Consider the following 144179-nt stretch of genomic DNA (forward strand, 5'->3'; position numbering starts at 1 on the left):
GAACACTATGACCCACTCCTTTGCCCCCTGAAAGCAAGAAATAAATTCCCCATGTGAAGAGGACCCTTCCTGTGCCTGTATGGTAGAAGGCATCTTTATCACCAGAGATAGGAAATTCAGGGCCAAGAAGATGGTATAAACAAACATTGTTACTTCTTCAAACTTATTTTGCCAATTTTTCACAAACTGTCTGAAAGCTATTAAAAGCTACCTGCTTCAATCATTTCTTTGAGTCTCATATTTCTATGAACTCTTGAACATACAAAATTAAATTTTTAATTTTCTCTTGTTAATCTCTTATGTCAATTTAATTATGTGTTCTTCAAAAAAAAAACCTGAAAGAAAAGAAAGGATAAGTTTTCCTTCCCTATAGTATGTTAACAACCAGCACAGGTTGACATCTTGTCCAATTAAATCATCACAACTTGTTATGGTACATTTGATTTTCATGTTGGCAAAGACTGTCCCATCAATTTGCAATATTACTCATAGACTTTCCAAAAACTGAAGCAAACCAACTTTATGTTAAAATTCCAGGTTATTCAGTGCAGAAAAACCTTTCTTCATAGGACTAGTCCCAGGATAAACTGAGCTAGATATTTACTGTGGGGTTTATCATAAATTCAAATAGTGAAGCATAGTCCAAACTCTCTGACTGAAACATGCATTTTTAAATTTAGCTCATATTCCCTTATCCTACCACTTCAAGGGCTCCAGTCTTTTTAGCATATCCATCTCCATGGTATTTTTCTCCTTATGAGCGGTTATTACTATTACCATATCTGTTTATCTTGGACTTACTCCTAGTCTTAGAAATCATTCCAATGACAGTTTGGTGATATGATGTAGGGTATCTAGCTTGTTTCTACAGTGTATGTTGATTTAGGCATGCCAATCATACTAATGTCAAAATCCTGAAAGGTAACCCTCAAATACATTATGTGGTGTAAATTCTGAAAGGATATACAGGTACAGTTCCTACCCAGGAGGGGAAAAAAATAAGCAATCTTAACATGAGTGCATCACAACTACACATAGAGTCAGAAGAGGGTCCAACCTTTTCTGTATACAGTGGCTTGTCATTCATACATAAATGGAAGCCTCATGTTGATACACAGAAATATCTTCTCCCTTTGGTCTGTATTCTTCTTCTTGTGCAGAGTTCAAGTCCAGACAGACTTGAAACAGGGTTCATTCTGGGAAGGCCGTAGTAGAAAATTACAATGGATTAAGGAACACATATTTAGATATTCAGAAGGGAGGGCAAAGGACAAATACTTCTCTATACTATATTAAAAGTCCTTGTTCATTCAAAAAAGCAGAAAGTCTAAGGAGATTAAGAATAGAAAATCGAGCCCTGCCACATAGTGATGGGGCAGGAATAATCTGGCAAAGTAATTATATGATGGCTAGCTATTGTCCCACTGATGTTAATTGTTATTCTAAAACTGAATGTTTAGGATGTTGTTTATAGATCAAATAACTACTTTTATTTAAACTTAACAAATGAGGGGCGCCTGGGTGGCTCAGTCGGTTAAGCGTCTGACTTTGGCTCAGGTCATGATCTCACGGTTTGTGAGTTCGAGCCCCACGTCAGGCTCTGTGCTGACAGCTCGGAGCGTGGACCCTGTTTCAGATTCTGTGTCTCCCTCTCTCTGACCCTCCCCCGTTCATGCTCTGTCTCTCTCTGTCTCAAAAATAAACGTTAAAAAAAAATTAAAAAAATAAACTTAACAAATGAAAATTCAGTTACTCCTTCAAATGAACCATCAGTTGGGGCGCCTGGGTGGCGCAGTCGGTTAAGTGTCCGACTTCAGCCAGGTCACAATCTCGTGGTCCGTGAGTTCGAGCCCCGCGTCAGGCTCTGGGCTGATGGCTCGGAGCCGGGAGCCTGTTTCCGATTCTGTGTCTCCCTCTCTCTCTGCCCCTCCCCCGTTCATGCTCTGTCTCTCTCTGTCCCAAAAATAAATAAAAAACGTTGAAAAAAAAAAAGAACCATCAGTTATTATTAATTTTTAATTAATTTTTAATATTGCACCATATTTACATTTTTAACATCAGTTTTGAAATTGATTAAGGGAATCTACATGAATTTATAGTCACATTACCTATGAATATATCATTATGTATAGCACTGAGAAAGGAAAATGTGAAGAATCAAAAAAGTTTACTAATACTGTTCTGTACTTAACATATATCTGTACTTTCATTTTGACTTTTGGAAAAGATGAACTAGCTATTCTTGGATGAACAGTTATTCTAAATAAAACCAGTAAAGCCAGAACAGTAGAGTTGTTTTAAAGGCATAGCACATGTATTTAGGCAGTAACATTTTTCAAGAGAAAGATCCAGAAAAGAGAGGATGCACAAAGGGCTAAGTCCCACAACTGAAGCCACTTTCTCACTTGAAAAATTTGTTCTTTCTGAAAAAGAGTCTAATAATGTAAAAATAGCTTCTAGCAGACTCACAGAGCTGGAAAGATAAACATTAGAAAATCTGCCAAGGAAAGGCCCTGAAAAATACTTTAAGTTTTAGTTGAGATGCCAGAAAGCTCTATCAAAAGTAGCAGACAACTCTGATATCCCTTGTCACATCCTCTCAGACCACGTGATTTAGGGTCAGCTGTGGTGGTTGCTTCTGCACATGCAGACGACATCTCACATCAAGCTCTCCTTACTGATTCATGAGGTGGAAGTCAGTACAGCACATTGGCTTATACACAAGCACAGTCCACATATGGGGCAAATCAGTGTTTCAAGAGGGCTACCTCAGCTAAAGGGATATTGAAGCCACTAGATAAATGCTCATGTTTTCTGCAATTTAGCGAGTTTCTGGGAGATATTTGGACACTTTTCAGGAAGTCGCAGTGAAATTGAGGTCCCTTGCCACCAGAACAGAATTGATAATAAACTCTTACATTATCTTTTCTTCCTTCCTTTTCTTAATCTCCTGTTTCTCTCACTTCTGCTTTCTGGGATACCCTTCCAGATATACTACTTGCATCCAAATTATTTTTTGGGCTCTGCTTTGAGTACTGAAGTAGACATAGAAAATAGTTTCTTATAATGGAATGCTAGAAATACATTATTCAATGGGTAAAGAGGAACAAAGAACCCCCTGCTGGTAATAAATGGGATGGTGATAACTCCTGTCTGGTTGAAGCATTACAATTATTAGGACTAATTTTACCTTGTGGTAGATTGAGATGAAATACAGCCTAAAGTAAAAGCACTGGTTTATATAATAATTTTAGTATTTGAAAGGATGGGTACACATTTATTATAAGGATTTTGTAGAGTTGGCTGGCTTTGCTAACTGCCAGAGGCATTGAAGAAGGATAATGACCAGCTGAAGTTAGCCAACTACCAACTCAGAAAATGGATGGTTGACAATGCTGAAAATCTGGCCAAGGACTCAAGGGGAAAAAACTACGAAGGGAACTGAATGCACAACCTTGAATAATCTTCTATGCTAAAATCAGGGCCCTGAGACCCATAAAAAAGGCACATGTATGTGTGGACACGTGAAAACTCTGAGCCCTTATATTTACTCTTATTAATCCACCACAGGCAATCCCTCCTCCCTTGCTGGAGGACAATAGCCTGATCTTGTCTAGAGACCATTCAATGACTTCATCTAAGCCAAACACATCACGAGGTGACTTTCTCCTTAAGATTCATACCTCATTGCCTCCAGACTAATTATGGGTAACATTGTCAGCATAGACAAAAGGGGAAATGCAGTCTCTATTCTGGGAGTACATAGTTTTCTCACTGATAATAATTATAGGAACTCAATAATATATATACCTGTAGAGCTAAAAAAAAAATGACTAGAAATGAGTTTGTGGATATTTCACTAAAGAAGATGAAATATAAGGTGGATAGAAAAGAGTTTTGCCCAGGGTGCCTGGCTGACTAGTCAGTAGAGCATGTGACTCTTGATCTCGGGTTGTGAGTTTGAGCCCCATGTTGGGTGGAGAGATTACTTAAAAATAAAATCTTAAAAAAAAAAAAAAGAGTTTATCCCATGATTCAATCCTCATATGCTGCTGGGACAGTCCTAGAATCTTGGACATGATAAAAGCCTTCAGAAAGTCAAATGACATAATTTGCCTTGGCAGAGGATTGAGCTCAAGTAAACAGGAATGTTAAAATAAATCTATTATATAAAATTGAAATACTTTGAAGACTATGCTCCTCCTCACTTTGCTATAGCTATAATGAATTCATTTTAATAAAGGCACTTTGGTCTTTGGTCACAATGGTTGCTGTCATTTCTAGATTAGGGTTGACACTAGGGAATATTTTCATAGAATTGGACTCATGGTGTTAATGGGATTATAGGATTCAGGAACAGTAGAAATCAGGCCATGGTATGTAACTGCCAGAAGAAAGGTAAAGTATTGGGAAGCAAAAGTGAAGTTACAACCAGAGTGCCTAGAGACACAGGAATCTGTGACATTGGAAACTAGATAGTGAGAGCAAGATAGGCAGTTGACAAAAAAAAAAAAAAGAAAAAGATGTTCAAGATCTGATGAGTTAAAGCTGAGATGAGCTGCAATGATGGAAAAACGAAATAGCTCATCCAGTCTCTAGATCTGGGACCCTTCTGAGACCCTAACCCCTTCAAATGAAAAAGATCCCAGTTCTTTTTGAGAAAGAAGACTAAAATGCCATAATCCTTTTCCAAATGGAAGTAAAGCTGTTTGACTCAGGCAAAGGAGAATAGAAAGTTGATATAAAGTCCAAACTGAGTATCCAAAATACCTACATAGTACACTAGCTACAGCGGAGGCTTTTGGAGGCCAGCCTTGATTCAAGTCTATTTCATGAGTCCAGTTAGGCCATGGACTCGTCCCAGAACTATTTCTATAGTCCACAAGTACATAACTGTGTTATATATACTTACCAATGAGAAGGCCCTAGATTGTTCCCCTGACCTATGGATTAAGAGACGCTGTGGTAAGAAGAGCAAAATGGAAGACCTGGAAACTGCCCCCGCATTCACACAAGACAGTACATAGGAAGCAACAGCTCATGCTGTAATGGACTTACAGAATTTAGCAACATCTGAATCGATTCATGAAAAGTGGTTCCTATCATTTGCAGAAAGATTCTGAATTGACAATTGATATAAAACTAAAAATCCCTAGAAAACTGACATAAGAAGAAAAATAAATGTGAATGATCTAACATCTGTTTATTATGAAAGTATATGTCATCTCACAGGGCATGTAACAGGTCCATGTAACTTCACAGTAAATTATTACACCCAAGAAAGGAACACTAGTCTTACATGACTCTTGCAGACTTATTTTTATGTGAAAGTTATCAAGATTTATTCATATTTTATTTTTGTGATTCAACTATAAGTGGTATTGATTTTAAATTTTAAACTGTTGCTTACATATAAAAATTCAGTATTTCTGCACATTGGATTTATATCATTCGCTTATTAATTCACTTATTAATTCTAATATATTATATGTAGATATCTATAGATTTTATAAATATACAATATTATTATATGTCAATATGTTTTATTTCTTCACATTCTTAAACCTTTATTTTTCTTATCTTATTTTACCAACTAGAAACTACGTAAGATGTCAAACAAATGCAGTAAAAATTGATGTCTTACATCTCTACTCTATCAAGGGAAATATTTAAAATATTTTACCAGTAAGAAAGAAATTTTATGGATTTTATTAATATTCTTCAACAGATTAATAAAGTTCTATTCCATGTCCACTTTAAGCTATGACTTTTTTTGTAAATAAGCTATGTATGGTGTTGAATTTGTCCAATGCTTCTCTGCATCAATTGAAATAGTTATATTACATTCTATATATTCTGTTAATTTGGTGATTGGTATTGATTTCATATGTTAAACTAACGTATTCTGTAATTCACTTGTTACATATTAACATTTTAATATATTGCTAGATTTGCATTTACAAATTATTTAGAACTTTTAGATTTAACTTTATGAGAGTAATTTATTTTCAAACTAATTTCTATGTACGATCCTTGTCAAATTTTTGTACCAAGGTTACGCTGGCCACCTAAAATAAATTGACATCTATTCCCTCTGATTCTAGTCTTTTCAGTAGCTGAATAATTGGTGGTTGCCCCCTTTATTTCTGATACAATAGTAACATCTTTTACATAGGATTAGCACAATTTATTTTATAATTCCCTATGGATCTTTTTTAATTGTTTTATTGGGAGTTTGAGTTTTATTTTTCTTTTTTAATCTCCTGGCATACATAGTAATTATTTGTTTGCTAGCATTGTATCCAAAAAATAAAAATAAAAAACTACATAGATAATTTAAAGTTCAGTGTAATGGAATTTTCCTCTAAAAATGATTCATTTTGTACCTGGATGTCAGTTAAACTCAGGAAATATCACTTTCATCCAAGTAGAAATTGAGCTCATTCCAATGTTGGCTTCAGATTTTGTGAATTATTTTCTATTTCCATTTCACTCCTACTCTTAGGGTATGGCCTCTCAAGGAGGAAAAAAATATCAACATACGTCTTTTTCTTCCATGATACCCAAACTTCAGTTTTTGTTCCTGAAGTCCAATAAGCTAACTAGAAGTTCTCCTTAGATTATCAGTCACTCACCTGCAACTTTCTGCTGATCATTTCAATCTCACCTATCAGCAAATGCTTGAAGTAGGATACCTTTGTCAAAGGTAGGGCTTACTTTTTATTCAGGATCATAGTACTTCAATCCTATTTTGGTAGCTTCTCAATAACTTCAAATAGGCCAATAGACAGATGAATGATAGATAATAAGACTTCAAACAGATCATGTGTGTGTGTGTGCACACACACATATTCAATGTTCTGAGTTTTAACCATGAACTCATTTTAAAAAATTTTTTTAAACGTTTATTTATTTTTGAGAGAGACAGAGTGTGAACAAGGACAGGGACAGAGAGAGAAAGAGAGGGAGACACAGTATATGAAACAGGCTTCAGGCTCTGAGCTGTCAGCACAGAGCGTGACACAGGGCTTGAACCCGAGAACAGAGAGATCAAGACCTAGACCAAGTCAGACACTAAACCGACTGAGCCACCCAGGTGCCGCAAACGTGAACTCATTTTAATATACCAATTTAATGGTATACATTTTTCTTTGTGTATTAACTATATCAGCTGTATTCTCACAAGTTTTGACCTTTTATATTTTTATAATCACTAAGTTCAAACAAATTAACTTTTCTAATATTTCTGAGAATATTGACCTATATAACAAATCTACCAGCTATTATACATCATAATCCTAAGTTTCCAGTGCTTTTCATTCTAATTTTCCCTGAATCTAGACCTTTGGGTCTAGATAAATAAACATGGCTGGTAAAGGTAATATACGCTTTAAAATATTTCAATTTATTACCCGTATACCATCATCCACAACACACTTTCTACCTTACCTTCAAACTTAGTACATATCAAACATCATAATTATGTACAATAAGGGAATTCATATATGGTTAATATTTTTCAACAAATTCTCAAAAATAGTTCTTTTCAAATCTTCAGCTAATAATGTAACCTACCTACCATATTCAATATTTTATTTGTAATAATTTAGTAAGGGTTAAATTTTTAATGCCGGAATATATACCGAGGCTTTGAATAGAAAGTAATTATTATTTGTAAACACAGAAGAGAGATGCTATTTTCTATAATATGTGTCTAAGACTAAATAAAAATAATATTCTTTATTATATTAATGTAATTTTAAAAACACATGATGAGAAAGTGGTCCCAGATATTTAGATATTTCTAGGTTAATTTCATATTTACATATAAACATTTTCAAGGCTATAAAAATATTTTTTGACTTTCAAATGGAATTTACACTTAATTTTTAACTTTATTTTTTAAAGTATACTATCATTCCTTTGATAACTTACATCTTCCTTTTTCTTAGATTAGTCCACCAACATCAAAGTATTTGTTTCTATTTATGTTGTAGTAGATTTAAAATTTTCAAATGGATAAGTACAAATTCTCATTTTGTCATCTTGTGACCAGTACGTCAAATTTGCTCTATGGCTATCTAGGTATAAAGATCAAGCACATTGTCCTACATGGAGATTTTTTCATTCTTACATAAAATCAACTAGTCCATTAAAAGTTTACTTTCCATTGCTTTGGTCTCATTGGTACAATTTTCTAACCTTTCTAGTTTCATAATTTTAAAACTACCACTGTATTACAAAATCATATAGATGTGTTTGGTACAACAGAACATATTTTGTGTATTAGTTGTATATGTTAATTGGAGTAGGTTAAATGATGCTGTGATAACAAAAAAATCTCAAAATGTCAATAACAAAAATGTAAAAAGTTTATTTTTTGCTCACATCACTGGATACCCATTGCTTTCTTTTTTATTATCCTAACTCAGGGACCCTAGAATGCAGACCAGCTTCTTCTGAAACAGCCAGTGCTTATGTTATAGGGGAAAAGAGTCATGATGAACTATGTGAACTATATGCTGACTCTTAAAGCTTCTACTCAGAATACACACATCTCTTCCATTCCCCATTTTTGACCACAGTGTCAATGGCTGAGACTTACTGCAATGTGGTGTGGAAAAGATTCCTCCTGCCGGAAGTATCATAGCATATACAATAAACTATAATACAACCTACAACAGGTAACCACCTTTAAGATATTTTTAATGAGTATCCCTTAAAAATATTATATTTGCTTATAATAGAAGTAATAAATTACCTATTTTTCTGTAAAATCAATGTATTAAGTTAGAAATTATTATTTTGTTAGCCTTAGAATGAGTGTATATTATATAAACTGTGGAGTTCTAAGTAGTTTTATCTCAGAGATAAGTAAGAGAGATCAAAAGTTCTTTTGCTGTGCAAAATAAACTCAAAGTGTTTGTAAGATGTGGTGTGCCTGAACTGCCATATTATTTAGATAGTGATTTAATAGACACACTTGAAAGCTGAAGTTGCTTGGAATTGTGATGGACATAAAGGGATAGTGGGATAAGAATTGGGGCTGCTCTAATCTCTGCAGAAGCTAAGAATGACTCAATTTTTTTTCTGCATATTATTTCTAGACTTCATTTGAATGGTAAATATAAATGAGTGAAAAAATATGTTTTCATTATAACCCCTAGGCTTTTTCCTCTCCCCATTAAAATTCAATTAGATGATTAGTAATGTACAAAAAACTCATGATGACATTTTCTTTCCTATTGTTTTTTACATTCTAAAACAAATTCCTGCTGAGTTAAAAAAAAATGTGTTTCTCATAACTGAAACAGATATTTCTTCAGTATCCAAAAATGATAAGCCAGACCCAAAAGGGGATGGGGGGTGGAGGGGAGGGGAGTTACACAATCTGTAACTAACAAATGAGTAAAGCACTCACCAAAAACAAGGTCCATTAGATTTCTGTGTCAAAACTTTTCAAAATGTGTGTGCGCACAAGTTGAATCTTAATTTCCAGTTCGAAAGAGGTAGTACAGAAAGACTCTAACCCAGGCATCTGTGACCCAGATAAGTCAAAGATGGTGTTAGGCCAACACTGGGCTTAATTTCAATGATTCCATGAGTCAAGATTTTATCATTTCCAATATTCTTTTGATTATCTTTTTCCAGAGAAATCTCAAAGACAGCTGACTATGTTTATGAGATGGGTATGGATTGGCTCTTGCTAATCAGTGTAGCATTGCAACATTATTCTATGTACACAGTACCCATCAGAGAGTGATATTAAAAAAACTTTTCATGAGAGCAAGAATTTTGCCTCAGAAACTGTACTTATAATTAATAAATCTCAACGGGGGTGATACACTTTTGTTTAAATAACATTTTTGTTTTTATACAAAGAATCAATGTCTTATGAGGTCGACAGATTTTAAGGACATAAATTGCCTTATATAGCTTAGAAAGATGTTATTATCACCACAGCAATCATGTTGAAACAAACCATTAATTTTTATTCACTCATTATTTCTCATTAGTTGTTTTCTCTTTCGGAATATTATTTCAGTGTTCTCCACATAATTCTACAGATTGTCTGAGAGCAAGGAGACCGTGAGGTAGTAAAGGACATCATGAAATTAAAACTCCATTCCCAAGTAGTCAGCCAACAATGCCATGGAGGGAGTCTTGGAATTATTTTAAGAAGTTGTATTTTAGAGCTCCTTTGGGAACCCTTTAAGCAACTTGACACTGAATTAGCTTTTATTTATTCATTCTTCAAGATCTTGTGGGTCTCGTTTTAACACAATACTTGCTGTAGTTAGAACAGGTAGCAGAACCAGAATTCTGGGTCTGTTCCAGGGCCTTTTGATCTCTGAATATGTGAAGAGATTATCTAACCAAGATTTTCCAGGGGTAAGCTTAGGTTTCATAATGTTAGCTAACATTCGTTGAGCACTCACTATGTGTCAGGCTCTGCTATAAATGCTTAATCCTCAAAACAACTTGAGATTACCACTATTACTATACATGTTGTATAGGTGAGAAAATTGAACATACAGAAAGAGTGCTAGCTAGTAAGTGTATAGCCAGGACTCATCATTAGGTAATTTGTTCAGGACTGGTAACCACTACCATGATTAATTACAGAAGATTATATACAAATAAAACCATTATAATACCTAAAATTTTCTGAGATATTCAAATAAAAATAATAAATATGAAGATAAGTTTTATCATTTATTTGTTATTTCTGACAAAGCATGAGTCATTTCATCTAGCCATCTCTTTGTGTTGCATAATCCCTGAAGGAAAAGTGTGTGTTACACTGTACCAACACATTCAGAAATACAGTAAGTACAATTATTTAACCATATTGTATTTAGAAAAGACTAAAGCACTTATGGGCCAAGAATTTCCCTTCATACAGCTTGGTCCATACTAGCTTTTGCAAACTGTCTAATCCATTGAAAACATATCTGTGAATAGCATATAATGAACAGAAAATATTTTTGCAGATGTTCAGTGGTATTCATAAGTTCCTGCAAACACTCGCAAACACCCACAAATTTTCCCCTGAGTCTTGGCTAATTTTCACTTCATAGATCTGTGAAATATTTTAAAATAAAAGAAACATGTCAGGAACTCTTTGATTGTCTGGTTCCTTCCTTCTTGGCTCCTGGTATTTTATCTCTTATTCTGTTTGGCCATATTTTTCTGTGCGAGAAGTATGTGTATATTCAATCAGTTTATTTAACATCTCCTTATGAAAAAATTTCCAACACACAAGAAAGTTAAAAGAATTTTAGAGGGAACATCCTTAAATTCATCATTTATGTTCTGTCATTAATATTTTACTACATTTTTTATCATATGTCTTTTCATCTGTCTATCCTTCCATCAATCTTATTTTTTGATGCAAATTAAATTGCAGATATCTGTAACTTGCCACTAAATGTTTAGCATGCATATTATTAATTATAATTCAATACTGTTTATAGTGTTTTCACTTCTGGTAAAATTTATGTAACAATAAATGCAGAAATCTGAGTTGTGCATTTGCTGAGTTTTGACAGTACACACATCTATGTATTCCAAACTCGAATCGAGAGATTGTTACCATCACCACATATTTTTAAAAAATAATTTTAATGTATATTCTTTTTTGTCTGCCTTCTATAGCTTATAGCTAATAACTCTTAAATAATCCATGGTCCTCTTTTGAATATTATACCTAACCAAATTGAGAATTACTTAAAGAATTCTATTGTTTCGCACGCAAAAAAACTATCCAAAGTAACAGTAAGCCTAAGTTTATTGCTTGGAGGAAGTTACTGGGTTACAAGACAGGAAAGGAGAATCCAAATGTGGCTCACTGGTTCCACTGATCAGAAGAAAGAGAGATCAGAGGTGTGAAGGAAAAGGTGACTAGGATTTGTGTGGCAGGAGAGAGAGCCACAGAGACAGTGAGAGTTCTCTGCAGAGGAATCCAATTAAGCCTTTGGCAGAGTACTAATCTGCACATACATAAGAGAAAACTACCCAAGGTTAGGAAAAGAACCCCTGGAAAATAAGCTAAATAATGCTAGGATTTCAACAGAGTGGAGAATGACTTATTTTGACACGAAGCAGTATAGGAAGATCTTGGGGTGCCTGGCTGGCTCAGTCAGTGGAATATGTGACTCTTAACCTCATGGTTGTAAATTCAATCCCCACATTGGAAGTGGAGATTGCTTAAAAATAAAATCTTAAAAAAAAAGAATAGAAAGACCTCCAATTCATGGGGTATTAAGAAGGGTTCTCTTAAGGTTATATCTTAATAGCTTGGGTAAATTAGCCTCCATCGTAATGAAGCTAAGAGACAAGTCATAATGGGGTCAAATTGATCTCAACTGCCTTTCAGGAAAAAATAATCTAAAATCATTTAAAGAAACAAATAAATCTAGTACCCAACATAACACATTTACAATGTTTTCCGTGCAATTAAAAATTACCATTCACGCATAGAAACGTAAGTCAGGAAAAAACTAATCAAAACAAAACCAGAAACGAGAAAGATAATAGAAATAGGAGAAAGTTATCTTAGAACAGCAATTATAAATACGTTCTATATGATGATGAACATTGAATAAATTATTAACATGACAAAAAACGAAATATATTTTTAAAAGCCCATATGAAACTTATGGAAATGAAAAATAACTCATGTGAAAAATATACTGAATGTAATTAACATCAGATTAGATAATGCAGAAGGAAAGATCAGTGAACTTAAAGACATAGCCATAACAACAATTCAAAATAATGTTCATGAGGATAAAAAGGTTAAATTGAATATGAACAGTATTATCAGATACCTGTGAGCCAGTAACAACAGTAATGTAATTAATACCTATAACTAAACTTCTAGAATAAGAGTAGAACAGAAAAATATCTGAAGAAATGAAGACCAAAACTTTACTAATTAGAAGAAAAATTTAAAACTGCTGTTTCAAAAGCCACAACAAAATCCAAGCAAAATACACTTAAAGAAAACAACTCTAAGGCATGTCATAATCAACTTGCTGAGAGTCAATGATACAGACAAAAACCTGTAAAGCCACCACAGAATAAAGACGTATTATATAGAGAGGAAACATAAAAATTACAGTCTTCTTGGGTACCTAGGTGGCTCAGTCAGTTAGGCATCTGACTCCTGATTTTGGCTCAGGTCATGATCCCCAGTGTCATGGGATCAAGCCCCAGGTTGGACTCTGTGCTGAGGATGGAAACTGCCTGGGATTGTCTCTCTCTTTCCCTCTGCTCCTCTCCCCAGCTGATTCTCTCTCTCTCTTTAAAATAAAAAATAAGTAATAAATTAAAAAAATTACAGTCTTCCTGCCAGAAAAAAATAGTCACATCTTTAAATAATTGAAAGGATACATATCTCTGTATTCCTAATTTAGGTTTGGTATCAGTATTCAAGAAAGCTTTTATTGAATGAAAGAATAAAAGGATGAATCAATGAAAGGACAACACTATCAAATTAGAAATCTATAGTCAGCAAAAAGCTAAATTTAAGATTAAATACTTCAGACAAACAAAAGTTGAGAGAGCTCACTACAGTAGACTGCATTGTTTTAATTTTTTTCTAATGTTTATTTAGTTTTAAGAGAGAGACAGAGAGTGAGGTAGGGGGTTGGGAGCAGAGAGAGAGGGAGACACAGAATCTGAAGCAGGCTCCAGGCTCCAAGCTGTCAGCACAAAGCCCAACATGGGGCTTGAACTCAGTGAGATCATAACCTGAGCTGAAGTTGGAAGCTTAATGGACCGAGCCACCCAGGCGCCCCTACAGTAAACTATATTGAAAAGAGACATTAAGAAATCTATTTAGATATGTAATATCAGATGGAATGTAATACCACACAGAAATTTGGATTCATACAAAGGACTCTGAAGATTACTAGAAATGGTAAATATATGGGTATTTATAAAAGACACTCATATGTTTAAATCTCTATAATGTATAGTTTAGGGTAAAATTAAAAATCAATTGTGAATTTTTAACATATGAAGTGTAAAACGTCTGGCAACAATAATACAAAGGACAGAAAAGGATAAATGGAGGTGCATGGCTGCTTCTTACACCATATGTGAGGCAGTATATTATTTGAAAGTAAACTGTGATGAACTACAATGAATATTGTCTCTGACTAAAGGACATGTTCATTCCAATTATCTCTGAAACTATTATGAAATTTGAAATATTCAGACAGTAACAAGAAATTCACATAATATGTTTTGTTTGTATCCCTGTCTTTATGTTTAATAGAGGTAACAGCACCTAATAAATTATGACTTTGAATATGCATAAATAAGTTCATTGATGTCAGAAATAAGGTTTACAAAGTGATAAAAATGGAAGACTCAATATAGTTTAATATTTATCTCACATATTAAGTACAATAACTTCCATGAAGCATTTTTTTTAATTAAAGAAATTCTATAATTTATATGAAAATGGGGCACCTGGGTGGGTCAGTCGGTTCCGCGTCCAATTTAGGCTCAGGTCACAATCTCGCATTTCTAACTTCAAGCCCCTCATCGACTGTCTGCTGTCAGCACAGAGCCCGATTTGGATACTCTGCCTGTCTGTCTCTCTCTCTCTCTCTCTCTGCCCCTCCCCCATGTGCATGCACACACTCTCCCTCAAAAATTAACATATAAAAATTAAAAAAAAAAGGAAATAGAAATAGCCAAGTCTAGCCAAAACAATTTTTTTTAAAGTAGAAAACTAGTGAACTTATACTACCTGGTTTTAATGCTTACTGTAGAGCTAGATAAAAAAGAAAAATATAGTACTGGCAAGAAGACAAAGACATACAGAACAGAATGTAGAGTCCAAAGCTATGAACACACTGATACAATTTTTAACAAAGCATCAAAGCAATTCAAAATGGGAAAGTCCCTTACCTCACACTTTACAAAAAATTAACTTGTAATGGATTAAAGAGCTGAATGTAAAAGCTGAAACCATAAAATTAGAAGAAAACACAGGGGAATATCTTTAAATCTGGACTAGACAAATATTTCTTAAATGAAGCAGCAGTCATGAAAAAGAAAAATCATAAATGAGACTCCATCAGTATTAAAACATCTGCTCTGCAAAAGTTTCCATTTAAGAAAATTAAGAGACACACTACACAGTGAGAAAAAATACTTGTAAAACATATCTGACAATAGAACTGAATATAAAATATAAAAACTGAGGCACTTAGGTGGCTCAGTCAGTTAAGTATCCGACTCGATCTGGGCCCAGGTTCTGATCTCCCGGTTTGTGAGTTTGAGCTCTGCATCTGATTCTGCACTGGTGTCACAGAACCTGATTGGAATTCTCTCTCTACCTCTCTCTGCCCCCTATCCAACTCATGCTCTTTCAAAATTAATTAATTAATTAATTAAAAAAAAAAGAACTGTATATAAAATATAAAGGAATCCCATAATTCAATAAAAAGACAACCTAATAAAATGAACAAAAGACTTCAAGTACACTTCACAAAGGAAGATCTATGACTGTGAATAAGTATATCAAAAATACTCAAAACTGGTGCAGGGCCAAGATGGCAGAACAGCAGGGAAGGTTTTGTGTTTTTTTTGTTTTTGTTTTTGTTTTTTTGCATCTCTCATCTCTGAAATGCAGCCAGATCAACACTAAACCATCTTGCACACCTAAAAAACTGATTTGAGTATTAACACAACAATTTGCACAACCTAAACCATAGAACTCGGCAGGTATGCAGCACAGAGAGGTGAAGTGGGGGAGACAGAAGCTGCCGAGGGAAGGGAGCTGTTTTTGCTTGCAGAGAGAGGATGGAGATAGGTGGAGAGTATGGGAAAAGCACCCCCACCCCCCAAAAAAAAGCAACTGGACAGAGTGGAAAAGTGGAAATAGCCACATGGACTGAACAAAAAAGGGAGAAAGGAGAAAGGAAAGGGTTTAAATTTCATTAAGACTCTATAACAGGGGGAGTTTAGAGGCTCAAACTCAACCGCTTGATACCTGGTGGTGCTCTGGTGGGAAGGGTGAATCCCCAGGAGCAGAGGGCAGGTCTGAGGGGTCCTCAGGCCACACAGGGAGAGGTGGCTCCACTGCTGGGATGACATTTGGTAGAGGCTGTGTGGTCATCCCACAGGCAAAGGTCCCAGTGGACCCGGGAGAACAACCACATTCACTGATGCAGGAAGAAGGATGTTGAGGGAAGCCTGGCGCCAGATGTGTGTTGTGATTCTCCATAAACCCTGAAACACTGCTGCTACAAGATCACATGAAGTTTTTCTGGGGCAGGCTGGAACCCAGCCACAGTCTCTGCATCAACAGCAGCGCAGTCTCCCAAACGTTCCTGGGGGTGGGCTGGCACCCATCCATTGCTCAGCAAGACCCTCCCCCAGAGGATCTGAGCTGGTAAAAGCTTCAGTCCCTTAGAAGTGAGGGGTTGGGAAACAGCTTCATTTTAGATAACACTCAAAAGGGAGGTGCCGCCTGGCAGCCTGACGATTTGGTCAGAGACAGTGTAGAAGCGGGGAGTGGATGGAAGCTGGAGACAAAAGAGGGGTGCTTGATTGCCAGTCATGGAGAGCACAGAGACCTGATACTAGAGACTGAGTGGCTGGGTGAGGCCATTTTCACCCTTTCCACGTTTGCGCATACATGCCTACATGTGCCACAGCAATCCACCCTAGTAAACTAAGCAGCGCCATCTAGTGGAGAATGGAGCCATTACACTAAACCCTGCCCAACTGGGCCAACAGCACTCTTGACAAACACAAGTCTCTTCACCTGCTTAATTTACTGACTATAAAGTGCTTCATAGCTTGACTTCCATGGGAAAAGAGATGGAATTTCACTCATACTTCATACTGTTTACTGGTCCTTTTATTCAATTTTTTTTTTCTTTTTCTTTTCTTATTCTTGAATATAGAAAGAGAAAAAAATCTATTTTTATTTTCCATTTTTATTGAAAAGATTTTTCTTTATAATTTTTTCTACTATATTTTTTACTTTTTTGTAAATTATTAAAATTCTATTGTACTTTCATCATTTCATTTTATTCAATTTTATTGTATTAATTTTTTCAACTTTTCAAATATTTTCCTTTTTGTTTCTTTTTTTCCTTTTTTCTTTTTCTTTTTTTCTTTTCTTATCTTTCCCTTTTTTTCTCTAATCTATCAAGCTTCTTTCAACAACCAGACCAAAACACACCTAGGATCTAGTATCCTTTATGTGATTTCTTTGCGTTGTTTTTAGTTTTTTAATTTTTTTTTACTTTATTAATTCTTTTTCTTCCTCTAAAATCACAAAATGAAGGAATTCGTCCCAAAAGAAACAAGAAGAAATGACAGCTGGGAACTTAACACAGATACAAGAATTTAGAATCACAATAATAAGAATACTAGTTGGGGTTGAAAATAGATTAAAATCCCTTTCTACGGAAATAAAAGAAGCAAAAGCTAGTAAGGATGAAATTAAAAAATGCTATAACTGAACTGCAATCTTGAATGGATGCAACGACAGCAATGAGAATTGAGGCAGAGCAGCAAATCAGCAATACAGAGGACAAAGTTATGGAGAATAATGAAGCAGAGAAAAAGGGGGAGACTAAGGCAAAATAGCACAAAATAAATATTAGAGAACTCAGTGACTCATTAGAAAGGAATAACATCAGATTCATAGGGGTCCCAGAAGATGGAGAGACAGAAAAAGGGGTAGAAAATTTATGTGAGCAAATCATAGCAGAAAACTTTCCTAACCTGGGGAAAGACACAAAAATCAAAATCCAGAAAGCACAGAGGACTCCCATTTTATTCAATAAAAACCAACCATCAACAAGGCATATCATAGTCAAATTCACAAAATACTCAGGCAAGGAAAGAATCATGAAAGCAGCAAAGGAAAAAAAGTGCTTAACATACAAGGGAAGGCAGCATAGGTTCTCAGCAGACCTATCCACAGAAACTTGGCAGGCCAGAAAGGAGTGGCAGGATACATTCAATGTGCTGAATCAGAAATATATGCAGCCAAGAATTCTTTATCTAGCAAGGCTGTCATTCAAAATAAGAGAGATAAAAAGTTACCCAAATAAAAACTAAAGAAGTTTGTGACCACTAAACCAGCCCTGCAAGAAATTTTAAGGGGGACTCTCTGAGGGGACAAAAGACAAAAAACAAAAACAAAAACAAAAATATCAAAAGCAACAAAGACTAGAAAGGACCAGAGAACATTACCAGAAACTCCAACTTTACAAGCGACATAATGGCAATAAATTCATATCTTTCAGTACTCACTCTAAACGTCAATGGACTCAATGCTCCAATCAAAAGACATAGGGTAACAGAATGGATAAGAAAATAAGATCCATCTATATGCTTTGTTCAAGAAACCCATTTTAGACATAAAGACACTTTCAGATTGAAAATAAGGGGATAGAGAACCATCTATCATGCTAATAGTGGCCAAAAGAAAGATGGAGTAGCCATACTTATATCAGACACCTAGATTTTAAAATAAAGACTGTAACAAGAGATACAGAAGGGCATTATATCATAATTAATGGGCCTATCCACCAAGAAGACCTAACAATTATAAACATTTATGCTCCAAATGTGGCAACACCAAAATATATATAAATCAATTAATCAAACATAAATAAACTCATTAATAATAGTACCATAATAGTAAGGGACTTCAAAACCCCACTTACAGAAATGGACAGATCATCTAATCAGAAAATCAACAGGAAACAATGGCTTTGAATGACACACTGGACTGGATGGACTTAACAGATATATTCAAAACATTTCATCTTAAAGCAACAGAATACACATTCTTCTCGAATGCACATGGAACACTGTCCAGAATAGGTCACATACTGGGACACAAATCAGCCCCAAGTAAGTACAAAACGATCGAGATCATACCATATTGTGAGACCACAACACTTTGAAACTCAAAATCAGCCATAAGAAAAATTTTGGAAAGGTAACAAATACTTGTAGACTAAAGAACATCCAACTAAAGAACAATGGGCTAACTAAGAAATTAAGGAGGAAATTAAAAAGTATATGGAAACCAATGAAAATGATAACACCACAGGTCAAAACCTCTGGGATGTTGAAAAGGCAGCCCTAAAAGGGAAGTATATAGCAACCCAGGCCTTCCTAAATAAGAGAGAAAGGTCTCAGATACACAACCTAACCTTACAACTTAAAGAGCTGGAAAAAGAACAGCAAATAAAACCCCAAACCAGCAGAAGACAGGAAATAATAAAGATTAGAACAGAAATCAATGCTACAGAAACCAAAAAACAAACAAAACAAACAAAAAAAAAAACCAAAAAAACAGTAGAACAGATCAATGAAACCAGGAACTGGTTCTTCGAAAGAATTAACAAAATTGATAAACTCCTAGCCAGTCTGATCAAAAATAAAAAAGGACCCAAATAAATAAATAAAATCAAGAATGAAAGAGGAGAGATCACAACCAACACTGCAGAAGTACAAACAATAATAAGAGAATATTGTGAGCAATTATACACCAATAAAATGGGCAACTTGGAAGAAATGGACAAATTCCTAGAAACATATAAACAACCAAAACTGAAACAGGAAGAAATAGAAAATTTGAACAGACCCATAAACAGAAGAGAAATTGTATTAGTAATCAAAAATCTCCCAAAAAACAAGACAGGACCAGATGGGATTCCAGGGCGAATTCTGCTAAACATTTAAAGAAGAGTTAACACCTATTCTCTTGAAGCTATTTCAAAAAATAGAAATGGAAGGGAAACGTCCAAACTCTTTCTATGAAGCCAGCATTACCTTGATTCCAAAACCAGACAGAGACCCCACTTTCACTCTTCACAGATGACATGATACTCAATATGAAAAACCCAAAAGATTCCGCCAAAAAGCTGCTAGAACTGATACATGAATTCAGCAAAGTCGTAGGATGTAAAATCAATGCACAGAAATCAGTTGCATTCCTGTACACCAACAATGAAGCAACAGAAAGAGAAATCAAGATCAATCCCATTTACAATTGTCCCCAAAACCATAAAATACCTAGAGATAAATATAACCAGAGGTGAAAAATCTATACATTGGAAACTATAGAAAGCTTATGAAAGAAATTGGAGAAGACACAAAAAATGGAAAATAATCCATCCTCCTGGATTAGAAGAACAAATATTGTTAAAATGTCGATACTACCCAAAGCAATGTACATATTCAATGCAATCCCTATCAAAATAACACCAGCATTCTTCACAGAGCCAGAACAAACAATCCTAAAATTTGTATGGAACCAGAAAAGACCCCGAATAGCCAAAGCAATCTTGAGAAAGAAAACCAAAGCAGGAGGCATCACAATCCCAGACTTCAAACTGTATTACAAAGCTGTAAGCATCAAGACAGTATGGTAGTGGCATAAGAACAGACACTCAGATGAATGGAACAGAATAGAGAACCCAGAAATGGACCCAAAATGTATGGCCAAATAATCTTTGACAAAGCAGCAAAGAATATCCAATGGAATAAAGACAGTCTCCTCAGCAAATGGTGCTGGAAAAAGTGGACACCGACATGCAGAAAAATGAACCTGGGCCACTTTCTTATACAATACACAAAAATAAACTCAAAGTGGATGAAAGACCTAAATGTACGACAGGAAGCCATCAAAATCCTTGAGGAGAAAGCAGGAAAAAACCTCTTTGACCTCAGCTGCAACAATTTCTTACTCAACATGTCTCCAGAAGCAAGGGAAACAAAAGCAAAAATGAACTATTGGGACCTCATCAAAATTAGAAGCTTCTGCACAGCGAAGGAAACAATGAGCAAAAGTAGAAGACAACTGACGGAATAGGAGAAGATATTCACAAATAACATATCAGATAAAGGGTTAGTAAGCAAAATCTATAAAGAACTTATCAAACTCAATACCCAAAAAAACAAATAATCCAGTGAAGATACGAGCAAAAGACATGAATAGACACTTCTCCAAAGAAGACATCCAGATTGCTAACATGCTCATGAAAAAATGTTCAACATCAGTCATCATCAGGGAAATACAAATCAAAACAACAGTGAGATACCACCTCACACCTGTCAAAATGGCTAACATTAACAACTCAGGCAACAACAGATGTTGGTGAGGATGCAGAGAAAGAGGATCTCTTTTGCACTGCTGGCGGGAACGCAAACTGGTGCAGCCACTCTGGAAAACAGCATGAAGATTGCTCAAAAAATTAACAATAGAACTACCCTATGACCCAGCAATTGCACTACTAGGTATTTATCCAAGGGATAAAGGTATGTTGTTTCGAGGGGCACATATACCCCAATGTTTATAGCAGCACTATCAACAATAGCCAAAGTATGCAAAGAGCCCAAATGTCCATCGACGGATGAATGGATAAAGAAGATGTGGTGTATATATACAATGGAGTATTACTCGGCAATCAAAAAGAATGAAATCTTGCCATTTACAACTATGTGGATGGAACTATAGGGTATTATGCTAAGTGAAATTAGTCAGTCAGAGAAAGACAAATATCATGACTTCACTCAAATGAGGACTTTAAGATACAAAACATATGAACATAAGGGAAGGGAAGCAAAAATAATATAAAAACAGTGAGGAGGACAAAACATAAAATACTTAAATATGGAGAACAGAGGGGTTGTGGGAGGGAGGATGGGCTACATGGATAAGGGGCATTAAGGAATCTACTCCTGAAATCATTCTTGCACCATATGCTAACTAACTTGGATGTAAATTAAACAATGAATAAATTTTTAAAAAGTACTTCACATCCCCAGTAACCTGATATGTGAAAAATAAACTATAATGAGATAGTACTACACAGCCACTCAAATGGCCAAAATAAAATACAAAGAAAAACTGACAATACCAGTTGTTGATGAGGATGTAAGTGAAACTCTCATACATTACTAATGGGAATATAAAATAATACCACTTTTCATAAGTTTTGGCAGTTTCTTATAAAATTAAATATATGCCTAAATTTCATCTAAGAATTCAATGCCTAGCTATTTCCCCAAGAGATGTGAAAATATAAATCAACAGCAATAGCTTATATAATGTTCATACCAGATTTATTTATAGAAGTCAAAAACTAGAAACAATCTTGCTCTCAACAAGAAAATATATAAATAGTAAACTGTACTGTATTCACCTCATGGAATATTACTTAGCAAGATGTTATAGATGTTAACAGACTTTACTTAACTATACTGTATATATACTTGAAAATTACTAAGAGAGTAGATATTAAAAATTCTCATCACACACAGAAAAAGGCAGCTATGTGAGGTGATGGATGTGTTAACTAACCTTATTGTAGTAATCATTTTGAAAATCATCACATTGTGCATCTTCAGCTTATGTAAAGTTATATGTCAATTATGTCTCAAGAAATCTGGATATAATGGCACTAGAGAAGAAAAAAAAGATACTGGTAAAATTTGTAGACAATATACCAGGAGAAAGAAATGAAAAACAAAAGAATACATTCTCTATGATCCCATTTATATGCAGTGTTACAGTGAGTACAGATATTCAAGGGAGAGAAATAATTACAAAAGCAGGGAAGAGAGAACACACTGGGAAAGGAGATGAAGAAAACTTCCAAGGTGAGGAAAATTTCTAGAGCTTGAAAAATTTGTGTGTCACAATGCAATGTATATACATATCACCTTAAAAACTATAAAAATAATAACCAAGTGGGTGGAGGATATAGATGAAACAAGAATGGTATAGTATCAATAGTTGTTGAAGTTGGGTAGATATATAGGGGTTCCTTACACCATTCTGATTTTTTTTTGTTTAAAATTTCTGTCAGCCAAAGTGGTTTTTTTCTATTGTTTTCTTTGTATATATGTGTATCTTTCAAAGAAAGGCTGAAAATTTCCTTGAAGTTACAAATCAAATTTGTCCAATTTTGAGTAAGAATTTGAGTTTTTATGCATCTGAACTCCACTTAGATTATAATATTTTGTACATAAATTTTCCACTGCAATTAAATAGATAATATCATAATTCAAATTTATAAAGCATGACTGATGTTTAAGAATTTTTGACCCATTCACAAAACCATGAAAGAGCTCAAGTTTTTGAGTTAAGACTTGAATTTTTAATCCTAACTAGTGACCTTGGATAAAGCCACTTCATGACTCTGAGTATCAGTTTCCCTGTTTGTAAAATTGAGGTGGGACTATCATTAGTGCTCTCATTTAATATTCCCAATGTCTCTGCATAGAAAGTAAGTGAAATAAATATTCAATGTGTTGGGAACATTATAAATACTTAACAAATTTTGTTTTTTCAAAATTATCAGTGTTTCCATCATTAACTTATTTTCATTTTAACAATATACATTATGCTCAATTATATATATTGTATTATATATTTACAAAATATTATATTTTGAGATGGGAAGTTCTTGACATGACCCTGATTTTTATCAGTTATATTATATATTCCATTTCTCCAATTGGTAAAAGAAAATTTTCATGATTTACTTTTTCTGTACCTGATTAAAAATATATATCCATGTATCATTTACAGGTATTTTCCTTTTAATAAACAAGATCCTTGAATTTTAAATTATAAATATCTATTTTTATACTTTACTGTATTTACATATGCAGTTTATGAAAGATGTTGACCTGAAAATATAAACTCATTTTTCCAATTTAATAAGATAATTGATAAAGATAATTTGAGGAGATATATAAATGATAAAAGTAAGTGTTATTTGGGATATGTTAAAGAACTGCTTCTCTTTTAAACAAAATCTTATACTGTAGAATAAGAAATTTATTGTCTATAAAAATGTGGTCTATTTGAATATTAATAAAGTTAAATATTTAATTTAATTTGTAATAATTTAAAAAAATCTTTTAAATGGCATGAAAAAATTTCCCTAAGGTGTGGCAAATTTTGGAAAATATAAATCAGATCATGTTGATAGCTTAGAATTATTTTAATAATATATGTAAGTGATGAATATATTTCCAGTGTTTAATCTTCTACAAAATCAACTATTTTCAAGTTTCTGTTACCATGAATATTTATCTTCATAAGTAAATGATGCACTGTCTATAATATCCGCTGAAATAATTTTATATGCACTTTTTCTTTTCCTTCTAATAATAACTTCATAAATCATTACCACCATATTATTTAGCATTTCACTGTTTAATTTTTCTAACTTTATATTATTTTTATTTTTTATTTTTTAGTTCATCGCTATTACTGATCATTTTCTTCTTAAGGATATCTTTTTCAGAGGAAATGTACAGTTTATGATTTTGACAGCTGTGGCAAAATCAGTAAATAGTGGTAGAAAACTTCTGAAATGATGGCCAATGATCTCTGCCTTCTGGTAAGTAATGCCTTATGTAATATTTGTTATTTAAGTGTGGGCTAGACCTAGTGACTCTCTTCTAAGGAACACAATACAGCAAAAGTGATGTAATGCCACATTTTAGATAGGGCTAAAAACAACCAGGACATCCATTTTGCTTGGTCATTTTGTATCAGTATATTTATGTCTTAGAATACAATCCATGGGGAAAGTTGCTATACTATAGATGGTCCTATAAAGATCATATAGATGTCTTTGGCCAATAACCAGTAAGGACCTGAGGACTGTCAATAGCCACATGAATGACTACAGCATCTGCAGACACCTGGATTACAGCCTCATGAAAGACTCTGAGACCGAGGCAGCCAGCTAAGTCACCACAGATATTTCGAGATAACAAAGTGTGATGTTTTCCTCAGCTGTGTCTTACAGTAATTTATTATGAGACTAAATAGATAACTGAGACAAAGGATAAGAAAGTTGTATTGACATGCAATGGTGATAAATCAAATACTCTCAATCACTAGCTGGTGACTAACTTCTAACACTAGCCTCTAGTATCTCCCACTCAAAAGTAAGTGTGGAAAAACAAATTAAAGTTTGAGTAAATTTACAAACTACCTCAGTTATTAACTTTTAGAAAACATAAGAAAAACATTTAGTTAGGAGTACCTGGGTGGCTCAGGCGGTTAAATGTCCGACTTCTGCTCAGGTCATGATCTCATGGTTTGTGCTGACAACTCAAAGTCTGGAGCCTGCTTCAGATTCTGTGTCTCCCATTCTCTCTGCCCCTCCCCCACTTGCGATCTGTCCCTCTCTGTCTCAAAAAATGAATAAAAATTTTTTTTTTAATTTAAACCATTAAAATATTTAACTATCACATGTCTAGCTTATTCAAAAAAAGTATAAATCTTTTCTCATATTTGTTTTTAGAATACTAAATATAAATGATAAAAATGGAACTCAAATAACTTTCTCATATCCATAAATAGTTCCTCAACTTCAGCTATGATACATTTTAACTACAATGCCACATATTGGGATTAAAGTCTTTTTATCAAGATTTATTGGCTACTAAAAGTGAATTAGGATGTTCTGTTCAATCTCACTTGTCTGTGCTTCCTTCAGTCATGGATACTGGTTATCATTTACTGCAAGCATAATGCTCTGTGCTTCATGTGTTTCTGGTATGCTTGCCTTTAAAACAGAATAACCGCACTACAAGTAGTTGTATCATGATGAACGAGGAAATTTCCTTCAGTGTTTGCTTTGCTCATGCATTCTCTATCCCTGGGAGTGTTACCACATGCAATAATTTCATGCAAATGACCTTAACCCAAAAGATATACTTTTTTTCCAGAAGGATTACAATATTATAATTGTCAAAACTAATTTAAAAATCAAAACAAAAACAAATTACAACAAATATTTGAAAGTAGAATGGTTTTGACATTAAAATACTTGAAGTTTTTTGTTATTGTAGAAAAACAACAGAACAGGTTTAGGCATTAATGCAATTTTTCCACCAAGCAAATTCCAAATTCTTCTCTGTGTGGTACTGCCATCTAGTGGGCATTTCGGTGGGGCTAGCTAATAAATCCTTAGTTTGGATTGGTATTGGTGAGCAGAACCAGTTCCTTCCACATTTATTGAGCATCTGCTATGGGCAAGACACTGTCTTATTAACTGTGGGAGTTTTCTTTAATGATTAAAATTAAAAACTTAGACCTTGAGTTCAAATATTCATTTACTATTTTATCTAGAATTTTATTTTTTTAATTTTTTTAATGTTTATTTTTGAGAGACAGAGCACTAGCAGAGGAGGGACAGAGAGAGGAGATACAGAATTCAAAGCAGGCTCCAGGCTCTGAGCTGTCAGCACAGAGCCCAATGTGGGGCTCAAACTCACAAACCATGAGATCATGACCTGAGCTGAAGTCAAACGCTTAACCTACTGAGTCACCCAGATGTCCCATATGACTTTAAAACCACAAGTCAACACAGTTATGTTTTGTCTCAGGGAACTGATATTATTTTAAAGGGATTGTTATATTAAAAAAGCCTCTGTTGCCTTTCAAACCCTATTCCCTCCTTCTATCACCTAGTCTGTCATGAATTTAAAAGAAATGAGAGAAAACAAAGAGTTACTTTGAATCAAACCAGAGTTTTGGAGAATTAGTGTGTAATGTAAATGCTACTAACATTGTAATTTCTACTGATATCTTTCATCAATGATTAACAAATTTCCTCAAGCTAGTTTTTCCCTAAGCAAAAAATCAGACATGATATTTATTGTGTATGCTCAAGATTCATTTTTACCTACAGAGTTTAAATATATTAAAGAAAATTCAGACACCTGGGAAGATGGCACCATAGGAGGACTCTGGGCTCACCTCGTCCTGCTGATCGCTTAGATTCCACCCACATTTGCCTAAATAACCAAGAAAAATGCCAGAAGACTAGCAGAACGGACTCTCCAGAGCCAGGCCCACAGAAGAGGGTAGGAAGGGCAGAGAGACGGTGCGTGCTACACGGACTGGTGGGAGGGAGTCAGGGCGGTGGATGGGCAGCCCGCTGGGCAAGGCAGAGCCCCCGAAGTCTGGCTTGCAAAAGCAGTGGGGCCGGACTCCATGAGTTCTGACAGCCAGCAGGACTTAACATCTGGAAAGTTAAAAGTCAACAGCTCTATGCTTGGAGAGCAGGGAGGGCAAGAGGACGCAGCGAGGGAGAGCTGTTGAGCCCCGGGAGACAGAGCTCAGCTCAGCAGCACTGGCAAGTATCGTCTCCCTCTCCCATTCCCCAGCCAAAATTCCAAAGGGAACCAGTTCCTGTCACCAAACTTGCACCATGAAAACACCCAATGCTTTGCTTCTGTGGATCCATCCCTCTAATGGGCCTGCCTCCCTCCTGGTGCTGCAGGAGCCCTCCTGCAGATGACCACCTATGGCAAAGCAAGTTAAGCCTGCCCATCTCACCACTGTGCACCTTGCGGATCCACCCTGGCTAATACGCCCTTGGCCAGATCCCAACAAAGCAGCACCACAAGCCTGACAGTGTGTAAGCAGCCCAGACAGGGACCACACCACTCCACAATGAGTCCTGCTCCTGGGAGAGGGGAAGATAAGGTACACACCAGTCTGACTGTGGCCCCAGTGGTGGGCTGGGGGCAGACATCTGGTCTGACTGTGGCCCCGCCCACCAACACAAGTTACTCTAGACAGCACAGTGGAAGCGCCCTGCAGTTTGGAGCTACCACTAGGACTACCTAAAATGACAAAACGGAAGAATTCTCCTCAAAAGAAACTCAAGGACATAGCAACAGCTAATGAATTGATAAAAAACGATTTAAGCAATATAATGGAACAAGAATTTAGAATAATAGTCATAAAATTAATCGCTGGGCTTGAAAAAAGCATAGAGGAAAAGAGAGAATCTATTGCTACAGAGATGAGGGGACTAAAAAATAGTCATGAGGAGCTAAAAAATACTATAAATGAGGCAAAATAAATGGAGGCAGCCATAGCACGGATACAGAGGCAGAGGAGAGAATAGGTGAAATAGAAGATAACATTATGGAAAAAGAGGAAGCTGAGAAAAAGAGAGATAAAAAAAAAATCCAGGAGTATGAGGGGAGAATTAGAGAACTAAGTGATGCAATCAAACGGAACAATATCCATATCATAGGAATTCCAGAAGAAGAAGAGGGAGAGAAAGGGGATGAAGGTGTACTTGAACAAATCATAGCTGAGAACTTGCCTGATCTAGAGAAGGAAAAAGGCATTGAAATCCAAGAGGAACAGAGAACTCCCATCAGACGTAACTTGAATGGATCTTCTGCAAAACATATCATAATGAAACTGGCAAAATACAAGGATAAAGAGAAAATTCTGAAAGCAGCTAGGGATAAACACGCTCTAACATATAAAGGGAGACCAATAAGACTAGTGACGGATCTATCTACTGAAATTTGGCAGGCCAGAAAGGAATGGCAGGAAATCTTCAATGTGATGAAGAGGAAAAATATGCAGCCGAGAATCCTTTATCCAGCAAGTCTGTCATTCAGAATAGAAGGAGAGGTTAAGGTTTTCCCAAACAAACAAAAACTGAAGGAATTCATCACCACTAAACCAGCCTTACAAGAGGTCCTAAGGGGGACTCTGTGATTGAAATGTTGCAAGGACTACAAAGTACCAGAGACACCACTACAAGCATGAAACCCACAGATATCATAATGACTCTAAACCCATATCATTCAATGATAACACTGAATGTAAATGGACTAAATGTGCCAACCAAAAGACATAGGGTATCAGAATGGATACAAAAACAAGACCCATCTATTTGCTGTCTACAAGAGACTCATTTTAGACCTGACGACACCTTCACATTGAAAGTGAGGGGATGGAGAATGATTTATCATGCTACTGGAAGTCAAAAGAAAGCTGGAGTAGCCATACTTACATCAGACAAACTAGACTTTAAATTAAAGGCTGTAACAAGAGATGAAGAAGGGCATTATATAATAATTACAGGGTCTATCCATCAGGAAGAGCTAACAATTATAAATGTCTATGCGCCAAATACCGGAGCCCCCAAATATATAAAACAATTACTCATAAACATAAGCAACCTTATTGATAAGAATGTGGTAATTGCAGGGGACTTTAACACTCCACTTACAGAAATGGATAGATCATCTAGACACACGGTCAATAAAGAAACAAAGGCCCTTAATGATACATTGGATCAGATGGACTTGACAGATATATTTAGAACTCTGCTTCCCAAAGCAACAGAATATACTTTCTTCTCAAGTGCACATGGAACATTCTCCAAGATAGATCATATACTGTGTCACAAAACAGCCCTTCATAAGTATAAAAGAACTGAGATCATACCATGCACACTTTCAGACCACAATGTTATGAAACTTGAAATCAACCACAGAAAAAAGTTTGGAAAACCTTCAAAAGCATGGAGGTTAAAGAACACACTACTAAAGAATGAATGGGTCAACCAGGAAATTAGAGAAGAAATTAAAAAATATATGGAAACAAATGAAAATGAAAATACAACAATCCAAATGCTTTGCGATGCAGCAAAGGCAGTCTTGAGAGGAAAATGCATTGCAATCCAGGCCTATCTCCAGAAACAAGAAAAATCCCAAATACAAAATCTGACAGCACACCTAAAGGAAATAGAAAGCAGAACAGCAAAGACACCCCAAACCCAGCAGAAGAAGAGAAATAATAAAGACCAGAGCAGAAATAAACAATATAGAATCAAAAACAAAACAAAACAAAACAAAACAAAACAAAAAACTGTAGAGCAGATCAATGAAGCCAAAAGTTGGTTTTTTGAAAAAATAAACAAAATTGACAAACCTCTAGCCAGGCTTCTCAAAAAGAAAAGGGAGATGACTCAAATAGATAAAATCATGAATGAAAATGGAATTATTACAACAAATCCCTTGGAAATACAAGCAATTATCAGAGAATACTATAAAAAATTATATGCCAACAAACTGGACAACCTGGAAGAAATGAACAAATTCCTAAGCACCCACACACTTCCAAAACTCAAACAGGAAGAAATAGAAAACCTAAACAGACCCATAACCAGCAAAGAAATTGAATCAGTTATCAAAAATCTCCCAACAAATAAGAGTCCAGGACAAGATGGCTTCCCTGGGGAATTCTACCAGACATTTAAAGTAGAGATAATACCTATCCTTCTCAAGATGTTCCAAAAAATAAAAAGGGAAGGAAAACTTCCAGACTCATTCTATGAAGCCAGTATTACTTTGATTCCTAAACCAGATAGAGACCCGGCAAAAAAAGAGAACTATAGGCCAATATCCCTGATGAACATAGATGCGAAAATTCTCAACAAGATACTAGCAAATCAAATTCAACAGCATGTAAAAAGAATTATTCACCATGATCAAGTGGGATTCATACCTGGACTGCAGGACTGGTTCAACATTAGCAAATCAATCAATGTGATACATCACATTAATAAAAGAAAAGAACCATGTGATCCTGCCAATTGATGCATAAAAAGCATTTGACAAAATTCAGCATCCTTTCTTAAAAACCCTCAAGAAAGTCGGGATAGAAGGAACATACTTAAAGATCATAAAAGCCATTTATGAAGAGCCCACAGCTCATATCATCCTCAATGGGGAAAAACTGAGGGCTTTCCCCCTGATATCAGGAACATGACAGGGATGTCCACTCATACCGCTGGTTTAACATAGTGTTGGAAGTGCTAGCATCAGCAATCAGACAACAAAAGAAAATCAAAGGCATCAAAATTGGCAAAGATGAAGTCAAGCTTTCACTTTTTGCAGATGACATGATACTATACATGGAAAACCAGACGGACTCCACCAAAAGTCTGCTAGAAGTGATACATGAATTTGGCAAAGTCGCAGGATACAAAATCAAAGTACAGAAATCAGTTGCATTCTTATACACTAGTAATGAAGCAACAGATAGACAAATAAAGAAACTGATTCCATTCACAATTGCACCAAGAATCATAAAATACCTATGAATAAACCTAAAGATGTAAAAGATCTGTATGCTGAAAACTGTAGAAAGCTTATGAAGGAAATTGAAGAAGATATAAAGAAATGGAAAAATATTCCATGCTCATGGATTGGAAGAATAAATATTGTTAAAATGTCAATGCTACCCAAAGCTATCTACACACTCAATGCAATCCCAATCAGAACTGCACCAGCATTCTTCTCGAAGCTAGAACAAGCAATCTTAATATCTGTATGGAACCACAAAAGATTCTGAATAGCCAAAGTAATATTGAAGAAGAAGACCAAAGCGAGAGTCATCACAATCCCAGACTTTAGCCTCTACTATAGCTGTAATTATCAAGACAGCATGGTATTGGCACAAATACAGACACATAGACCAAATACAATACAGACTCCAGAATACAATAGAGACTCCAGAATTGGACCCACAAATGTATGGCCAACTAATCTTTGACAAAGCAGGAAAGAATATCCAATGGAAAAAAAGACAGTCTCTTTAACAAATGGTGCTGGGAGAACTGGACAGCCAACATGCAGAAAGATGAAACTAGACAATTTTCTTACACCATTCACAAAAATAAACTCAAAATGAATGAAGGACCTGAATGTGAGTCAGGAAACCATCAAAACCCTAGAGGAGAAAGCAGGAAAAAACCTCTCTGACCTCAGCCATAGCAATTTCTTACTTGACACATCTCCAAAGGCAAGGGAATTAAAAGTAAAAATGAACTTTTGGGACCTCATGAAGATAAAAAGTTTCTGCACTTCAAAGGAAACAATCAACAAAACTAAAAGGCAACCGATGGAATGGGAAAAGATATTTGCAAATGACATATCGGACAAAGGGCTAGTATCCAAAATCTATAAAGAACTCACCAAACTCCACACCCGAAAAACAAATAATCCAGTGAAGAAATGGGTAGAAAAACATGGATAGACACTTCTCTAAAGAAGACATCCGGATGGCCAACAGGCACATGAGAAAATGCTCAACATCACTCCTCATCAGGGAAATACAAATCAAAACCACACTCAGATATCACCTCACGCCAGTCAGAGTGGCCAAAATGAACAAATCAGGAGACTATAGATGCTGGCAAGGATGTGGAGAAACAGGAACCCTCTTGCACTGTTGGTGGGAATGCAAACTGGTGCAGCCACTCTGGAAAACAGTGTGGAGGTTCCTCAGAAAATTAAAACAGACCTACCTTATGACCCAGCAGTAGCACTGCTAGGAATTTACCCAAGGGGTACAGGAGTACTGATGCCTAGGGGCACTTGTACCCCAATGTTTATAGCAGCACTCTCAACAATAGCCAAATTATGGAAAGAGCCTAAATTCCATCAGCTGATGAATGGATAAAGAAATTGTGGTTTATATACCCAATGGAGTACTACATGGCAATGAGAAAGAATGAAATATGACCTTTTGTAGCAACATGGGTGGAACTGGAGAGTGTTATGCTAAGTGAAATAAGCCATACATAGAAAGACAGATACCATATGTTTTCACTCTTATGTGGATCCTGAGAAACTTAACAGAATGGTTTCACTCTTATGTGGATCCTGAGAAACTTAACAGAAGACCATGGGGGAGGGGAAGGAAAAAAAAAGTTAGGGAGGGAGCCAAATCATAAGAGACTCTTAAAAACTGAGAATAAACTGGGGTTGATTGGGGGTGGGAGGGAGGGGAAAATGTGTGATGAGCACTGAGGAGGGCAACTGTTGGGATGAGCACTGGGTGTTGTATGGAAACCAATTTGACAATAAATTTCATATTAAAAAAAAGGAAGAAAATTCTAACTAGACCACCTTATATGAAAATGTACATAAACCTTGCAAATGTAGTAAATGCTAAAAGATGAAATAAATGTATACGTGGGTTCAACATAGTGATAATGTTGAAGAACCATTAAAAAGCAGATATTTAAGCTAACATCTTAGGGAAAGCATTGTCCCTGGTGATTTTTGTAACAGCCTGCTAGATTACAAAAAATCATACATTTTTAAGACAGACATAGACACACATTTAAAATTAACATAATTATAAAAACAGTATGGCATACATTTCTTTAATTGTATTTGTTGCAGTTTTAAGACTGTCAGTGGCAGAAATAAAAACCTCCTAAAGACCAAAAATAAGAATACTTAATGGACTCAGAATGAATAACTAAAAATCATTGCATTTATTCATGAGATTATAATGATATATTTCTGAAGAGAACATTAGAAAAACTTAATTTCTAATATATCTCCATATCACAGCTAACTGAAAACAATAGCAATGGATATGTATAGTGCTTTGTGGGTCATAAAATGATTTTACAAACCTCATTTTATTGACGCATATGTGAACAGATATTTGTTTCTAATTTGACACAGGTGATATTTAGATTTTACAAAGCTGGCAGACCAGTACTTCTCTTTTGGTCAATCATAGGTTATTATCTGGAAAGCTGTTGCAAGATTTTCACTAAAAGATGTGATTAATCCTCTTTTTAGTATAATCGATGGCCTTATCCAAGAATCAGAGGGAAAATCTAAATCTAATTATAAGTACATCTTTCTTTATATTTGATAAAAAATCAAGCTTTACTGTCCGAAGCTGTATATATTGTATAGAAGAGAAAAGCTAGCTTTGGCAATTTACTTCTTATTGCAAATCCCTCTTTTCATCTATCCTTGTTTAGTTCATCGTGTGTGCTGGAAAATTTGTATAAATACATTTCACCTGAATTTCCTGAAATAGTTCTGTGATCTCAAACCCACCAAGTCTTGCCTTTGAAAGGCTTTATTTAGATTTTCATTCAAGTGCATGCACAGTTAAATTCAGCTCATCAATTAGTAGCAATTTGCTAACATAACTACATTGCGGTGTTTGCTTGTTTTGGTTTTGGTTCATTGGGCTTTTTGCTTCTTGGGTTTTAGTCCCATGCATGTTCCAACATGAATTTTAGGTGGCACATGACCTGGATTACTTTTCTACTGTACTATCAGCCAGTTTTTCTCCTCACTACCACTATCACTAGAAGCACTACAAGTTTTATGAAAACATCATAAAATATTGCAGTCAAAGATCTTTCGAATACAAATATAGTAATAATAATGCAGCATTTTCTTTTTCATTGGCCCTGTTTATTTGTAAGTTTGGTGCCAGGAGACACACTCACTGTCTGTGTGGCCTCTTGTAAGTTATTTTCTCCTCTTCTACTCACAGGTTCCTCATTTACAAATAGAAGATGATAATAGAACATAGGACTTCTAGGAGAGAAAACTTAAATTATGTCTCAATGCTTAAAACGGTATACAAAACTTGCCCTAACAAAATAGTTGATATAAGGTGTATACCTTTCAGATTATTCATGTATAAGTTTTGGAAATATTTACCACACTTACATTGTGATTTGGGGGAAAATGGGGAGTTCCAAAGTATGCATAAGTACCTTTATTTTTCATTCTTTTGAATTATTCTTAAGGTATAATGTTTGCTTGTTAAGAGTCAAGCATTCCTTTCTTCTTGCTTAAAAATGATAGTCCACTTTGAAAGTAAAGATTTATACAACAGACTCTTCATTTAAACCTTATGTAAAGAAATAAAATCTTTATGTCCACACATTTTGAACTCCTACCTTCATGCATTTATAGTGTGTTACATTTCCCAGCTTTCTCATATTTAATGTTTTATGGCCTGTTCTCCAGATTCAGGTAGTAAAAGGTTAGAAGGTACATTTAAATAGACAGAAGGCCTACAGAAACATATTTTAATTAAAAATAGCTTGGAATAGAAATCTTTGCCTGGTTTCAAAATAGTTTGCACCAAAAGCTAATGAGCAAATAAGAAATCTGATCTGTTCTCCAATGAAACCCCAAGTGATATGCCTGTGCAGTCACATATTGACTTAAAAATGGCTGCCTGGAATTCAGCCAACTTCAACCAAGTTTGTCTAATCACTGATGAGCAGTTTTTCATTTGCACAGGTGGCAATAAGTTTGGGAAAATAAAGGCTGAACATTGGAAGAATAATATCTGAAAAATCTTTAGCAGAAGTTGTATACCAAACTAGGATATTTTCTCTCCTTTAATAAATCAACCTTCCTTTGTGCTCAGATATCTTGTGGCAAGTTTCAAAAGTGATTGTACAAACAAATTAGAAGTATATCTCAGAGTGGGCATAGGGCCAGATAGTTTGCATGCCTTGGCCCACAGTGACCTGTATTAGATGCTTAAAGATCAAAATATTAGGTACTTAAATGTCCCAGCCCCATGCCCATATCCCTTTTCTCTACTTACAAAATAAGAAGGCTGCAACTTCCCAATAGCCAGTTAGAGCCAACTAGCAAATGAAGAAAAGGCATTTCAATATGAAACTATATCACGCTTTGGGCAGTTAGTCCAAACTCTCCAAGACTATCTTCTGTCCTGAAAGATGGATTGGTGACTCACTCATGGGTGAGAGTAAGTTTAAGTTAGATAGCAAGTTTAAGCAGGATACTTACCAAGTTTATCTCCTGGATGGTGGCAATCTAAAAACTTAGGATTTGGGGGCAGCCATTTTCTGCCATGTAAACCAAGTAATAGAGAAAACTCATCTGCAGGGAGAAAATTAAGCAGCAATGAGAGAGAGAACATAGATGAGAATCAGGGGGTGTTCATTTTACATTCCACATGGTTTTTTCATTCCTGTTCCTAGTTCCACTTCCTGTCGGTAATGCCTACGTCTGTACTTGAGTTTCATGTAAGAACTTCACAAAAACTCAACATCCTTAAAGCAGATTTCTTTGTTGGTCTGTTGAAGCTGGCTTGAGTTGACCTCTGATATTTACAACTAGGAAACATTCATACAGCAAACCATGAGGTAGAATTGTAAAGGGCTGGGGAATGAAACAGCCTGTTCTACAATGTAAAGTTCCATTGTAAAAGTAAATCATCCATAACACAAGGTATTTAAAAAAACACAATATTTTCTCAGGAAATTGATATTAGTTTAAGAGATGCATCTTCCCACTATTGTATTTTTTAACCTATTTTGTGGAAGCTCTGCTTTCCTCTCATTCTCATTCCACCAAAACCCCATTGAACATTTCTACTTCATAAGTAGCACATTTTAAATTATTAAATAGTTGATGTAATATTAATTATTATTATAATATGTTAATTAGATTTGGGTTAAACAGAGCAAATCATTCACTTACATTACCAGTAATACTGGCAAAGTTTTTGGTATCTATGTGGCCTATATAGTAACTAGATGTGATATAGGCTTTTTCAAACACAGGAACATGATTTGACAATACTGCATAATGCAATCTTTTGTAAAAGGACATTAAAAAGTAATGGGATTTGCTTGAACTTAATGCCCAAGGAGACCGAATACCCAGTGCTCCAAGGTTTGATATTTACATTTTGTTTTAATCTGAATATCAATTATGCATGTGTCTTATGCAGTGTCAAACTTAATTGAAGAATGTGCATAATTTATTAATATAACCTTTAGAATTTTCAAATGACCAATATTCTCGATAATATAATTCACTCTTTAAGAAATATAAAGCCTTCTTTTATTTAAAACATTACTACATCTACATCATCTGGCAAGGGAAGTTGAGTCCTGTTCTTTAAGTAGGACACTGGATTTTTTTTTCAAATAATCAAGAATTCTAGAAACATTCTGAGAAATAATTATATTGCTTAAGTTTACTTTCTACTACATAACCATTTTTAATATTACCTTTAATTATTTCAATTTTGTTTTCTATAATTGTCCCTTTTCAGATTTCAAAATATATGTTTAATAACACATTTTAGAATTTTTACAATGAGGTTTTGAGTAATGTGCTCCTACATACAGAAACACACACATAAATATTCTTTGTTATTGAAATAAATTTGAGGTAATATGAATATTTTGTTTTCACATTCATGAAAATATATTTCTGGAGAATTATTAATTCCAGAGTAATGTGTTCTATATTCAGTAATAAACGCATATTTCATATAAAAAATCAAATTTTTCATTCATGAAATGTCACTTGAAAATTGGTCTTATCCAGTGCTAAGAATTTTCTATTGTGATGGAAATTCTCCCTCTGTGCTGTCCAGTATATAGCCAGTAGCCACATTTAGCTATTAAGCATTTGAAATATACCTGGTGTGACTGACAAGCTGAATTTTAGTTTCATATAATTTTAAATAATTTAAATGTAAAGTTAGATAGCTACAATCTAATGAGAAGTGGGGACACAGAATGAATGCAGGACGTCTAATCAAGAATATTAGTTAATTTTGGGCGCCTGGGTGGCTCAGTCGGTTGAGCATCCCACTTTGGCTCAAATCATGATCTCATGGTTGGTGAGTTCAGCCCTGCATCGGGCTCTGTGCTGACAGCTCAGAGCCTGGAGCCTGCTTCAGATTCTGTGTCCCCCTCTCTCTCCGCCCCACTCCTGCTTGTGTTGTGTCTCTCTCTGTCTTTCAAAAATGAATAAAACATTTAAAAAAAAGAATACTAGTTAATTCAAAAGAAAAAAGTTTGGAAAGAACTTTGGAAGGCAAAGCCCATGGTCTACAAAGAATGTGTGTATGTGTGTGTGAGTGTGAAAGATGATCGTACTTGAAATATTCAGAGGAAGGAAGAATATGAAGACATTCATTGGAAAAAAATATTTTAGGTATAAAAATACACTCTTTTTTAAAAGATTGTTCTAACGTTTATTTATTTTTGAAAGCAAGAAAGTGCACAAGCAGGGGAGAGGCACAGAAAGAGGGGGACAGAAGATCTGAAGTGGGCTCTGTACTGACAGCTGAGAGGCAGACAGAGAGCTGGAACTCACAAACCATGAAATCATGACCTGAGCCAAAGGCAGACACTCACCCACATGCCCCAAAAAGACACTATTTCTGATGTGGCAAAAATCTAAAATCACTAGGGAGGAACAAAATCTATAGTAAAATAAATTATTTCCCTTGGAATTGTCTGAACTTTTCTTAATGCATCAAAGAGTTAGAATAATTAAGGCATGTGGTTTTGAAGATAGAGGGAAGGTCATGGAAGAGAACTAATGTTGGGTTCTTCTACCTTCTTATCTCCTAAAAGTAAGGAAACTAAGGCTAGCATTAAAGATTTAAGACTAGTATTCCATAGACATGTTGGTGCCTGTATTCTAGGAATTGCATATGAAGATGGATCATAAAGAAAACCTTCTTACTGCCCTTCAGGGACTTGTGGTCCAATGACGAGACAGATACCACACAGCAAAATACACTGGGAATCACAATAGGAAATCATATAGAGTGTGAGATGGGCAGAGAGGAAGATGAAATTTACTTTCTTTTGGGGAAGTAAGATTAGGTTAATAGTTAAAATTAAGAAGTTTAACAGAAGAGGAAACATAAACCTCCAGGAAAGACAAATCAAGAAAAGCAATTCTTACGGTATTATATAATATGTACAAAGGCATGGTATAAAGGTTCTTAAATTTTGTATAATAATAAATATCTGTGAAGTTTGTAAAAACATGGGTATTCCCAAGCTTTGACGAGATTTAGTTTAGTATTTGTATAATTAAAACTGAATATAGCAATCACCATTGATATTTACTAAATAAACCCTCACAATATTTTGACATGTACTGTTATTATATTCATTTTACAGATTCATAAATTTCTCCAATCCTGATTCAGTAGATCAAAGATGAGGCCTAGTCAGTGGTAGTTTTTTTAAAGCTCCCTGTGTAATTGTGCTATATATACCAATTGGGATTTTTTTTTTAATCAAAGGAAAAATTATAGCTGGCTGTTTCAGTAAAAAAATTAGGGAGCTGCTCTAAATTCAGGAAAATGAGTGGACCTCAGGAACCTCTAAATCATGCTATCATTGATTCATTCAATCATTCTTCCACTGACATACTATGTGCTTGTTTGGCTACAAAACTAGGCAAGACATTAGCAGAAAGTCAAAAGAAATAAAATGCTATCTTTGGTTTCCATGCATGTATATTACACTTTAAAAGAAAACATTACAAAGGTTCCAAGAATTCGTCTGCCAATATGTGCCCAAGTGGGTACATGATACAACCCAGCATTTAAATTACAGAAAATAAGAGATGTCTGAATATTCATGATGGAGACAGTTGGACTTGGGGAAGACCTTAAAAAAAATCAATGGACTTTAAGCAAACTGATATATATGTGCAGGCCATTTCATTCATTGCAAGGAATGATAACAAGAGCCATGAAGAAACTGGTTTGGTAAAATAACAGATTACTTAAAATAAGAAATATATATACCTAAAAATGGGAGATAATTTTAGGTTGATAGATTGGGACCACATTGTGGGGTGCCTTGAGTGTGGGGCTGAAGAATTAGGATTTATCTTCTAGACGATCACACACAAACACATAGAACAGGATCACAGAACCATAGCTACAACACAATTTTTTCAGAGTGTTGGTTTAGAGTTAACAAAATATTAAAAATATCATTGGAAGTATACACTTACTTTGGTACACTGCCCATATTCAACCTACAATCAGTCTACACTCTAAGTCTTCACCTTCCTAGGTGAAGAATTTGTGATTCTGAGGGTTTTTTTTCTGACAACCAATCTTTGCTAGCCTTTCGCATGGAATAGGCCACAATGCCAAGGAGTCAATACCCAAGAGCAACTCTCAGCCAATTACAAAAAGTGGTAGATGAAAACCCCAGCTTCCACAATCCTCCAGAAGAACAATTTTGTGTCGCACTCAGTACAGTTTCAACAGAAGGCCCCAGAAAGACGGATGTTTTTAGTACTACTAGTAGTAACCCCCTCAATGATGTATCCTGTATTGGATTTCATCTCTAACCTGCTTCACTTCCCCACCCCACTACAGATGCCTTCTGGGACAAACTACAAAAAAAAAGCTATCTTTCACTCAAGCTCTTATCTCACGGGCAGTTTCTGGGACCAACGAGCCTACCATAATTATTACCAGAAGCATTTCCCAGAAGCAGATCGTGGAATGAGGTTGAGAAATTGAATTGCTTATCACTCATATGGCCACAAGTACCCGATTGCTGGTGATAAGTAGGGTAGAAAACACAGAGCCATTTTTTAACCATTTCTGTTAAGTCATAAAGTATTACACACCATAGATTTTTGTATGAAGTCTTATGTGTTAGGTTAGGCTAGATTTTGCTATGGTAACAATCTCAAATCACAGTGGCTTAAAAGAACAAAAGTTTGTTTTCCACTCATGCTACAGGTCTACAACTAGGTGTCTTCATTTTGGAAGTTAGATTAATAGTTAGGTCAATATAGGAAGTAGAGTAATAGAGCATTCAGCATCCCAAATGTTGCTGGTCACCATGACATAGGGAAAGGAAGAATGGAAAAATACTCAGTGGCTCTTAAAGCTTTCTCTCTAACAACAAATATTACTTGTATTCACATCTCATTGACCAAATTAATTCATCTGTCCATCACTAACTTCAAGAAGGTATGAAAATGCAATCGTACCTTGTGCCTTATGGAAAAGCCAAAACTATTTTTTTTCTATGACTCCAGTGACCATCACACCTCACTCCTGACTATATTATCTTTTCTTTTTGTTTAATCCCTCTCTGCCTCTATTTAATCATTCACTTATTTTTCCATCTTTAAAAGTTCTTTTTTTAATCTTTAACGTATTACTTTCAGACAGTTCCCAATTGAGATTTATTCCTTTCCAGAATGAGGCTTAGTAAAAAATATATATATTTAAAGAGAGACATCAAACGTATTACTTAGATATTCATCTAGTTTTTCCATCCATTAAAAATGATCAAAAATATTTAATTATTTTTCTTCCATATACATTTCAACATTCTTTTCCAAGTCCAGTCGTGAGCAGTAAATATAAGAGGTTCTTTTTCACTTAGGAATTGACCTTCTTTGTGAGCAAATGTCAAGCAGCAGTGCCAGTACAGCGGTATTACCATTACAATAGGGTTTGCTCACATAATTTGACAATCTTTTGTCATAATATTGAGATCTATTAACTCGAGACTTTTTATTTCTTGACTTTGCTCAACCCCGGGAGAATAAGTTTAGATATAGGTTTCTGAAAGTAATAACACAATGGTTTGCATTTGTGTTACTAATAAATACATTGCTCAGAGGGGAAAAGAACAGGCACCCTCTTCATATTTATGCTTTGTTATGTTTTTTTGTTCACTTGGAATCCATTTTATTCATTTTTACTAAAGTAATTCAAATGAAAATTTTAAATTGCAGCTGGCTAGCTGTCTCTCTTAAAAGGTGGCTTTATTCCATGCCTAGGTGCATAAAGAACTTGAGGTGATAAAAATTTGGAGCACTTACTATGATGGGTATGAGTAGATGATCCCATTTTAGCCTTAAGACATATGAGGTGGACACTAATCAATGTTGGAATCACAACTCAAACCAATGTTATGACTCCTGCCTCTTCTCACATTCATATCACTTTCCTTCACCTGTTTCCAATGCATATGTTAATTTATTGGCTGCATACAAGTGGGGTATTATCATAATGCATTTTTGTATTTTTGGACAAAACATTTCTAAGAATAGGAAGGAAAAGGAAGCGATGGCTTGGTACAGGAAAGAACCATGCAAATTGCCATCACTATCCACAGCTTAAGATTTAAATGATAAAATAGAAATTGTCACTCTGCAGATGTTTATAATGTCATTACTGCTATAAGCTAGAAGGATGATTGCAAAGACTGTAGTTATCATTCAAAGGATAAACACGCACAATAGGGTTGAATGTATATGGTGACAATTACAAAAAAATAAAAAGTGTGTGTTGAGTTGGGATGGAGCTGAGGAGCTAGAAATAAGCAATCAAGGAACGAATGCATTATGCTGACAGTAATGGCTACACTTTGAAGTTTAAAAAAAAACACATTTTTCCAGAACATAGAAATGCCCGTAAGGACTGCTGTTTACCGGTTGATTAAACAACAAGCACATGAAGACAAGTGATGGAGAAAGGCGAGCTCCCAAACTCTAAGAAGACTCTCACACATGAAAGGTAAAGCATTCCAGAAAATCATTTTGAAATCATATTTTAGTTTTTATCTGTAGTTCTGTTCTCTTGGGTACTTTTTGAAAATTGCATAGGGATTTTTAGGTCAACCATTACTTGATACAGTTACGTTCAGTTGGATCACAGTGAAACATAAATGAAAGTGGTTATTAGGATTTCACAGGCACACTCAGGGTTCTAAGAGAGGCAGCTGTGTACCAGGAACTTTATATTCCTAAAAGAATGGAACTCCACCTGCTCCAATCAAGTGTCCAAGTAGTATGCACAAAAGAAATCCAAAAGAAAGCACATTAAGTTTAAATGTTTTGAATATTTTATTTTTGTTTGATGATCTCAAGTATCCATTCATGTCTTCAGAGTAATTCCGTATGCTGTTTCATCCCTGACTGAAATAAATCTTCAAAGGAACAAATTATTTGTAAAATCATACTTTTAGTTAATCTTATGGCTTTTACAGTATCCTACCTTTCCTGTGTGTGTGAACTAGACACATACAAGAAACTCCAATGCAAGTAATTATTTAAATAACAACACATAAACTATTTGCTATTGTCTTCTGGGTTAATATGCATAATATTCCTTCCTAAGCTGAGTATGCTTCTGCTTTTCTTTGAGATTCACACATACTTAATTTCTAGCAAAGATTTTTTTTTTCACACATATGGCAATCTGTCCACTTTAGTTAGGGTCTTTCTAAGCCTCCAGAAAAAATTTTAATAATGGCATTTTAAAACTAAAACTTCTATCATAAAATTCTGCAATGTTTATAGAGAGACAGATATCTGCTGAATTGATGAATACCCTTGTTAAGTATGATGAGGCAATTATATGAATTCTAACTAAGTCAAATGTCAAATACAAATATAGTTTTGTATCTGGTCAGTCAAGCCTGTGTGTGTGTGTGTGTGTGTGTGTGTGTGTGTGTGTGTATTCTTATGAAAAGTTAATAGAGAACACTGAATGCATGCACTGAGGGCATTAACTCTTCTGACTTAGCTTGGGCTGGCTAACTACACCCCACGCTGTATTTCTTCAATAAATTCCCAGGTGCTTACATTGTGTACTTTCAGACTTTTAAACACGGAGTGGTAACAAAGACTCTGCTATCCACTACGAAAACAGAAAAGATGTTCAGTTTGCTCCTCTCTGCCAAAAATAAATAAATAAATAAATAAATAAATAAATAAATAAATAAATAAAAGTTTTTAAAAAAGAGTTCATGGACTAATAACCAAAAACCTCCTCTTATCTTTCAATTGCATGCTGGTTTACATAGTTAAAAAATGTAAAGCACTTAAAAATGCTTGGTGCATAGTGAACATTCAGTGTTTCTTAGCATTATTAAAGTAGCTGTACCTAGTTTATAGAAATAAATCCATCAGAAATTAAAATGGTGAATTCCTCCACAGTACACAACTATCTCTTCCGAGCCAAGGCTGTGTATTATCTATACTAGAGGTGTCTCTTCATCAGGGCCTGGCATAATTCCAACAAATCTTCAATGGATGGTAATGGAGATAATTCATAGTCATATTGTGTTTCTCTTTTTCCAACCTTCATCAGAGGGTGGTGAAAAGAAATTCCTGGTTGTGCTCCAGACTGTTCAGGTATGCAAGGTGAAACTGGTGGGTATTTCCCTAGGCCTACCCCAAAGGGCATGGCAATGTCTACCAAAAGGACATCTTTATACTATTACATGATTCCACCTAGGAAATGTTCAAAACAGGCAAAGAAAAATAATACTTTAATGATGTATATGTAGATGTTAAAACTATTTTAAAAACAAAATGATTTTACAAGAGCCACTAGAAGGGTTGGGATCCTGGAGACTTTTGATATTCTTTATATATTTTTTTATTTAGTTTTTGTTGTTGTTTTGTTTTGTTTTTATCCTTGAGAGAGAGAGAGAGAGACATAGCGTGAGCCAGGGAGGGGCAGAGCGACAGAGGGACACAGAATCTTAAGCAGGATCCAGGCTCTGAGCTGTCAGCGCAGAGCCCGACTCAGGGCTCGAAGTCACAAGCTGTGAGATCATGACCTAAGCTGAAGTCAGATGTGTAACCAACTGAGCCACCCAGGCACCCCTTTTTAATGTAATATTTTTAATGTCAGTGGTAGTTAGATAGATATTTTCTCTATAATTATCTTTCAAGTATACATATATGTTTCATGCAATCGTCAATTTCTATGTTATATTTCACTGTAAAAAAAAAACAATGTGGAGATAAAAAACACATTACTTAAACATCAGTAATGTTTAAGTATTAAACATTTGCCTATTTGCCAGAAAGATTAGCCAGTTCTTCTAATGTGTAACCATAATCTTTGTCTATACCCCCACCACAAAGCCCTCACCTTGTAGTTTATTCTATGTCTTCTCCACTAGACTGTAAGCTTCTTCTAGGAAACAATTATATTTTGACAACTTTGTAACTCTGCAGGCTAAAGAATAGCATCTTGTAGCCATTAAATAAATGCTTCTTGTAAAGTGCATTAATCAATCAAGCAATCATTCAGTTTAAAGGAAAAACCGTGATAAAGGTTTAGTGGAAATATTATAGAGTCAATACTTCCACCACCCGTACTCCAATTTATAATAAATACCTTACAGCTTTTGGCAAGTTATTTATTGTCTATGAGTATTAATTTTCCCACAAGTAAAATATATGTAATATGTTTACCTCATTGCATCTAGCCATTTTAAATAAAAATATTTCCATATTTTATAAATATAAGATACTTTAAGAGTAAAATGAGACATTTTTAAAAAAATTAAATTATATACTTTTGAAATATTGATTTACAAGATATTTACTACATTGTTGGTGTTACACAATAGTCCCATTTTAAACTAATTCCAAATTAATGTTGCATGTAAATATGTACACTACAGTAAAAAATTTAAAAACCTATTTTTATTTTAACACAAAATAGAAGAAAAAGTTATCCCTTAAATGTATTTATGTATTTTAATAAGTTTCTTAGCCACCTGTCATTAATACTGTCACCAGTACTGTTTGGAAGAATGTATTACTTCCAGGCAACAATACACAATGGAGAAAAGATAGTCCCTTTAATAAATGGTGTTGGGAAAACTGGACAGCTATACACAAAAGTATGAAACTGAACCACTTTCTTACACTGTACACAAAAAATAAACTCAAAATGGATGAAAGACATAATATGAGACATGAAACCATAAAACTCCCAGAAGAAAACATAGGCAGTAACTTATTTGACAGGGGCCTTAGCAACATTTTTCTAGGTATGTCTCCTCAACCAAGGGAAATGAAAGCAAAAATAAACTATTGGGACTATACCAAATAAAAAGCTTTTGCCCAGAAAGAAGCCATCAACAAAACAAAAAGACAACCTACTGAATGGGAGAAGACATTTGCAAATGATATGTCCAATAGGGGGTTAATATACAACATATACATACATATATATATATATATATATATATATATATATATATATATATATAACTTAACACCAAAACAACAACAACATTAAATCATGACCAAATATTCTGATTAAAAAATGGGCAGAGGACCTGAATAGACATTTTTCCAAAGACACACAGATAGCCAACAGACCCATGAAAAGATGCTCAACATCACTAGTCATAAGGAAAATACAAACCAAGACCACAATGAGCTATCACCTTACACCTGTCAGAATGGCTAGAATAAAGAAAAAAGGTATTAGCAAGGATGTGGAGAAAAATGAACACTCATGCACTATTGATGGGAGTGTAAGTTGGTACAACCACTGTGAACAACAGTATGGAGTTTCCTCAAAGAATTAAAAACAGAAATACCATTTGATTCAGTAATTCCACCACTGGGTATCTACCCAAGGAAAATGAAAACACATATTCAAAAAGATACTTGTACCCCTAAGTTTCTTGTAGCATTATTTAAAATAGCCAAAATATGAAAGCAACCCTAGTGTCCATTGATAGACGAATGGTAAAGAAGATGTGGTGTGCACACACACACACACACACACACACACACACACACACAAATATGGACTATTACTCACCCATAAAAAGGGATGAGCTCTTGCCATGTGCAACAACATGGGTGGACCTAGAGGGTATTATGCTAAGTGAAATACATCAGACTGAAAAAGACAAATACTATGTGATTTCACTTATATGCAGAATCTAAAAAAATAAAACAACCAAATAAAAAAACAAAAGGCAGAAACAGACCCATAAATACACAGAATTAATGGTTGCCACAGAGGAAAAGGTTGGGCAAAGTAGGTGAAAGAGGTGGGGGAGATACAGGCTTCCAGTTATGGAGAAAAAAAGTCACAGGGAAAAAACATATGGCATACAAAATATATTTGATGATATTGTGGCGGCGTCATATGGTAAAAGATGGTAGCTACACTTGTGTTAAGCTTCACATAATATACAGATTCGTTGAATCATTATGTATCAATTATAGTTCAATTTTTAAAAAGTGTATTACTTCCTTTTAGAAATGTCATTTTTTATCAAATGATGTGAATGTATTTTCATATAACACCTTTTTTTTTTAAATTTATGTTTATTTTATTTTTGAGAGAGAGACAGAGCGCAAGCAGGGGAGGGGCAGAGAGAGAGGGAGACACAGAATTTGAAGCAGGCTCCAGGCTCTGAACTGTCAGCACAGAGCCCAACGTGGGGCTCAAACTCACGAACTGTGAGATCATGACCTGAATCGAAGTTGGTGTTTAACCAACTGAGCCACTCAGGCATCCCTCATATAAACAGCATCTATTGAACATTTAATATTTTATTTTTATGTGCCAATATCAAATGTACATCCCAATACTGATACACACACACACACACACACACACACCATATGTAACCTCCTCCTCATCAAGATACAGAATATTCCCATCACCCACTTTGTCTGTTCCTACTCAACTGACCTTTCAACCCAGATGCAGATACTATTCTATTTATATCACCATAAATTAGTGCTATCTGATCTTGAGCTTCCTAACAAGGAAATCATACTCTTTTATGTCTGTCTGTATTGTTTTTATGTTTGGTTCCCTTCATTCAGAATTATGTGTGTGACATTCATTCATATTGTTACTTATACCATTCACTCATCTTTTTTTAATTGCAGGAAGGAATTTCTCTGTATGATGGATCACATTTTTCTTTTTACCCATTTTCTTGTTGACTGACATTTAAGTTGTTTGCAGTTTCAGCCTTTAAGAATAAAGCTGCTGTAAATGTTATTTTGAAAGTCTTTTAGGGAACATATTACATTCAATTATTTCTCTTAGATATACACTTAGAGTAGAATTACTGGGTCAGGGGGCAAGTGTTTAACATTATTAGAAACTGCAAACAAATTTTTACAATGTGATGGAATCATTTTATACTCCACACACAGTATACGGGAATGCCTGTTGTGCCACATTTTTAAAACAACTATGCTTAACAAAATCATATTTTGTCTAAATGTTTATATAATATTTATACAGTTTGAAAACTAGAGCCTTTTTCTGATTGGTAGAATGTTACAACTTGTTTGACAATAATTACAAATTATGTATATACTGAAACTGATTCCAAGTCTTCCAGTTGAGTAAGAACATGATTATTTTACCACAACATCATGCTCTGCTATCAACGTACCTGCACTATCACTGCAAACACATGTCATTTGTCCTAATGTGAAATCTTTAACTAGATTTATGATAGCACATACAATAATGTGATATTTTACAAAAGTAAAGGCTTGATTCTATGATTTGGAATTGGAAAATTTTAATTATTGTTTTAATTAATGATCTGATTTCTACTGGAAGCATCTAACGATGCGGGTGTAAAACTTGGCAAGTTCTCCTGTTAATGAGTTCACAACTGTGGCATCAATTTATGTATATCCACACATAAAATCTTTAAATAGAAAATGAGTAAAATTAATTTAAAAAAGTTATTTTATCTACACCAAAAGTCATGCAGACAGAATGCTACTTAAATATACCTTCTGAAGCAGGCCATGTTAAATTGTTGCTATGATCTTCTCTAAATAATTACTAGCATTTAAAGGGCTGGCTCCTGCCTCTTAGGAAGCATCTAGATTTTTATGTTGTTCAGTATAGCCCCTCTATTGGTTGATTAGCATCAACAAATATTTTGTCAAGTTATACAAATAATTATCAACTTCCTTAAAAACCCGAATTTCATTATTGTGTTTTTCATTACATAGGCATTTAGATTTTGAGCATTTTATTGGGGAAAAGATTTATTGCAATATTAAAAAATGTTACTAAGTAATAAATACACACATATACATATATTACAAAGGGGGATGGGGAGTACTGGTCAGTTCACATATATTTATGTGTTAAAATAAGAAACCTGTTTATTGCCTATACATCTCACATTTTACCAGTTGAAATTATGACAGAAGCTCAAAGAACAATGTGGTAGTTACCAAGGCTATTCTTTTTAATGTTTATTTATTTTTGAGAGAGAAAGAGAGAATGAGCTAGAATGCACACATGTGGGGGAGGGGAAGAGAGGGAGACAGAGAATCTGAAGTGGGCTCTGCACTGACAGCAGAGAGCCCGACATGGGGCTTGAACTCACGAACCATGAGATCATGACCTGAGCTAAAGTCAGACACTTGACCAACTAAGCCACTCAGGCACCCCTACCAACCCCCACCAAGCCTACTTTAATACAAATTAATTCTTTGTTAAGACTGAAAAATCTAGGACAAATGATAAATACCAGGATAAAATAATTAGCAAAAATATGGAATACCAGAGCATACCCAGTTGTAAAGTTACTACGTGTGTGTACATATATGTGTGTGTGTGTGTGTATGTATGTGTATATATATATATATATATATATATATATATATGTTTATGTATATATATGTACACACACTACTACAGGTTTACCTAATACAAAATATAAGCATATGACTACAGCAAGAATGTTCAAAATATTATTTGTGAGTTAGACAGCAGAACTGCTCAACCCCCATTTATCACACATATTCTTATATACTTAACCTGTAATTTCCCACACTTCCCTTCATTATGATTACTGGCAACTGATGCCTTCATGATTTCTCAGTCAATAGCACATGCTCATATTCTCAAGGGTTGCCTTTATATCATGTTCTTTAGAAATTAAATACTGAGTGTCTTGGCAGCCCAGGCCCTTTATCCTGGACCCTTCATTACTAGAGTGTCCTGGCTTTTCCTCCCCATACATCTGGATGGGACTATTTACCCCCCTGCTAGTGCTCTTCATCCCCACATACCCTCTCCATGTGATCCCAGCCTCAAGACTAGGGAGGCATTTTAATGACCACAACAGCCTCACCAGTGCTTTGACTCAGACACCATAACCCTGTGTTGGTGGGGGATTGAGGACTGTGACAGTATACAGGTGTCACTTTCTCACCTTGGGTTAGTTACCCTGGACTAAAAGGTGACCAGGACATCTAACAGTCTGGGTTCCAGTCTTCCTACAAGAGCACAAATCCCAAGTTACCTTGACCTGTCTTATTCCCTCTTCTCTTCAACCCACTTATGAGGGGCTGCCTACCTCCCTCCAACCCACCAACAGGTATACATATTTTTGTAGATATTAGAGAAGTTTTCCAGTCCAATCACTGGGAAGGCGAAGGGACATTTGTTGTTTTCTCTTTACTTGTTTTTGTCTAACCAATGTCACATCTTGTTGACTGTAAATACTTTGTCTTTTTTTTTTTTTTTTGGTAGCAAATGCTCCCTCCCCATACTTTATGGGTTCCTGCAGCAACAAGGAACTCCAGGTTCTCTGTATTTGGAGGTGTGTGGAAGGACTGTATATAAGAGCAAGTCCTGCTTAGCTGTCAATATAGGACACATTTTTGGTGATGTGCTAAAAATAAACAGTACAATAGGGTTTATTTTTGTGGTCTAAGGAGGAAGGAATCCACGTGGCAGTATTGGGTGTGATAAATGGATTTCTGGCATTTTTCCATCAGGAGTGCCTGTCAGGCAGCTGGGGTCCTCAGTTCTTTCCTTCCTAATAAAATAAAAACAGATCACCAACAAACAAAACACACCTCTCACAACCACCAGGAATCAGAAGGGTTAACTATCTCTAGCCACCTGCAGCTGAGCGCACTTAATTTTATCAGCAAATATTCAGCGTTTCCTTTGAAATAGGTCAGTTACTTTGTATCTACAAAGGGCTGGGGGAGGGGGAGTGAGACTGGTCAACTGCACAGTTAACTACACATTAAAACAAGAACTCTGTTTACTGCCAATGCATCTCAAAATTACCATTTGAAACTGTAACAGAAGCTCAAAGAATAATTTGGGAATTACTAAATCCATCCAAGCTAACCTTAATACAAATTAATACTTTGAGGTTGAAAAATATAGGAAAAATGATAAGCTAATAGGATACCAGGGTAAGGGACAAAAGTAGGGATCACCAGGGCAAACAAATACAGTTGTAAACTTACTCTATGCATATATCCTCTAGCTTCTGCCTGGTAAAAAGCTCATACTTTCTTTCCATTTTCTATAAAGACAAAAAATAGTCCTCATTAATGAAAGCCTATTTTGACTATCTCCTCTAATACCCCCAAGACAAATGTATGCTAAATAGCTTGTCTTAAAATACACAATTTGAGTTAAGGTAACTACTAAGTCAAAATAAGCCTAACTAGCCAGTTCAGTGTCTGACCACTACAATGGATTGCTTGGATGGACATTCTCAGAGACAGATTAAAAACTAATGATAAATAGATTGTTGCATGTTTTAAAATGACCTCGGTATAGAACATGAGGTCCATGAAGACTAGAGGTGGAATGATATCTGGCCATTTTCAACATTAGCTTGAATTGCGTAACCCTTTTTTGTTGAACAGAGCCACAAAGGAAAGTTTGCCATTTGCCAGAAGTTACACCAGTTAAGAAAATCATTTTGAATGTTCTAATGTTGCAAGGAATTTGTTACACAGAAAAAAAAAAGTTATTTTCGACTACTCCTTCCAACTAGCCAAGGAGCTCTGTGATGCATCAGCACTGCCCCATCATGTCTGGGATGTGCAGACAGCTCTCTGTAAGTCTTTGGCAGCAGGCTGCAAATCTGTGCTGAAGGGGGATTGTTTCAAAGTAGCTTTCTCTTTATTTTTGTTGTTGTTTCTCCAAATACTCAGTTTGCAGCAGCGTCTGCTATCTCAGCTTAGACAGTCCAAACAGATGTGCCATTACCTCATGTGATGAGCAAGCCCTCTGAACAAAAGCATTGCTCCTCCTTGGCAGGTAGTCCTGGATGCTCTGTTGAAACCCAGTTGTAAAAATAGCCTGAATCCACCAGGGAATGGGAACGAATGAGAGGCAATTTCTCTGCAAACTTGGTGAGGAGGATAATGGACTCCTTCTGAGTCCCTAGTTTTATTAGTATTTCCATTTCAACAAAATGTGCTTTCGACACAGCTTTCAAATTATCACTGAATTTATCAAGCCCGTTTTACTTGATGTGGATGCTCTTGGTGAAGCAGATCATGAGATGACTTCAATGGCTCTAAATACATAGTGAGTGTGAAGTGTGAGCCGTCAGACTGTGGTATCTTCAGTCTCTGTATCCTGTTGCATAAAGTAAGCAAGCAAGCAGGGCTCCAGACACATGCACTAGGTATAAGATGCAGCTCTACACCGAAGGTGCTGTATTGCCCATGGAATGTCACTTCTCCTGGAGAACAACGCTGTCAATGAGTGCAGTAAAAACCTTGGTTTGCGAGCAGGATTCATTCTGGAAACATGCTTGTAATCCAAAGCACTTGTATATCAAAGTGAATATCCCCATAAGAAATTATAGAAACTCAGATGATTAGCTCCATAACCCAAAAATATTCATATAAAAATGATTACAACACTGTAATAGAATACAAAGTAATAAAGAAAATACAAAATATAAATATGAAAAATACACAAATTAACCTGCACTTACCTTTGAAAAGGGAGACGAGAGGAGGGTTATTGTGTAGGACGACTTTCACTATCACTAACAGAATCACTGCTATCTATTGGCTTAACGGAATCTTTTTCTGCATGGGGGCCATTGTATACGCTTGCACAGATGTTGACTACAGTACAGTATTGATAAACTCTTGTCATGTACTGTATTTAATGTAACTGGCAACAAGGCAGCAGAGGAAAGGGCCTATATCTGCAGGCAGCATGACCTAGAATGAAGCAAAGCATTCTGAAGCTTACTCTTGTATGGAAAAACAAAGGGCTGTCCATAGGTGCTTTGCAGTGACAAAAACACACTAGCGCCAGTTGTGAGCACCTTCCAACATTCTGAAAAATACTGATTTCTGCAGAAAATTGTGGCCTGAGACCAAGTATCCAAGCATGGGAGAAAATTACCAACAATACCGCAGCAACAGAGAGAGAGAGAAGGAGAGAGAAAGAGAGAGAGAGGAAACACCAGTAGCTCGGTGGTGATCAGGTGACATTTGGGGCCATGTACTACTCATATTGCAAGACATCACTCATTTATCAAGTTAAAATTTATTAGAAATGTTTGCTCTTCTTGTGGGACACTCACAGACCACGTTACTCACAATCCAAGGTTTTACTGTACAATGATAACTTTCCACATAAACTAACTGTTGAGGAATTAATTTATTACCACCACTGTTCTATCTGGCTGTAATGTCCTGAGTATACTGAGAAGATAAACTTATTTGCTCATCCTTTTGAAGGCAGAGTAGTTGGACTTGGGCAATGTGGGAAAAATGTTTACTCTCTGTAGGCAATGTACTATGTGATTTTATATAGATTTTGTCACTTAAATTTTATACAACCTAACCAAGTTATATATTAAAAGTTTTACTAATGTGGAAACTGATATTAAGTGTCTTCTATAAGTTCATATTAGAAAATGGCAGAGAAATATTAAAATTCACTTATATCTAACTTCAAATTACATTTTTTTTCCTAACATGCCATCAGGTAGGCAAGGAAGTTCTGGCATAGTACTTACAAATTCTGTGTTCTATTTTTTTTCCTCTATGAACTGGTTATTTATAGACAGAATGAAAATACAAACATTCACACAGACACATGTACACACAAATGCAAAAAACACAGGCTGACACTCATGCATAAAACATATTGCTTAGCATAGAATCTGAGGCATAAGTGATCGATATATGGTAGCTAATTTCATGTTTATAGTATTTGTAAAGTGTTAATGACTACGAACCACCTAACATTTACCCATCCTAATGGTTATCTGAACTTAAAACAAGTGACCTAAAAAGAGAACTATTTATCTCCAAATAATAATACTACTTTAATGATGGTCTCTTTGGTCACTTGGTTATTGAGTACCCAAGATTTTTGGAATAAGGATGCTGACCTCTAGGGGGTCCACTGAATACTCACCACGACTGCCTTCACATTGGCACAGCACCAACAACGGACCTAAGCAGTGAGGCTCATTCCGGACAGATGAACTGAGGTTGCCTCCAGTTGATGGGATAGTGGAAAACTTTTTCGTTTTGTTTCTTTAGCATGGTGGTGTTGATCATGGACTCTAAAGCAATTTAGTTGCTGTATAATCTTGAAGAGGTTATTTAACAATGCTAAGCTAAAACTTCTCTTTTTTACATTGATAGCAGAAAACTACTTGTCCATATAAAATGTCTAACATAATAGTACCTCAAACATAACCAGTATTCAATAAATGTTACCTATTATTTTTGTTTACTAATACAATTATCACTATTACTAACAATGATGAAATGATTATTTTAATGATACTTGTTCCTCTTACAGCTGTGGAGATTTCAAAGTAGGTCAATATTTACAATAATTCAGTTTAAATTACCCACAAAAGACAGAAATAAGGATTTTTTTTATGATAGCAGGCATAATTGAGACATAATTGTTTGTAATATTTTAAAAGTATATATCCTATGGCAAAAGGCCTAAACATTGCTGGAAGCAACAAAAATCATATAATAACACATATTCAATAATGAGAGTTTTAAAAATTAAAGTTATTGAATGTGAAGATTTTTCCTTCACTTGGTCAATGAGAGTATGCTAGAATAAAAATAAGGAAGGAGGGAAGGAAGGAAGGAAGGAAGGAAGGAAGGAAGGAAGGAAAGAAGGAAGGAAGGAAATACAATTAACTTTTTTCTTCGGTTTCTTTGATGTCTTGACAATGTGTTTTGAATGATTTGAAGTTGTGTCTTCTAGAACTTCAGACACCTCTGGAAGGTATCTGAGTAATTATTCAGTTTAAGACCATCTTTTTATGAAATATGACATAACCGAAGCCCAAGGAATTAATTGATTTTCCCAAGATATTTGTTGAAGGTATGGGAAAGGCAAAGAGATTTAGCAGGGTGAAGAGATTTGGGCTAAATCTAATTTTTAAAATTATTTTCAAAATAATGTATTTTTTTTCTGTTTTCATTACCAAAGAGTGACACACATACCCAGTTTAAATATACATTTATACCCACACTACTGAGATATTTTGAGTTAAATTGAGAAAATACAGTTTTTTTGATTGATATAATATGATACATATTTCACTATCAAGAATTTGATTTTGTGTAGAGAACAGTATGAAGCCAGTGTTATAGGTTTTGTTTTATAACATGTCTGGGGCAAGTTTTCTTCCACATACAGTAAATAGAAGCATTGTCAAAATTTATCAGTAGTCAATAGACAATTTCACACTTCAAAAATATTTTTTAGCTAAAAAAGCCACCTACATTACATTTTCCTCCATTGAATATACCCATTTATTGTTTTGTTTCTTTGAGCCACAGTGTTGTGCTGAGTTATGGACATGGAATATAATCACAACTTTTTAAAAAAAAATTATTGTGTTTGGGCACTTGGGTGGCTCAGTGCATTAAGCATCCCACTTAGGTTCAGGACATGATCTCATGGTTCATGAGGTTGAGCCCTATGTGTGCTCTGTGCTGACAACTCAGAGCCTGGGGCTTGCTTCAGATTCTGCCCCTTTCCCGCTTGTGCTCTCTCTCAAAAATAAATAAGCATTAAAAAAATTATTGTGTGAAATGAATGAAATCTTACAAAGCACTTTTTTCCTTATTGTAATATGTGAAGAAAAAACTGCCACCCCCACCCCTCAGAAATAAGATAAAAGTAGTCAATAAATAGTATGGTTTTTACAAAGAATCCTGACATAAACAGTTCCACCAATTATTATTTCATGATGAATTTTGTTTGACTTGATTTTTCCATTTTCCGTTTAGTAGAGTTTTAAAGATGAAGAATTTGTCACCTTAGAAAATATGGCATTTTGTCCCTACATTTCAGTATGCAAGATTAACAGCCTCTATTTTGGCTCCTTATAAACTTTTTCCGTAATGCAATAACAAAAACATATTTAATATACGTATTCATATTTGTAAATGTAACACTTCTCTTCCTTTAAAGATCACACAGAATTCCAAAACCTGGTTTGGTCATGGGTCTCACTCATTATGAGCAAAAATAAAAAGGAAAAACTTGTACTCAATTCAGAACAAAAATAAAAACATTTAACATTAAATGATCTGTATCACTTTCTCCAAGAAATTTAAAAGGAAAATATGGGGTAAATAATTGTAATGGATAAACATGGTAGAAATGAAAAAAATAAATAAAAGAAGGAGAGATAAGGAAATTCAAGTCTTGGTCAAAGTTAAGAAAGGGAAAAGGCCTGGCCGAACTTGTAGCAGCAAATTCATGGATACAGGACAAGTTTTCTAAATAGTCTTTATTATGAGGAATAAAGCTTGAAAGAGATTTTTCCTTTCTGGTACTTGATGGTGGCAGAAAACTTTCCTTCTCCTTGAAGTTTGCTGGAATAGTCATGAAAATAATTTGTTTCCAGTCATCACACAGAGTATTTTCTTTCTAAAAAGAGCACAAGACTCTCTGCTCCATTTTGACCTGAATAGTTTGATTTTTTCTTCTTTAACTGATCTTTCCTAGGGCTCTGCTTTGTCTTCCATAAATAAGTGCCCTCCTCCAACAAGCAAGGATCCCTTCCTGGCAATACACCATTTTCTATAACAGCTTCTAATAAGCTACCAAGATTTTCCTTTAGAGTAAATACAGGCTAGAACAAACTTATCATGATATAATGGGAAGTCAGCAAGACTTTTGTTGAAATTCCACTTCCAGACTTGTCATTTGTATGATTGTGGGCTAGCTATTTAAGCTGTTTCATTTTTCTCATCTGAAAGTTAAAAATTCTACATTAAAATATATATAAAGGCTAAGACCAGTGTACATCACACAGTGTGTATCATAATATAGCTCCCGAAAAGCAGTAATTGCTAGTAATAATGCATTACTACCACCATCACAAACATAGCAATTAAAAACAAAATTCTCTTGCCCATGCATTGAAAAAGAGAAATAATATTTTTCTGGTTAACTACAAGAATTAAGTGGTTTATACAACACACCTGAAATTATTCATTGTCCCATAAGTTTTGTTTTTATTTTAAAGTATGTTATAGCTACTATTAGTATTACTTTCCAGTAATATTTCTCTAAAAAATTACTTTATTCTCCATGAAAACTTCTCCTAGGAGGGAGGAAAAAATGTAGGCAAAATCTTAGTCCTCCTCTTATTGAGCTCCCAACAGCAGATAGCCAGTGTTCCTTGCTTTCCTAGCTTCACTCATTAATAAAAATTAACCACATTCATACTTCACTTTAAGAACCAAAAATAATGTCTTTCTCATGCACCATGCTCTACAATTGTCTCAATAACTCAAAGGTAGTTATCTTAATTTTTTGAGGCTGTTTTAACAACTTACCATAGACTTGGTAGTATAAAAACAAGAGAAATTTATTATCTTAAAGTTGTGAAGGCCAGAAATCTAAAGTCAAGGTGTTGGTAGGACCATGGTCCTTCTGGATACTCTAGGAGAGAATCTTTCCTTGCTTTCTTTCAGCTTCTAGTGATTCCAGGCATTCTTTGGTTTGTGACTACATAACTCTAATCTCTGTCCCCTTTTACACATGACCTTCTCCTCCAGGTCTATATTTTCTCTTTTCTGTTTCTTATAAGGACACTCCTTATTGTATTTTAGACCCACTTGGGTAATCCAGGATGATCTTATCTCAAGATGCTTAACTCAATTATATCTGAAAAGATCCTATTTCCAAATAAGATCACATTCATAGATGCTGGGAGTATGGCATAGATACGTTAAAAAGCCACCATTCGACCCATTACTGCAGGTCAGGTAATATTGCAGAAGACAACTGATCACATAGAAGTTTCATAAATTTTCATAGTTTAAGGTAACATGGTTAGTAAAATGGTAGAAATTGAGTTATATACCTGTCAGAATGGCTAACATTAACAACTCAGGAAACAAAGATGTTGGTGAGGATGCAGAGAGAGGGGAACATTTTTTTCACTGTTGGTGGGAATGCAAACTGGTGCAGTCACTCTGGAGAAAGAACAGTATGGAGGTTCCTCAAAAAAATTAAAAATAAAGCTACTCTACAACCTAGCAATTGCACTACTAGATATTTGTCCTAAGGATAAAAAAATGGTGATTCGAAGGGGCACATGCACCCCAATGTTTATAGCAGTGCTATCAACAATAGCCAAATTATGGAAAGAGCCCAAATGTCTATCAACTGATAAATGGATAAAGAGGGGATATATATATATATATATATATATATATATATATATATATATATATAATGGAAGATTACTCGGCAAACAAAAAGGATGAAATCTTGCCATTTGCAACAACCTGGATGAAACAAAGTATATTATGCTAAGCAAAATAAGTCAGAGAAAGACAAATATCATATGAGTTCAGTTATATGTGGAATTTAAGCAACAGAACAATGAACATAGGGGAAGGGAAGGAAAAAGAAGATAAAAACAGAAAAGGAGACTTAAATATTGTGAACAGAATAGGTAATTAATAAATATTTGTTGCATTGTCTGTAGCGAGATCCTCTTCTCTCTTTTCTCACTGGGGACTTCTCTTTCCTACATGGCCTCAGTGAGGCCATAAGAGACTTAAATACTGAGAACAAATTGAGGATTGCTGGAGGGGTGTTGGGTAGGGGGATGGGCTAAATGGGTGATAGGCATTAAGGAGGGCATTTGTTGGGATGAGCACTGGGTGTCATATATATATGATGAATCACTAAACTCTACTCCTGAAAACATTATTACACTATATGTTAACTAACTTGGATTTAAATTAAAAAAAAAAAAAAAAAGAAATGGGATTAGTATCTAGATTGTGATTACTGGATACTTATGTGTGCTGATGGGAAAGATTCTGGATCCAAATAGGTAAATGATGTTGTTTAACTCAACCTTTCTCCAAAATGATGTTTTGTGACATAATTCTTCTGTAATATGTTACGAAGAACTCATGGAGAATGGGTTTTCAGTGTAATAAGCCTATAAAATGGTGGACTAAATGTTCAGTGGTTTTCTTTATTTCAGAATGTAGAGAGTTTGACAGCTTAAAGTACATTTTATATTAAAAAAAATTCTAGCTAATACGCAATGTTTTCCATACCTATTTAGCCCTGGAATTGTTTTTTCTTCCCAGAATATCTTTTAAGACTATTTTTGTAGTACATATTTTTTGGACAAGTTGGTCTAACCAAAACAAACAAACAAAACGAATTGTAGGATTGCAATGTCTGAAATTTTGGGCCACGTAGGAAACAGAAATCCTCAGTGAGAAAAGAGAGAAGAGCATCCCACTACAGACAATGCAACAAATGTTTATTGATCACCTACTCTGTTTGGTAAAGGGCCTTCTTGAGGCTTAAAATGTATAAAGAACAATCATCAAGCAATCAATTTAAAAGAAGTATGATGAACTTTATGCCAACAAAAATACATTGCAGTATGGGTATATATAACTGGGAACATTACCTACTTTGGGAATTAAAGAAGTGACATTTAGACTGATCACCTGAGTGGCTCAGTTGGTTAAGCATCTTACTTTTGCTCAGGTCATGATTTCACGGTTCGTGAGTTTGAGCCCCACATCAGGTTCTGTGCTGACAGTTCAGAGCTTGGAGCCTGGAGCCTGCTTTGGATTCTGTGTCTCCCTTTCTCTCTCTCTGCCCCTCCCCTGCTTGCGCTCTGACTCTCTCTCAAAAATAAATAAACATTAATTTTTTTTAATTAAATAAACAAACAAATTGATCCCCGGGGTGGGGGAAAGGACTTCTGGTCATGTCATGACCTTGTGGTTCATGAGTTCAAGCTCCACATTGGGCTCTGCTGACAGTGCAGAGCCTGCTTGGGATTCTCTCTCTCTCTCACTCGCTCCCTCTTTCTCTCTGCCCCTCTTCTGCTTGCTCTCTCTTTCCTATGAGCAAATAAACTTTAAAAAATAAATAAACTGATCCCTGGAAAAGGATAGGATACAACAAAGTGAAAAGGAAAGAAAATCAAGTTCCTATTTGCCAAAATTCAAAGTTAAAATAGGCATTTATATTCTCAGCCAAACCCAGGAGAAAATAAAATTTAATTGTTACTCATTCGACTTGGGGGATGTTAATAAACCTTAAACTAAAACTTTAAATTCACTTTTACTGTAAGTAAGGAATGAAACACAATTTCACTCCAACTTTGGGCCATCACCCCTTCCTGACTGCCATTCCCTTGCTCCCCATTTCTGTGCTTCAGATTATCCTTCACCACATTCCTAAACCTTGTCCTTCCTTCCTCAACTCTCATTCCTCTATTACTATAGTGGAAGACGCCACTGTTTGCTTAAGTAAAACAAAAGGTTTTTGTAAAAAATTACTAAGAATTTGCATTACAATTTACACTCAAAGTTGCCACTCCAATCTTTATGTCCACACAAATTGTTGTAAACAACAGAAATGGCTACATTTCTAAAAGAATGACATAGTTATAAGCATTTTGTTAGAATATTTTCCTTAGAGGTAGCCAGGGTGAAAAGATATAAGGCATAAAAGGTTTAGAACTCACAACTAAATAAGAATTTTAAATGACTTTTTTCTATGTCAGATTATAAATATGTAAGTCAACAATCAGATCTATATTAAATCTATCATAATTTCATGATTTTTTTTAAAAACTCTAAAATGGCCCAGTTTGCCTATTTCTCATTCTTTCACTGCACTCTGCTTACTCTATTCTCTATTATGCCATCATGGTTTACTGCCTACATATTTTTCTACCAGATTCATAAACAGTACTGCTGAGCAAATTAGACTTTCCTACCATTAGCATAAGCCAAGAATTAAAAACAATAAGAACAACTTTGGGCCAAAAGTATGATTCCCCGGTGAAAGTAATATCCAAATGATATTTTCCAAAAATTCTCAGCTTGGAAAACCAAGAAAAATGCAAAGTAATTTATGGAAAGAAGAATCTCTAGTACTTGACATTGAACATTTTAATTAGAAATGCACATGGGCCATATGTTAAAACTATATTTCAGTGTCTATCCAGAGAAACCACAGTATCTACCAGGATATAAGTTGAAAAGAGGGATAAATTGTCTTTGCATCTTTTAAAAATTCTTTAGGATCTCTAGAGAGGACATATACAATCCAAGCAGATTTGAGTTGATATAGTTAGACCCTTACATCTATATATTATCTCAAGCTTTCATGTTTCAAGTAAGGCTCTTCTATTCATATCTCCAAGAGGTTACTAAAGAATACATGCAGAAAGATTTTTTTCACATACAAAATTCTATGGAGACATGTAATGATATTTCTACCTATCAAAGTATCTCTTAGAAAATTAAGAATCTATGTTAATATGTTTATACCAACATAACCACACAGTAATTACAGATTTAAACCTTTTTAATGTTTATTTATTTTTGAGAGATAGAGTGCGCATGAGAGAGTGAGCAAGCAGGGGAGGGGCAGAGAGAGAGAGAGGGAGACACAGAATCCAAAGCAGGCTCCAGGCTCTGAGATGTCAGCATAACTCCTGACGCTGGGCTCGAACACAGGAACTATGAGATCATGATCCAAGCTGAAGTTGGACATTTAACTGATGAAGCTACCCGGGCACCCCATAATCACACAATAATTAAGGTGAAAAGGATTCAAATTTTTCATCATCATCATAGTAAAACTTATGGAATTCAGCAAAGTTTTTGGATCTGAATTCTGTCAAACCAACCTTGCATCTATTTGATGACATGCTACTTACAAGGTGATTATGGAAAGAACGTTGGCTTGGGTCCTGGCAGTGACTTCAAGGGGAAGGACTTTGAGATTCTCATTTATCATCTTTGAGATTATGATGTTATACACAGTTGTTTGCCAAAATTCCTTTCTTCTAACAATATCAACCAACTTATGAACATAAAAGTTTTTTTGTCATAACTCTCTAAGTGATGACTGCTCACCACTTGCATCAAAATTATGTAGTGTGGTTTCTAAAAATACCAATTCTTGAACCCCACCCAATCCTACTGAATTGGAGTCTTGAGAAATAGGTTCAAAAAAATCTACATTATATAAACACTCCAGGGGATTCTTCCCTATAGTTCAATAACTACAAATATATGGCAGATTATTTTGATACTTATAGAGCATTCCATTAACAGTTTTATGTTTATTTTATAAATCTAAACAATAAGAAAAAATAAACTTTCATTTATATAGAGATTTATAATTGTAACTTCATGGGTTTTTTTCGCCTCAATGCCAGGAACTCTTTTCTACTTCATACTAGAAGAGAAACTGAAAAGAAGAAACAGGCCACAGGACTCCTTGAAGTCCATCAGAAATATTTATATTAGGAAATTAGGAACAAATGTTTTTAGAATAATAGAAGCTCAGGTGAGAAAAATTCTGTTCTTGGCATCTAATGTTGAAGTAGTTATTGTCAGGGAAAATCAGTTTGTGTTGTTAGTATAAAATATTTGATCCATCAAATATTCATTGTGATGCAAACCAGCACAGTGTAAAAATGATAAGTGGACAGGAAAGAAGAGAGTGGATCACAACCAAGCACAGAACAGAGACTCTTCCATTCATCATGTTTGGTTAAAAGTTCTACCTGCATCATAGTGAAATGATAGATCTCCAAAATTTATTCTATATTAACAATAGGTTTTGCATTGTATCCATTTTATGGCTAGTGTATGGAAAGAGATGTAATATCCTAATCTTCAAAATCAGACAATAGTTCCCCCTAGTGTTTTTGTCATTGCTCTGGACAAAAAAAGCCTACTACATGTCAGAAAATCTTTAGGACTCATAACTGTCATGAAATATTGGAGAACACATAACTCAGGTATCTGGTCATGGTCTGTGATTTCAAACTGCCATAATAAAATTAAAAAAATAAACAAACACTAGGGGCACCTAGGTGGTTTAGTAGAGCATCCAACTCTTGATTTCAGTTCAAATCATGATCTCACAGTCATGAGATTGAGCCACACCTAGGGCTCCGTGAGGAGTGTGGAGCCTGCTTGGCATTCTCTTTCTCCCTCTGCCCTCTCCCCCCAGACTCATGCTCGCTCACTACTCTCTCATAATAAATAAACATTTAAAACCACAAATAACAAACACTGAACCCACAAATGGAGGTTTAGTTCTCCTACAAACATGATAGAGTACATTGGTATATGTATATTTTGGAAAGATAGTAGGAGAGCGGTTTGCAAAACCAGACAACATATGAGCCAAATCTCCATCAGGGAGCCAGTGAGAGAAGCCAGACATATTTGGTTCAGCTGATAGAAGGGTTAAGCCAGGATGTCAAAATGAACTATGGTTGTTTGACACCTGCTTAACCTTCACACATAAGCGCACACACACACACACACACACACACACACACACACACACAGGAACACATGCCCAACTACACAGGTGTATGCTAAAATGAAGCCTGTGTGCTCTGAGAATTAATGTGTTGAGAGGGCTATGGTACATGCTAAAAGCTCATGCCTAATGAAATCCAGTCATCTTCTTTATGTTCCTCCACTTTGAAAGTCCTGGGCTCTAGAGGGAAAGCTATTTCCTTTCTTGATAGAGAGAGAGGTTCAAGAATATTGAGGACTCAGTGCAGAGACGAACATATTAAAAGATGTTGGTAGTGGTGTGAGCAATAGCTCAAGCCTCCAAAGTGCATACTTTATGAGAAAACAGAAACAAAAACAAAAACAAACAAACTCCTAAGTAGAGAGTAGCGAGACCGCATGTCAGAAGATACCCATGGAATGATGAGGTGCATGAATCCATGGGATGTAGCCACTCGCCTCCCTTCATGCCTCTTCCTCAGGACAATTTCCACAGTTGAGTACCAGAGTGAACCCCAGACCAAAGAGGCCCTCTTCCTTGTATTGACTTCAGAAGGCCTAGCTTGTTGCAGCAAGAATTTCAGCAGCCACATAGCTGCAGCTACCTCAGTCAGTAGCCACACCAGCAGCGCTCACACTCTCATGGCTGCTCAGTTTTGGGAACCCTTGACAATGAATCCGTCTTGCCAGCCTCTTTGCCACACGGCTACCAAGCAGAGGCCTTCTCCCACCCACCTCACTACTGCCTTACTACTACTAGGAAGGTAAAGAAACACACAACTTGCTCTCCCAGCCTCCTGGACCCCAGGCCAAGTCGATCTGGGAGAGAACAGTATGGGGCTCTCACTGCAGAAGTCACATGGTAGAGCCTTCTGATCCTAGGAGGCCTCAAGTGAGGAGATGCCTAGTCTCTGGGTCTTGGACTTATTCTCATAAATTTCCATGAGCATAAGAGACCACTCAGAGAACATCACATCACATCAGGATCAGAAGTGCTGGGTCATATGATCATGATCAAGGTGTGGTTACCCATGACTCAATACCTGTGCCAGTTGGGCACAGGTAAATCCTGAAGATTACGGAGTCATCCCTACTTTATGTTTTGTACTGATTGTTCATTAAAATGACCGATGTGAAGAGGGGGGGAAAAAACCTCTGGAATACTTATTGGTAACCTATGATAATGACAATAGTTTTGATGGACAAAAAGAAGGACTTTCAAAATCTCATTTCATGGACGAATTTGTTTCCCTGGCTGCAGGGACTGCTATCAGCAGACATCCTTCATCTGTCAATCCTTTTAGGGATTGCCTCAGCTACAGAGAGCTGTCTTATCCAAGGTCACATCATTGTGAAGGTGAACTACATCCAGTGACTGCTGGAGCCAAGAGTGAAAATATCCAGCCATCTGAACTAATGAGTCATTAAAATGACTAATGTAAAGATCAAATAAATCTCTGCTTACCTAGGACGTATTCTCTGGTAGCCAATAGTAATCAATGATAGCTGCTTTGGTGGATACTCTAAATGGCCACTTGTATCTTCAGAGCTCCAGCTTGTCGGGCTGAGCTATCAGACTTTTGTTACTGCTCATCTTCTTCTGCCCAACACTGCTTCTTTTGCCTACCTTCCAAAAGTATTAATTTCTAGGACTGTTCCCTAGAAAATATCTGCACATTTCACTTCATCTCAGAGTCTAGTTCCTACAGTTCCAAACCCAGACCGTTGATAACAAGAGTGGTCCAAGAAAGCAGGCAGTCAGATGGGTTTCAGAGCTGGATCGTTTGTCACCAGTTGGCATCAAAGACCCATCACCTAAGATAGGTAAGCACAGGATATTCCTTGGCTCAAGGCATTGGTCCAAGTTGTTAAAAATTCACTGTGAATCAGAATTAAATGCCAAAAGAATGCACAATTTTTCAGTTGTTTGAAACATATGCAGAAAATAGTAAAATAAACAAAAATAGCACTGAGTTGGGCTAAACTCAATGTATCCTTTAAGGGAAGATAACAAAAAGGTGGAATCAACTAACAGTCACCTAAAAGCCAGTGGCAGCATCAGAAACTGCCCAAATACACCCTCAGGCCATAGAGTATATCAAAAACAGTACTGCCTTAGAGGAGGAGGAGAGTGGTGGAAATTTGTGTTACCATTAAGGATTTTAAAAATTCAGGAGTGTAGGTTCCTACACATCTCTATTTCATCTATTTCCTACTTACATTAGGAAGATACTGTATAATAAAAATAGACCACTTCAAACTTAACCAGTAATAGCTACAATTACAGCCACCTAATCAAGTATATTTTCTAGACAGACAGAGTCTTCTGGAAATGGCATATAACCATTGATTTGGTGAATGTATTCTTTTCTATCTATAAATCTATCAGTAACAGAGCCTCACTAAAACTTCATAATACCAGGGAAGAGACAACAGACTACATTTAGAGTTCTGCCCCAGAGCAACATTAACTTCCCAGCAGTGTGCCATAATCTAGTCCAAAGAGATCTGAACTACCTGGACAGTAGACTATTACATTGATCCACTAATAGGGGCTCTGTTGGGACACGTGTATTAACAGAGGTGAGACATATAAACATGATGACAATTCAGGGTCTGCCACATCAATAATATATTTTTTTAATATACATCCAAATTAGTTAGCATATGGTGCAACAATGATTTCAGGAGTAGATTCCTTAATGCCCCTTACCCATTTAGCCCATGTCCCCTCCCACAAACCCTCCAGTTACCCTCAGTTGGTTCTCCATATTTATGAGTCTCTTCTGTTTCATCCCCCTTCCTGTTTTTATATTGATTTTGTTTCCCTTCCCTTAAGTTCGTCTCTTTTGTCTCTTAAAGTCCTCATATGAATGAAGTCATATGATTTTTGTCTTTCTCTGACTGACTGATTTCACATAGCATAATACCCACCAGTTCCATCCACATAGTTGCAAATGGTAAGATTTCATTCTTTATGATGGCCGAGTAATGCTCCATTGTATATTTATACCACATTTTCCTTATCTATTCATCCATCGATGGACATTTAGGCTCTTTCAGACTTTGACTATTGTTGATAGTGCTGCTATAAACATGGGGGTGCACGTGTCCCTTCAAAACAACACACCTGTACATCGTGGATAAATGCCTAGTAGTGCAATAGCTGGGTCATAGGGTAGTTCTATTTTCAGTTTTTTGAGGAACTTCCATACTGTTCTCCAGAGTGGCGGCACCAGTTTGCATTCCCACCAACAATGCAAGAGATCTTCTTTCTCCACATCCTCGCTAACATCTTCTGTTGCCTGAGTTGTTAATGTTAGCCATTCTGACAGGTGTAAACTGATATCTCATTGTGGTTTTGATTTTGTATTTCCCTGGTGTTGAGTGATGTTGAGCATATTTTCATGTGTCAGCTGGCCATCTGGATGTCTTCTTTGGAGAAGTGTCTATTCATGTCTTTTGCCCATTTCGTCATTGGATTATTTGTTTTTTGGGTGTTGACTTTGATAAGTTCTTTACAGACTTTGGATACTAACCCTTTATTTGATATGTCATTTGCAAATATCTTCTCCCCTTCTGTCAGTTGCCTTTTAGTTTTGCTGATTGTTTCCTTTGCTGTGCAGAAGCTTTTTATTTTGTTGAGGTCCCAATAGTTCATTTTTGCTTTTGTTTCCCTTGCCTCCGGAGACGTGTTGAGTAAGAAGTTGCTGCAGCCAAGATCAAAGAGGTTTTGGCTTGCTTTCTCCTCGAGGATTTTGATGTCTTCCTATCTTACATTTAGGTCTTTGATCCATTTTGAGTTTGTTTTTATGTATGGTGTAAGAAAGTGGTCCAGTTTTCCCAGCTCCACTTGCTGAAGAGACTGTCTTTATTCCATTGGATATTCTTTCCTGCTTTGTCAAAGATTTTTTGGCCATACGTTTTTGGGTCCATTTCTGGGTTCTCTATTCTGTTCCATTCATCTGAGTGTCTGTTCTTGTGCCACTACCATACTGTCTTGATGCTTACAGGTTTGTAATACAGCTTGAAGTCCAGGATTGTGATGCCTCCTGCTTTGGTTTTCTTTCTCAAGATTGCTTTGGCTATTTGGGGTATTTTCTGGTTCCATACAAATTTTTGGATTATTTGTTCTAGCTCTGTGAAGAATGCTGGTGTTGTTTTGATAGGGATTGCATTGAATATGTAGATTGCTTTGGATAGTATCGACATTTTAACAATATTTGTTCTTCCTATCCGGGATCATGGAATCTTTTTCCGTTTTTTTGTGTCTTCTTCAATTTCTTTCATAATCTTTCTAAAGTTTTCAGTGTATAGATTTTTCACCTCTTTGTTTAGGTTTATTCCTAGGTATTTTATGGGTTTTTTGTGCAACTGTAAATGGGATCAATTCCTTGATTTCTCTTTCTGTGGCTCCATTGTTGGTGTATAGGAATGCAACTGATTTCTGTATGTTGATTTTATATCTTGCAACTTTGATGAATTCATGAATCAATTGTAGCAGTTTTTTGGTGGAATCTTTTGGATTTTCCATATAGAGTATCATGTCATCTGCGAAGTGAAAATTTGACCTCCTCCTGGCTGATTTGGATGCCTTTTGTTTCTTTGTGTTGTCTGATTGCAGAGGCTAAGACTTCCAATACTATGTTAAATAACAGTGGTGAGAATGGATATCCCTGTCTTGTTCCTGACCTTAGGGGGAAAGCTCTCAGTTTTTCCCCACTGAGGATGATATTAGCATTGGGTCGTTCATATATGGCTTTTATGATCTTGAGGTATGCTCCTTCTATCCCTACTTCCTTGAGGATTTTTATCAAGAAAGGATGCTGAATTTGGTCAAATGCTTTCTCTGCATCTGTTGAAAGGATCATATGGTCCTTGTCCTTTCTTTTATTGATGTGATGAATCACATTGTTGCGGATATTGAACCATCCTTGTATCCCAGGTATAAATCCCACTTGGTCATAGTGAATAATTTTTTAATGTATTGTTGGATCCGGTTGGCTAATTTCTTTTTGAGGATTTTTGCCTCCATGTTCATCATGGAAATGGGTCTATAGTTCTCCTTTTTAGTGGGGTCTCTGTCTGGTTTTGGAATCAAGGTCATGCTGGCTTCAGAGAAAGAGTTTGGAAGTTTTCCTTCCATTTCTATTTTTTGGAACACCTTCAAGAGAATAGGTGTTAACTCTTCCTTAAATGTTTGGGAGAATTCCCCTGGACAGCCATCTGGCCCTGGACTCTTCCTTTTTTGGCAGATTTGTGATTACTAACTCAATTTTCTTACTAGTTATGGGTCTGTTCCTGTTTCAGTTTTGGTAGTGTATATGTTTGTAGGAATTTGTCCATTTCTTCCAAATTACCCATTTTATTAGCTTATAATTGCTCATAATATTCTCTTATTATTGTTTTTATTTCTGCTGTGCTGGTTGTGATCTCTCCTCCTTCATTCTTCATACTATTTATTTGGATGCTTTCCTTTTTCTTTTGATCCAACTGGCTAGTGGTTTATCAATGTTGTTAATTCTTTCAAAGAACCAGCTTCTGGTTTCATTGATCTGTTCTACTGTTTTTTTTTTTTTTTAACTTTTTTTTTTTTTTTTTTTTGAGACCGGGAGAGACAGAGCTTGAACAGGGGAGGGTCAGAGAGAGGGAGACACAGAATCTGAAACAGGCTCCAGGCTCTGAGCTGTCAGCACAGAGCCCGATGCAGGGCTCGAACTCATGGACCACCAGATCATGACCTGAGCCGAAGTGGGCCGCTTAACCAACTGAGCCACCCAGGCGCCCCAACTACTGGTTTTTGTTGTTGTTGTTGTTTTTGGTTTTGATAGCATTAATTTCTGCTCTAATCTTTATTATTTCCTGTCTTCTGCTGGTTTGGGGTTTTATTTGCTATTCGTTTTCCAGCTCCTTAAGGCATAAGGGTTGGTTGTATATCAGAAATATTTCTTCCTTCTTAAGGTAGGTCTGGATTGCTATATACTTTCTTCTTATGACTACCTTTGCTGTGTCCCAGAGGTTTTGGGTTGTGGTGTTATCATTTTCATTGACTTCCATATACTTTTTAATTTCCTCTTTAACTGCTTGGTTAGCCCATTCATTCTTTAGTAGGATGTTCCTCAGTCTCCAAGTATTTGTTACCTGTCCAAATTTTTTCTTGTGGTTGATTTCGAGTTTCATAGCGTTGTGGTCTGAAAATATGCACGGTATGATCTTGGTCTTTTTGTACTTACTTAGGGCTGATTTGTGTCCCAGTATATAGTCTATTCTGGAGAACATTCCATGTACACTGGAGAAGAATGTGTATTCTGCTTCTTTAGGATGAAATGTTCTGAATATATCTGTTAAGTCCATCTGGTCCAGTGTGTCATTCAAAGCCATTGTTTCCTTGTTGATTTTTTGAATAGATGATCTGTCCATTGCTGTGAGTGGGGTGTTGAAGTCTCCTACTATTATGTTTTTACTATTGATGAATTTCTTTATGTTTGTGATTAATTGATGTATATGTTTGGGTGCTGCCACATTCGGCGCATAAACATTCACAATTGTTAGGTCTTCTTGATGGATAGACCCCTTGATTATGATATAATGCCCTTCTGCATCTCTTGATACAGTCTTTATTTTAAAGTCTAAATCGTCTAAGTATGGCTACTCCAGCTTTCTTTTGTTGACCATTAGCATGATAGATGGTTCTCCATCCCCTCATTTTTAACCTGAAGGTGTCTTTAGGTTCTAAAATGGGTCTCTTGTAAACAGCATATAGATGGATCTTCTTTTCTTATCCATTCTGTCTTTTGATTGGAGCATTGAGTCCTTTGACGTTTAGAGTGAGTACTGGAAGATATGAATTTATTGCCATTATGTTGCTTGGTTGCTTGTAGAGTTGGAGTTTCTGGTGGTGTTCTCTGGTCCTTTCTAATTTTTGTTGCTTTTGGTATATATGTATATATATATATATATATATATATATATATATATATACAAATATATATATATATATTTCTATTTGGCATATAGATATATATACCACATATACCAAATATATATATTATATATATATTTATTACATATACAATATTTAAATATATTTAATTATATATAATGATATAAATTATATATAAATATATATAATAATTTTATATTTATATATATAAATTATATATTATTATATATAAATATATATAATAAATATTATAAATTATATATAAATATATAATAATTAATATATATTTAATATATGTTTGTAATATAATATACATATTTATATGTATATAAATATATTTAAATATATTTAATATATTTATTACATATTTATATACATATAAAATATTTAAATATATTATATTTATATACATTATATATATATATATATTCATTTTTTCTCCCCTCAGATATATATATATATATATATATATATATATATATATATATATATATTCATCTTTTCTCCCCTCAGATAGTCCCCCTCAAAATTTCTTGCAGGGATGGTCTAGTGGTCACAAACTCTTAATTTTTGTTTGTCTGGGAAACTTTTCATCTCTCCTTTCTATTTTGAATGACAGACTTGCTGGATAAAGAATTCCTGGCTGCATATTTTTCTGATTCTGAACACTGAATATATCCTGCCGCTCCTTTCTGGCCTGCCAAGTTTCTGTGGATAGGTCTGTTGTAAACCTGATCTATCTTCCCTTGTAGATTAGGGACTTTTTTTTCCCTTGCTGCTTTCATGATTCTCTCCTTGCCTGAGTATTTTGTGAATTTGACTATGATATGCCTTGTTGATAGTCGGTTTTTGTTGAATCTAATGGGGGTCCTCTGTGCCTCCTGGATTTTGATGTCTGTGTCTTTCCCCAGGTTAAGAAAGTTTTGTGCTATGATATGCTCACATAACCCTTCTATCCCTATTTCTCTCTCTTCCTCTTCTGGGACCCCTATGATTCTGATGTTGTTCCTTCTTCATGTGTCACTGATTTCTCTAATTCTTAAATTGTGTTCTTTTCCCTTAATCTCCCTCTTTTTTTCTGCTTCATTATTCTCTATAGGTTTTTCCTCTATATTGCTGATTCTCTATTCTGCCTCATCCATCCTTGTCACCACGTCATCCATTCAAGATTGCAGTTCAGTTATGGCATTTTTAATATCATTCCGACTACTTTTTACTTCTTTTATCTCTGCAGAAAGGGATTCTAATCTTTTTTGACTCCAGCTAGTATTCTTATTATGGTGATTCTAAATTCTGGTTCAGACATCTTGCTTGTATCTGTGTTGGTTAAATCCCTGGCTGTCGTTTCTTCATGCTCTTTCTTTTGGGGTGAATTCCTGCTGAATTCTGTGGCTCACTTTGTGCAGATTGTTGTGTTAATCCTCCAATTCTAGGTGTGTATGATGATTTAGTGCTGGTCTGGCTGTATTTCATGGACGGGAGACACACAAAAAACTTCCATGCTGTTCCGCCATCTTGGCCCCTCCCCCTCATCAGTAGTATTTTTAAGGATCCAGTGGTCATGGGCATACCAGCAAAAATATTTCATCTTGTACCTCTCAGTTTAAAATAATATTTTATCTTCTTCTAGCAATGAGAATAAAACCCAAACTCCTTCTTCTGATGTAAAAAACAAAACCAAAAACTACATGATCTAGAGCCTGCCTCTTCTCTGAATTTCTCTTAAAAACTTCTTGCTTCAGGAGACTATATTAGTGTAACAATTTACCACAAACTTAGGTGCTTAAAACAATACCCTTGTGTTACCTTACCATTTCAGTAGATCAGAAGTCTTGGCATGGCATAACTGGGCTCGCAGCTCAGGTCTTCACAAAGCTGAAATCATGGTGTCAGCTAGGGTTGTGTTCTCATCTGGAGCTTGAACCCTTTATCAAATTCATTCAGATTGTTGGCAGAATTTAGACTCTGGTTGTAGGACTCGGTTCCCCATTTGTTGCTGGTGTTGCTCTCAATTGCTAGAAGCCACTCTTAGCTCCTATCCATGGGACTCCTGCATAGGCAGTTCAAAACATGGCTGCTTGCTGGCTTTTGCTTGCTCACTCTCTTCCTTTCAATTTGGCAAGAAAACCTGTGTTGCTTGAAATCTTTCTAGATTCTTTTAAGAGGCCAATGAATTGGTTCAGGCTTTTCTAAGGTACTCCTCTTTAGACTCAACTGATTAGGGAGTTCACAACATCACCTACTTTAGTGTTTGATTGAATAATTGACAGAAGGCGTGTGTACACCACGGGGTGTGAATCTTGGGAGATATCTTAGAATTCTGCCTATCACAGTGACCATGACCAAGGTTTGCCTGAGACTGTTCTCATTTTAAGGCCTGAAGAAAGTGCACGTTCCAAAAACCCTCTCACTCCTGAGCAAACCTTGTCCTACTAACTCCCATCATGTTGACCTTCTTGGATTCCTCAAAAACAGCTAGCCCATTTTCCTTAAGGATTTTACATTGGAATTTTTGCCTGTAATGCATTTTTTTCTTGTCATTCACATTTCATATCAATGGTCATCTTCAGAGCTTATATTCTCTTCAGAGTGGGCAGCAAATAAATAATACTTGTAATCAATTAGTAAAGTGTATCATATGTTAGAAAATGAAAAGTCTTATGGGAAAAAGATGAAACAAGCTAATGCTGAGCATGTTGTTGCAATTCTAAATGGAGTGTCAGAATGTATCTTTATGAAAAGGTGACATTTGAACAAATATAGGAAGGGAATGAGGGGAGGATATTCCACATGGAGGGAACAGCTGGCGTTAATTCTTAAGGTAGATGCTTGACATAATCAGGAATATGCAAAGGAGAAAATGCAACAGAAGTAGAGTGAGGCAAGGCATACTAGGAGATTAGATCAGAGGTGTAATGGGCCACCACATCATGGAAGTCCTTGCAGAGCATTGTAAGATTTTGGCTACTGAGATGGGAGACACTGGAGAACTTAGATCAGAAGACTGCCATGATCTGACTCAAATTTTATAAGATTCCCTCTGTATTCTGTGTTGAGAATAGATTGAGGATGGTGGGAAGGAGGAAATAGGGAGAGCATTTAGGAGGCTTTGCAGCCATCTGAGTATTTATGGTGATTGAGTGTAGTCTGTTTACAATGTAAGCAATGAAAAGTGATGAATGCAGATATGGTAACAAATTGATGATGCAAGATAGATAAGATGCTGGAGTGCTATCTAAGGAGGAGAGAGGGGATAGAATCTAGACAAACTTAAGGATTGGCTTTACTTAGAAGCCCTTGGATGTTCCTATAGAGTAAAAAGTAGAAAGAGTATATGTATGCCATTGCTGATCATAGATATATAAAGGTTATGGGTAGGAACTTGGGAAAGCTCTTGATAAAACAGAAAGCAGGCAATAAGATGGGGATTTGGAACTGGCCCACTCGCCACTGAGCAGATAAGAGGATTCCATCCTGGTTGGTAGGTTAGGGCACAGATAGTCTCTAGCAAAATGGTGTCATCTCAGTGACTAAAGATTTTATGTAGAAAGGCAAATATAGCTGAGAAGGAGGCTAAATAATTATAACAGAATCCAAAGAGTTTTTGAATGTTCAGTGTGATGGTTAATTTTGTATGTTGACTAGATTGGCCACAGGGTGCCCAGATTATCCATTATTTCTAGGTGTCTCTGTGGGGATGTTTCTGAAAGAGGTTAGCATTTGAATTAGTAGATTGTCCTGCCAGTGTGGGTGGATATCATCCAATCTGTTGAGGTCCTGAATGGAACAAAAGGTCGAGGAAGGAGTATTTTGCCCTTTCCTGCGTGATTGCTTCAGCTGAGACATTGACTGCTTTCATCCAGCATCCTTGCTTGTCAGGCTTTCATACCTGTACTGGAACCTATATCATTGGCTCACCTGGTTCTCAGGACTCAAAACAAAGTAACTGGCTCTCCTATGTCTCCAGCCTGCAGACAGCAGATGCTGGGACTTCTCTTACTCCATAACTGCATGAATTGATTTGTCATAATAAATTTCTCTATTCATATAGATAGACATATATATCCAAACATATAGATAGACATATTAGAACCCTTACTAATAGGCTCAAAGTGTTATGTAAAGGTCAAAATCTTGCTAGAAAAAAATGTAGGATCCTGCAACATAAGATGGGGAGGTCTGGATGTATGCACCTGGGGATGTTTGCAGACCCCTTCAAACCCCCTAGGTTTACAGAGGTGGCCCACCCTCATCCCATTAAGAGTTAGCATTTCTACCACACTGAATGATGTTTCAGGTCACCCTCCACCCCTTGCCATGTAACAGATGAACCCCTCAGGAGCTTCTCTTAATACCTTTTCTGCCTTCCTCCAGTGCCATAACCTTTCCTAACCTGTCTGGAGAGGTGCTGGGCCCATAAGTGATGACACAGACTATGCAACCAAATAGTTTTAAGAATTTTTAGCTTGTACAAACAGGATCCAAGAAAACACTCAGGGTTGGAATTTGAGCATGGTTACTTAAGGGAGCTAGAATGTGAGACTGGACAAAAGAATTTATTCACTTGGGCTCATTGTCTTGGGGACAAAGAGTTTAACACCTGGAAAGAACCCTAGGGAATGGAGCAAACTCCCTACTAGGGTGATTTTCAGAGTCCTGGAAGAAATAATTCCTGTTCTCAGTGTCGTGAAAATGCCTGAGTTACCTAACAGATGACAGAGAAAGAAATAAAGGCGCCGAGGTCAGTGGATATGCTAGAATTGATGTATATGAAAGGCAAGGAGACCCACCTGAAGGCTAGGTTCCATAGGAGGGATGCAAAGACATACCATTCACCAAGGGCATTAGGCATGCTGTGCGGAGAGGTGAAATTCATCTCATTCTCATGAAGAAGCTCAGGATCTCAAAGAAGTTCACTGGCAGCTTTTCTCTCCAGGCTGGGGCTGAAGATAGTTGCACTGCCACAGAGCTGAGCTCATTAACTTCTATGGGGATGATACTCCCCACCAACAGAAGCCAGGTGGCACTATTTAATCACCAGAAGCCAGGAGGCTGCAATTATAATAATTGCAAGGCAAGGTCAGAAGAGAGGCCAAGGGGGTGTTATCTTCAGGGAGTTGTGGAGATGGTTAATAGAGCATAGCATCCCTAGGGACAAAACAGATAAGCTGTCAAGAAGGGTGCTGTTTAGCATCTATAACCAAAAAAGGCAAAAATGCAGGAGCAGAGGGATGAGGACAATTGTTTCAATAAAAAGTAACGAGCTCTTGGTTCATTTTCCTGAGGCAGTTTTCAAATCTGGAACCCATTGACTAACATAACAGCCTGGTCCCTAGAAAAAAGAACCTTGCAGCAATTACATACTGTAATGATTCCCTGAGTCCTTCTCTCAAAGGGAGCTCTGACCATTTACTCAGGTCACTGTACAGGGAGGTAGGAGGAATACCGAACATCTGGAGAACTGGAGTCTGAGTAGACATTAAGGCATCATCATGGCATAAGTGGGAGCTTACTGGAACCTTATAATAAATGGAGTCCTGGCTAAAGTCCAGATCACAGGGACAACTAGGACTAACCAAATGTTCCTTTCTCTGATACCTAAGTGTATAATTTGAATTCTTATGTTTTGGAATTAGAATAATTCCCCACATCCTTAGCCTTTAGGGAAGAGTACTCACAGTAATTTAGGCCAAGGGGAAACCTAGCAAACTGCCCTCCTCCAACCAAGATAGTAAAGAAAATTTAATATTACATCTCAGAGATAGAGAAGGAGGTGGGATGGCAGAAGTTAACACCACTATTAATGAATTAAAGAAAGTAGAGAATTCAGAGGTGATGGTCCCAATCACACCTGCATTTAATTTGCCAGTCTGGCCCCTGGAAAAAATGGATATATCGTGGAGAATGATTTTGGACTACTGAAGGCTTAATCAAGGAACATCTCTGATTGCTGCTGTTGTACCAAATATAGCACATTTACAGTCTTCCTCAGAGCTGTGTTAATGCTCTGCCCTCCATCACAAAATAGTACAAAGAGATCTGAACCATCTGAATATTACCAGAGTATTCACATTGATGACATCATACCAATTAAGCAGAACAAGCAAGAGATGGCTACTACATGTGAGACCTTGATAAGACATGTGTGCTTCATGAATTGAATGTTAAGACCTATAAATATTCAGAGGTATGCCATTGTAGTTAAAATTATAAGTGCAATCGTCAGGGGCCTGCCCAGGTATCTCCTCCAAAATAAGAGGCAAATTATTGCATCTTACGCCTCCTAACACAAAGAAGAAAGCGGAGTGCCTAGTAGCCTTCTTTGGATCTTGAAGTTTCACACCTAGGAATACTGTTCCAGCTCATATACTAGGTAAAATGTGAGGTTGCCAAATTTAAGGCTGGTCCCAGACTAGTAAAAAGCTCTGGAGCTGGTCCAGGATATAGAGCAAGGAGCCCTGCTTCTTAAGCCAAACAATTAAGCAGACCCTATTGTGTGGAGGAAACAGTGGTGGGAAAAGATGCAAGACAGTATAGAGCTTACAGCAAACAAGAGGATCACAAAGCAGGCCCTCGGGAAACTGGAGTGAGGCCATAGGAGAGAACTATAGACCTTGTGAGAAACAGCCCCAGGCACCCTATTGATCCTTAGTAGAGATGGGATGCTTGACCATGGGAAAGCCTGCCCTGACAAACCTTATGTTCTGATGGGCCCAGCAATTCATCATAAAATGGAAATGGTACATCTGAGATTAAGCCCAAGCTGTCAGATTTTGTTACAGTGTAAAAGCCTTAGTTGTTATTTTCTTCCACATGCAACAAATATTACAAATTCTTTATTGATAATGATCAGGTCATTATCTTTTAGAAGCAGTTGTTAAAACACAGCTATATTAATTAATCTAATGAAATTTTAAAATTATCTCTAATATGTGGGACATTTTTGTAGTATTATTTGTCAAAATAAACTAGACACATTTTTCTAGGGTATTTGTCAATCAATACTTAAAAAATACACAATAGTTCTCAATGTATTGTTTTATATTGATAGATTATAAATCTGGTGCTTTGACCAATCTCATAATAGCTCTGTTAAGAGCTAAGTATTTGTGGGACACCTGGGTGGCTCAGTCGGTTAAGCGACCGACTTCTGCTTAGGTCATGATCTTGCGGTTTGTGGGTTCGAGCCCAGCATCAGGCTCTGTGCTGACAGCTCAGAGCCTGGACCCTCCTTCGGATTCTGTGTCTTCCTCTCTCTCTGCCCCTCCCCTACTCACACTCTGTCTCTCTCTCCTTCAAAAATAAATAAACATTAAAAAAATTTTAAAAAAGAGCTAAGTTATTTGTTAAAAAAAAATCATTCTCCAAAATTCCAAGCTATTCGAGAGTAAAGAAATACTTTTACTTTAGTAGAGATTATATAATGAAATGTTATGTAACTATTTGAAAATATGTTTTTAAAGAAAATTAAATGGTATGAATAATTCTCATGGGATAATATAAAATTAAAATAATCTAGATATACAACTTACATAATTATATTTATTGTGTTTAAATATCTTTCTTTTTAATATATTCTAAAATGAATATTATTTTATAATATGAAAAACAAATATATATTATGTAAATATAAGATGAATGACTTTTTTCAAAGTTACTATTGAATTATTGAAGCTATATTATATCATCTCTTATATTCACATATCATAAGGTTTTATCTATCTAGAAGCTGATAGCAAATGGCATCATAACTTTCTCCACAGTTTTATCAAGTATCCATTTTGCTCAAATTGTGTTCATTATAATAATGTATAATATATAATAATAACACTATGTATAGTTACTCAAACAGAAGCCCTGTGCTAAGAACACTCAAAACATTGTGATCAGACTAAGGACATCACCAAGAATCTATTGCTAAATGATATGTACTTCCTGCCCAAAAACAAAATGACAAAATGCCATAAATGAAGTCAATCTCCAGAGAATAAAATGTAAATATATTTTCATATATATATACTTTGCAACTCTCTGCCTAACATGTTCAATCTCCTAGGTTTTAGTACTTCTGTAATACAACTATAATGCCTATTTTAATATTCTTGTCTATTAATTCTAATATCTGTGGCAGTTCTGCATTGTTTCAAATGTTTAATTTTTCTCCTTGGTATGTTTCATATTTTCCTGCCCTTTTTTCATGCCTGGCAATTTTAACTGGATGCCAGACATTGTAAATTTAACCTTGTTTGGTGCTAGATGTTTTTTTATTTCCCTATAAATATTCTTGAGTTTTGTTCTGGGACACAGCTAAGTTACTGGAAACAGTTTGATTCTTTCTGACATTTCTTTTAAGATTTTTTTAAAGTAGAACTAGAGGTGCATTTCTTCTAAAGCTGATCATTCCCATTAACTGAGGTTTAATTGTGTCCCCTCTGGAAAAGAGATGTGGAAGTTCGTCAGAATGTGACATCATTTGGACATATGGCCGTTGCAGCTGGAAACAAGTGAAAATGAAGTCACTTTTGTGGGCCCTAATATGACTGGTATCATTATAAAAAGGGGGACTTTGGAGGCAGACACACACAGGAATAAGATGGCCGTTTCAAAATATGGGCGGGGATGGGAACTATGCTGCTGACTCAACACCTGGGGCCAACAAAAGCTAGGAAAGTGATAAGGCACAGATTCTCTTTCAAACCTTCATAAGGAACCAACTCTGCCAACACCTTGATTTCAGACTTCTAACCTCCAGATCCAGGAGACAATGCATTTCTTTTGTTTAAACCATGCAATCTGTGGAAGTTTCTTGCTACTGTTCTAGGAAATTACTACAGGACACAAAACTTTCTGAGCACTCTACCCCATGTGAACAATGAGGTTTTCCAGTCTGACTGTGATAATAGGCACTTTCTTTAACTATAGAGAACAAACACGGTTGCTGGAGGGGAGGTGGGTAAAATGTTAAATGTGTTAAATGGGTAATGGCCATTAAGGAGGGCACTTGCGATGAGCACTGCGTATTATATGTGATGAATCACTAAATTCTACTCCTGAAACTAATATTACACTATATGTTAACTAACTAGAAGTTTAAATGAAAACTTGAAACAAACAAATAGGCATTATTTTTGGCTCTCCATGAGGGCTGGCTATTGTTATTTCAAATCCTTTGAGGTGATTCTTCCTATAGCCTTGAGTAGTTTCCTCTTTCTTATATACTGATTTGGGCTCTGCTGAATATTTGAGTGTACCCTCTGTAAACATCGAGAGTTTTCTCTCTGTCCACTTTTGTTTTCCTTTGCACTCTGTCCTGCTAGTTGTAATAAGCTTGTTCTTCCCATCTCAGCTCTCTCTCCTTAACCAGTGGAATCCACGGTGCCCCACCTGCTTTCTCTCTGCGCTGAAGCCTTCTCAAGACTGTAAACTCAGCATGAGCAATTATAGGGCTTACCCCGTTATCTCTCAGGGATGACTGCCCTTCATTACCTCATGTCCAATGTCTTGAAAACCATTGCTTCCTATATTTTGTCTGGTTTTTTCATTGTTCCAGTATGGATATGGTATGGGTAAATCCACTCTCTGTTACTCCGCCTTGAGCACAGAAGTATTCTCATATATGCATTATTTGTTTTTATTGTGGCATATTTTTATACAATTCTCCTCAATAATTTCTCCACAGTATCCAGAATGAAACTTTAAAGCTATACTTTAGGACATACCACCTCTCTACTTTTAGAGACTCTTAGAATAAAATCCAAAAACTATTCTATAGTATGTAAGCTCTCTTCCTTGGTCTGCTTCATGCCTATTGTTTTGACTTCATCTCCACGTCAGCTGCTATGCATCACCTATTGGCCTTCTTTGATTTCCTCACAGGCATAAGTTTATCCTGAGTGTTTACACTTGCCTGTAAACAACTTACACTTGCCTGTTCTCTCTTGCCTGAAAATGCATTTTCCAAAGATTTTCTCAGAGTTGCCTATTATTCATCATTCAGAACTCAGCCCAAATATCTTTTTCTCAGAAAGTATTTCCCAATCCTATCTAAACTAATACACCTACCTACTGGCTCTATTGCCCAGTTTTATTTATACCATGTTTCTTTATCTGAAGTTAATTAGCTGCCCATATTCCCTTAGAAAATAAATTCCAAGAGATATATGAGTTCTACTTTCTTGTTCAAAGCTACATCTTCAGTGTTTAGATCAATGTCTATGGAATAGTAGTGCTCACTAAATGCTGTTGAGCACTGGATAAATTACTTTCATAAAAGAATGTAGACAGCTAAATATGTAGAAATAGCATTTTATATTGCATACCTCACACAAAAATAATATATTATTGTAAAATAATTATGTTTATGTTATCTGTTCATATTACAGTAAAAAGGAAATACAGTAACATGAATATTCTATAGGTATTTAAAATAGCATTTCCTTTTGCACTGCCTAAAATACGTTCCTGGCATTAAAGAGTGGAATATTCAGAAAGTTCATATTTGTATTAGAGTAAGTATTTATTATCCCCCATAATCTCTCATTCCCATAACTATAATATCTATAATTGCTCTGTGAACAAACTTATCTTCCAACATGACACCTAAGAAACGTAGCTATATTCTTTTGTTGATTTAAAAATGGTAATGATTGAAAAACTACAGGAAAATACTTAGAAAATGAAATCCTTAGTATTATATAAAAGACCTGTAAATACAGTATATCAGTCTTAGAAAAATATTATTGTTATCTCGTGGGAAATAAGGGAAATGTGAAACAAGAAAATAGAAAGAGCTATATATGTAAATATGTGCTTTTAGTCAGAGATTTGAGTTGAAAAGTCTCTCCTAATATAGAATAATGGTTTTTATATTGGGAGAGGGAAGCACTGTTCTATCCTTTTATGCAAATCAGGTTCTGTAATGCAGACAGGCGTCAATTGAATAAGCCTTCTTTCAACTCTTATTACAAAGCGACATTAGTGGGGTCATAAAAAAAGTAACTTCAGACACTATAGGCTGGAAAAAGAATTCCATTACAACCAGCCCGGGTTATCTTTATCCTCCAGTTCTGTTAAGCATCAGCCTTGAATTTAATGTATGGTGCATAATTTTCTATATGTTGGATATTGCATGTTTCATGTTTAGTAAAAAGTATACATATGTTCACTGACAATTTCATTGTATATATTCACATTTGATTATTTTCTCAAAGGAACCATTTACTTTTCCAGAGGAGGAAAATGGTATAGATGGAAATATTTCTTGGTGTAGACAGATAATGATGTTCACACTTAACAAATGTTGCAACTGGAGTTTCAGAAAGGGGAAACCCACATACAAACATATTAAGTGTATGGACAACCTAGTTATTTGAGGAAGAGGCTAATTGCTGTGGGCAAGTATTTCTAAATACTGAACTTCAGACTTATACATGCTTACATAAGCAAGGCTGAGAAACCACTGTCTTCCCTGGCTAACTGATTAGGACAAATTAGAATATTTTCTCTGTGGGTAAGCCCACTCCCAAGAAGGAAGAAGAGGAAGGAGCTATACTACTTAAGGATCTGAGATGGTGAACAGCTCAAGTAGAGAGGATAAAACCTTCTCCATTTAGGGACACAGGCATATTTCATCTGTGACTCCTAAATATCCTATGATATTTTCCTCATTGTCATAGTCAAAGATGGTTTACCAACACTGTGTCTTTATTCTAAACTATTGGAATGAGAAATGGTGGATAAGCAAGTTCCTTTTAATAGTATAATCCAGAATTTACATACATTATTTTGTTCACATTTCTTTTCATTACAGCTTAGTTGCATGGCCATAAATAGTCATAAAGGAGGCTTGGTGATTGTGATATTGTGAAACAGATATTTGGTCTTTGTCCCTTGTTCCTGGCACAGAGCACCTAAAACACTTGGAATTTCCTAAGTGTTGAGACAAACAAAGGTGTCTTTTGTTATGTTAATGAGGTGAATTTTGGACCCTGTATTAGGATAGGGGCTGGTTGCCAGGAGAACCAACAATGTGATTAGAGGGTTGGAACTTCCAATCCCATCCCCCTGAACTCTGGGGAGGGGAGGGGGCTAGAGGTTGAATCAGTTTCCTGTGGCCAATTATTTAAGCCTCCATAATAACCCAAAGGATGAGGTTTAGAGAGCTTTAGCACTGCTAAACATGTGGTGATTTGGGGAAAGTGGAGCACCGTGAGAGCACATGGACACCTCACACCATTTTCTCATACCTTGACCTGTGCATCTCTTCCATCTGGCTGTTCATGAGCTGTATCTTTTTATAATAAACTGGTACTCCAGTAGGTAAAATGTTTCTCTGAGTTCTGTGAACTGTTCTAGCAAATTAATGGAACCCAAAGAGGGGATCATTGGAATCTCCCTCCAGTCTATAGCCAGTTGGTCAGAAGCACAGGTGACAATCTGGACTTATAATTAACATTTGAAATTGGTGGGGGAAGGGGCAGATTCCTTTCCAGGTAGATAGTGTCAGAATTCTAGGACACCCTGCTGATGTCTGGAGAATTGCTTGTTTGGTGCAAGGAAATCTTTCCCTCACCTGCAAATGGAAATTAGGAGCAAAAACTTTTAGTGGGCTTTTAATTTTATTTTATGAAAATTTGAAAAATAAAATTTGGTTCCATGTGAATTTACAACTTATAATTTAGACTACCCACTATGGTATATTATACTTATTTATTTTGGGTATGTAATATGTATAATTTTGGGTATGTGACTAGTATAACCTACAAGTCTACAAAATCCCTATTTCAAGTTCAAATAGCAAATGATGTATGTTTACTTCCTCAGAATTAGTTGTCTTTCCTCAGAATGGGTTTTTGCATATCTCTATCATTTCTCTTACCAAACAATTTTAATTACATATAAATACTTTTTTTTCCTGCTTCTGTGATTGTGATCATCCCAAGTCAGAAATTATCTTTTTCTCTTCAGTTCAGCGCCTGGCATATAATAAGCACTCAATGAATGTTTAGTGACTTGGTAAAAACCAGAATGTCAATTTATTACTTGTTACTTAAAAATAATAATTAAAAGAGAAAGAGCCAAGTTTCCTGACAAGCTATATAGGAGGATATATTAGGATAAACTAGGCCTTTTTGCAGTGACCTGTAACTCAAATTTTATGGGTTAACACAGAAAAAGTTTATCATTCACACATCATTCACCATAGGTCTGGACTCCCCAGGGCAGCTTTCTGCTGTGAGTAACTCTAGGATCTAAGATGTTTTGATTCTATCCTAGTGGCTTTGCATCTCAATATGAAATCAACACTTTTGTTACAGTAGAGGAAGAAAGGAAACTACAAACTCTATGGGGGGTTATATTGCCCTATTCAAGAAGTGCCTTATATCATGTTTGTTCATGTTTCATTGGCCTAAACTGGTCACACTGTCCACCTAACTATAAAGAGACCAGAAAGTATAGTCTTCATTTATATCCAAGAAGGAAAAGGAAACCAAATATTACTGTGTTTTGATTACTAGTAGTGTCTACAATAAAGAGTAAATGATAATAACTTAGACACACTGAAGCAAATTTTGAAATTAGGATTTTACAGTTTTCATAAAAAAAAGCCTTTACTCCACATTCATCAAAGAAATGAATGGCATTAAAAAGAGAGTATTTACTCACTACAGTTAACGTTCAGAGATTATAATTTCAACTGTTATGTTGATAAAAAATGATTATGGAGAACTGAAATTGAGACATTTTTCTAGAAATACAAACTTTCTACTTTTATGAGAATAAACTATCTTAGAAGAACATAAATGGACAAGATTGTTTCACATCTTTATACATTCATTCTCTTGTGTCTTACATCAACATTATTCTATGGACCTACATTGAGTCATGTCAGAAGAAAGCATCATATAAACTCACTCACCAGAATACGTACTTTAGGGATATTAAAAACCTGTAGTTTCCTCTTTATCATATTACATGAGGAAAATTGACTCCAGATCTTAGAAACAGAAAAACAAATAAAACAAAAACAGACTTCCAAACAACCAGTTTGCTTATTCTTTTGAGTGATATAAAATGATTGCACTTTGTTCTTTGTTTTGATCACATCCTCATGCCATGATGTTACATCCTCACTTCCGTCTGGTATATGGGCCATGTGGTTGCGTTTTTGTGCATTGATATATTTCTGGCTTTATCATTTTCCAGGCCATATTGTCTTTTCATGTGACTCTAAGAATTTTTTATCTTTTAGAATTTTACATTTTTATAATTCTCTGAAATAGTGAAAGATGGTAAATAGATAACCAAGTTACTCCTATATTCATTTTTAGGAACAAATAAAACTACTAAAAGAGTTGACCCTTATATCCTCTAGTTAACCATTTCTTTTCTTGTAGGCTTATGAGGAAAAACTTGTGTTTCTCCTCTATTACTCATTCAGAACACTTCTGTGACTAGATATGTTTTGTTTTGTTTTGCTTTTCCTATACTGACCAATTCTGATATTACCTGGGTGTCCTAAAATTCAATTAAGTTCTACACTATTATAGACGATACTATCTACTTGGAGTTAGTCACCAGATTCCATAGGTTAAGGGCTTAGCCCCATAAGACTGACCCCACTTCACACACCAGTTACAAATCCTAGGTGGTCACCTGTACTTCTGACCACCAGACTATCAGTTATGGTTCCTATGAGTCTTTCCTTGGGTTTGATAGTTTTCTAGAAAGGCTCAGAGAACTCAGGAAAATACATTCACTGGATTATTATATAGTAAAGAATATGATAAAGGATACAAATGTGTGGTCAGATAAAGAGCCACATAGGGCAAGGTCTGGAAGAGTCCCAAGCATAGGAGCTTATGGCCCCCTGGAGTTGGGATGCACCACCCTCCCAGTATGTGAATGTATTCAACAACCCAGAATCTCTCCAAATTCCATACCTTCAGGATTTTAAAGAGGCTTCATCATGTAGGCATGATTAACTCATTTTCCAACCCTTCTTCCTCTATGGAGGATGGCAGGGGACTAGGAGTGGGGTGGGTAGGACTGAAAGTTCCAAGCTTCTAATCTTGGTCTTTCTAGTGATCAGCCCTTATCCAGCAGCCTGCCAACAGTCACCTCATTACAACAAAACATGTTCCTATCACCCAGGAAATTGCAAGGGATTTAGGAGCTCTGTGTCAGACACTCCTATCACTCAGGAAATTACAGTGGTTTTGAAGCTCTGTGTCAGGAACCAGAGTCAAATACCAAATATTAATAGGAACTGGGGATATATATTTCTTATTATTTCAAAAAGGTACATAGGAAGCTAAATCAAAATCAAATGCTATTTGGTGATTGTAAAATGTGACTTGGAAAGATTGGTATATGATTTAAAATGTTAAAAGGCATCAGGTTAAAACAACCTAATGCCTAAGTCCTTCAGTTATGGACATAGACCATCAGGATGAACACATTTGGTTCTTGGGCTTCATCAGGCAAGCTTCTTCCTAGATAGGTTTAAGAAGGGATGGGGCACACCAATATTTATATCTGTAATAATTTTCCAAGGTTCTCTTCCTAAATAGATTTTAGATTTGTTTATTTGCTATATTCTTTCTTCAGTATGTTAGAATTCTTCACTCACATTATGATCTAGCATTCTGGTATGGAAACTACTTTTTCTCAAGTGGCTTAGAGATTATCTTTGTCTCTATTCTCTCCCAAGATGAATTGAATCTATGTTTTAACTCAGTGATGATAATCTTTTTGCTTATGTGAGCATTCCATTGATGTGTTTCCCTAAGAAAGTGGTCTTGATTCAAACATTGCTGGAAAATATTGTCAAATTCTTTCCCTATAAAACCTTAAACTTTCTTTTTCATATTTCTTATGGAAAGCACAACTGAAAAAATTAATAATCATAACAGTTTCTTGAAAAATTGTAGTTTAATTTTCAGCTGACGTTTGGAAGGGGAATTTGATAAAGGCCTTTGTCATTTCCTAAGAAAACCACATATCATACATGTGTTAGCACATGATTTCAAAGATATGCTCCCGTCATAATACTAAGTACTATATATCCAAAAGGCTTCTCAACTATATTTTCTCTAACAAAATCTCTTTTTTTGGCAATCTTTTATCTCTTACCTCTATGCAAATAGCTTCAAAATCTTAGTCTCAATTCTTCACCTTTTTGATTTGCTTGCAAACATCTCTTACATGATATCAGGTATCAATTCCTCTGTTTCCTCTGAATCCCTATAGTTTTATTCTTTACCTTCTTGTGGGGCACACCACATTCAACATTGTATTTGTGTCATCTCATCCAATAGACTTAGACTATCTGTGGGCAAATTTAAGGATGGGAATTTCCTGTTCAAGTTTACAAAGAAATTCCTAACTGGGGGTAAAAAAGGAAAAAAAAAGCCAGGGGGTGGGGGATGAAACCTCTTTTAAACTTATTTTTTTAGCCAGGAAAATGTATATTTCATAATCAAGCAAAACTTCCAACCAGGTTCCAGAACTGTAACTAAGACATCAGAAGGTAGCCCCACATTAGAATGTTAAATGCTTAAAACATTTCTTCCTGAGCATCAGTTAAGATGGCTTTGTATAGAGTAATGACCTTTCTTAGTACCAGCCACATCTGAGATGGACATTCCCACTTTTGACATTGGACATGCTTTTGAAAATGTCCACACATGACTCTAATAGTCTGTTGGTTGAATTTATTTATTTTATTTATTTTTAATTTTCTTAACATTTATTTATTACTGAGAGACAGAGAGACACAGAGCATGAGCAGGGGAGGGGTAGAGAGAGGGGGAGACACAGAATCTGAAGTAGGCTCCAGGCTCTGAGCTGTCAGCACAGAGCCCAACGTGAGGCTCAAACTCAAAAACTGCAAGATCATGACCTGAGCCGAAGTCGGTCACTTAACCAATTTAGCCACCCAGGTGCCCTAGTCTATTGGCTGAATTTAGAATGTAACTCTAGAATTTATTCTTACACATAATTTTGTTAAATATATAGATAGATAGATAGATAGATAGATATAGATATAGATGATATAGATATAGATGATATATAGATATATAGATATAGATACAGATAGATATAGATATAGATGTATTTGTGTGTGTGTGTGTGTGTGTGTGTGTGTGTATATATATATATATATATATATATATATATAAATCACTTGGGAATAATAAATATTTTTCTCTATAGATATAGATATATTTGTGTGTGTGTGTATATATATATATATATGTGTAAAATTTTGGTATTAAAAATAAAGAGGTATATCAGGGAAAAGGTTAAACAGGGAGAATTTCTGCTAACATTCTTTCAGTCACAGTTAATAGGAACTAACTTGAGGTAGTATAATTAAGAAAATTATTTAAAGAATATTGGGTAACCTCACAGAATCCAAGGATGAGCTGATCTACTAAGTCTCCAAAAGGGTAGGAATAAGAGTCATTTTAGAGATCTTGGCTGCAGAATGTCCCATATTTGCTTATCATAGAAGGATCATAGTCCTGTTTTAGCCACAAATCAGAACCCAGATATTGCTCTGCAGATCAAAACTCCAAACCTTTGGGATAAAGCATCTGATTGGCTCTTCTTGATTCAGGTGTGCTGCTGCTAGGCAAATCAACTTGGGCTGGGAAAAATCAGTAGATAAAGCTGGCTGCTTAGGGACCACCTATATGGGTCCATATGGGTAGTTCTTAGATTCAGGAGGTTTAGCATAACAATGCCAAAGCTTTTCTCTATTACCTGTATCTGATTCATTTATAAATGAATGGGTGTGGGGGATGGAATTTATTTTCCACTACTGAACCTAGCCTAAGTGCATGTACATAGTAGACATATGATGAATTCATATAATTTCCTTTGAGTCTACATTTTTTTCCCAAAGATCTGTGATATATCACACAATCACTACTCAAAGCACAGAACTTGAAAACATTTATTATGATGTTTTCATTTCAGAAAATCCCTAAATTCAATTTAAATTAAATTAATCCAATGCATTTTGATGCCAATGTTATTCAAAGAAAGTGTTGAGTTTATTTTTCAAGTTAAAGTAAGTTGAAGTCATTGGAGTAAGCTTCTTACAGAATTATTAAAATAATGCTATCGGACTGACAGGCAGTGAAATTTAGCTTAACTGCTATGAAAAGAGTTTGTTCTTTGTTTTGTTTTGTTGTGTTTTGTGTATGAAAAGATTATAATTACACCCATTCAGTTCTCCTTGTCTGCTTCTTTACAGGAATTCCCTAAGTTGTATGAAATATGGATGAGGTCTATAACATCTGACTTAAAATACACAAATATTTTGAAAAATTCTCAAATATCTTTCTTTGGCTTTCATGGTTTTAAAATTCTAAATCTGTTGGGAAATATACTTTTTCTAAAAGCTGACGTGCTAATAAAGCATAGCTCAGATCAAATATAAAGTATAATCTGATTAGAAAACCTTTATTATAATATTTGCTAAAGAATATGCAAAATTATATAGCTTCATGAATACCAACAGCAATATTATTACTAATGGCAAATTTGGAACTTTATTCCCGCCTTCCCTGTCTGTCTTCCCCAAACCACAACACTCTATATTTTCAAAGTGAAATGGTTTGATTTGAATTGCAAATCTTATCACATATATAGTTTTATTCTTTTCTATCTGGATGAGTGACAGTGGTATATAAGAGTTAACAAACCTTATCCAGTTTTAAATACATTTCTGGTATTGAAAACTAACAGAGCTGAAAGTTGAATGGGAGAAAGCTCAGCTCCTGTATTCATTCTTTTATTTGTGTTCTGAAAGGGCCTTATGGAGGAAACCTGATAGAAATGTCATGGCATTACTAAATAGATCGAAGTCCAAGGTGGGAAAATAAAAGGTTGGCTTTGCTGCTTCTTTTGTCATTGTATAAGGAGTGGATAGTGCTTTCAGAATGAGGGCCTGAGGCTATGCATGTCCTTTAATTTCTCAGACCCTGAGAAGAAGCGAATCCATCCCTCAATGGTCTACTGAAAGAAGCTTTTAAAGAAACTCCATGTCCCAAGAACACACATCGCTTGTAAAGATGACAACAAAATGGGGGGAAATCTAAATGAAGGAGGCATATATCCCTGCACACAGGGATAGACAACACCCACTTGAGTAGTGATCTGGGAGGATTATCAGCATGACTGCATTGGAACTTGTTTTCTGTGATTTGTTGTGCTCCGTTTCACTGGAATATGGGCTCATCTTTAAATTGTGTGTGAAGTAGAGTGATAATTTGGGCGTCACGCGTCACAGGAGCTTACAGCTAGCTACATTGTTAACATATGACAGCCAAACAAGTAAAAACACTACACTGAGAAATTCCTAGAAAACTTTGCAATTTGTTTCTCATCTGAAGCCACAAAGTATTGTGGAAAAGTAACGTCTTTGGAGTGATGCATTCTTGAGTTTATATACTCACTTTATTTCTTTCTGCCTTTTGGCAGATTACTTAAATTTTGGGCCTCTGTTTCTAGCATTCTTACATGAGGATAGTAATATAGACAATATTATGATCTCTGAAGGATTAGCTGAAATAACAATGGTAAAAACATCGGTACAAATTAAACTTATGGTAGGGGTTAATTTGCTTTCCCCCACTGAAATTAATTTGGCTCTAAAGTGGATGGTTGTATTTACTCTTTTTTTAACTGGTGACAAGAGTTACAGAAGAATATCAAGAATGATATAGAATCTCTGCCATTTAGAGTATAATTGTTAGTGATTATGTGAAAATAAAGATCTGGAACTCAACTCTTGGGCAGAATAAATGCATGCCACACCTCACCTTTCCTTAATCGGTGAAGCTTTAAACGGCAGAACATGCATAATACATATTTGTCCTGCAATATGATATCTGAAAATATAGCAAATTTTTGCCTAACAGTGTAGTACTGCCATTTATAAGAGAATTATCAAATATTTTAGTTGGGAAAGCAGAACAGCTATAGCTTTATCCTAAAGTTAAGTAAGAAAATAAAGTAAATGACATAGATGTTAGTTCTTTAGTTTAAACACGATAGTACCCATAAACAAGTAACTATATTTCCCTGTTTTCCTGGGACAGTCCTGAGTTACATTTGGAATGCCATCTGTATTATTAAAAGGGCCTATTCCACTTTCAAAGGAGCATTGTTAATATAAGTATTAGAAGAAAACACATTTTTTAAATAAACTGATTTTTGGAAAACCTTTCTAATTATGACTTAAAATCTAGATTCAATAAGAGAACATATTGGTAAATTCAACTACATTGAAAAGGAATAACAATCATATGGAAAAATACCATGAACAAAGTCAAAAGAAAACCAAAAAACTGGGAAAAAAATGTATGTAACATATATCACAGATAAAGGTCTAATATATAAGGGACTCTTAAAAACTGGAAAATAAAAAGACCAAATCCTCAATTTATTAAAAGGACAAAGTACTGATCAATAAAGCTGGTCAGACTCACCAAGAAAAAAAGAAGAGGATTCTAATAAATAACATCAGAAATGAAAAACTTACAACTGACACCACAGAAATATAAAGAATCAAAAGAGACTACTACACTATGCCAAAAAATTGGAAAACATAGAAGAAATGGATAAATTCCTAGAAAAATAAGACCTTCTAATACTGAATCACAAAGAAATACAAAATCTGAATAGATAGATTATAAGTAATGAAATTGAATCAGTAATTTAAAAATTTCCCAAAACAACGATCCAGAACCCGGCAGCTTCACAGGTGTATTTTATGAAATATTTAAAGAAGGATTGGTACCTATCCTTTTCAAATTATTCCAAAATATTGAGGAGGTGATACTTCCAAACTCATTTTACAAGGCCAAACTTACCCTAATAACAAAACCATAAAGAAAGACACCATAAAGACACCATAAAGAAAAATTATAGGCCAATATCCCTGATGAACTTAGATGCAAAAATCCCCAATAAAACATTAGCAAATCAAATTAAACATTATGTTAAAAGAATTATACACCACAATTACGTGGGATTTATTCCAGGGATGCAAGAATGGTTCAACATCCATAAATCAATCAATGTGACATACCACATTAACAGAACAAAGGATAAAAAACATATAATTATCTCAATAGAGGCAGAAAGAGCGTTTGACTAAATTGAACCATGATTTATGATAAAAACTCAACAAAGTGGATATAGAAGAAATGTATCTCGACATAATGAAAGCTATATATAACAAACCCACAGCTTACATCATACTCAATGGTGAAGAACTGAAAGCTTTTCCTCTAAGATTAGAACAAGATAAAGATGAGCATCCTTGCCACTTTTATTCAACATAGTATTGGAAATCCTAGCCACAGCAATTAGAATAAGAAATAAAAGGCATCCAAATCAGAGAGAAATAAGTAAAACTGTCTCTATTTACAGATGACATGATAATATATATATATAAAATTATAAAAACTCCTCTAAGTCTATTAAAACTAATAATTAAATTCAGTAAAGTTGCAGGACACAAAATAACATACAGAAATTCATTGTATTTCTATACACTAAAAGAGAGCTATCAGAAAGATAAATTAAGAAAATAATCTCATTTACATTTGCATCAAAAGAATAAAATAGCTAATATTATAACAAAAGAGGTGAAATACCCATACACTAAAAACTATGAGACATTAATGAAAGAAATTGAAGATAACACAACAACTGTAAAGATATAGCATGCTCATGGATTAGAAGGATTAATACCATTAAAATGTCCATACCACCCAAAGTAATCTACAGATTAAATCCACCTTCCGTGAAAATACCAATGGCATTTTCCACAGAACTACAACAAAAAAATCATAAAATTTGTATGGAACCACAAAAAATTGTAAATAGCCAAAGCAATCTTGAGAAGGAATAAAGCAAGAGGTATTATCTCTCTGATTTCAAACTGTACTACAAAGCCATAGTAACCAAAACAATATGATACAAGCATTAAAACAGACTCAAAGAGAAGAGAGAGACCAGAAATAAACTCGAGCATATATGGTCAATTAAGCAATGACAAAGGAGGTAAGATTATATAGTGTGGAAAATACAGTCTCTTCAATAACTGGTGCTAGAAAAACTGCATGGCTACATGCAAAAGAATGAGACTAGATTACTATCTTACAACATATAGAAAAATAAATTCAAAATGGATTAAAGACTTGAATGTAAGACCTAAAGTCATAAAACTCCTAGAAATCATAGGCAGTAAATTCTCTGACGTGGGTCTTAATATTTTTTTTTCTGACCAGTCTCCTCAAGCAAGGGCAAAAAAAGCTAAAATTAAAAAAAAAAAAAAAAAAAAAAAAAAAAAAAAAAAAAAAAAGGATTACATCAAATTGAACAGCTTTTTCACAGTGAAAGAAATCATTAACAAAACAAAAAGGCAACTTACTGAATGGGAGAAGATATTTGCAAATCTTTCATCTGATAAGAGTTTAATCTAAAATATATAAACCTGGGGCACCTAGGTGGCTCAGTTGGTTTAGCATCTGACTCTCGATTTGGCTCAGGTCATGATCCCAGGGTTGTGGGATTGAGCCCCAATCTGGGCTCTGCACTGAATATAGAACTTGCTTAAGATTCTCTCCCTCTCCCTATCTCTCTCCTCTCTCTCTCTCTCTCTCTCTCTCACCTACTGGTGCTCTCCCTCTCTAAAAAGAAAATAAATAATACATTAAAATATATATAGGAGGATCCAAGATGGCGGAACAGCATGGAAGTTTTTTGTGTGTCTCACATCCATGAAATACAGCCAGACCAACACTAAACCATCCTGCACACCTAGAAAACTGATTTGAGGATTAACACAATCTGCACAACCTGAACCACAGAATTCAGCAGGTATGTGGCGCAGAGAGGTGAACTTGGGGAGAAAGAAGCCGCTGCGGGCAGAGGGCAGCTTTTGCAGGCGGAGAGAGGACAGAAACGGGGAGAATACAGGAAAAGCACTCCTCCCCATAAGCAGCTGGAGAGAAAGTGGAAAATTAAAAACAGCCGCAGGGACTAAACTAAAAAGGAAGAAAGGAGAAAGGAGAGGGCTTAAATTCCATTAAGACTGTAAACAAGGGGAGCGCAAAGGCTGCAACTCCACGGCTCAATACCTGGTGGTGCTCTGGTGGGAAGGGCGAATCCCCAGGAACACAGTGGGGTCCGGGAGGTTCTCGAGCCATACGGAGAAAAGCGGTCCCACTGCTTTGGTAGAGACTGTTGAAGCCACCTGGTCCCAGCAGACCCCAGAGAATGGTCACATTTGCTGTGCTGGGGTAAGGTTGTTAAAGGTGAAGCCTGGTGCCAGATGTGTGTTGTGATTTTCCACAATCCCTGAAACACTGCTGCTATACTATCTTGCAGACTTTTTCTGGGGCAGGCTGGCACCTGGCCACAGTCTTGGGGCACCGACAGCAGCAGGGTCCAGAAAGGGTTCCTGGGTGCAGCCGACATTCGGCCACTGCTGGGTGAGACCCTCGCACAGAGGGACGGAACGGGTCAAAACCTCAGTTCTTCAGAAGTAAGGGGCTGGGGAAAACAGCCACATCAGAGACAAAACTCAGGAGAGAGGTACTGCCTGGGGCTTGGTCACGGGGAGTGACCAAGTGAAGGGGGGAGTGGACGAAAGCTGAAGACAGAGGACGGGTGCGCAATTGCTGATTGCTATTCAGAGAGAAAAGTTCCCATACTAGACACTGTGTAGGTGGGTGACACATTTTCACCCCTCCTGTGCATTCGCATACGCACCTATGAGCGCCACAACAACCCACACAGGTAGGCTAGCAGCGTCATCTATCGGAGAACGGAGTCATTACACTGAGCCCCGCCCAGCTAGGCCATCCTCGCTCTTCAAGAACACAAGTCTCATTGCCTGCTTAGTTTATGGACCATAAAGTGCTTCACAGTCTGAATTCTGGGCCAAAACGAAGTAATTTCAGTCCTATTTCAATCTGTTAGCAAGTCCATCTATTGAATTTTCTTTCTTTCTTTTTTCTCTTTTTCACTTCTTGAATACAGAAAGAGGAAAAAAATTCATTTTTATTTTCAATTTTTATTAAAAATATTTTTCTTTAGTTTTTTAACTATATGTTTTTCTTTTGTGTAAATTTTCTCAAATTCTATTTTATTTCCATCATTTTACTTAAGTCTTCTTCAGTGTATTCACTTTTTCAAATTTTCAAACAATTTCCTTTTTTTTCATTTTTCTCTTTTTCATTTCTTTACTTTTGTCTTGAATACAGAAATATATAAACCTCATTTTTATTTTCAACTTCTATTAAAAATATTTTTCTTTAATTTTTACTATATTTTTCCTTTTATGTAAATTTTTCCAAATTCTATTTTACTTCCATCATTTTATTTTAGTCTACTACAGTGTATTAACTTTTTCAAATTATCAAATGATTTCCTTTTTTTCTTTTTTCTCTTTTTCATTTCTTTTCTTTTTCTAGAATACAGAAAGAGAAAAAATTCATTTTTAGTTTCAATTTTTATTAAAAATATTTTTCATTACTTTTTTCTACTATATTCTTTACTTTTGTGTAAATTTTTTCAAATTTTATTTTACTCCTATCATTTCATTTTAGTCTACTTCAGTGTATTCATTTTTTCAAATTCTCAAACGATTTCATTTCCGCCCCCCCCCCCCTTGCTTTTTTTCTCTAATCTATCAAACCACTTTCAACACCCAGAACAAAACACACCTAGGATCTAGCATCCTGTATTCAATTTTTTTTTGTTTGTGTGTCCTTTTAATTTTTTAATTTTAACATTTTTTAAATTTAAATTTTAATTTTTCTACCTCATTAATTCCTTTTCTCCCTTCAAAATGATGAAACGAAAGAATTCACCACAAAAGAAAGAGCCGGAAGAAACAATAGCCAGGGAAGTAACCAACACAGAAACAAGTAAGATGTCTGAATCAGAATTTAGAATCACAATAATAAGAATACTAGCTAGAGTCAAAAATACATTAGAATCCCTTTCTGCGGAGATAAAAGAAGTAAAACTAGTCAGGATGAAATAAAAAAAATGCTGTAACTGAGCTGCAGTCTTGAATGGATGACACGGCGGCAAGGATAGAGAGGCAGAACAGAAAATCAGTGATATAGAGGACAAACTTATGGAGAAAAATGAAGCAGAAAATAAGAGGGAGATTAAGGGAAAAGAGCACGATCTAAGAATTAGAGAAATCAGTGACTCACTAAAAAGGAACAACATCAGAAGCATAGGGGTCCCAGAAGAGGAAGAGAGAGAAATAGAGATAGAAGGGTTATGTGAGCAAATCATAAAGAAAAACTTTCCTAACCCAGGTAAAGACACAGACATCAAAATCCAGGAAGCACAGAGGACCCCCATTAGATTCAACAAAAACCGACCATCAACAAGGCATATCATAGTCAAATTCACAAAGTACTCAGGCAAGGGGAGAATCGCGAAAGCAGCGAGGGACAAAAAAGTCCCTAATCTACAAGGGAAGACAGATCAGGTTCATAGTAGACCTATCCACAGAAACTTGGCAGGCCAGAAAGGAGTGGCAGGATATATTCAGTGTGCGGAATCAGAAAAATATGCAGCCAATAATTCTTTATCTAGCAAGGCTGTCATTCAAAATAGAGGAGAGATAAAAAGTTTCCCAAACAAAAATTAAAGGAGTTTGTGACCACTAAAGAAGCCCTGCAAGAAATTTTAAGGGGGACTCTCTGAGGGGAGAAAAGATGAAAATATATATAAATAAATAAATAACAAAAGCAACAAAGATTAGAAAGGACCACCAGAAACTCCAACTCTACAAGCATCAAAATGGCAATACATTCATATCTTTCAGTACTCACTCTAAACGTCAATGGACTAGGGGCTCCTAGGTGGCTCAGTCGGTTGAGCGTCCGAATTCAGCTCAGGTCATGATCTCACAGTCTGTGAGTTCAAGCCCCATGGCATGCTCTGTGCTGACAGCTCAGAGCCTGGAGCTTCTTCAGATTATGTGTCTCCCTCTCTCTGCTCCTTCCCTGCTCATGCTCTGTCTCTCTCTGTCTCAAAAATAATAAAAACTTTAAAAAAAATTAAAAAAAATAAAAATAAACATCAATGGACTCAATGCTCCAATCAAAAGACATAGGGTAACAGAATGGATGAGAAAACAAGATCCATCTATATGCTGTTTACAAGATACCCACTTTAGAACCTAAGACACCTTCAGATTGAAAATAAGGGGATGGAGAAACCTCTGTCATGCTAATGGTCAACAAAAGAAAGCTGGAGTAGCCATACTTAGACGATTTAGACTTTAAAATAAAGACTGTATCAAGAGATGCAGAAGGGCATTATATCATAATCAAGGGGTCTATCCATCAAGAAGACCTAACAATTGTGAATATTTATGCGCCGAATGTGGCAGCACCCAAACATATACATCAATTAATCACAAACATAAAGAAATTCATCAATAGTAAAAACATAATAGTCGGAGACTTCAACACCCTACTCACAACAATGGACAGATCATCTATTCAAAAAATCAACAAGGAAACAATGGCTTTGAATGACACACTGGACCAGATGGACTTAACAGATATATTCAGAACATTTCATCCTAAAGAAGCAGAATATACATTCTTCTCCAGTGTACATGGAACGTTCTCCAGAATAGACTATATACTGGGACACAAATCAGCCCTAAGTAAGTACAAAAAGACCAAGATCATACCGTGCATATTTTCAGACCACAACGCTATGAAACTCGAAATCAACCACAAGAAAAAATTTGGACAGGTAACAAATACTTGGAGACTGAGGAACATCCTACTAAAGAATGAATGGGCTAACCAAGCAGTTAAAGAGGAAATTAAAAAGTATATGGAAGTCAATGAAAATAACACCACAACCCAAAACCTCTGGGACACAGCAAAGGTAGTCATAAGAAGAAAGTATATAGCAATCCAGACCTACCTTAAGAAGGAAGAAATATTTCAGATATACAACCAACCCTTATGCCTTAAGGAGCTGGAAAACGAATAGCAAATAAAACCCCAAACCAGCAGAAGACAGGAAATAATAAAGATTAGAGCAGAAATTAATGCTATCAAAACCAAAAACAACAACAACAACAAAAACACAGTAGAACAGATCAATGAAACCAGAAGCTGGTTCTTTGAAAGAATTAACAACATTGATAAACCACTAGCCAGTTGGATCAAAAGAAAAGGGAAAGGACCCAAATAAATAGTATCAAGAATGAAAGAGGAGAGATTAAAACCAACACAGCAGAAATAAAAACAATAATAAGAGAATATTATGAGCAATTATAAGCTAATAAAATGGGCAATCTGGAAGAAATGGACAAGTTCCTAGAAAGATACACTACCAAAACTGAAACAGGAAGAAAAAGACAATTTGAACAGACCCATAACTAGTAAGAAAATTGAATTAGTAATCAAAAATCTGCCAAAAAAGCAAGAGTCCAGGGCCAGATGGTTGTCCAGGGGAATTCTCCCAAACATTTAAGGAAGAGTTAACACCTATTCTCTTGAAGGTGTTCCAAAAAATAGAAATGGAAGGAAAACTTCCAAACTCTTTCTCTGAAGCCAGCATGACCTTGATTCCAAAACCAGACAGAGACCCCACTAAAAAAGAGAACTATAGACCCATTTCCATGATGAACATGGAGGCAAAAATCCTCAAAAAGAAATTAGCCAACCGGATCCAACTATACATTAAAAAATTATTCACTATGACCAAGTGGGATTTATACCTAAGGATACAACAATGGTTCAATATCCGCAACAATGTGATTCATCACATCAATAAAAGAAAGGACAAGAACCATATGATCCTTTCAACAGATGCAGAGAAAGCATTTGACCAAATTCAGCATCCTTTCTTGATAAAAACCCTCAAGGAAGTAGGGATAGAAGGAGCATACCTCAAGATCATAAAAGCCATATATGAACGACCCAACGCTAATATCATCCTCAGTGGGGAAAAACTGAGAGCTTTCCCCCTAAGGTCAGAAACAAGACAGGGATATCCATTCTCACCACTGTTATTTAACATAGTATTGGAAGTCTTAGCCTCTGCAATCAGACAACACAAAGAAATAAAAGGCATCCAAATCGGCCAGGAGGAGGTCAAACTTTCTTCGCAGATGACATGATACTCTATATGGAAAACCCAAAAGATTCCACCAAAAAACTTCTAGAACTGATCCATGAATTCAGCAAAGTTGCAGGATATAAAATCAATGCACAGAAATCGGTTGCATTCCTATACATCAACAATGAAGAGACAGAGAAATCAAGGAATCAATCCCATTTATAGTTGCACCAAAAACTATAAAATACCTAGGAATAAATCTAACCAAAGAGGTAAAAAATCTATACACTGAAAACTATAGAAAGCTTATAAAAGAAATTGAAGAAGACACAAAAAAATGGAAAAAAGATTCCATGCTCCTGGATAGGAAGAACAAATATTGTTAAAGTGTCGATACTACCCAAAGCAATCTACATATTCAATGCAATCCCTATCAAAACAACACCAGCATTCTTCACAGAGCTAGAACAAATAATCCAAAAATTTGTATGGAAACAGAAAAGACCCTGAATAGCCAAAGCAATCTTGAAAAAGAAAACCAAAGCAGGAGGCATCACAATCCCAGAGTTCAAGCTATACTACAAAACTGTAAGTATCAAGACAGTATGGTAGTGGCACAAGAACACACTCAGATGAATGGAACCGAATAGAGAACCCATAAATGGACCCACAAACATATAGCCAAGCAATTGTTGACAAAGCAGGAAAGAATATCCAATGGAATAAAGACAGTCTCTTCAGCAAGTGGTGCTGGGAAAACTGGACAGCAACATGTAGAAGAATGATCCTGGACCACTTTCTTACACCACGCACAAAGACCTAAATGTAAAATAGGAAAACATCAAAATCCTCGAGGAGAAAGCAGGAAAAACCTCTTTGATCTTGGCCACAGCAACTTCTTACTCAACACATCTCCAGAGACAAGGGAAACAAAAGCAAAAATGAACTACTAGGACCTCATCCAAATAAAAAGCTTCTGCACAGTGAAGGAAACAGTCAGCAAAACTAAAAGGCAACTGACAGAAGGGGAGAAGATATTTGCAAATGACATATCAGATAAAGGGTTAGTATCCAAAATCTATAAAGAACTTATCAAACTCAACACCCAAAAAACAAATAATCCAGTGATGAAATGGGCAAAAGACATGAATAGACACTTCTCCAAAGAAGACATCCAGATGGCCAACTGACACATGGAAAAATGCTCAACATCACTCATCATCAGGGAAATACAAATCAAAACCACCATGAGATAACACCTTACACTTGTCAGAATGGCTAACATTAACAACTCAGGCAACAACAGATGTTGGCGAGGATGGGGAGAAAGAGGATCTCTTTTGCATTGTTGGTGGCAATGCAGGCTGGTGCAGCCACCCTGGCAAACAGTATGGAGGTTCTTCAAAAAACTAAAAATAGAACTACCCTATGACCCAGAAATTGCACCACTTGGCATTTATCCAAGGGATACATGTGTGGTCTTTTGAAGGGACACATGCACCCCAATGTTTATAGCAGCACTATCAACAATAGCCAAAGTATGGATAGAGCCCAAAATGAATGGATAAAGAAGATGTGGTATACACACACACACACACACACACACACACACACACACACACAATGGAGTATTACTCGGCAATCAAAAAGAATGAAATCTTGCCATTTGCAATGACGTGGATGGAACTAGAGGTTATTGTGTTAAGTGAAATCAGTCAGTCAGAGAAAGACAAAAATCATATGACTTCACTCGTGTGAGGACTTTAAGATACAAAACAGATGAACATAAGGGAAGGGAAACAAAAATAATATAAAAACAGGGAGGGGGACAAAGCAGAAGAGACTCATAAATATGGAGAAAAAACTGAGGGTTACTGGAGGGGCTGTGAGAGGGAGGATGGGCTAAATGGGAAGGGGCACTACGGAATCTGCTTTTGAAATCATTGTACTATATGCTAACTAATTTGTATGTAAATGTAAAAAAACTTTAAAAAATAAAAAATAAAATTAAAAAAATATATATATTAAACAAATTAATATTTTAAAAAAAGCAACCCAATTAAAAAAATTGGCAGAAGACTTCTTTTCTAAAGAAGACCTACGGACGGCAAACAGACACATGAAAAGATGCTCAACGTCACTCATCATCAGAGAAATGCAAATAAAAACCATAATTTCACACCTGTCAGAATGGCTATTACCAAAAACACAAGAAATAACAAGTGTTAGTAAGAATGTGGAGAAAAGGGAACCCTCGTACAATGTCAGTGAGAATGTAAATTGGTGCAGCCCCTTGGGAAAACAGTACAGAAGGTCCTCAAAATATTAAAAATAGAACTACCATGGTGCATGTGTGTCTTTGGTGGTTGAGGTTCCAACTCTTGGTCTCGGCTCTGGTCATGACCTTACAGATAGTAGGATTGAGCCCCATGTCAGTACAGGGTCTGCTTGGAATTCTCTCTCTCCCTCTCCCTCTGTCCTTCCCCTATGCTCTCCCTCTTTCTTTCTCAAAATAAATAAATAAACATTTCTAAAAAAATAAAACTGCCATACAGTCCAGCAATTCCACTTATGGATATTTACCCAAAGGAAGTGAAACACCAATAGCACCCTATGTTTATTGAAGAATTGTTTACAATAGCCAAGATATGAAAGCACTACCTAAGTGTCTATTGCTAGATGAATGGGTAAAGAAGATGTGCTATTACTCAGTCCTAAAAAAAGAATGAAATCTTGTCATTTGTGACAACATGGAGAGATATGGATGGACTTAGAGGGCATTATGCTAAGTGAAATAAGCCAGAGAAAGTAAAAAACTGTATTATTTCATTTTTTGTGGAATCCGAAACCAATAAAACAAAACCAAATAGCAACGCACTCATAGATACAGGAAACAAACTTTTGGTTGGGGGACAGGCATAATAGGTGAAGAGGATTAAGAACTATAAACTTCCAGTTATAAAATACATAGGTCATAGGGATGTAGTATGCAGCATAGGTAATACAGTAATTATATTGTAATGACTTTGAATGGTGACAGAGGTAACTAGACTTACCATGGGGATCCTTTTGTAATGTACAAAAATGTCAAATCACTATGATGTACACCTGAAACTAATATGATATTGTATGTCAATTATACTTCAATATAAAAGTGCAAATTAATGAATGACACATAGAAAAAATGATCTGTAAAACATCTTAAACATTTTAAAATACACTCATTTTCACTCTTATTAAGAGAAATGCAAGTTAAAACTACCACAAGATAGCACCTACAAAGTGTGTAAAAATTTAAAAGCCTGTTGCGACACTCTGTAGGTAAAACTGTGGGGAAACAGACCTCCTACACTGCTAGTGAGAGGGCCAAGTGGCACAATCCCATTTCTAGGGTTTAACTAAAGATACGATGACAAACATAAAATATCACATAAACAAATTTATTCACTGAGTTATTATTTGTGTGACAAAATATTGAAAGCAACCTAACATAATGTATTTGTATGGCAGCATAAACAAACAAGTGTATGGAATCTCTATAACCTGCTATGGAATGGTTTTTGAGACATAATAGGTGAAAAATATAAAGGGCAAATAATGCTTCATGCCCCATTGTTTTATAAGAAAGAAAAAGAAATCCTGAAGGCAATGTATGCACTTGTTATTTTTGTGGAAAGAAAGCTAGAAAAATAAGATAATAAAACTCATACTCAGAGAGAGTGGGAAGTAATGTTATTATTGGGATAGTGCTGGGAGTGAGAATTAACTGAGTTGAACTTTTTATATGGTTTGACTTTTGAACCATATTAATACTTCACATATTCAAAAATAAAATTATACAGGATAAAATAATCACTCCAATTGCATCTAAAGAAAAACAAACCAAACTTTATTTCAAATTAACACAATATATAAGAAATAGAATAAACTAAGGTAACTTTCAGACACAGTCCTCTGACAGAACACACTTAGTGGTAGATAGATATTCTAAGGACAAAAATAACCACAAAGGAATTATAGTTGACCCTTGAACAACATGAGAGGTTTGGGGAACTTACCCCCTGTACAGTTGAAAATCATAGGGGCGCCTGGGTGGCTTAGTCGGTTAAGCTTCAGACTCTTGGTTTCCGCTCAGGTCATGATTTGGAAGTTTTGTGAATTCAAGCCTCACATCGGGCTCTGTGCTGTGTGGAGTCTGCTTGGGATTCTCTCTCCTCTCTCTGCCCCTCCCACATGCACAGTCTCTGTCTCTCTCAAATAAAATTAAAAAAAAAAGAAAGAAAATCATATAACTATTGTGTCCCCCCAAAACTTAACTGCTATTGGCATACTGTTAACTGGAAGCCTTACCAATAACATAAACAATCAACACATATTTTGTATGATATATGCATTATATACTGTACTCTTACAATAAATAAGCTAGAGGAAAGAGATCATTATTAGGACAATCATAAGGAAGAGAAAATACATTTACAGTACTATAACTGTGTTGAGAAAAATCTTGTGTATGAGCGGACCTGCACACTTCAGACTGTGTTGTTCAAGGGTCATCTATATTTAGTTGGTTTATTGTTGTGGTATGAATGTAGTTAAATCTAAAACTTCTCTCTGTGTGGTATAGAATAGAGGACATATGTAAATATAGTGATATTCTCAGGAACTAGAAGGCTTAGTGTGGAATAAAGAAGACATGAATATCTAATGTGCAAAGTGAGGAACAACTCTGTGGAAGAGAATGTGTGTGTGTTCCATCTAGTTCTTTAGAAAGTACTGGAAGAGCCTGGAGAAGTCTAGAAGCAGGGAAACAACACTAGCAATGTGTACATCTTGAGCTCAGATCTTGATTTTTAAGTATCATTTCCCATTAAAGAGAACTAGGACTCTTTGAAGAAAGAGTCTTAAGTAAGGCTTTAAGTAATTAAGTATAGCCTATCAGCTTGAGTTTGTATTTAGGTACATACACATTTTCAGCATTATATAATATATCCCTGCCACATTTTCCTCCATTATAAAAATGAGAATCATTGCAATAGCTAATACTTAACTAGCCTTTACTACTTGCCAGGCACTAAGATCATTTCTGTTGTATTGGTTTCTTGTGAGAAAGTTGGTAACATGAAATGCAGGAACTATATATTTAAAATGATATATTTTACGTATATATTTAAGTATATTATAAAACTAATTTATGGAAAAATATAAAAATCATGACAGATAATATATTTACTTCCTCACACTTCAAAGAGATTTTTCAAATTAAGAAAATACTATTAATGTCACAGAAGGAAAATAGCAAAGAAGATGAAAAGACCTTTACATAAAATAAATAAAAATGACTGAAATAAGTAGGGGGAAAGTTTAAACTGACCAAAAATCAAAGGAATACAATGAAAAATGAGTTATAATGTATCATTTTCAATTTAACAAATATTAAAACAAAATAATTAAAATTAAAAGCTAGTCAGTGTTATTGAGGGTTCACGCTAACAGCATGTTAAATATTAGACAGAACTTTAAATTGGTACAGATTCTCAAGCAATTCATATAAGGACCACAAAAATATGCATAAGTTTTTGTTTCAGTAATTCCGTTTCTTAGAATTTATCCTAAGTAAATAATTGTGGTTTGTAGGAAGACATTGCCTTCCACAATGAAGGCAAATTAATTACTAAACATCCATATAGTGAAACACTATGCAAGCATCACCAACCACATTAAAGGAAATTACACTCATTGTACATTTTTACACTGTAAAATATTATATTGTTTTTAAAATATAATCCAATTTTTAAAATATGTGTTTTATAATAATACAAAAACACTAGAAATCTGTACATCACAAAGTCACAAGCACTTATCTCTAGCCTAGTTTTAGGATGACTTTTATTTTCTATCTAGGTGTGTGCATTTTTAAGGTTTTTATGGTATTCTTCTGTTATTATAATGGATATTAACATTTGACATAAAGAAAAGAAGATACAAAAATAGATTCAAATTATTACAAACTATTTTGGAAACAAGATCGTCTTCAGAAAAACACACGTGAGATTCTCACATTTCCTGTTCTTAATCATAATACAATTCTTTTGCTCAATCAATTTTAAGTTGTATTAGCACATCCTTTCAGAGACCTGCCTTAATTAAAGAAAAGTAACCGGGTAATTTGAAACCAATTTTCAGGTATTCTAAGGAGAAATCTATTTGAGTGTTTTGAGCCAAACAAAACTGATCTTGAAGATTAGAGAAAGAATTTTGGGGTTGCTATTTTCTAAACCCTACAATCATGATATGCCATTAGTCTTGCATCATTAGAAACTGCCTTTAATAAGAAATTTTATGAATAAGCAAATGATGAGTTTTAAAATAAGTGACAAATGAGCATAGAAAGTCAGACCACATTACTAGTTTTCTGAAAAACTGTGCTAATGACTGACGTATTTAGCTCAGCATAAAGAAAATTTATAATCCAGAATAAGAATTTGGGGGTTTTTTTTAGAAAAAATGAATTTGCATTGCTTAATTATGGAACTTATCAAAAGGATTGAATAACTGGAAAAACAAATATAAATAAAGGTATGATAAATAGCAATGTAATAAACTGGGCTGGGCGAGATTATAGAGAGAGCCAGAAGTCTTATGGAAGATCTTAAGAGATTACTTAGTCTCTTCAGTAACTATATGAATCCAATAATAAATAGAGTATATCTGCAAGTTTCTAAGAATATTCAAGTGTTTTAAAATGTATCTATAAACATGTGTATATAAGGGTGTGTGTGTGTGTGTGTGTGTGTGTGTGTGTGCTGAGATATTAAGAAGAGGCTTTGAATTTTAAATGAAACAAAGTAGTTTTAAGGTATATGACTAAAGCCTCAATAAAAATGCCACATTGTAGGTGGGGAAGTTTGAACATTTAATCATCCTAATAAATGATATCTTATTATAACTTGAGGTTTGCTTTTAAATATCTTGTCTTAAGCTTTCTTTTGCTGCTTAAAGAGATAGCTGTCTTATTTGAGAAATTTTTCTCCTATTTTTTAAAAGTTTATTTATTTATTTTGAGATAGAAACAGAAAAAAAGTGAGTGAGCAGGGGAGGGGCAGAGAGAGAGGATGAGAGAGAGAATCCCAAGCAGGTCCCTCGGTGTCAGCACAGAACCCGATAAGGGACTGGAACTCACAAACTGTGAGATCAAGACGTCAGTCGAAACCAGGAGTTGGACACAACTGACTGATACACCCAGGCACCCCTTTCCTATTTTTATAAGGCAACATATCAGATGTCTTAGGTAACAGATTGTTTCACTGAGAAAATACCAAAGTTCATGGTCATCAATTCTAAATTCCTGATCTGATTCTTCCATTGAAATACTTAGGAATTCCAAGCAGGATTTTTTATATGTACCAGATTATTAGCTCCATGAGGGCAGAGTTTTTGGCTTTTGCTCACTGTTGTATACCTAGTGAAATTTAAAATCTACTTTATATATTATTTTATGGCATTAATTTTCTTCCAGATTGTTGTGTTATTCTCTTATCCTACAGCTTATATTTCTTTGTTGTTTTTGTTACAAAGTGAAAGAATCAAATATAAAAGAAGCAATTTAAATTTCAATGTTTTAATACCCTTTAGTCCTAAAATACTTCTAAACATGTAATAATTAAAGGCCACCTAATATTTTCACGGAGGATTTAATAGTTTTAATAATGCCTACAGGTTTCAAAATACCTGAATGATGAAAATAATGAGTAGCAGCATTTTGGGCAAGTTCAACAGATGATTACTGATGTTCCAAACTGTACCCCATTAGTGATACTTTTGATTAAAGAAATTACAGCTAGGGTGGACTTTTACATTATCTGGGGGGGGGGGGGGAAAGGCTATCACCTAGAAAACCAACATCTCTCAGTCTGTGAGAAAATGACAAACTTCATCATCAAGAATGATGATGTCAATAGGAATGCAAACCATAGCATCCATATATGGTGGTGCTTCTATGTTCTGGGCATTCCAAGACTCAGTGCTGGTACCATCCCTAGTCCCCCCAACAGTTCTGGAGCCTGGGGACAATTAATCGCATTTTTTAAAGATTTTATTTATTATTATTATTATTATTATTATTATTATTTAAAGATTTATTTTGTAAGACTCTCTACACCCAACATGGGGCTCGAACTCACAACCCCAAGACAAAGAAGCATGTTCTCCACCGATGGAGCCCACCAGGTGCCCTCAATTAATCCCATTTTGAATATGAGTAACCAAGTAGAGATTATGTAATTCACTCAGGTATGAAGTGGAGACAGGAATCAAATTTAGACACGTTTAATTCCAAATCCCATATCCTTCTCGCTCGTTTTCTCTTTAGCAAAATTAAGGACATTAGATGAGAAGTAGAGCGGTACTTCCAAGTTTGGCAAAATGTACAATAATAAAAATAATAGCTAAAAATAAATTAAGGGAAGCTTGTAGTTTTGTCGGATAAAGTTCTGCTGTATGCGTTCTGATTGTTTGGGTAGTGTTCTGTAATATTCTAGGAAGATAAACTAGACATTCAATATCGTGTAGAGAAATCACATATTTTTGATTTAGGAACTTCCTGACTTCAGAAACAATGATTACTCATATTTCAGTTTATTCACATAATCTTTATTTACTTTTAGTAATTAAATGAAAATTCCTTATAGAAAAACAAGTCTTAGTTTGAAATAATTCTTAAAGTTTCTCCATCTAGGCATATAGTCTCTAATCTTGACCTCATAATAGTTTATGTAGCTGCTGATCAATAATTATAATTAATATGGAGTAAATTATCTTTAAGACATCTGTATACTCTTTATTTTATACAAAGGACCTCTTCCACAATAAATAAAAATGTTTTATGACATTCATGATTAGTTTCTCTAACTATTGAATACTAGTTTTACAAAGCTGTAAAAAAAGATGTTAAGTGTATCTTGAAAAGTAGTTAAAATTTATGAAATATTTAAAAATATTGTTCTTTCAGGGTGCCTAGGTGGCTCAGTCAACTGAGTCTGACTTCGGCTCAGGTCATGATCTCATGGCTTGTGAGTTCGATCCCCGCATCCAGCTCTGTGCTGACAGCTCAGAGCCTGGAGCCTGCTTCCAATTCTGTGTCCCTCTCTCGCTCTGCCCCTCTCCCACTCATGCTCTCTCAATCTCTCAAGAATAAATAAAACATTTTAAAAAATTCACAATATTGTTCTTTCAAAATTCATTAAGTTTCAAATATCTTATACTTTCCCATAATATGAGCCTGAATTTATTATAATAAAAATATAATTTATTATTAATCAGATCAGAAAAACAAACCAAATAATCTGGTCTGAGTGTTTCTTTTTACTCTGTACTTTTGTGTCCATTTCAGTAAAATGCTGCTGGATAAAAACTCTAAAATCAGTCACACTATCATTTATACACACACACACACACACACACACACACAGAGGAAATATAATAAATCTTTAAAGAACTAGCTGTTTGTAGAGGCACCTGGGTGGCTCAGTCAGTTAAGCGATCAGCTCATGTGGCTTGTGAGTTCAAGCCCCACGTCGGGCTCTGTGCTGACAGCTCAGTGCCTGGAACCTCTTCAGAATCTGTGACTTTCTCTCTCTCTCTCTCTGCCCCTCCCCCCCACTCACAGTCTGTCTCTCTCTGTCTCTCAAAAATAAATAAACATTAAAAAAAAGAACTAGCTGTTTGTTGAAAGTTTGATTTTAGGTTTTGGTGTACTCTCACCATTTGGCTCTAATTATAAACACTTATAATTTACTTTAGATTTCAAAATAACATTAAAAATTGATCACACACTATGATTAGTTGGTTTACAATGTCCCAGGCTTAGGAAATTTTGAGTAAAATCCCTTTCACAATAAATGAAGACCATCCAAGTGATGCTTCTGATACACCATAGGAAGAGTAGTCTTGTGGTTCTCTGTAAACACAGGTGTAGTGCATTGAGGAAGAGGACTCTCCAGAAAGTTCTGCCAACTTTTGATTAGCCTACAGTAACCAGATGTTGCCAGGATAAAATCTCCAGCTTCCTTTGCACATTTCTCTGGTGAATCACAAAGCGGCTCTAACTATACAGACATGAGATGTCACATCATAAGTATATAATTTTCCCTAGCTCCATTAGCTCTTAAGTGGCTCCATTACCTCTAGAGTAAATATAAACATTTACATCATTCTTAATGCAGTGAAAATTTGCAACCCCAGTAACTGATTAAACTTTAAAATGCACTTTACCTTGCTTTTATTGTTAATATTAATCAATTCCATAAAGAAAAAAATTGGCATCATTATAAACTGTTCCTGATTTATTATATGGTCATATTTTGGATTTCTGATTCTTCTGGTTTGGTCCTAGATATGAAAAATTACAATGACACAGGTTTCTATTTCTCTGCTTTCTGATGTCTTGGATGATAAGATTGGCTTGCTTTGTGCATTACATGTCTCACTTTAAAATGATGATGTGCCCAACCACATGCTCCAAGAAAATGATCTTATAAAGCAGACCACGTGCAATATTTTAAAAATAATGTTTGTTTCTTCTAACATAAAATGTAATGATATTTTGATCAATCTTTCAGATGAAAAGAAGTTGAAATACATTCCAACATTTCCTTTTCCAAGTTAAAATGTAAAATAATTTTTTACATTTTATATTTTACTTGTTTTAATAATGCTGTATAGTGGGTGAAAATAAGAATGGCTTCTTAGTAATATAGATCCACATTATGTGACAGGAAATAACCCTGGATGAGATTTTCCCAAGAGACACCAAAAAGCTCCCAAAAGTCTAAAGTAAGGTAAATCTAGTAGGAAGTATTTATAGCACAGAATCTACCACTTCCTAGCTTGTGATACTTTGGGAAAATTAATCTCTTGGTGCTTCAGCTTCTTTATTAACAAAATAGGAGTGCATACTCTATTAGTTTTGTATTGTTGTGAAGCAAATAACCACAAATTTAGCAGATTAAAACAATACCCATTTTAGTATATTTAATCTGGCACATATTAAGTGATGCATAAATATAGATAGATACTATTTCTATTATTATTAAAGGTTTATATCAATTTACATAATGAATAAAGAAGAAAAATTATAATTAATCAGTCAGTGATTAAGTATGATTCATGTGATCAAAGATGTGGTGTGAGATTTATTTTCTAAAACAGGGGTTTGGAAACTTTTTCTCTAAAGCACCAGATAGTATAGTAAATATTTTTAAGCTTTGTAGGCCATATGGTCTTTATTGGGACTCCTTAACTCTGCTACAGTGGAAGCATGAAAACAGTCTTAGTAAATACATAAAAATGAATAGGGGTGGCTGTGCTCCAACAAAATTTTATTTACAAAAACAGGCAGCAGACCAGATTTGGCGCTATGACTGTAGTTTCCCCATCTCTCTTCTTGAATAAGAGATAACTGGGGAAAGTCTCCACTGCTTCCTAATTTTATCTGTACTAATTGATTTTTTCTTTTTTTTTTTAAAGACTATCCTATTGGTACATCTTCACCACATAATCACTTAATTATATAAACAGTACAGGCTTTATAATTCATGTTTCTGTCATAATTAGTGTGGGGGAGGGGATAGTTTTTGACAAGAAAAAAAGAAAAGGGGAAGTTTAGAGATGTTGGTTTTTCTCCTTTTTCCGGACAGAAATAAATCCCTAAATTTCACTAAGGCATTTTTTTCCCACCTAGAAGCTGTATATAAAAAGTTACCTTTTATATTTCTTCCTGAGGTGTTGTGACAATGATTCATTGTAACTGTTTGACATCTATACAAGAACAAAATTACACACACACACACACAGACCCAAAGCCATGCTTTCCTTAGAAATTAGAATCCTCTGTGGTTCCCAGGCCACTTCTTGAGTACTCTTGAATATTCTTGGTTATGAACACTAATTGGATGATATTCAAAATCAAAATTAAAAATCCAAAATAGGATCACTCACTTATATTATTATCAGTTTATATTACTTTATTGACATATAGTATTTCTTGGTTTTATATATTTGACTAAAGCTATTTGATTAGTTTTTTTCCTGTTCCTTTCTTAGTATTTGGCGAACTCCAAGGCAGAGTGAGGATAATGAAAACTGAAGTGATCATTAAACTTAATTTAGTCAGATGTTTGCAACAGTTGTCTGTGTTTAGAATATGGAAAAAAAACCTGGGGCTAAAGTCCATCATGTTTAAAAATCACTAAATACAGTATACTGGTTTGTTCTGAAGGAATATGTAACTTTTAGTAGACAGGGTGTTAAAGTTAGCACTCTCTTACAATTCTTTATGTGTTTATTAATTGTAAAAAAAGGAACTTTTTCAGAAATCGATTTTTTCAAAACATGTTGATTGATACAAACTTGTTAGTATGTGTTTGCAGACATTTTAATCATAAACACAGTAGATTTTTATTTATGCGTTATATTTATTCTAAAGCTGTCCTTTTACTATAATTTGTGTAATTAAAATACTTATTTGTTAACCATATATAAAACGGTAGTGCCCTACATATCACAGGCTCTCAACATGGGAAACAGTTCTTTGGTACAAACACTGAAAAGTGCTAGAAAATGATAGTGAGGAGTGAAAAATAACCCTAGGAAGTGAGACCTGGAAGGCAAAGATCAAAGGGCTATTTTCATTTATTTTTCTAAGAAACACAAAGCAAGGATACACTGACAATGGCATTATATGGGACCAGGGATCAAGAGAACAAAGGGAAGACCCAGACCTGTTAGCAAAACAGCTAACAGCTACGTGCATTATTCTTAGGCACGATTCCTCTACTTTTTGCTTGTTTTGTTTTTATCTCTGACACTCAAATAAAATGCATCACATTCAATCCCTCTAACCCTTCAGCTACATACCCAAATGCTGTAGAGACACTTTGAAAAATGATATGAAGTGGCCTGTGCAACCCACCACTTGAAAGGACTGTTATTTCAAAATGTTTTCTTTTGTTCTAAGCTAAAAATAATAAAATAATGGGCTGAGCACAGTTTCAAACTGAACTGAAGTTCAGGAGACTGTTTCAAATTAAACATGAACCACTCCAAACGCAGCCGGCATGAAGAGATAAGAGTTCATGCATGTCTGTGAGAGCGTTCACACACAACAAACCCCTTCTTGTTTACATGCCTATTAAGAGTTCCCAGCAGCTGAAATTATTTCACTCAATTTGATTCCATCCTCATTCTCCATGGCTCATTTACCAATTCCCATACAGAGCTATTCATGTTCCTTGGGAGAGAGTGAAGGTGAATATTGTATTTACAAAGGCTAAAGCCAGACAAAAAAAGGATTTCAACAATTGCTGCTACAATTCAGATTCCACAGTTCCCCTTAAGACTATCTTCTCTATCTGGAGCTAAGCATTTGAGTTCCTTACTTCAAACTCCCAATGGCCAACGTCAACATAGGTTGAGGATAAAGTTTCAAACAGGGCACAGAGGCCAGATTCCCAGGCCTGAGGTTCTATTATCAAAAGTAAGGCCTATGAAGAATAGTATCAGTACTTTCAGTTACATGATAAGAATATTTAGCATTTTTAATATTTCTTCAAACTTTTATAATTTAGTTCTTACTTGCATCATTCATTGGCTTTAATTGATGAAGAAATTGCTTTATGACTAAAGAATAAGTCTATCTAAAACATAAATGTAGCTGCTTTTGGCAAAACAATAGATGGTATTAAAAGTCAAGGTAGTATGTAAACTTTGGGGTGAGAAGTACCTAGAAAGGAACACCAGGGAGACTTCTGAGGAGTTGGTTGTATTTTATTTCTTCTTTTTTAAATTTTTTTAAAAAATTTGACAGAGAGAGAGAGAGAGAGAATCCCAAACAGGTTTCATGCTCAGTGTGGAACCATAATGCAGGGTTCAATCCCGTGACCATGGGATCATGACTTGAGCCGAAAATCAAAAGTCAAACACTCAACTGACTGATCCACCCACGCGTCCAAGTAATATTTTCTTTCTTAAACAGAGTGCTGTCATCACAGGTATACTTTAAGAAAATCAGCATTCTGGACGCCCAGATTTGTGCATTTACTGCATTATATTTTACCTTGATAAAAATTTTACTTAAAAATTAATAACTCTTTTTGGCTTATGTCACAGCAGATTATGTGATATGCTGAGAAACTAAAACCATGACTGTATATTGTAACCCGCAGTCCACTGCTTAAGTTGTTATGGTGACAGCAGACATGCCTGTCTCTTCAGGGAAGTCCTTCTAATGCTTTGCCTTTAAGTAGGATGTAGACTTCTGCATTAAGACAGATTGTTTGACTGAAGAATTATTCTTTTATTATTATATTCAAAAAAGAGAGATAGGATGTTACAAATGAATCAAGATGGCTTATAGATGCCATGTATGTTATAGAAATTACATATTTTAAATTCGTATTTTTATATGTAACATATGTATATGTAACAATTTATATGTGACATATAAACATATGTATACAATGTATATGTATGCTATATATATATATATATATAGTGTGTGTGTGTGTGTGTGTATATATATATATATATAGAGAGAGAGAGAGAGAGAGAGAGAGAGAGATAAGTTCCTGTAATTCTGGTAAAATCTTAACAGGTAGAAATGTAATATATTCTTGTCTGCTATACTTATTGACATCGCTATAACTACTGAGAAGAAACTATAAAGCAAAAACGACAAAAGTTCAATGTTCTGATGTATGACATAAGTTGGCCCAGAGTTTAGCAAACCAGATAAAATATTCCCCAAATTATTCTCCTTGTTACTACTAGTACTGGAAAGTTCAGTCTTATGCAGAAACGAGAGACAAACAGAAAATTAACATTATTAATGCATGAATTAATCCTTGTTAAGTATAACATTCAAATTTTCTCCATGTTCTTATATATTTGATCTGATGAACACTGTCAAATGTTCAAATGATCAAGGTATGTAAAAATTTTCAACAATTGTTTTGTTTCTACCAATTTTGTGTATGTATTTTTGAAGCAGCATAGCACGCTATAAATGTTTATAATGGACATATCTTCATTAGGGATTATAACCTTCCTCAAAATAAAAATACCCATCTGTCCCAGTTAAAGCTAATTGCCTTCAATTTTGCTTAACTCTCACTCATTCTGGCATAGTTAGAAACTAAGATATTAAACAGAACAGAAGCAGAAATTAAGACTGAAGTCATTAGTGACCTGGGACAGCATTGAGAGACAGTTGATGTCTAGAAGCCCCTTGAAAGGGACTTCCCTGTAAACTTCAAGGGAATATGATAAAATATACAACTTTTCTCCCAGAAAAATAGTTATAGAAATATAATGATTTTCAAAGAATGTTTATCTCCTAGATAACAAAAAGTAGTCATACTGTTAATTGTGAATCCTTTGTATCCCTATGTTCTATTTAATTTCTCTAACATTTAAAATTTCTTTTAAAAATGGAATAAACTTGTTCGGATCTTATAAATCATTCTTTTCTGAAATTTAATTTCTCTAACATTTAAAATTTCTTTTAAAAATGTCATAAACTTGTTGAGATCTTATAACTCATTTTTTCTGAAATATAATAGAAGAAAATTTGTAAATCATGCCTTGCACAATGAAACAATTGCTTGAATTTAAATTTTTAAAAATGTCTTCTTTATTACTTGATTTATATTCCTTGAATGTAGAATATCCAGAATCACTGTGACAAAAATAATGCTGAAAATGTACTTGCTAATTGAATACATTTATTCATTTAATATGAGAATAAAACATAATGAAACCACCATGAAAGGAAATGTGAATGAAAAGTGAAATTATAGCTCTAAAATTGTATATATTTAATTTGGAAAAAAAGCTAATTCCTATTACTCCAACCTCTAACGAAGAGAGCTGTTGTACTGAATATTCTACAATAGAACTTTTTTCCCAAAATTCTCATTTGTATTGAAGGTTAATTTGGTATTTTCATGATGGTAAGGCTATGTATCCAATAAAGTCTAAAATGTACTGAGAAAGGTCCTTGGCTACTCAAAAGTAAAAAAAAAAAAGTCCCAATGTGACTGACTTATGAATGGAAAAGCATCTCTAGGTTTTGCTTCTGTTAGGTAAAATAATGCACGCAGCAATGGGGGGGCAGAGGTAACAAATATTTAGAACCACTGAATTACTGAAACTCAATAAATGATGTCTTTTAAATCAATCTGTGAAGATGGTATGAATTTAATCACAACTTAAAGAAAACATCGAATAAATTTAAATATAAAAAACCCCAACATTTGCTGAGTGTTCACAAATTGTTAGATACCTTGTTGGTCATTTTGCATGGATCATGAATCTCCTCACAATGAACTGTGAGTTTGGCACTATTTCGTCCCATATTCTAAGTGAGTCCTCATTAACAGATAATCCTAAAAACTTGGTTAGTGTTTTACACATTTTATTCTGGCTTTTCATGATATATATAGCACAGGAAGAACTTTCTCAAATAATCAGCATGTTTCTTACCTATTTTCAAATTCATAAACTGATGAAAGTAAATTAAATATAGCTTGCGGCCTTTTTCAGAATTTCTAAATCTAGAGGAGGGCTTGAATTACATCAGAAAATTGAGGGTTACAAAGACTAGGAAATTTACTCATGTTTCCAGAGCCAGTAATTTTTAGTGTCTGGATTTGAACCTAGGTGGTCAGACCTTGCAACTTTTCCTTTCACCTCTATTTCAAGATGTATGTCGATTTCATTATGACAAGATCAGGTGTTCTTCAAAATAAGACAGTATTTACACACTTAGCGATAGAAATGCTCTAGAAAAATTTTGTCTGGTTTTATGATTTTGGTCCAATAAATATTTAATCGTGAGGAAACCTGGAGACATAGAATTCAGCACCTGTCCTATGTAAACTTTGTAAATTAATGCAACAAAATATTTATGTCCGTTTTATTTTTGAAAATGATGTAAGATTGTCCAGTCCTTTCTCTGTGGCATACACCGGGTCACCATTGCTTTATACATTTTCACTCACCACAGTTATGCATGTAATAAAGCACAGTCTTATCCAAATAAAGTAAAATAAGAATAATGTACTGGAAAAGAAAAAAAATAATACTTGAAAGCACATATTTTCTAGCTTTTAATTCTGTGGAAAGAAAAATAAAGACAAATAAGCTAAACAGAAAAAAAAGAGAGAGAGACAAACCAAGAAACAGACTCTTGACTATACAGAACAAATTGATGGTTACCAGAGGTGAGGTGGGGTGGGGGAATGGATGAAATAGGTGTTGGGGATGAAGCACTTGTGATGAGCACCGGGTGATGTATGGAAGCGTTGAATCACTATATCATACACCTGAAACTAATACAACGCTGGCTGTTAACTGGAATTAAAATAAAAATTTTTTAAAAACACTGAAAAAATAAATAAAACTTCTTTCTTAGCATGAAAAAAAAAGAGAAAATAAAGAATGAAGATATTTTAAAAACTCAAGTCATCCTATGATTCCATGAGAGCTGAATTAAGAATAACACATGGAAGAAATTCCTTCTTAGAAGAAAGAAGCTGATTCAAAAGGACTATTTATAAATGTTTCCAAATATCACCTAACATTTCAGTCAGTGAAAATCAATGTTTGCAGGGAAACACAATCAACAAAAAAACTCTGTGCATAATCTTTCAAGCTGTTTATCATTATTAATAAATAACGTAATGGAATATAATGAATGATAAAAATTTAATTAATATTTGAACTATTTCTTCTGATGTCTTATAAATGCAGCTTAAATGGAAACTGAACGAGAAAAAGAAAAATTGGAAGTATGAAAGAAAAATGATTTGAGACTTGAACCTATTAAGCAGCATTACATTCCTGCTTTACCTTATATGGTAAAATTCATGTGTTTTTCTACATCTATTTTTCTGTTCTGAAAAACATTTCTCAAATAAACCTGACCTCCATCACAGTCCACTCCCATAAAATGAAGACTTAACTGTAATGAGCCAACCATATGATGGCAGAGTAATGCTAATCATGTAAGGGCAGGTGAATTGAATTTGATAAAGAATTAAGCATTCACATAATGATTTTTGTTCCTGTTAAACACTCCCTGACAGCTTTCAAAATTAAAACATTGTGAAGGGCAAAGCATGCTTTATTTCAAATCTAAGTATAGAAGCCAGACTCCAGCTCATCAGTAACACTTTCCAGATAATTTAATTGGTATTTTGTTTCGAGGGGTGGGGGTGGGGGACTGTACTGTGTACCTTTTTCACTTAGTATTAGCAGTACAATGGCTGAGGTATCAAATAGGGATTTTTTGGTCACATACTGGACACAGATGTGCCTGATTTAGTTTAATTAAAAAATAATGACTTACAAATGTAAACATCTTAGAAAAGAAGACTCCTTAACGAGGCCTCATTAACAGATAATCCTAAAAACTTGGTTAATGTTTTACACATTTTATTCTGGCTTTTCATGATATATATAGCACATTTAAGAACTTTCTCAAGTAATCAGCATGTTTCTTACCTATTTTCAAATTCATAAACTGATGAAAGTAAAATAAATATAGCTTGCTGCCTTTTTCAGAATTTCTAAATATAGAAGATGGCTTAAATTTATTTTCCAGTGAAGTAAAGAATAACCATATGGACTGACAGTTTTACAGGTTGATTAGGTACTTATTTTAATAAATTACATGGAAATTAATTTGGCACGGCTGATTTTTTTTATGAAATGAGTTCCTGAGAATTAACGGCTAAAAATATTAATATTTAGCAAAAGAGTACAACATAAGATAAATGATGTAAAGACTTTTATATTTATCCAAATTGGCATGCACTGTTTAAACCCAAACCAAAACCTGTATAATTAACGAGAATCACAGAAAATGTTAAAATATGTCTCAAAATCATTTTTCATTTAGGAAAAGTTTATCTTCTTACACTAAAAAAAAGCACGTATATGAAAGAGAATAAGAACATTTAAATGGTAGTTCTTCCTTTGTAAAACTCAAACACTGATTAAGAATTGGTAATTACCTAGTAAACTCAAACTGATAACTGAGCATCTCTGTTTTATATACATTTTTAGATTAAACGTTGTAAGTTGCAGCGGCTGTGAATAAATGTAAAACTGTTCATTTAAGTTTGCCTTTGGTGTAAATAAGTCTTAGCCTGTTATTCGAAGAGGACCTGAAGTGGGAATACAAAAGCAGGGTTCACTTGGTAAGAAGTGAGCTCTTTCAAGTAAATTTTCAATAAGGTAAAATTTTCAAATAATACTGCTCCTTAAAGAGTGGTACCAATCTAGTCTGCTCATTTAGGTACATGGCAGTAGCAACACTAAAATGTCACAGACTGCATTTGTCTTTGTATCCCTCAAAGAGAATGGAATGCCAGGGACCCATTCCTCAAGGAAAATATATTTTCAACTTACCCATATTAAAGATGCTCATTTAACTCAACATTTATAAAGATCATAAAATGGATTATTTTGAATATTCAACCTCCATAATATGAATTATGTGTGATTTGCTAGACTACTCCAAACACAGCAAACTGTAGTTTGTATACATTAGTACACAATGTAGATAAGACACCAACTCCTAATTTGTTTTTAAGAAAAACATCGGTGTGGCCAAGGGAAATGTTTCTTCCTTCTTTCATTGTCTTCCTTTGTTCTCTCTTGTCTATACCATTCCCTTTCTACTCTATTAGCAGATTATTACTAGTTTGTTAGGGCTGCCAGAACAAAATACCACAGATGGGTGGCTGAAACGAAAGAAGCTAATGGTCTCACAGTTCTAGACGTTAGAGGTCCAAAATCAAGATGTTTCCAGGGCTGTGAGAGAAGGATCTGTTCCAGGCCTCTACTTGGCTTGTAGGCAGTCTTCTTTCTGTGTCTCTTAACATACTCTTCCCTCTATGAGTATGTCTATGGCCAAATTCCTCCTTTTAAGAGGATGCCAGTCATATTGGATTAGAGCTCACCCTACTGAACTCATTTTCACTAGATTACTTCTTTACCTTCACTAGACTTTTTTTTTTTTTTTCCCAAATAAGGTCACATTCTGAGTTATTGGGGATTAGGACTTCAACATATACATTTTGAGAACACACAATTCAACCCATGACACTAGCTGGCCATCTAATGCTTGAAAGAAACTTTTGTATGAGAAGGTTGTTCATGCTGATGCAAAAAAATTAAAAACTCTGTTCACAATTATTTTGTGTATAATAAATACAAAGTATGTACATATGTATGTATGTATTTTTATAGAGTTCCATCCCTGTTCTTCTCCCATGTTGAGCTCTCTCTGAAACCCAGGTCTCAGCTGCTTTCCAGAAATGGAAAAGTTCTAGCAGATCTTCCCACCTCTAGGTATAACTCTGTACTTCTTTCTTAGCTGTGCTGTGGGGAAGTACATGGTATTTCAGAGGTTGAAGTGTTTATATTGAGTATGACCTGCGTCAGACTCCATTACTGAAAATAAGTCATGGAACTTGTATATCCCATCACACTATTAAGAATTCTTCCTTGCTTAAATTGTTTGGTGATATATTGTTTTCATGCCAATGTTACAACATAAAATAAAAGTTATTGTATCATCAAATCAACATTGGCCAGCTAAGAATTAATAGAATCTCATATACAATGTAGATCATGTACCATAAGTTTGGAAAATAGCCATTGATTTTGTAAATGTATTTGTCAAGGGCTTAAAAATTTTCAAATAATTTCTAAATTTATATCAACCTTATTAACTTTAATAATAAAAATTGTGTTTTCTTTGAAATAAAGTGTGGTGGTTTTGTCCTTCCTCTCCGTTTCCTGCTTCACATTTTTATAATCAAATATTATAATCTCTATTGTTTTTGTATAATGAACACAGTTTAAAATATATATTTTTTGTTTTTCTTAAGAATACTTTTTGGTCTTCACCTGCTTGTAATCCCTCTTTTTCCTCAAATGACAACACTCTTGCTCTGTTTGAAGAACAACCTCTTCTATTCTCATTGCATATTGTTCTAGATAATCTCACCCATTCACATAGTTCTAAAGCTTTGGTCAAAGTATTCCATAGTACTTAAGTCAAGAATGAGCACACACCTCAAGGCAGTTCAATAATACCTAATTCTAGAATTTTTTTTAGAGTTTTTAGGGGAAAAACTTCTCTTTCTGATAAGGTTACTGCTTTAGGGATAAGACTTGAGGTAATGGTAGCCAATCATGTGGAGAAAGCCTGACTGAGAATCAAGCCAATATAACAGGAGCAGACTGGGGACATAATGATAGGGCAAATAAATTTTCAAAATATTTGTAGTGTACATAGATTCAGCCATGTCTGAAGTTTGTCTTATCGCTGGAATTTTCACTTGTATGAACCAATAAATTCATTTAACTATTTTTTTAATCTTTAATGGATTCAGTATTTAATGTTGTTCTTTGTGGTCCCATTATACTCATTTTTAAAAATTATTTATTTATTTTTTAATTTTCCAGAGACTTGGAATGTGTATTTAGATGACTTTTTCAGGAACACTACTGGATGTTATTGTTGTTGTTGATGTTGTCGTTCTGTTGTTGTTGTTTTGCCCTGACATTTCTTACCTGAGCTTGCTCTCTTTATTTGGAGATTTGCATGAGAAGTTTTGATGAGACTCTTAGATAAGAATTTATAACTACAATATGGCAATTCAGTAGTAAACAAAACAAACATAAAACTTACATTTGAATGAGTAAAACATAATAAATAAGCAAGTAGAGCAATTGACTTCTGGTAGTAAGAATTCACATGAAGAGAATAATATATGGCAGTAGTCTGGAAAGTGACCGAGGGGCTGCTTTATATTTGAAAGTCTTAAGAATGCTCTCTGGAGAGGTGACAGACCTAAAGGAGAAAGTGGTCATGACAAAATCCAGGCAAGGAGTTTCTCAGGCCAAAGTAATAGCTAGTGCAAAGGGGCTAGGCAAGAAGTGTAAAGGGGAAGAAAGAGATCAACATATTTAAAGTTCAGAATGTACATTAATGAGATAAAGTGTTCAAAGGTAGGAGCTAGGCTTTATTATTTAAACCATATTCTTTAAGTCATCTGAGGTTTTTTTTGTAGTAAAATAACACAATCTCAACTTCACAAAGATCCTTCTTTGTGGAGAATATTAAAAGAGTAGCAAGAGGGGAAATAGGGAGACCAGATAGCAGGTTATTGACTCCATACTTTTTTCTTCATTCCTTCTGTCCTTCTTTTTTTCTTCTGTCCTGTGCATCTTTTTAGAGACAAAGTAAAAGGAAGGTCCCAAAGAAGAAAATCCTATCAAACAGTAATAAAAGCTTTTGAGAACAGGGACCTTACTTTTTCATTTCTCTATAGCTAAGACCTAGCACAGTACCTGGCATATAACTGATGTGGACGAGCTAATTTTAAATGATGAAACCAAGTTGAATGAGTGTCCAAGCATGAGTTAAGTCAAATATACAATTTTCTACAATTTCGGAGTTTATCATACTTTCTTTATATATTACTTATTAAAAATACAATGAGAAAAATTATGTAAAAGGGTTTCTACCCTGACTTGCCCTGGGTCACAGATAACAACTGAAAAGACCTTTTCTTTAGCCTCACCCCTAATCACTCTGCAGATACTCCAGCTCACATAATAACCCTTCAAAGCCTAAGGATGAGATCTGAGGACTATGCCTCAGCATCGTCTTATGGCATTGTTGAAGTCTGGGGATTTCCCCTTTCCAATGAGGGTAAGACCAATTGTGTCCCTAATATCTTTTGAGAAAGAGCTATTCTGTCGAGCTCCTAGCCCAGGACCAAGACTTGAATTCATGGAGACAGATTAGGTCACTACCACATCATACTGAGGACCACCTTTTTCTGCTTACCCTTGTGTAGTTTTCTGAACCTAATTTTTGTGCCTCAACCGTCTTTCCTGTTATATTTGCTAAATTCTTTCACAAGAGGCTATTTGGTTTTCTCCCAATTCTCTAGACATACCTGATTTGTAACATTCAAAATCTGTATGTCACGCTCCATTCTACTTTACATAAGCTACACCTCAGTTTCCTTCTACTGTTTGATGCATACTGAAAATAATTTATATCCAACTACTATGACTCGTTCACTCTTATTTTCCCTACTGTCTGGACAGCATTTTCTTCTCATCCAATGCTATATATACTTTTTATTGGATATAAAAATTTCAAGAATTTCACAGACAAATGAAAACATGGCCAATTAATTTGAGTAGTAAAAGAAAAAAAATCATCCTTAAGTATGCTATGAAGAATAGATTAACAATATTTTATGTTTATCCATTATAGTACCTTAAAACTTTAGAAATCCTTGAAACATCTTGAAAAATATTTTTCTCCTTTGTAACATTAAATAACAAAAATTTGATTGCTCCATTTTTAAATCAAGAAACATTCCATGGAAACAGATAAAAAGTATCACAGTTATCATTACTGTTCTTGTCTTAATTGGAAAATAAATGTGAGGTTGTGGTCAGATATTTTACAACCTCTTCTCCTCTTCTGTTCTGAAATATTCTTGGATACAGTTAAAAAGAAAATGGCAACATATGGTCCATTAGTTTAAATGAGGTGGGGGAAGAACAGGATGGATTATTAATGATAATAATTTATACTTCCCTTTGTATCTATATGCTATTGTCTTGATGAAAACTTGGCAGGCCTTGCAGTCAAATGAAATAGAAGGTTAAAGGCTAAAATACGACAGAAGAATTTCAGGGGCAAAGGGAAAGCAACAACAACAAAAATCTACATTGGCTTTTTATGAATGTCCTATCTGTTCTTCTGCAATACAATTCATCTGCTTGCAAGTTAACATTTCTTGTATGACTGTGCAAATACTGAACTAAATTATTTTTTGGAATTTCTTCACTTTGCCTTATTTTAATTCAGTGGTTGCCCCAAGCTTTAGGAATTTAAGATGAAAATATGGTATTTTATTCTGGGTATTTGGAAGCAAATAGTCTTTCAGCTATAGGGAACACTTAAGTGCCATCTAGGTATTTGTACCTTTTGAACAACAATTCTTTTTTTTCTAATTTTTTTAAATGTTTTTATTTATTTATGAGACAGAGAGAGGCAGAGCATGAGCAGGGGAGGGGCAGAGAGAAAGAGGGAGACACAGAATCTGAAGTAGGCTCCAGGCTCTGCGCTGTCAGCACAGAGCCCCACGCGGGGCTCGAACTCACGGACTATGAGATCATGACCTGAGCCGAAGCCGGACGCTTAACCGACTGAGCCACCCAGGCGCCCCTAAACAACAATTCTTAAAAATAATGACCAACTGGGTGTTCATAGACTGCCCTGCAGAATAGAAATTCCAATGTACTTACACCCTCAAATTACATAAAATATATGAAATCATCTGTTCCTTTTATGAATTCTCGGCCTTATCATTTTCCTCAAAATTGTATTCCCTGTTAAAAATTCTTAAAGTCTATACTTAAGTCATTACACTTATTTTTAATATTGTTTCTGGACACGGTATACCCCAACAGCAATCCTTGAAAAACATTGTTGGACAAAATATCCTTGTAAAAACCTAGGGACCTTCAAATATGTTTTATTTTAGCAGAAGATTCCTTGTTTCCCTAATGATGAAGTAGAATATTATAAATAACCTCTACTCAGGTTCGGGGGTGGGGGGAGCAGAAAATGAATAATACCAAAACTTGTTACCTGCCCCCTCCAGTTCTATCCCTGCCCCCTGCAGTAGCCTGGAGGCATTTACCAACAACCCCAGAACCCTGGGAATTCATTTTAAATTTGCTGTTTTCATGAATGCAGCCATCCTTTAGAGAATCAATAACTATTTTCAACAATTAATTGAGAAAAATAAAACATCACTAGATCTTATAGGGAGATTTTTTGTTGTTGTTTCTTTTAAAAAATTGCACTGTGAATGAAAATATGTGGAGGTGTTTTGTCAGTACAAAAAGACAACAAAACAAAAACAAAAACAAACAAAAAACCTGGTCAATAACTTGGACTGTGTTCAGCAAGCCCTAACAATAGTTTAATTTGTCTGTTTACAAAGCTATGAAAAATTCCTAGTTGTGTACCGTAAAATAAAATGTATGTATTTCATACTGCCAGAAAATAGTGTTTATTATTCAGAAGGGCTGGTGACACAACCGAACATTTTCCTTGTTAGAACTATGAATTCCTCCAAATATATTAAAGTGGATAAGAATGCTTAATCACTGAATTAATGCCATATTCAGAGGCAATTAATAATTTAAACAGTAGTAGAGAATACTGCTCTTAAACTATTTTTCTTAACTTTTTACTTATTTTGAGAGAGAGAGAATGCAGAGGGAAAGCAGAGAGAGAGGGAGAGAGAGAATCCCAAGCAGGTTCTGCACTGTCAGCACAGAGCCCAATGTGTGGGGCCCAATCCCTAAAACCATGAGATCTTGACTTGAGACATGATCAAGAACTCAACCCACTGAACCACCCAGGTGCCCCCAGAGTATACTGCTCCTAAAACATATAAAGCAGCTTAAGTTGTAAAAATAGACTTATTAACAAGTTTATAAAAATAAAATAAATGTTCCATAGCTCCTTCTGTAATTTAATAAATTCCTTATTCCATGCAATAATTACTTTCTTCATCAACTTCAAAATCTACCATAGCTGGATGCTAACTTGTAGAATGATGACAGTAGACACAGCAAAACATTTGGTAACAAAAGTAGACATAAAATGTAGAATATTATAAACTGTTGACAATAAAATGGTACTAGAAAATAAGAAGCAATTACAACGCACTACAGCTATGCATTAATTCTAATGTCATACTTGTAGAATCTTCAGTGATTCTATGTAGCGTTATAAATTTAAAATGAAGTGAGAATCGAGATAATCATATAGTAACTCAGTTTCCTTCAAAATATTCACCCTGATATCCCTTGGTATTATGAACATAAATGCTGATTAGAATTGCATTTTCTGTATAATACCATAATTTTATGAATGTTGACATCTTAAAGGTATATTACAATAAGAAAAACAAAAATATTATTAAAACATGGCTTTGCACAGAGCATGTTATATTCGCAGGTGAAAAGGAAAATAATTTTTAATTCTCATTTTTCTAAAAGAAAATGGGACACTGATTATACTACAACTTGAATTCATTAAAATCTGCTGAGATAGTACGTGATAGGTTACAATAACTATACTAAGAATCAGAAGGCATAAACTCAAGTTCTAGCACAGTTTAGTTACTGGTGATAATTTCACAATACAATGAAGTCCCTGTAAAACGAGAAAGGCAAAGTTTCCCCAATCTATCTTGGAGGATTGTGAAGATCAGAATAAAAAGTAGTGTTGGACATCAGTATAATGGCCTTATAGACCATTCTTGTAGAATATTGTTTGGAGAATTTACAAAGTCAGGGTATTATTCACTGATTATTCAAAGTGAAGATTTGAAATAAGGTAACTGATGGACACATATAATAAGTTATCTTCATTGTAGACTACTTATTTAATATTATACATTGAGCACTTAACTATGTTCCAGCCACTAATCAAAGAGTTTGCTGTTATTCAATTTATTAATGTGATAAAATCCTACTTTTATCTCCATACCACAAATGTGAGGACTAAGGCAGAGACTGGATAGGTGAGTTGCTCAAAGGCTTAGCCTCTAGTAAGTAAGGGAGTTAGCTTTCAAACACAGGCAGCTTGACTACAGAGTTTATGCCCAAAGCATCTCATATCTTCCCTGCATCACTAAAGAGGTAACTTCTAAGAGGACACCTAAAAATAAGAAGGGAATGGTGAAGAGAATTAGGGGAAAAGAGAAACTAGAAACAAATATCCTGAGATGAGAAGACATCTCTATACTATTCGTGAACTATAGGCACTTTAAAAACTTTCCTTAAACTTTTCTGATTGTTTTTTTTTAAAGGAGCAGGTTTTAGCTCTGATTTGTAAAGAGCTTGTGAATCATCACTCCTGTTTATACAACAACAACAACAACAACAACAACAACAAAGCTGGACAAACTAAAAATTAATGAGGACTGGACTCATTAAGAATGGACTCATCAAGAAATGAGGTTGTACAGCCAACTGTCACCCTGGAAAGTGGAGAGACAGGCTTACCCACAGAGACACAGCCAAGGATTAAGATTTTGAAATGTCCCAAACATTCTTCATCATAATTGCCTATTCTTCAAAGAAAAATACTTGGCTTCAGCCTTCTCCAAAGTGGAAAAAAAAAAGTCATCGTCCCACCCTTGCCCCCTCCAGCCTTTTTGTCTTACATAAGGGAAGAAGAAAAACAAAACATAGAGAGATGGAAACTCAAATAATTTATAATTGCTGGAAATCAAAAACACTGTAAAAGAAATGAAGAATTATTTTTTAAATTTACTTATTTTGAGAGAGAGAGAGAGCACCAGCAAGCGAGGGGCAAAAAGAGAAGGAAAGAGAGAATCCCTCGCAGTCTCTGTGCTGTCAGTGAGGAGACCAACATGGGGCTTGAACTCACGGATTATGAGATCATGACCTGAACAGAAACCAAAAGTTGGACGCTTAACTGACTGAGACACCCAGGTGCCCTGAACAATTCTTTTGATAGGCTCATCAGCAGACTTGACATGCCTGCAGAAGGAGTCAGTAGCTTGAAGATAGATCAGTAGAAATTTCCCAACTAAAATAAAAACAGAGGAAAATAATGGGGGAAAAAAACCAGAACAGAACATCTAAATTAGACAATTTCAAACGATGGAACATACACAAAATTGAATACTAACAAAAGAAGGGAACAAAATATATATATATATATAAAGTCATATAATGAAGAGTTTCAAATATTTTTTCAATTTAAAACTCAATTTTTTATGTTTGATTTTTGACATCTTTTCAGCCTCACCCCTCTGTCTGTCCCTTCTTTCCTGTATCTGAACAAGCCTAGGTGCTCCTTCTTTTGGAGCTGGTAGAAAGTTCAAACCATGCTCAGAAACTGTCATCCTGGACCTATTCCCTAACCACCATAAAAACTCCAAGGCAATCTCTTTCTCTACTCTTTCAAGGACATTTTAGCATTTACTTGGGAGATTCCTGCTCTTTGCAAAAAAAAAAAAAAAAATTTAAACATTTATTTACTATTGAGAAACAGAGAGAGACAGAGCATGAGCATGGGATGGGCAGAGATAAGGGGAGACACAGAATCTGAAGCAGACTCCAGGCTCTGAGCTGTCAGCACCAAGCCCAACGCGGGGCTTAAACTCACAAACGTTGAGATCATGACCTGAGCCAAAGTTGGATGCTTAACTGACTGGAGCCACCAGGTGCCCCATTCCTGCTCTTTCTGGAAAGCCTCACTATGTGACTAATAAATTTTTCTTATTCTTTTGGTTGTGTGTATGTGACCATCAGGATCACATCCCATGTTTAATTTTCAGTTGGCTCCAATGCGGTCATTGAAAATTGATCACAACAAGTAATGATGGCTGAGAATTTTCTGCAATTAAGACAGACACTAAATAAAGTCCAGGAAGCCTTAAAGAATACCTAGTGGTATACATACCTAAAAAGCTACACCTAAGCATATCCTGCTCAAACTTATGAAAGACAAAGACAAAAAGAAAATCTTGAAAAAAGCCAAAGAGAGAAAAAAATATCTTACTCTATCAAGGAACAAGGATGAGAATCAGAGTAGTATTCTCATACCATAAAAGCAAGAGAGTAAAACAAAGTATTTAAAGTGTTGAAAGAAAATAAGCCATTAATCTAAAATTCTACATCCAGCAAAATTATCCTTCAAAGTGGAAGAATAAATAAAACTTCTCCCTACAAAAAAAAAAAAAAAAGGAATTCATGACCAGCATAATTGCCTTGCAATCTTGCAAGAAATGCTTTAAAAGAGAATGAAATGATACGGAAACTTAGACCTGTATAAAAAAATTAAAAGCATTAGACAAGAATAAATGATGATAATCATACAAAATCGCTCATTTTTTATTCTTAATTGATCAAAAGTATAATTATTTATTTGAAGTAAAAATGGTAATGGTGTATTGGATGATTATACCATATGGATAAATGAGATGAGTAACAGTCTTATCACAAGGTATGGGTAGATGAAATGTGAAAACTCTTTCATAAGCAATCTGTAATACCTAGAAGTGGTAAAAGATTATCTGAAAATTGACTTAGATTAGTTTAAAATGTATATTTTAAAGTCTAGGGTCTCCCGCTGCCACAGGGCCCCACCTGAAGTGGATCACCTAAGGAGAAGCGAGCTAAGCCTGCCCCTCCTGCCCCCGTGCACCTTGCCTACCCACCCCAGCTAATACGCCAGATCCCCAACACCACAAGCCTGGCAGTGTGCAAGTAGCCCAGATGGGCCACACCACCCCACAGTAAATCCCGCCCCTAGGAGAGGGGAAGAGAAGGCACACACCAGTCTGACTGTGGCCCCAGCGGTGGGCTGGGGGCAGACATCAGGCCGGACTGCAGCCCCGCCCACCAAATCCAGTTATACACCACAGCACGGGGGAAGTGCCCTACAGGTCCCCACCACTCCAGGGACTATCCAAAATGACCAAACGGAAGAATTCCCCTCAGAAGAATCTCCAGGAAATAACAACAGCTAACGAACTGATCAAAAAGGATTTAAATAATATAACAGAAAGTGAATTTAGAATAATAGTCATAAAATTAATCGCTGGGCTTGAAAACAGTATACAGGACAGCAGAGAATCTCTTGCTACAGAGATCAAGGGACTAAGGAACAGTCACGAGGAGCTGAAAAGCGCTTTAAACGAAATGCAAAGCAAAATGGAAACGACGACAGCTCAGATTGAAGAGGCAGAGGAGAGAATAGGTGAACTAGAAGATAAAGTTATGGAAAAAGAGGAAGCTGAGAAAAAGAGAGATAAAAAAATCCAGGAGTATGAGGGGAAAATTAGAGAACTAAGTGATACACTAAAAAGAAATAATATACCCATAATTGGTATCCCAGAGGAGGAAGAGAGAGGGAAAGGTGCTGAAGGGGTACTTGAAGAAGTAATAGCTGAGAACTTCCCTGAACTGGGGAAGGAAAAAGGCATTGAAATCCAAGAGGCACAGAGAACTCCCTTCAGACGTAACTTGAATCGATCTTCTGCACGACATATCATAGTGAAACTGGCAAAATACAAGGATAAAGAGAAAATTCTGAAAGCAGCAAGGAATAAACACGACATATCATAGTGAAACTGGCAAAATACAAGGATAAAGAGATTTTCTGAAAGCAGCAAGGAATAAACGTGCCCTCACATATAAAGGGAGACCTATAAGACTCGTGACTGATCTCTCTTTTGAAACTTGGCAGGCCAGAAAGGATTGGCACGAGATCTTCAGTGTACTAAACAGAAAAAATATGCAGCCAAGAATCCTTTATCCAGCAAGTCTGTCATTTAGAATAGAAGGAGAGATAAAGGTCTTCCCAAACAAACAAAAACTGAAGGAATTCGTCACCACTAAACCAGCCCTACAAGAGATCCTAAGGGGGATCCTGTGAGACAAAGTATCAGAGACATCACTACAAGCATAATACATACAGACATCACAATGACTCTAAACCAGTATCTTTCTATAATAACACTGAATGTAAATGGATTAAATGCGGCAACCAAAAGACATAGGGTATCAGAATGGATAAAAAAACAAGACCCATCTATTTGCTGTCTACAAGAGACTCATTTTAGACCTGAGGACACCTTTAGATTGAGAGTGAGGGGATGGAGAACTATTTATCATGCTACTGGAAGCCAAAAGAAAGCTGGAGTAGCCATACTTATATCAGACAAACTAGACTTTAAATTAAAGGCTGGAACAAGAGATGAAGAAGGGCATTATATAATAATTACAGGGTCTATCCATCAGGAAGAGCTAACAATTATAAATGTCTATGCGCCGAATACCAGAGCCCCCAAATATATAAAACAATTACTCATAAACATAAGCAACCTTATTGATAAGAATGTGGTCATTGCAGGGGACTTTAACACTCCACCTACAGAAATAGATAGATCATCTAGACACACGGTCAATAAAGAAACAAGGGCCCTGAATGATACATTGGATCAGATGGACTTGACAGATATATTTAGAACTCTGCTTCCCAAAGCAACAGAATATACTTTCTTCTCGAGTGCACATGGAACATTCTCCAAGATAGATCATATACTGGGTCACAAAACAGCCCTTCATAAGGTTACAAGAATTGAAATTATACCATGCATACTTTCAGACCACAATGCTATGAAGCTTGAAATCAACCACAAGAAAAAGTCTGGAAAACCTCCAAAAGCATGGAGGTTAAAGAACACCCTACTAACGAATGAGTGGGTCAACCAGGCAATTAGAGAAGAAATTTAAAAAAATATGGAAACAAACGAAAATGAAAATACAACAATCTGGACGTTTTGGATTCAGCGAAGGCAGTCCTGAGAGGAAAATACATCGCAATCCAGGCCTATCTCAAGAAACAAGAAAAATCCCAAATACAAAATCTAACAGCACACCTAAAGGAAATAGAAGCAGAACAGCAAAGGCAGCCTAAACCCAGCAGAAGAAGAGAAATCATAAAGATCAGAGCAGAAATAAACAATATAGAATCTAAAAAAACGGTAGAGCAGATCAACGAAACCAAGAGTTGGTTTTTTGAAAAAATAAACAAAATTGACAAACCTTTAGCCAGGCTTCTCAAAAAGAAAAGGGAGATGACCCAAATAGATAAAATCATGAATGAAAATGGAATGATTACAACCAATCCCTCAGAGATACAAACAATTATCAGGGAATACTATGAAAAATTATATGCCAACAAATTGGACAACCTGGAAGAAATGGACAAATTCCTAAACACCCACACTCTTCCAAAACTCAATCAGGAGGAAATAGAAAGCTTGAACAGACCCATAACCAGCGAAGAAATTGAATCGGTTATCAAAAATCTCCCAACAAATAAGAGTCCAGGACCAGAGGGCTTCCCAGGGGAGTTCTACCAGACGTTTAAAGCAGAGATAATACCTATCCTTCTCAAGCTATTCCAAGAAATAGAAAGGGAAGGAAAACTTCCAGACTCATTCTATGAAGCCAGTATTACTTTGATTCCTAAACCAGACAGAGACCCAGTAAAAAAAGAGAACTACAGGCCAATATCCCTGATGAATATGGATGCAAAAATTCTCAATAAGATACTAGCAAATCGAATTCAACAGCATATAAAAAGAATTATCACCATGATCAAGTGCGATTCATTCCTGGAATGCAGGGCTGGTTCAACATTCGCAAATCAATCAACGTGATACATCACATTAATAAAAGAAAAGAGAAGAACCATATGATCCTGTCAATCGATGCAGAAAAGGCCTTTGACAAATTCAGCAACTTTTCTTAATAAAAACCCTTGAGAAAGTCGGGATAGAAGGAACATACTTAAAGATCATAAAAGCCATTTATGAAAAGCCCACAGCTAACATCATCCTCAATGGGGAAAAACTGAGAGCTTTTTCCTTGAGATCAGGAACACGACAGGGATGCCCACTCTTACCGCTGTTGCTTAACATAGTGTTGGAAGTTTTAGCATCAGCAATCAGACAACAAAAGGAAATCAAAGGCATCAAAATTGGCAAAGAGGAAGTCAAGCTTTCGCTTTTTGCAGATGACATGATATTATACATGGAAAATCCAATAAACTCCACCAAAAGTCTGCTAGAACTGATACATGAATTCAGCAAAGTTGCAGGATACAAAATCAATGTGCAGAAATCAGTTGCATTCTTATACTCTAACAATGAAGCAACAGAAAGACAAATCAAGAAACTGATCCCACTCACAATTGCACCAAGAAGCATAAAATACCTAGGAATAAATCTAACCAAAGATGTAAAAGATCTGTATGCTGAAAACTATAGAAAGCTTATGAAGGTAATTGAAGAAGATTTAAAGAAATGGAAAGACATTCCCTGCTCATGGATTGGAAGAATAAATATTGTCAAAATGTCAATACTAACCAAAGCTATCTACACATTCAATGCAATCCCAATCAAAATTGCACCAGCATTCTTCTCGAAACTATAACAAGCAATCCTAAAATTCATATGGAACCACAAAAGGCCCCAAATAGCCAAAGTAATTTTGAAGAAGAAGACCAAAGCAGGAGGCATCACAATCCCAGACTTTAGCCTCTACTACAAAGCTGTCATCATCAAGACAGCATGGTATTGGCACAAAAACAGACACACAGACCAATGGAATAGAATAGAAACCCCAGAACTAGACCCACAAATGTATGGCCAACTCATCTTTGACAAAGCAGGAAAGAACATCCAATGGAAAAAAGACAGTCTATTTAACAAATGGTGCTGGGAGAACTGGACAGCAACGTGCAGAAGGTTGAAACTAGACCACTTTCTCACACCATTCACAAAAATAAACTCAAAATGGATAAAGGACCTGAATGTGAGACAGGAAACCATCAAAACCCTATAGGACAAAGCAGGAAATGACCTCTCTGACCTCAGCCGTAGCAATCTCTTACTTGACACATCCCCAAAGGCAAGGGAATTAAAAGCAAAAATGAATTACTGGGACCTTATGAAGATAAAAAGCTTCTGCACAGCAAAGGAAACAACCAACAAAACTAAAAGGCAACCAACGGAATGGGAAAAGATATTTGCAAATGACATATCGGACAAAGGGCTAGTATCCAAAATCTATAAAGAGCTCACCAAACTCCACACCCGAGAAACAAATAACCCAGTGAAGAAATGGGCACAAAACATGAATAGACACTTCTCTAAAGAAGACATCCGGATGGCCAACAGGCACATGAAAAGATGTTCAACGTCGCTCCTCATCAGGGAAATACAAATCAAAACCACACTCAGATACCACCTCACGCCAGTCAGAGTGGCCAAAATGAACAAATCAGGAGACTATAGATGCTGGAGAGGATGTGGAGAAACAGGAACCCTCTTGCACTGTTGGTGGGAATGCAAATTGGTGCAGCCACTCTGGAAAACAGTGTGGAGGTTCCTCAAAAAATTAAAAATAGATCTACCCTATGACCCAGCAGTAGCACTGCTAGGAATTTACCCAAGGGATACAGGAGTACTGATGCATAGGGGCACTTGTACCCCAATGTTTATAGCAGCACTCTCAACAATAGCCAAATTATGGAAAGAGCCTAAATGTCCATCAACTGATGAATGGATAAAGAAATTGTGGTTTATATACACAATGGAGTACTACGCGGCAATGAGAAAGAATGAAATATGGCCTTTTGTAGCAACGTGGATGGAACTGGAGAGTGTGATGCTAAGTGAAATAAGCCATACAGAGAAAGATAGATATCATATGGTTTCACTCTTATGTGGATCCTGAGAAACTAACAGAAACCCATGGGGGAGGCAAAGGAAAAAAAAAAAAAAAAAAGAGGTTAGAGTGGGAGAGAGCCAAAGCATGAGACTGTTAAAAACTGAGAACAAACTGAGGGTTGATGGGGGGTGGGACGGAGGGGAGGGTGGGTGATGGGTATTGAGGAGGACACATTTTGGGATGAGCACTGGGTGTTGTATGGAAACCAATTTGACAATAAACTTCATATATTGAAAAAAAAAAAGTCTAGGGTCACCACCAAAAATTGTAGAAAGAGAAATATAATTTATATGTTCTGAGAAATCAAAAAATGAAATGGAATTATATAAAATTCTCAATTTAAACAGCAAGAAAATAGTGAGGAGGGTAAAAATAAAGTACAAAGGTAATGAATAGAGAATGGCTACAAACAAGTTAGATATTAACCTAAATATTTCAAAAATCATTTTAAATGTGAAAGATCTTGCAAAAGCGACAAAATCAAAACTAGACATCTGGGACTCCATTGAACTAAAAAGCTTTCTCTGCACAGCAACAGAAGCCATCAACAAAAGACAACCTACAAAATGGGAAAAGAATTCTGCAAACCATATACCTGACAAGGGTTAATATTCAAAATATATGAAGAACTTATACAACCCAATAGAAAAGAAAAAAAAAAGGTAATTCAACTAAAAACTAGGCAAAGGATCTGAAAGACATTTTTCCAAAGAAGATACATAAATGGCCAAAGGTACATGAAAAGATGTTCAACATCACTAGGCATTAAAGAAATGTACATTAAGACTAAAATGAGATGTCACCTCACACCTGTTAGAATGGCCGTCATCAAAATGGTAAGTGCTAACAAAAGCCAGTGTGGATGTGGAGAAAAGGGAATCCTTGGACTCTGTTGGTAGCATCGTAAATTGGTCCAGCCACGTATGGAAAACAGTATGGATGATCTTCAAAAAGTTAAAAATAGAGCTACCATAGGGGCACCTGGGTGGCTCAGTCGGTTGAGCTTCCGACTTCGGCTCAGGTCATGATCTCATGGTCTGTGAGTTTGAGCCCCACGTAGGGCTCTGTGCTGACAGCTCAGAGCCAGGAGCCTGCTTCAGATTCTGTGTCTCCCTCTCTCTCGGATCCTCCCCCATTCATGCTCTGTCTCTCTCTGTCTCAAAAATAAACATTAAAAAAAATTAAAAAAAAATAGAGCTACCATATGATCCAGCAATTCCACTTTTGGAAATATATCCAAAGAAAACAAAAACATTCAGAAGATACCTGCACCTTCATGTTCACAGCAGCGTATTTTTTAATAGCCAAGACACGGAAACAATCTGTGTCCACAGATGGATGAATGGATAAAGAAGATGTGGTACATAATGGAATATCATTTAGCCACAAAAAATAAGGAAACCCTACCATTTTCAACAACACAAATGGACCTTCAAGGCATTATGCCAAGTGAAATAAGTCAGAGAATGACAAATACCATATGATCTCATTTATATGTGGAATATAAAACAAAACAAAAAGAAAACACACAGAACTCATAGAAAAAAAGATCAGATTTGTGATAACTGGAGGGGAGGGTGGGAGAAGGGGCAATTGAATGAAGGTCGTCAAAAGATACAAACTTGCAGTTATAAAATAAGTAAGTACTAAGGATCTAATGTACTAGATGATGACTAGAGTTTAATACTGCTGTATAATGCACAGGAAAGCTATTAAGACAGTAGATCCTAAGAGTTCTCATTCACAAGGAGAATTTTCTTTTCTTTCCTTTTTATTGTATATGTATGAGATGATAGATGTTAACTAAACCTGCTGTGGTAATCGTTCTACAATATGTAAATCTAACCATCATGCTGTACATCTTAAAATTATACAGTGATGTATGTCAATTATTTCTCAATAAAATTGGAAAAAGGTGAATAATCTTTATATACCAATTAAACAATACAGATTGTCAGAGTGGATTAAAAGGCAAAACCCAATTATATGGGTTATTTTTGCATTTCTTTTTTTTTAAATTGGAGTATAATTGACATACTAACAATATATTAGTTTCAGGTATACAGCATAATGATTCAATATTTGTATATACTGGAAAATGGTCACCATAATAAGTCTAATTATTATGTCTCAACTATTTGTTACCTACAAGAAACTGACTTTATATAGGTTAAAAGTAGGGGCACCTGGATTTCTCAGTTAAGTGTCCAACTTTGGCTCAGGTCACGATCTTGCAGTTTATGGGTTCAAGCCCTGTGTCAGGCTCTGTGCTGACAGCTCAGAGCCTGGAGCCTGCTTCAGATTCTATGTCCCTCTCTCTCTCTGCCCCTCATCCCACTCACTCTCTCTCTCTCTCAAAATAAATAAACATTTAAATTTTTTAAATAGACTAAAAATGAACAGATGGAGAAAAATATACCATTGATAACATTAATCAAAAGAAAGTTGGAGTAACTATTTTAATTTCAGACAAAGCTGACTTCAACACAAGGAAGATAAAGTCAGGGATGATATAATGACAAAGTGGACAAAGACTTATCAACAAGCTGTAATAATTCTATACCTGCATGCATCTAATAAGTGAGCATCAAAGTACATGACTCAAAACCTTAAAGCACTAAAATGAGAACTACACTAATTCATGATTACAGTTGGGAGATTTCAACATCCCTCTGTCAGTAGTTGATAGATAAAGCAGTCAGGAAATCAGTTAAGAATGTAAATGATTTTATTTATTTTATTTTTTTTTTTTAATTTTTTTTTTCAACGTTTTTTATTTATTTTTGGGACAGAGAGAGACAGAGCATGAATGGGGGAGGGGCAGAGAGAGAGGGAGACACAGAATCGGAAGCAGGCTCCAGGCTCCCAGCCATCAGCCCAGAGCCTGACGCGGGGCTCGAACTCACGGACCGCGAGATCGTGACCTGGCTGAAGTCGGACGCTTAACCGACTGCGCCACCCAGGCGCCCCGTAAATGATTTTAAACATCACTACCAATCAACCTGGTCTAATTGCCCAGGTCTAGCCAGTAACAGCAGAATATAAATTCTTCTCAAACTCACATGGGACTGTCACCAAGACAAACCACATTCTGGGCCAGAAAACATACCTTAACAAATTAAAAAAAAAAAAAAAAAAGAAAGAAAAGAAAAGAAAAAAGAAAAGAAAAGAAAAGAAAAGAAAAGAAAAGAAAGAAACCTTGCAAAATATGTTCTCATACCACAAAGGGAAATACCTCACAATCTCACAAAGTGTTTCTTCGAATTTTTGGATCATCCTAATTTTACACATATCATTTTTTAAATGAAAATCTGTTTCCCTGTGTATTTCCTTTATTCTTGGTTCCCTCAGCCTTTCAGAGCTGTAAACAGTAAGTCTAATCTTCACTTTAAATGGCAGCCCTCCATATATTTCAAGACATGTTTACTTCACAAGCAGTTTAATCAAAAGAAATGTGCCCATGTCCTTTGATCATTACATATAATCTAGTCTCTAAAGTCCTCAACCTCTTGGTTGTTCCTCATACATTTTCAAATTTGTTCATACTCTCTTAAAATATTATAAATGTTTAGCACACTTGATGGAGATTTCCTGTTAAGACGGCAACTGAAGCTGAGTCTACAACTCTGCTAACCAATAACAGAAATAGTTCAAAATAATAGTCCTATATTGTCCAAAGAGATTATTTTTGATAAATTTAAACTGAATACACCTATATGGCATCTCAGAAGGTGTATGATGATTTAATGCTAAAGCCAAAGGAAAGCATGTTCAGTACTTTATTCACCTAAGTACTCATCAAAAGTTTTCTTAATTATCACATGTAGTTTTCATAAAATTTCAAGATCCCATTTAAACATGAGGCACACAGTACGTTATCAGAACTTAATGCATAAAAAGGGAACCACAGTACTTGTTTATGGTATATCAATGTAGATTCATCAAGTGTAACAAATGTATCTTTTGGTAAGGAATATTGATAATGGGGGAGGCCATGCATGTGCGGGCAGGAGGTAGATGGGAAATCTCTGTACATTTTGCTCAATTTTGTTGCGAACCTAAAACCAATCTAAAATATAATAATAAATCTTAAAACATAGAAAAAAATCTGAACCACTCTAAGAACTCAGGTTTCATTTATACACACATGGTTTGAACATTTTGATAAAATTAGTAGACTATAATAAATAGCAAAAAAAAAAAATCTGGAAAAAAACCCCTATTTTTCCTGATGAATATTCTCCCTTTTCATCTTGGGTTAATCCAGTGAATATGGCCTCATCAGCTATACATTTAGACACGTGCACACCTGATTCTTCTGTTCCAAATAAGAAAGGTAAAGCACAGAAAAGAAAAGTAAGGTGTCTAATGCAGATTTGATGACAAAGAAGATTTTGGCTGCTTTTCCAAATCATTTTTAAATTCCAAGCATGTAAGACTTTTCCTGGTAATTTAATCATAATATCTTCAGAGAAATTCCCAGTTACTTTGTAGTTACTGAAAATTTCATGCAGATGAAATTCTTAAGATAACTTTAAAAAATTAACTTGTGGATGGAAATGGAATGTGTTTTGCAGAACAGCAGATGAAAAAACAAAACCTAAGAATGTATGGGTGTTAAATTTTATTTTAAGACACACGTTTTCCCTTTCAAGGCCATATTTATCTGTAGCATAAAATAGAATTATAGAATTTAAGAAAGCCAAATTTAAATTAACAAAATAATCTGAATTTTTAGGCCCTCTAGTAATTGTCATTAATATCTGTGTGCAAAACTAAACATTTCTCTGAAATATATCTAGGTGCTAGAAAGACCCAAACAGAAGTTTTAGCTGTATAATTGAGCATTATGTGTTCTAGGAAATTTAACCAGAGTTTATATAAAATATCTGTGTGTGCATTTAAATTTCACACTGAGTGTAAAAATATTATTGTTTTGTTTATCCTAAGCAAAAGCGTTTTTAACCCTTTAGCCTGAAAACAAGTTTTTTAAAGGAAATCATCTCTGTGAGAGTGCTATAATAAAAAAGAAGACTAACCCAGAAAACTCACTGGCATAATTACTTTGAGCCCATTCATCCCTCATCACACTACATCCATCCACTTCTCTTTAAGATTTGAGGATGTATTCAAACATGGCAAACCTACCCTCATTGTCTAAAGCTCAACCCCAAGGCACAGTGAGAATGTGTCTGAACCAGAATGTTATATCAGATTCCTGAAAAATTTAGTATTTCTACTCACTGTGAGGTAGTAATATGTTTCTCCACCTCACACAGAAGTTTCTCCCCTTTCCTTGCTTACCATGGACAGTGCAGATTTCACATTTTGCAGACTTCACATGACAGATCTAACACCTTTGACTGAATATTCTATAAACAATGATCATGGTGACTTGGACACTGGGTTAGGCAACAAATATTTAATGAGTTAATATTAGGTATTTAGAAGCAAATGAATACCTCATTTCTGACACATTTGAAATCAGTCATTGATAAGAACAATGTAAATGGAAATTAAACTGGAAATCATAAAAATAGTGATGTAGTCATAGCATAAACATTTATTTTTAACTTACAACATAGAAATGCTTGCTCATTCTTTACTAAGGGTATAAGGCCATTTCCTAAAGAATAGGTCTACAATTTTTAGGTTTTCATAATTTTTCTTGCATCAATTATATGCAAAATGTACCATCTACTATTGCCAGTTTGAGTTTAAGGAGAAATTAGAATTTATAAAAAGAGATGCAAAGCAATTTAAATGCAAAAGCCTCTCAGCACTTCATAATCCCCTCCCTCAACAATCTTATAAATATTCAGATCCACACTTAATTTTGCAACTAACCTGTATTTAATCTTCAAACCATGCCATTTAGTTTTCATAGAAATAATCATTTTTGTTTGATTTCATCTTTCACTGACTTATGAAATATTCAATAACATTACATTAATACAACAGATGTAACTGATACAAACAGTTTTGAAAAGACACTAATGATGCACACTCAGTATACAATTAAGGTAACAAGAGTAGAAATACAGAGGTTTCATGTGCTATGGGTCTAATCAATATGTTTACAGAGTAAATGGAGAGCTTCAGTTAATCTGGCAGTTGATTAAGATAAAGCCATGTAAGCCAATTTCTATTGCACTTATCAAAATCACCAGTTTATGTAAAGATGTGAAAAGGGCTTAAGTTGTTTGCAATATGATCAGATCTCCTAGGGTAGAATCTGATCTATTTTTCAACCTCTGGATTGAAGTAACTATTATTTTTTGAATTCTGAATTGAAGGAAAGGTCGTGAAGTGTAGCAGAAAGAAAACTAAAACAGAAAATAGGGGAAAAAAAGCCTATATCCATCCCTTACCAGCCTTGGGAATAATAAAATAAAAATAATGATCTAGCTCTCAATGTTGATGTGAAAATACAATATAATATATGCTAAAGTGCTTTTTAATCTACTAAATATTGTCCATACACATTTAAAAAATATTATTATCCTGCTAACTTGTGTGTTACTTAAGTTTGCTAGCAGAATATAGTAAATGGTCAATTTAAAAATACTTATTATAATATAGCTAACAAACAATTTGAAATATGGTATTCTCTACATATGAAAATTATTCCATAGTAGGGAAGAATTTGAAAACCAATTCTAAAAACATACTTAGTATAAACATTGTGAGAAATATTTTTAATGGATATTGTTATTACAGTCAAATATAAGACATAAGCAAAACTTAGTAAGACATATTTCTGTCCAAGTGTCTGACTTTTGGTTATTTGGAATTTACAATTGTATTAACGATTATGTATTTCAGTCATAACATTTGCCTTACTTCTTTGCCAACAATGGATTTATACTCATTCACTATAAGGAGGAACATTCGCTTCCATTGCATTATACGTGTTGGTAAACTCTAAGGCACAAATATCAAGTTAACAGCACTTCCACTCTAAGTCTTTTATCACATATCTGTACATCAGATTTCAAAACCCAAAGACCCATGTTGAAATTGGCTAATAACCAAAACACTCACTGTCAAATTAACTGTTCCCATCTGAGGTGATAAATGGAGAATTCATAACTGTAAACCATGGCATATGAAAAATAATTCATTGACATCTGTTCTTAACATCTGGCTTTTTAATCAATGCACCAAAGCAAACAGGATGTAATTCTATTTTACTTCTCAAAAATTAGCCTTTGTGATCAGTAATGTCTGAATTAAATAGTCACATAGGTTTAGAAAATGAAAAGATTTAGTTTAGTGTTCTATTAATAAAGTCCAAGCATTCTGGACCAAGCACAATTTACCACTATCCTTTAGCTGGCAATTATATGTATGTATGTATGTATACTACCAGCAACATCGTAAGACAATGCTAATACAAGTCCTGTTTCCCAGGAAAAACAAAACAAACATCATAGTCTTTCTAGTCTCTCTACCCAGCACCTCAGGAGAAACACTACCTCAGTAATGAAAGAAGGTAGAAAGAAAGAAAGAAAGAAAGAAAGAAAGAAAGAAAGAAAGAAAATATACATGCGCATGCTTAGTTCCTCAAAGAGTTATTTATAGAGACAGCTTTAAACTAATTTGTATTTGTTTACAAAAACACTGAATGACTTTTCCATAAGGTTTTTCAAACTCACTTAATATAAAATAGGCATAAAATACAAATAAATGCATATTGGTTAGTTTTACCACAATACTTATTACAAATGCAACAACAAAGTGACATACAGACATATGAAAATAAAAGCAAATTAAAGAAAGTGCTGAAAATGATTATATTGGTGACTAACATGCATGAGCCAGGCAAACACTCAGAGTATGGGACAATGCTTAAAGAACCAAAAATAACACTTGGTTTATATGATTCACTAATAATGTAATTAATCCATCGAGAATAATTTATGTAAAATTTTGTAGAATGGTTTAATGAATCAAATTGTCTGAAGTTTGCAAAATTATGTATGTATCCCTGGGAAGCAGACTACAGAGGATTCAAACCATAACTTTTAGGTTTATAAGTATGAGTGAATGGTCAAAGTGGTTGATAGCTTGGGGTCTTTACTAGGCCTATTTAGACTAGTCTTATTTTACTAGTCTATTTCACTAGTGCCATTTTAGAGAGACTGATATAAGTTAAATGAAGTTATTCATTTAAGAAGTTGCATACACACAACTTGCCACAGTACACACAACTTGCCAGACCACCTGCACAAACATATGTAAAAATTCAGTAAGTGAATTTGCAGGGCACTCTATCTGATAGAGTTAAACAAACTAACAATCACTTACACTGTAATAACTGATAGTAAGAGGAAGTACTCTGTCCTAAATGAAGGAGGACCTAACTCAAACTAGGAGGTCATGGTAGGCTTCCCAAAGGAACTGATTTCTAAGCTGAAAATGGAAAAATACATAATAAATAGGCAAAAAATGGAGTGGTGTCTGTCCTGGGTGGAAGTGACAGTGTGCAGAAAGGCAAAGGGATCAGAAAGAGAGCACCTGGGAAGAAAGAAATGAAAGGACGTGTAGTATGGCGGAAGAATAGCATGCAGAAGAGGAAGAAGCAGGATAGAAAATAAAGCTGGGAAGTTAAGCTGGTTGTAGAAGATATGTGAGACCTTGTACACCATGTTAAGAATTGTAAACTGTATCCAAAGAGCAAATGAAATATTTTAGCAGGAAATTGACAAGATAAAATGAGTGGTTTAGAATGATTACTATGGCTCATGTATGGCTAGGGAATTGGAGAACGACAAGAAAAACTAGAAGCAATGATGATCTTTGAGAATTACAATACTGTCAACACTTGTATTACTGCATATATGTGGTACCAGTCATTTGCCTGGAATGAAACTAAATTTGGCAAACTTGGTGTTATATTGATTTGTTTTACATACATCACTAGTTTCTTTAGAGGAAAATAATGAGTTAGTATACAGAAAATTACTGTGTAAAGCTTATTTAACTGTAATCCTCATTTTGCCTTCTGAGATGGTCCTATGAGGAGTTTTCAAGACTTTTGTACCAATTAGCTATTGTTGATTAACAAACCACTCCAAAACTCAGGGACTGAATGCAATAATAATTTGCTAATTGCTCACATTTTTCCATTGGGATTATGGGCCTAACACGGGCATGTCTTCTCAATTCAACAGCAGGTATGCAAGCCCAATCAAAAAAGTATGTTTCAAGACTCTGCTTGTATCATATACATTAATATACAATTGGCCAAATAACATGGCTGAATCCAGAGGGGAGGAATAGCAAAGAATGTTAGCCCAGAATGAAAAGACTCTATAAAGTTACTAGATAAAGAGCGTAGTTACAGGAACCATAAAGAATGAGGTGAAGAACTGGGGTTAAAGATGCAGTTCACTAATGATGCAATTTAACACCAGGAAACGTTTCTTGTCTTGTGTGTATTATGAACATATTCACTATAATAACTATTTTATTTTCTTTGTTTTGGCCACTACAAGAAGCTGGCATGTATTTTTGTAGCCATCATTAGTAATTGTGTAAAATTTTATCACATTGTAATCATTGATTCCTAGCATAATATCTGGTATATAGATGATACTCAGCATATTTTTAATGTTGTTAAAGGTATTTGGGGGGATTTTTTGTACTTAATCAAGGTAAATGTAAGCTTAAAAATATATAAAAGTCCAGATCACTGCTGAAGTGTAAAGAAATAATTTCAATAAATGCAAAAGAAAAATATTAATTAAATTTACTGTCAAGCTTTAAAAAAAAAAATACCCCCCACTGCACTGGATCATGATGAGGATGAAATGAGAAAGTCTCTAAAACATTTAGCATGGAGCCTGGCATGTGATCAAAAATAGGGGAATGTTACTCAACTTTATGATTTGGGTCCTTACTACCCTTCTCTTCTTTTAGAACAATGTTAGAGTTAGAAAGAAACTCAGAGGTAACAGAATGCTACCCAATGCAAAACAAATTATTTCTCCCTATGATTTTTACTGCTTGCAGCATAGAGCAACAGGCAACAAATATACAGTAGAGGATAGAGAAATTAGCTTTTTAATTTACTTTACAATTAGCTTATTTTTACTCTTCACACCCATATATGCCATTACCTTGGTTACAAAAATAGAAAAGCAGAATCTTATGAACATACTCTTTTTATTTGAAAACAATACTATAATAATTAAAGACAATTTTAGTATTTATTCATTTTATTATTAACTTTATTATTAGAAGAGGGAAATAAGGGAAGAGTATTGAAAACTGTAAGTAAAGAAAGAAAGAATGGCTATAGATTTGCTGTGAAGATTAATTATTTTGTACCTTTGCTACCATTTAATTGAATATGCAATGATAGTTATTTTATATTCTATTCTTTCTCAATATCTGTTCAGATGTGGATATAATGGAAAGAAAATTGGATTATGTTACAATTTTGAGAAACTATTTTTGAATTAGGTTTTCTAACATTAGTAACTGATATCCAAACCCATGAACAGACTTTGATAGGCATCTTCCCAAAATGAACTTTTGCCAGGAATTTTGTGCCTTCAGATATTGACAGAGACTTAATTTGGGTTGGAGACTAGTCAATAAGAAGTCTCTGTTGTGCACATTTTGGTGCAGTAGATTAGATCTACAATAAATAGTTTACCATTTACATTAATTTTTACTAAAATATAACTGTATAAATAATTTATAAACCACAAGCAGTGAAGAACCAAAAAAATAAATAAAAATAAAAAAGATATATTAAGGAGTAATTTCAAGGAGACAGAATCTTAAGCTCACTGGATGCTACTCTGACCACATTCTCACACACAAGCACTACTCTACATTATGCATGATGTGTTCTTGAGCTAGTCTGTTGAGAGTAGAAGAAAGCCAACCAATAGACTTACATGAAATAAGTGATTTTGCTATCAGAATAATAAATTTTGAACATAAATTAAAAAAAATTGTTTATTTATTTTTGAGTGAGAGACAGAGTACAAGCAGGGGAGGGGCAGAGAGAGAGGGAGACACAGAATCTAAAGCAGGCTACAGGTTCTCAGCTGGAGCAGAGCCTGATGAGAAGCTTGAATTCACAAACTGTGAGATCATGGCCTGAGCCGAAGTCAGACACTTAACCGACCAAGCCACCCAGGTGTCCCTATTTTGGACATAATTTTTAATAATATATTTATACTATCTCTTAATGCTCTAAATTTTGCTACTTTATTTTATATTCTTTTAGTTCAGTGTTCATCTCAACAAGGCTAACTATTCACCAAATAGGCTGAAACAGGGAATTGCTGTTTCTCAAAGTCAAAACCATTCCATAAGGTTTAGCCTACTTCATGTCCATTTTATCTTTAATCAGTATTTTATTCTTCTCCATACTTCACACTAAAACTCTTAATTAACCCTTAATGCTAATAGTTATCAGAACTTTAACCTCTATGACTCGCTCATTTGTATGTAAACTAGTAACAAAATTAATTAGTTATATAAATATGTGGGTTCTCTAGACAAAGATACTGAAACCATTACTTCTAAATAATTAGCTGGAAGGCATCACACAAGGCAATATTTTAAAACATTCCTTTATTAGCTGTTGTAAAAAGGGTGGGCCCAGTACAGGAAAAACTATTTAGGTGTAATACTTAATAATATGTAGGTACTATGGAAACGAACCATACATGACTCGATTATTTTTGAGAAATCACATTATTTCACACTCACACTGAAGTTCCCAGATTCTGGGACTCAGTCTCTGGCTTGGACCATACACAGCTGA

This window comes from Panthera onca, chromosome B1, assembly GCF_046562875.1.
Source record: "Panthera onca isolate mPanOnc1 chromosome B1, mPanOnc1 haplotype 2, whole genome shotgun sequence".
NCBI classification, from domain to species: Eukaryota; Metazoa; Chordata; class Mammalia; order Carnivora; family Felidae; genus Panthera; species Panthera onca.